General features: G+C 40.0%; 2 protein-coding genes across 3 annotated transcripts in view; both read right to left on the bottom strand.

Moving 5' to 3' along the window:
* Window positions 1-17,350, bottom strand: part of ptbp2b (polypyrimidine tract binding protein 2b) — a 32,754-nt gene extending 15,404 nt beyond the window's left edge. Inside the window, exons 1-9 of the mRNA XM_061936568.2 lie at window positions 17,254-17,350; window positions 10,675-10,696; window positions 8,914-8,965; window positions 5,667-5,830; window positions 5,517-5,588; window positions 5,378-5,449; window positions 3,036-3,194; window positions 995-1,105; window positions 618-783 (exon numbers count right to left, since the gene is read on the bottom strand). Coding sequence (XP_061792552.1) covers window positions 618-783; window positions 995-1,105; window positions 3,036-3,194; window positions 5,378-5,449; window positions 5,517-5,588; window positions 5,667-5,830; window positions 8,914-8,965; window positions 10,675-10,696; window positions 17,254-17,261 — 826 coding nt within the window. The 5' untranslated portion in view covers window positions 17,262-17,350. The remainder of the gene's footprint in view (window positions 1-617; window positions 784-994; window positions 1,106-3,035; window positions 3,195-5,377; window positions 5,450-5,516; window positions 5,589-5,666; window positions 5,831-8,913; window positions 8,966-10,674; window positions 10,697-17,253) is intronic.
* Window positions 17,351-24,712: 7,362 nt separating this feature from the next.
* Window positions 24,713-121,625, bottom strand: dpydb (dihydropyrimidine dehydrogenase b). 2 transcript variants are annotated; one of them, XM_061936569.2, is made up of 25 exons: window positions 121,506-121,625; window positions 108,903-109,013; window positions 108,405-108,487; window positions 98,732-98,819; window positions 98,449-98,610; window positions 97,290-97,486; window positions 96,103-96,184; window positions 95,647-95,731; window positions 95,466-95,573; window positions 95,236-95,405; window positions 92,093-92,303; window positions 91,849-92,033; window positions 83,880-84,095; window positions 83,646-83,810; window positions 81,789-81,857; window positions 81,620-81,703; window positions 81,431-81,551; window positions 47,238-47,357; window positions 43,354-43,496; window positions 42,074-42,128; window positions 41,881-42,002; window positions 35,211-35,360; window positions 35,069-35,131; window positions 32,688-32,765; window positions 24,713-30,024 (listed from the first exon to the last, which is right to left on the bottom strand). In XM_061936569.2, exons 1-25 carry the CDS (start codon window positions 121,533-121,535, stop codon window positions 29,860-29,862), a joined length of 3,063 nt encoding a protein of 1,020 aa, XP_061792553.1. In that variant the 5' UTR covers window positions 121,536-121,625; the 3' UTR covers window positions 24,713-29,859. The 2 variants fall into 2 exon arrangements, with proteins under 2 accessions (XP_061792553.1, XP_061792559.1); XM_061936575.2 differs by lacking the exon at window positions 121,506-121,625 and adding an exon at window positions 113,533-113,665.
* Between the last annotated feature and the right edge of the window lie 11,068 nt (window positions 121,626-132,693).

A 132,693-nucleotide genomic window follows, 5' to 3' on the forward strand; every position in this document is an offset into this window, starting at 1 on the left:
GATATTTCACATGCCTGATTAACAAACGTGGTGTGTTGAAATCGCCATGTGAAATTGCTAATGCTAATTAGCAGCGTGTCAATGGCAAACCAGTGTATGTTAGCCTTTATGAAAAAGTGGAGCCTCGCCTTACTTTTGTTGGGAGCGTTTTTTGAGTCCATTTCTTTGTTGGCATTGAAAATTGCAACATTACCTAGAGGTAGTTTCACTTAGTCCACTCTCAGTGCTGCTGGAGTGATGGCCAAGTGCTGATATGAACTCGACGCGACGTCACGCTCAACCCGGTTACAGTAAAATGACACTGTGGGATTTCACGTGAATTGTCGCCCGTTAGGACAAGTGGATTTGGTCAGTGCTAAAAAAAAAGAACCGGATGTGGTACACCAATGCCTAGTCATGGACACCACGTAAAGTAGACCGTCAAGCTGAAGGAAACCTTCAAATGTTTGGGTAGAGAAATAAGAGGCCTGTTCAGATGCATCTTTTTCATGAGCGCTCCTCCACATGGAGAGTAACCAAGTGAAGCCTAGGTATGACACCTCCCAGGACTGAATTAGTATCTATGTCAATGCATACTGTAGGCCACATGTGTTGGTACATTGTAATAACGTATTTACCCAATAATGAATGATCCTTGTTGGACTCTCCATCTCCAGTAGGCAGATCAGGCCGGGTGTAGTCTCGACTCTTGTCATTGTTGTACTTGACGTTAAGATTCACCAGCTTACTGAAATCGATCCTCAGAGTGCAGCATGAATTATATATGTTCTGTCCATCTAGAGACTGGAACGGAAGACACATAACAGGATTACACTTGCATAGACCTTTCATTCTCCTGAATGAATGGGGGAAACAAAAGATCTACTTTCTAGTGAAAATCTCATTCTCAGGATAATAATTGATACATTGTGGACGCTCAACAAATCTCCAGCAAAGCACGCCAACAATATGATGTGGGCATGAAATTAAGCTAATATTCCAAACATGTTCTTACCACTTTAGCCTGCTGGGCGTTGGTGGGGTCACTGAACTGCAGAAGTGCTTGGAACTGGTTGTTCTTGGTGAAGGTGATGATCTTCATTACAGTCCCAAACTTACTGAATATCTGAAGAAAACATCACAAACCACAATTCATTTAGTGTTAGCATAGCAGTTAAAACCAAGCTAGGATTAAACATCACAAATGGTCAAACAATAGGTTAATTTCAATAAATGGAACCCAGTCGTCCCTTGTAATTGGTTCTAAACATGACCACAATAAATGCAGTTCCAATTATTAATTAAAAATTAAATCTTTTCATAGCAAGAGATAAAAAAATGTTTACTACTACCCTCTAAATACTTGTTTTGACATTATGACAGCCCTCTAGAAATGTAATCTAATAGAGTTATGCTGCCTGAGGCTGAGCCAATCAGAGGCCACGATACTGAACCACACGCTCTGATTGGTTTGCTGTCCAATAGCATTGATATATTTGGAGTTTATTTAGCCCTTATTAGGCTTGAAAAGGATTTATGGCCAAAAAAATGGTGTGATATGCTTTACAAAATATTTTTATAAATGACAGTATTTGGAGAGCGATGTATTGTGAATAATGTATTCCATTACAGGAGTTCAAATAAGAATAAGAGTGCTAATTAAAGGCTCGGGAAGTGTGTGCAGTTCATTTTTTGGTAAGAATGCAAACCAAGTTACAACTTTGACAATATTTAGAATTTTGCAAGATATTAAATTTGGGGTTTTATTAACAGTAAATGATCGTCATTCTTGGAATGTTGAATAGTTTGTCAAGTCAATCTAAAGAAAAGGTCTGCTATGAAACAGAAAAGGGCTCAAATTAAATAAGCTTTGCTTACATGCAGTAAAAAAAAAAACACTGGAACTATGTGATGTACCACAGGGGTTCTTAACATTTTGGACTTTGGAGCCAAACTTTTAGACTACAGAGGAGCCCGGGGCCCGCTCCAATATTAAGACTGAATTAGTCATCTTAATCATATTCAATTATTTCTAACCTAATTACAGTTGAAACAGGTTAACATACTTGTCAAATGATTTGAAACCAATAAAGAGTCTTATTTAACACACAAACCTTAGGTTTAGGTCAGGCTGATTAGAAAAATAGAAATACACTGCATGAGAAAGGACTCAAATGCTGATGAAAAATACATGCACATGCAATTATGTAGTACTAAAATCATTTACCTAAACTTTCAGTAAAATTAAAGTGCAAATTAAAGCTACATCGCTTTAGTCATATTTTTTGCGCTTAAAGGGGTTGTTGGCAACATTTACAGAGATACCTAGAGGACGCCAACGTGTTTTACACAGTATATATCCCGCCTTCTTGTACACAACATGCACGCACATTAGCTTCAGGTGTTGTTAGCTAAAAGCAGCAATTTGGACAGCTAGCGTTAGCTGTCATCGAATGTATATTCTATCATAACATGACTGCAAATTGTTTGTTGCTTCTCTTGAAATGCTTTTGTCTCTGCGTTGGCGCTCCCTGCACGAGCGTGTTGACCAGACCGGGTGAATGACCACCATAAACACCATCATTTTATCCGCCCTGTAAAAATGTGTATTGCATAAACTTTGTAATTGTGAATAAATATAGACAATTGTGAAACAAATGTTTCACAATTTAGCTCCAGACTTCTTCTGTTTGTTTGATATTGTCATTACTGCCACAAGTGATGGAAAAATGTATTACAACCAAACGGACCAAAGGTGAGAAACATATATTTTTAGTGGCCCAACAATAGGTCCTATGATTGAGAAACACTGATGTACCATATCATTAATGTATGAACGTTTGAAAATTAACCCATACCATAACAAAATACAGTATATAACTGTAATATGTTCACTGTGGGAGGAGTACAGTCCGTCCTGTCCTATTCTAGGAAATGTTTGGTAGAGATTTTCTTTATTTAATTATAACTGGTGTTGAATGTTGAATGAAAATTTGGGAACCACTTCTCTATACTTCAGAGAGTGAAACAAGACGATGCCCGTTAAAAGAAAATACCTGTTGCAGAACATCGAGAGTCACGGGATAAAACATGTTGTCGATTATAATACGCAGCACGGGGCTGGGAGGTGGAGTGAGGTCCAGAATGCCAGGGTCCGATGATGGAGAACTTCCATCCTGCACTGCAGAGACAGCCTGCAGTACTGCCTGGGCTCTCTGGAGAAGATCACATCCAACATTAGATCACGCCTGGTTGGTGTTCACACATAGTAAGTATGTTGTTATGGAATGATTGACACATTAGTGCAGTGATCCACACATCTGATCGCTGCAGCCAGCACTCATCTCAACATCACAAACTTCCTTATTCTGCACCAATCACGGCTGAGGTGGGCCAGTTGTTCACAAACCTCCAAGCACTGCAGGAAAGCAATAAAACTGCGTGTGTTGTAAGATGTACTTTTCATCTGAACACAGCCTCGTCTCTCTTTAGAACACAGCAGTTGCGAAGAGCCCTGAAGTCCAACAATACACTTCCCGCCTTCACAATAAGAGCGCTGCACTAAAATCCTGTCTGACAAAATAGGGGCCTCAGTAAAATAACTTACATAAGCATATCTTCTGCACATTAGTTGAGTTCTGCTACTTTGGTTTTGCTTTAATAATTGTGGCAATATGCTGCGCGTTGTATTCCATTATTTCGGATGTATTAATGAACATTTTATATACATTATTAAAGAATTTAAATTATAGTTAAGTTAAACTTGCTTGTCATAAAATCATTTAAATTAAAAATGGTATATTTCGAAATAAAAACATTTTCGTACTGGTTCAGGGCCTGTTTAACCCTTGTGCACCCCTAGGGCTCAAAATGATCATTGCATGTCTACCTTATGGGATGTCATTGTTTAGTTTAAAGGGTTGTGGTCTGAAATTTAGCTGGGAGCTTCTCACAATTTTTTTATTTGCATTGAATTTTTGATTGCAAAATCAAACAAGAATATAGGATACACCCATAAAACATACACACTTTCTCTTAACTATATTTTGCATTTTGCCATTAATAACAAATCTGTTATATTTGACAAAAAAAAAACAAAGCATAAAAAAACTAAAAAATATCGATCAATAACTGAAGTTGTTTAAAGATTTCAAGTATGGAAAGTGTAAAAATAAATGAATTTATTGCTGTATTTCACCCTTTTATGAACCTATCCCATTTGGATCCTAAGAAAGGTTGCACACAGTTTAAACACCACCACTGCTTTAGAAGCACCGCATTTTTTTGGACTATAAGGCGCACTTCAAATCCCTTCATTTTCTCAAAAATCCACAGTGCACCTTATAACCCGGTGCACCTAATGTACGGAATAATTCTGGTTGTGCTTACCGACCTCGAAGCCATTTTATTTGGTACAAAGTGTAATGATAAGTGTGACCAGGAGATGGCAGTCACACATAAGAAACATGTGTAGACTGCAAGATGACGCCAGTAAATCAACACCAAAGCTTTGATGTTTCATTGAGAATATAGAACATTACACACAGTGCTCAAAAATCTGTCCAAATATTTGAGTACGACTTTGGTAAGCTATGAAGCCGCACCACTTGATAGATTGTCGGAGAATTACGGAATTATTATCTGGGACATTATCTGGTGTTTAGTGTGTCCTTCGTTTTCTCTATCTTCTTGTTATGTGACATTCATCCTCTACTGTTGCCATTTCTAATATAAAGTAGTGTAAAGTTCTCACGTATATCTGTCAGTAGACTCGCTATGGAAGCACTAAAAACTATCGGTGTAGTGAGTTTACATTATTCACCCAAGGAACTTTAGTTATTAGAGTTCCGGTCGGACGTTTTTTTACGGGACACATTTCGGGTGTTGTTGCACTAGTGAGCCACGGATGAGGAGATGCTGCTCCGTTATTGATTGAAGTAAAGTCTGAATGTCATTAAAACAGTTAGCTCCATCTTTTGACACTTCTTCCACTCCCGTCCTTGCACGCTACACCGCTACAACAAAGATGACGGGGAGATGCTGCTGTCCAAGTGGAGGCACATAAATAAAACGGCGCATCCTGAAGAGACTTTCAGAAAGTGACTTGAAGATGATGGGTAAAACATCATCTATGCAACATTTTGAGCAAAGACTCACCATTACATGTTATGTAGACCACAAGGAAGTCTTTAAATGTAGAAATCAAATATGACCTGTTTAAATCTGGTGTGCCTTTTGTATGAAAATAGCCTGAATAGACCCGCTCATCTGCAGTGCACCTTATAATCCGGTGCACCCTATGGTCTGAAAAATACAGTAGTGATTTGGTACTAGTATTGGTATAAATGCAAAGGATATCTACCCAAAGTGGGGATACAAGTTTCAAGTGACTGAATACCTGGTTTAGAGCAGAGTCGGTCTTCAGTTCCTTATGGTTGGAGTACTGGATGAAGATGGGACTATTTCTGACCTGCAGATGAAAAAGTATTTAATGTATGCAAAGCTCTATGAGGGTGAGACCAAGGAGCAGTACTAACCTGAGGTGTAACAGCTGAGTAGTAGTTGACCATGGTGATGGCAGCTTCCTCTGTACTGAGCTCCAGAAATGCCTTGGAGGAGAAGACGTGTTTTGGGGGAATCATAAATTGCTGCCATGACATAGACTTATCCCAAAATGTGGCACTTACCTGGTTTTTCCCCTTCAACATCAGTATGTTGGTAACCTTCCCAAAAGGCAGACCCAGTGCAATGACCTCGGTCTCTGATACTTCGTTGGGGAGTTTCCTGATGTGGAGAACTCTGGACGGGGGCGACTCGTCCAGACGCTGTTTCTTAGTGTCACTGCCGTTTGCTGCGCACACATGCAACACGCTTAAACCAAGTACACGCTAGTATCTAAATCATTACTTTCTTCTCAAACTTTTACTCAAAAGGGGCCAAATCGCACTCATTGCAGCAGCTTTTCAAACAACATTGGATCCCAGGGAGGCACCATTGTAAATGTATTTTAACACAATACCAACAAACAGTCTCCTCCACAGGAAACAGGAAACAATTCAATATTAAAAATACCAAAAAACTGTTATTTATTTCAAATATCACCATTTTGATGATCCATTGATGAACTTAAGCACTCTACACATTTTATTTTTTTACCTGCTATACAGTATAAACTGTCAGCTGATCAAATGATTGAAACGTTTTAAAAATATTTTATTTCGGGCTGTGCAATTCAGCTAAAAAACATTATGATATACAGTAAGTGTTTTATATCAGTCGATATCAATAATTATGGATAGAGATGTCCGATAATGGCTTTTTTGCCGATATTCGATATTGTCCAACTCTTAATTACCGATACCGATATCAAGCGATACCAATATATACAGTGGTGGAATGAACACATTATTATGCCTCATTTTGTTGTGATGCATTAAACAATGTAACAAGGTTTTACAAAATAAATCAACTCAAGTTATGGGAAAAAAATGCCAACATGGCACTGCCATATTTATTATTGAAGTCACAAAGTGCATTTTTTTTAACATGCCTCAAAACAGCAGCTTGGAATTTGGGACATGCTCTCCCTGAGAGAGCATGAGGAGGTTGAGGTGGGCGGGGTTTTGGGGTAGGGGGTAGCGGGGGGTGTATATTGTAGCGTCCCGAAAGAGTTAGTGCTGCAAGGGGTTCTGGGTATTTGTTCTGTTGTGTTACGGTGCGGATGTTCTCCCGAAATGTGGTTGTCATTCTTGTTTGGTGTGGGTTCACAGTGTGGCGAATATTTGTAACAGTGTTAAACTTGTTTATACGGCCACCCTCAGTGTGACCTGTATGGCTGTTGACCAAGTATGCTTGCTTTCACTTGTGTGTGTGAAAAGTCGTAGATATTATGTGACTGGGCCGGCACGCAAAGGCAGTGCCTTTAAGGTTTATTGTACTTCTTCCTACGTCCGTGTACACAGCCGCCTTTTAAAAAGTCATACATTTTACTTTTTGAAACCGATACCGATAATTTTGAAACCGATACCAATCATTTCCGATATAACATTTTAAAGCATTTATCGGCCGATATTATCGGACATCCCTAATTATGGATATTTTTTATGACCTAACAAAAATAAGGACCAGGAGAAAATATATTAAATGTAAACATTTGCATTTCGAATGTCAACACAAGCATGGAAAACAGTCAAAGTAAAGAAAGTAGTAAAATCACATTGAACACTTAACTATGAGCTCTTAAAATGAAGGTACTAAAATGAGGAATATGTAAGAAATGCTTCATAAAGTGGAGGAAAATAGTGTGAAAATAGTTCAACCTGAGAAGAAGTATTGTCTGCAGGTTTAGTGGCAGGAAGCTACAGCTGTGCTCTAAAGGGTGGGCGTGGTGTGGTATTAGTGGTGTTGGTGCATCATTTACACACCACACTGGTCTGACTATGGTTCTTTTTTTTTTTTTAAGTGCCATATTGTCCAGGTGACTTTTCCTCTCTTATCCACAATTTCTTCATGTTGACTTTCTCTTCTCACTGCATGCAAAGAATCAAGCGCCAGACAACAAGATGGCACAAACCAACTAGATAGTTGATACTGTTACCTGATTGGCTGTTAGCGTGTCACTCCCACTGATCACTTCCTGTGTTGCTAGGTAACCAGAGAGCCTTTGTTCTTGCAACCAACCTTGCTACGCTACTTCCACTTTCTTCCAACAAAGGAAATAATATATATATCAAACATTTTATCATATGCGTTTTTTATTGATATCAATTGATCGTTTTATTGCCCAGCTCTATTTGAATCTACATTTAAAACGGTCCAGATAATATGCATTGATATGCTTGGGTGGAAGTTTTGCTCCACAGTCACTTTTATAAGCTGGGTTGTGGGATTCCATTATGTTGATAATTAATCCAACACCACCCTCTCCAGAAGTGTCATCATTTATCATGTGAAAATGTGCATTATTTAAATATATATCTAGACATCACCGCTATTTTTTTCCCAGACACAGTCGAAAATAAACTTCATCAACATTATATAGATTCACTCGGTCACAACATCAGGTCCACCTGTGCATCTCCGATAGATTCAGATTCTGCATAAAAAAAAACTCTGCAAGTTCGGTATGGGTATTATTCACATTTAAAACGATACGGTACCAAAATCCGGTACTGAGAATCGATACCGGTACTCAACGATACCAATTTTCAACTATTGTGTGTGTTAATAAATGTTAATTGCTTGATAATAAAAATATTTTGTAATCTAACATTGAAAAATGAGCTGATAACTATGTTTACATTTGAGTCTCATATGCAATGCAGTTGCACTTCCAAGACACTAGATGGCAGTGCAGTAAAGGCGATATATGGTATGTTGTCTAACGTGGAAGTAGTTTTTCCCAGGACGCTGAATGTGTAATGTTGCGCCCTACATGGTGTTCGTAGCGCAAGTATTTTGCTTATTAGGCACCAGCTAGCTGTTTGATTGTAACATTCGTCTTAGTAGTAATTTGTATGTTGGTATATACAGTAGCATTAGCATCAAGCTATCGCATTTTGGCATACTTGCTTAAACGAGTCTGGCCATGTCCGCTCTGAATGTTGCTTCAGTGATTGTTTACGTGAGCCAGCGTGACGCTACATGCAAAAAATGTATCAAACTATGGCACGGTTCCATTTGACTTGAGACCACACCGGTAGTACTGACAGAATTTGGTCGGTGCCCATAGAACAGAATTCAGTACCCATCCCTAATGCAAGCGCACGCCAAAATGCATCAACCTAAAGGTTTGGCATGGTTTAAATTGAGTAGACAACATTTTGACAACATTAGGAAGTCAGAAAAGACAAAGTTCATCAAAGATCCCCTAAAAGTGAATAGAATAAAGAGCTCCTCCTTGTGGATGATTAGATAGAAGAGAGCTTCCCTCACCAGTCAGAGTGTTTGGGCTGCTGCCGTACATGCTGAGCTCATCTGAGCCTCTCTGGAAACAACAAAAACAGAATAAAATGGTTATTTGCCTTGTTTGCCATGCTGCAATATCCAAATGCTGCACAAAAGCAAAACATTTTTACACACAAACCCCCAAAACAAGTGCAGGAGAGAAATGCTTAGGCACAGTTTACACTGCACACCAAATTGCATTTGTTTGCCCGCAGGTGACACAGATCAGATTTTTTTCTAAATAGTAAATAAATGTGATCAGAAGTCCATTCACAATGGAGTCCATGTGAGTTGCTCTATTCTGCCTTTAAAGCCCCTAAAAACACCCAAACACCTCTGTCAAGGTTTTATATACATGCTACTGTAGTAACATTTATAATTACATTTAATATTGACATATTTTGTTCATTTTAAGCATACGCAGCGCATTCATTTCAAAAAGGCATCACGGCGTTCGCTTGTTGTTTCAACATTACTGATTAAAACTCACTGCAGACTTCATGAGAGCCAACCAACAATAAAACATCACTTACTGTACAAGATCTGCTGTCATTAGGATGCTGACTGATAGGATCTTGTGAGAGGCATGATTTATGAAAAGTAATAAAGTTTGACAAGCAAGGAAACGAGGAAGTTGCTGATCACTCGGTCATGTCAACATTGGCACATGCTAGTGATCTAGGCTAGCTTGTGTTAGCGCTTATAATAATATCATGAATGAATATTCACATCAGCAAATGTAAATGGAGTATTGTTGGCGCTTTCTGGATGTTTTTTAATTGGGTTTTATGGGCAGAATATTGGCTCCTTTATTACCAGTTAGAATACATTCTAAAAATTAATCCGTGGTGTCTTTCATAATGATTGTGAACCATAGGCAAAATTGCACTTCCCCATTAACTAATCCCTTTACTTCTTATTACATACACTCATAAAAATAAGGCAGCTATGATTTTTGGGAGTTTAATTTTCAAAGTGAAGGACACATTTCTCCTAATGGACAGCCATTGATTTTTGAATTTCCAAAATGAGTAGCTCCCTGAATATTTGGCCGATCAGAATTTTTCAAGTACACTTGGAAAGCTTTTTTCCTTAGTCTTTGCTATTTAATTTTTTTATTTTAGATATTTTGCATTGGAAATATTTTTGTCACGTACCTAATTTACTGTATGCGATTGCTAGTTTCTAGTGTGGAGGATGCATATATGTTTAAGAGTTCTTTCTTTTTACATAGCCATGTTTAGAGTATATAGTACTTTTCCTTTGTATATTCTACCAGTCTCTCTTTGTCTTCAGATTGTCTGTTTAGTGTCTTAAACCATCAGGAATGTGAAACCAAACCCCCAAATATTCCTTATCAGTGTTGCGAGTGGGTGGGGGGCTTTTTTTGTGTGCAAGAAGTTGGTTTTTCTGTTTGAATGTCAGATCAACTAGAGTAGCCGATATGAATCTATTGGTTAAACTGATCTCCTAAAGCTTTAGCAAAACTTGAAAATATTCCAATTCTGTCTTGATGGTCCTTACTCAGCATATATGTCATCGAAAGAACTTGGGATTGACCAGTAACTTAGATTCCCTAGGAGGAAGAACTGGTCCGACGCAACACTAGTCGCAGGTGTTTTATGCTGTTTTGTGTATTTTTGGATCATTTCTGTGCGTTAGTCACAGTATTTTATTAACAGGACATTTCCCTACTCACCTCATTACTTAGTACAACAATTGTGTGACGGCAACAGACCAAAAGCTTACCTTCACACCAACTGCAACATCACTGCCAGCGTAGAGGATGGATGCATCGATAGGGAAGGAAGATGAAAATGCAAATTCAGTACAAATAATTGTTAGCGACAACATTTGCAACATCATTCAAGATGTGAATGTGTATTTTGATTAATCAAACACAAAGCATTCTGATGCATTGTACTTAGGGCTGGGTGATATATGGAATATACTGGATATATCGTGGGTTTGTGTCTGTGCGATATAGAAAATGACTATATTGTGATATTGGAGTATACGTTCTCACACAGTTGCTTTTAGTTGCAGGCATTACACTACACTCACTCTTTCTTGTCTCTGCTTCTCACAGAGACATAAAACAAGCGCGCCTTCTTACATACGTCACATACTGTCGGGCGTGCAACGTCGTACACCCTCGCCCAGCAGAGAGGTAGCGGCATGGTAACGTTAGCTGTGGCAGGTGGTGCAAGCGGAGCGGTGCGAGTGGTAATACGAGAGAAAGAAGGTGCGAATCTGGTAACAAATGGAGGAAGAATAATTAATTCCCAAAAAAAACAGGCGGTGGTTTGGCTTCAAGTGGGAAGATGTTGAACAGACAACTGTAATATGTCAAGTATGCGGCAAAAGCGCTCCAAAAAGTAGCATTACTGCTAATATGTAGCATCATTTGAAAAGTCACCCGCTAGAAAATGAAGAGTGCTTGAAACTCCGCATGTCAACATCTCGGACAGTGCCACACCCACAAAATGCCCAAGCAACCAGCACTGACCCAATTCAGCCTGGCGTCTTCCATTTCCACATCAACAAAAATTGTCAACAACAGAAGGAGGTAACGTCCGCAGGAACCTACCACATAGTGAAGGACATACACTATTTGATTTCCTATTATGCAGCTCATTTTTATTTGACACTTATTGAAATATCTTGTGTGACATCATGCACAAAAGTGCACTTTATTTGTTTTAAACTATTGTAGTGGCGTTCTGTACAAAAAGTGCACTTTAATTTAGTGTTGTTTTGATATGTCATCTTAGTGACATGCACAAAAGTGCACTAATAGCTTGTTTTAAAATGTCTCTGACAATCTTGCACTTTCTGTTTGGAAATGACATGAATGTTTGTGCCACTGCTTAATAACTGTTTAATAAATACACTTTTACTTGTGATTTCCCTCTCTGCATGAAAGTTTAAAAGTAGCATATATTAATGAAGAAGAATGTTTTAATGTAGACACATAGAATCATCATACTGCTGTGATTATATGCATCAAGTGTTCATTCAAGGCTAAGGCAAACTTTGCTTGCATTGCATGCAGAACGACTCTGGGCTTATGAACATTTACACTTCACCCAAAAACAATGGGCATATATACAAACACACTCCTCACCACCACTGCTTAATTCCTCTTCAGGGTTATGGACGGCTAGTAGCGCTTTATAGCAGCAGGCTGGCCTCCATGGCCCCAAATCCCCCCCCCCCCCCGTTGCGAGTTGTTGTGATTATATGTAACATGTTTATGTGTGCTATGCTAAATGAGGGTTAATCCCTTGGACTCAGTCTGGACCCCTCCCGAGGGTCCAGCCTTAGACTGATATTTTTTACTCTTCCCCCCTGTCCCAATATCACCTTTTTTAAGGAGCGCCATAAGTGGCTGATCCGTTGGCGGTCCCGTCTTGTCTCCCTGTAACGTATGTCTGCTCTTAGTCCAGTGGTTCTTAACCTTGTTGGAGGTACTGAACCCCACCAGTTTCATATGCGCATTCACCCAACCCTTCTTTAGTGAAAAATAAAATGTTTTCTTTTCAAATTCAAGACAAACTTATATGTTTTTGGTAACACTTTAGTATGGGGAACATATTCTAAGTCAGAATCAGAATCAGAATCAGCTTTATTGTCATTACGCAAGGTAACGAGATTGAGGCCATTCCATACAGTGCGATGTGTGCATGCTAGAAAAACAATGTGCAAATATATAGAAATATAAAAAATGTAGAAGTGCAATGAATAGGGTGTGAAATTAATATATACATGAAAAAACAAAACAAAAACAGGGTGGTTGGTGGAATGGGTTATTGCACCGAAGAGAAGGCAGTTATGAGGGACAATGGGGCAGTCCGTTCAGGATGGTTATGGCCCTGGGGAAGAAGCTGTTCTTTAGCCTGTTTGTTTTGGTTTTAATGCACCTGTAGCGCTTCCCAGAGGGCAGCAGGTGGAACAGGTCAGAGCCAGGGTGGGTGCTGTCCTTGATGATGGCACTGGCTCTGTTGAGGCAGCGGGAGGTGTAGATGTCCGTCAGAGAGGGGAGAGGGCGGCCGATGATCTTCTGAGCCGACTTGACCACTCTTTGCAGCCTCTCCCTGTCTGCTGCAGTGCAGCTGCCGTACCATACCGTAATACAGTAGGTCAGCAGGCTCTCGATGGACGAGCGGTAGAAGGTCAGCAGCAGGTCAGGCTTCAGGTTGTACTTCCCGAGGACTCTAAGGAAGTGTAGCCGCTGCTGAGCCTTCTTGATGATTGATGTGGTGTTGACTGTCCAGGAGAAGTCATTAGAGATGTGGACTCCAAGGTACCTGAAGGTGTGGACCCTCTCTACACGCTCGCCGTTGATGTAGAGGGGGGCAGGGTCGGTGCTGCTCCTCCTGAAGTCGACGATGATCTCTCTGGTCTTGCTGGTGTTGTCAGTGATTTTCAACCTTTTTTGAGCCAAGGCACATTTTTTGTGTTGACAAAATGCGGAGGCACACCACCAGCAGAAATCATTAAACAACGAAACTCAGTTGACAGTAAAAAGTCGTTGTCGCAATTGTTGGATATGGCTTTAAAACATAACCAACCATGCATCAATATAGCTCTTGTCTCAAAGTAGGTGTACTCTCACCACCTGTCACATCACGCCGTGACTTATTTGGAGTTGTTTGCTGTTTTCCTGTGTGTAGTGTTTTAGTTCTTGTCTTGCGCTCCAATTTTGGTGGCTTTTTCTATTTTTTTGGTATTTTCCTGGAGCAGTTTCAGGTCTTCCTTTGAGTGATATTTCCCGCATCTACTATGTTTTTATCCTTCTTTGTGGGGACATTGTTGATTGTCATGTCATGTTCGGATGTTACATTGTGGACGCCATCTTTGCTCCACAGTAAGTCTTTGCTGTCGTCCAGCATTCTGTTTTTCTTTACTTTGTAGCCAGTTCAGTTTTAGTTTCGTTCTGCATAGCCTTCCCTAAGCTTCAATGCCTTTTCTTAGGGACACTCACCTTTTGTTTATTTTTGGTTTTAGCATTAGACACCCTTTTACCTCTACGCTGCCTCCCGCTGTTTCCGAAATCTACAAAGCAATTAGCTACCTGCTGCCACCTACTGATATGGAAGAGTATTACACGGTTACTCTGCCGAGCTCTCGATAGCACCAACACTCAACAACAACACATCATTTACAGACTATAATTACTGGTTTGCAAAAAACATTTTTTACCCCAAATCAATTAGGGGCGGCGTGGCGCAGTGGAAGAGTGGCCGTGCGCGACCCGAGGGTCCCTGGTTCAATCCCCACCTAGTACCAACCTCGTCATGTCCGTTGTGTCCTGAGCAAGACACTTCACCCTTGCTCCTGATGGGTGCTGGTTAGCGCCTTGCATGGCAGCTCCCTCCATCAGTGTGTGAATGTGTGTGTGAATGGGTAAATGTGGAAGTAGTGTCAAAGCGCTTTGAGTACCTTGAAGGTAGAAAAGCGCTATACAAGTACAACCCATTTATCATTTAAATCGGTGAAATTAGATAATCTCCCACGGCACACTAGACTGTATCTCACGGCACACTAGTGTGCCGCGGCACAGTGGTTGAAAAACACTGTTCTAAGTAACAAAGACTTAATTTAGAGTTATTTGGTTAGGGCCAGGGTTAGAGGGTTGGGGTTCGAATAAGGCCATCAATCAATCAATCAATCAATGTTTATTTATATAGCCCTAAATCACAAGTGTCTAAAAGGGCTGCATAAGTACTTAATAATGACTAGTTAAGAGCCAATATGTTACTATTTTTCAATAATTTCACCTAAAATAATTATTTTTTCTTTTTTTTGTAAAATATCACAATATTGCCAATTTTTTTGGTGTTCTTGTAAAATAGTGACATTTTGTGAGTAAAATTATGACTTTTGCCATAATTTTGCCAAGTGAAATTCCAATTATTATTATTATAATATTGCCCAAAATGTTCTAGTTTTCTTATAAAATTGTGACTTTTGTCGAGTAAAATTACGACTCTTCATAAAATTGCCAAAATGTTAAGCCTTTCTTGTAAAATTGCGACTGTTATTGAGTACAATTCCAACTTTTCTCATAATATCGCACAAATGTTCATTTTTTCTCGTAACATTTTGACTTGCGTTGAGTAAAATTACGACTTTTATTACAATACTGCCAAAATTTAAAGTTTTTCTTGTGAAATTCCAACAAATTTTTCACAACAAGCTTTTTAATACTTACATACTATGTATATATTATTAATGTTGTAAATACAAATCTTATCTATAAAGGCATTTTTCTCAGGTCTCAAGAAGGTAAAAAATACAAGATGTTCCCCATACTAAAGTGTTACCATGTCTTTTTACTGGTGCACAAAATGAAGCATGCATGAACATCACCTGGTTCAAAGAACAAAAGCAACACAGTGCATAAACTCACAACAAATCACACACCTGCAAACCAGTCAGCTGTTGTCGTATCCGTAATACGCCGATAGGGAGAAGTTTGTATTTACCGTATTTTCCGCACTATTAGCCGCACCTAAAAACCACAAATTTACTCAAAAGCTGACAGTGCGGCTTATAACCCGGTGCGCTTTATATATGGATTAATATTAAGATTCATTTTCATAAAGTTTCGGTCTCGCACCTACGGTAAACAGCCGCCATCTTTTTTCCCCGTAGAAGAGGAAGTGCTTCTTCTTCTACGCAAGCAACCGCCAAGGTAAGCGCCCGCCCCCATAGAACAGGAAGCGCTTCTTCTTCTACTGTAAGCAACCACCCGCCCGCGTAGAAGAAGAAGCGCGCGGATATTACGTTTCATTTCCTTTGTGTGTTTACATCTGTAAAGACCACAAAATGGCTCCTACTAAGCGACAGGTTTCCGGTTCATGAAAAGACGCAATCTCTCCATCCGCACACGGACTACTATTTCACAGCAACTGCCTAAAGACTTTCAAGAAAAGCTGGCTACTTTCCGTGCATATTGTAAAAACAAGATAGCTGAAAAAAAGATCCGGCCAGAGAACATTATCAACATGGACGAGGTTCCACTGACTTTTGATATTCCTGTGAACCGCACTGTGGATACAACGGGAGCACGTACGGTGAATATTCGCACCACAGGGAATGAGAAGTCATCCTTCACTGTGGTTCTAGCTTGCCATGCTAATGGCCAGAAACTTCCACCCATGGTGATATTCAAAAGGAAGACCTTGCCAAAAGAGACCTTTCCAGCCGGCGTCATCATAAAAGCTAACTCGAAGGGATGGATGGATGAAGAAAAGATGAGCGAGTGGTTAAGGTAAGTTTACGCGAAGAGGCCGGGTGGCTTTTTTCACGCAGCTCCGTCCATGTTGATATACGACTCCATGCGCGCCCACATCACGCTGGTTTTTAATATATTATTAAAGTTTGACTGACCTATCTGACTGTTTTTTTGACATTCCTTTAGCGCATTTAGATGCGGCTTACAACACGGGGCGGCTTATAGGTGGACAAAGTTTTGAAATATGCCGTTCATTGAAGGCGCGGCTTATAACCCAGGGCGCCTTATGGTGCGGAAAATACGGTACACGATGAGTCGGGTGTGTTTTGACCTCCCCTGAACCCCTGAGGCCGACTCACCGCACCCCTAGGGTTCCATCCAACCCAGGTTAAGAACCACTGACTTAGCGGGACTGTGCCCAGAATGAAATGTCAGTTCTTATGTGTCTTGTACATGTTAAAGAATGGACAATAATAAAGCATCTTCAATCTTGAATTGAATCTTGATATGGCTTGATCATCCATCCATCCATTTCTACCGCTTGTCCCTTTTGGGGTCGCGGGGATGGCCTAAAATATCCAGATATTAATAAAAGGCCATATTGCCCAGCCCTAATTGTGCTGTACTATAAAAAAAAGAGCTGATGTGTTATTAGTAAGACATATAATGAGGTTAGTAGAGAGTCAGTTAGCGTGTCAACAGGCTGCTAATCTTCACACAAATCAGTTAGCACTTAGCTGTTAGCACTTAGCTGTTAGCACCTTCGTGCTAGTACACTGTGGAGTGAGACCATTTCATTAAACAGTTTAAACGTTGTAATGACACACAGATGGTAAATAAAATCCCACTTTAGTGTCTGGTTTTGTTGCAAATGCGAGAAGATTGTAAGATACGAGTTAGTTAGCTAGTCCTTTGTGCTCAGCTAGCTGCTAGCATGCAAACTGCTAGCCATACGTCATCGGCGAAGGCGTCACGTCTAACGCTGGGAAAAGGAAGATAGAAACACGCGCGTCCACACTCGGTGTCTACAAGTTTATATGTTTACATATTTGCATGTTTACAAGTTGACATATTTGCATGTTTACCCGTCCATTGCAGCTCTTTGTCCTCTTCTGTGCGGAGCGACTTACTTGCAGCACAACGCCCGACACAGCGCGACGTTCCAGGACTGACAACTCACTGGCGCCACTTCACGTTTGGGAGGAACACTACACTTAAACATCATGTTTGGGAGGATCACTACACTTAAACATCACGTTTGGGAGGATCACTACACTTAAACATCATGTTTGGGAGGATCACTACACTTAAACATCATGTTTGGGAGGATCACTACACTTAAACATCATGTTTGGGAGGATCACTACACTTAAACATCATGCTTGGGAGGATCACTACACTTAAACATCATGTTTGGGAGGATCACTACACTTAAACATCATCATCATCATGCTTGCATTCTTTAAATATTTTCTTCCAGACTTTTACAAACATAACAACGGAAAAGGAGTAGGAAGAAGCATGAGCTCATCCAATCATCTCTCCCCTAAACTATTCTTTTTTCAATCAGATTAATCACACTTGTGAATTTGGATTCATCATGATTAATCATAGCTTTATTACTCACTTGTATCATTGAAACTAACGTAAAAAAGAGCCTGATATTTTATTTTATCATTTTTTTAAATGTGGGCGAGGAGTGATGGAGCTTGAGAGGTGCTGCAAAGAGGGAATGAGAAATAGGAATGGGTAAAGAGGAATGGGCAAAGAGGAATGGGCAAAGAGGGAATTGGTAAAGAGGAATGGGCAAAGAGGAATGGCAAAGAGGGAATGGGTAAAGAGGAATGGGCAAAGAGGGAATGGGTAAAGAGGAATGGGCAAAGAGGAATGGCAAAGAGGGAATGGGTAAAGAGGAATGGGCAAAGAGGAATGGGTAAAGAGGAATGGGTAAAGAGCAATGGGCAAAGAGGGAATGGGCAAAGAGGGAATGGGAAAGAGGAATGGGCAAAGAGAGAATGGGTAAAGAGGAATGGGCAAAGAGGAATGGGCAAAGAGGGAATGGGAAAGAGGGAATGGGTAAAGAGGAATGGGTAAAGAGGAATGGGAAAGAGGGAATGGGTAAAGAGGAATGGGCAAAGAGGGAATGGGTAAAGAGGAATGGGCAAAGAGGAATGGGCAAAGAGGAATGGGCAAAGAGGGAATGGGAAAGAGGGAATGGGTAAAGAGGAATGGGTAAAGAGGAATGGGAAAGAGGGAATGGGTAAAGAGGAATGGGCAAAGAGGGAATGGGTAAAGAGGAATGGGCAAAGAGGAATGGGCAAAGAGGGAATGGGAAAGAAGGAATGGGTAAAGAGGAATGGATAAAGAGGAATGGGAAAGAGGAATGGGTAAAGAAGAATGGGTAAAGAGGAATGGGCAAACCGGAATGGGCAAAGAGGGAATGGGAAAGAGGGAATGGGCAAAGAGGAATGGGTAAAGAGGAATGGGCAAACAGGAATGGGCAAAGAGGGAATGGGAAAGAGGGAATGGGCAAAGAGGAATGGGTAAAGAGGAATGGCAAAGAGGGAATGGGTAAAGAGGAATGGGCAAAGAGGGAATGGGTAAAGAGGAATGGGCAAAGAGGAATGGCAAAGAGGGAATGGGTAAAGAGGAATGGGCAAAGAGGGAATGGGTAAAGAGGAATGGGCAAAGAGGAATGGCAAAGAGGGAATGGGTAAAGAGGAATGGGCAAAGAGGAATGGGAAAGAGGAATGGGTAAAGAGGAATGGGCAAAGAGGGAATGGGCAAAGAGGGAATGGGAAAGAGGAATGGGTAAAGAGGAATGGGTAAAGAGGAATGGCAAAGAGGGAATGGGTAAAGAGGAATGGGCAAAAAGGGAATGGGTAAAGAGGAATGGGCAAAGAGGAATGGGCAAAGAGGGAATGGGAAAGAGGGAATGGGTAAAGAGGAATGGGTAAAGAGGAATGGGAAAGAGGAATGGGTAAAGAAGAATGGGTAAAGAGGAATGGGCAAACAGGAATGGGCAAAGAGGGAATGGGAAAGAGGGAATGGGCAAAGAGGAATGGGTAAAGAGGAATGGCAAAGAGGGAATGGGTAAAGAGAAATGGGCAAAGAGGGAATGGGTAAAGAGGGAATGGGCAAAGAGGAATGGGCAAAGAGGAATGGCAAAGAGGGAATGGGTAAAGAGGAATGGGCAAAGAGGGAATGGGTAAAGAGAAATGGGCAAAGAGGGAATGGTAAAGAGGGAATGGGTAAAGAGGAATGGGCAAAGAGGGAATGGGTAAAGAGGGAATGGACAAAGAGGAATTGGTAAAGAGGAATAACAAAGAGGGAATGGGTAAAGAGAAATTGGCAAAGAGGGAATGGGTAAAGAGGGAATGGGCAAAGAGGAATGGGTAAAGAGGAATGACAAAGAGGGAATGGGTAAAGAGGAATGGGCAAAGAGGAATGGGCAAAGAGGGAATGGGCAAAGAGGGAATGGGTAAAGAGGAATGGGCAAAGAGGGAATGGTTGAAAGTGGCCAAAGATAGGTGTGCCAAGCTTGTGGCATCAGAGTCAAAAAGACTTGAGGATGTAATAAAAGACTTGAGGATGTAATAAAAGACTTGAGGATGTAATAAAAGACTTGAGGATGTAATAAAAGATTGAGGATGTAATAAAAGACTTGAGGATGTAATAAAAGACTTGAAGATGTAATAAAAGACTTGAGGATGTAATAAAAGACTTGAGGATGTAATAAAAGACTTGAGGATGTAATAAAAGACTTAAGGATGTAATAAAAGACTTGAGGATGTAATAAAAGACTTGAGGTTGTAATAAAACACTTGAGGATGTAATAAAAGACTTGAGGTTGTAATAAAAGACTTGAGGATGTAATAAAAGACTTGAAGATGTAATAAAAGACTTGAAGATGTAATAAAAGACTTGAGGATGTAATAAAAGACTTGAGGATGTAATAAAAGACTTGAAGATGTAATAAAAGACTTGAGGATGTAATAAAAGACTTGAAGATGTAATAAAAGACTTGAGGATGTAATAAAAGACTTGAAGATGTAATAAAAGACTTGAAGATGTAATAAAAGACTTGAGGATGTAATAAAAGACTTGAAGATGTAATAAAAGACTTGAGGATGTAATAAAAGACTTGAAGATGTAATAAAAGACTTGAGGATGTAATAAAAGACTTGAGGTTGTAATAAAAGACTTGAGGATGTAATAAAAGACTTGAGGATGTAATACAAGACTTGAGGTTGTAATAAAAGACTTGAGGATGTAATAAAAGACTTGAGGTTGTAATAAAAGACTTGAGGATGTAATAAAAGACTTGAGGTTGTAATAAAAGACTTGAGGATGTAATAAAAGACTTGAGGATGTAATAAAAGACTTGAGGATGTAATAAAAGACTTGAAGATGTAATAAAAGACTTGAGGATGTAATAAAAGACTTGAAGATGTAATAAAAGACTTGAGGATGTAATAAAAGACTTGAAGATGTAATAAAAGACTTGAGGATGTAATAAAAGACTTGAGGATGTAATAAAAGACTTGAGGATGTAATAAAAGACTTGAGGATGTAATAAAAGACTTGACTTGCTGCCAACCGTGTATCAACTAAGTATTGAGCAAACGCTGTGAATACTTTATTTACATGAAAAGTTGTTTGATTTAAAAAAAATTGTTAATACATTTTCTAAATTAGAAAAGTATTTTTTTTACATTGTCACTATGGGGTATTGTGTGGAGAATTTTGAGGGAAAACAATCAACTTATTCCATTTTGGAATAAGGCTGTAACATTACAAACAAAATGTAATATATATATTTATATATGTATATAGATACATATATATATATACTGTATATATATATATATACTTTTATATATATATATATATATATATATATATATATATATATATACTGTGTATATATATATAGATATATATATATATATATATATATATATATATATATATACACACACATATGTATATGTACATTTACATCTACATATATATATATACAGTATATGTATGTGTATATACATACATATACTGTATATATATATATAAATATATATACATATACATAGTATATGTATATATACAGTATATATATATATATATATATATATATATATACATAGTATACATATACATAGTATATATATATATATATATATATATATATAAAAAATTGGGTGGTGTCAACATTAAGGAGTTGACTCATGTGATTAATCACAAAAAAAGATTAATCATGAACACACTTAGATTAATCATGTGAGCGTACAAGCTCTTTTACCTTAACCACTATATGGTTAGTGACCAGATCAGATCAGATCAATACTTACGTCCGTAGAAAAAAGAGTGAGGAGAGTCGACTGCTGTGTTGGCTGGCAAATGTTCCTCCAGAACACATCCTGAAGGAACTTTAGATAAAAGTGTTACCAACTTTTGTGCAAATAAAGGACATGCAGTCAAGTAAAACTGTACAAATACTGGAGTCTCAACCTTCTTTGTGTGTACTAAGTGTGTTTTCTCAATGAACAACAAAACAGTTCAAGGAGGCAAATGCACAACACCGTCCAAACGATCCAAAGTCCAAAACACCCTCAAGAAAATCCAAACAAAAATTGCTGTAACTTCACGCAACAAAACAGAAGCTGAAACCTGATCAGTCCTAAAGATCAGATGGCTTGGAGACTAAAACTTGATCAGTCCTAAAGATCAGATGGCTTGGAGACGGTTAACAGAAAGTATTTAAAGATCAGATGTTAAAGAAGTTAAAGATCAGATGGCTTGGAGACTAAAACCCGATCAGTCCTAAAGATCAGATGGCTTGGAGACTAAAACGTGATCAGTCCTAAAGATCAGATGGCTTGGAGACTAAAACTTGATCAGTACTAAAGATCAGATGGCTTAGAGACTAAAACTCGATCAGTCCTAAAGATCAGATGGCTTGGAGACTAAAACGTGATCAGTCCTAAAGATCAGATGGCTTGGAGACTAAAACTTGATCAGTACTAAAGATCAGATGGCTTGGAGACTAAAACCCGATCAGTCCTAAAGATCAGATGGCTTGGAGACTAAAATGTGATCAGTCCTAAAGATCAGATGGCTTGGAGACTAAAACGTGATCAGTCCTAAAGATCAGATGGCTTGGAGACGGTTAACAGAAAGTATTTAACAACACTTTTCTCACATTTCCAAACCCAACCAAGTGTAAATCTGTCAGACTGAGCCCTGATGCAGTGATCCTATCTTGGCTGCAGGGATGGGGGCCCCTTTGGCATAGAACTGTGAGACCAAGGACTTGTTTTGCCAGTTTGGTCCGCTGACCCTGAACACTGAACCACAACATCACAATCAACATTAGCAGAACTCTTAGATTGTACATCAGTACACAAGTCACCATTAATAACAACACAGGACTTGTTTGAGGGCCTTTCATTGAGCAGGACTACACCAGGGGCCTCAAACTCATTCTAGCTCAGAGGCCGCATGGAGGAAAGTCTATTCCCACGCGGGCCAAACTGGTAAAATCATGGCTTGATCATTTGAAAATAAAGACAACTTCAAAATTGTCTTCCTTCCACCAACAATACAACAAGCACATTTTGAGGAAAACATTGAAAAACACCACAAAACTTAGACTTGGTCTCAGTGTGTTTACAAAGCAGTTCAACTTAGACTTGGTCTCAGTGTGTTTACAAAGCAGTTCAACTTAGACTTGGTCCCAGTGTGTTTACAAAGCAGTTCAACTTAGACTTGGTCCCAGTGTGTTTACAAAGCAGTTCAACTTAGACTTGGTCTCAGTGTGTTTACAAAGCAGTTCAACTTAGACTTGGTCCCAGTGTGTTTACAAAGCAGTTCAACTTAGACTTGGTCTCAGTGTGTTTACAAAGCAGTTCAACTTAGACGTGGTCTCAGTGTGTTTACAAAGCAGTTCAACTTAGACTTGGTCTCAGTGTGTTTACAAAGCAGTTCAACTTAGACTTGGTCTCAGTGTGTTTACAAAGCAGTTCAACTTAGACGTGGTCTCAGTGTGTTTACAAAGCAGTTCAACTTAGACTTGGTCTCAGTGTGTTTACAAAGCAGTTCAACTTAGACTTGGTCTCAGTGTGTTTACAAAGCAGTTCAACTTAGACTTGGTCCCAGTGTGTATACAAAGCAGTTCAACTTAGACTTGGTCTCAGTGTGTTTACAAAGCAGTTCAACTTAGACTTGGTCTCAATGTGTTTACAAAGCAGTTCAACTTAGACTTGGTCTCAGTGTGGTTACAAAGCAGTTCAACTTAGACGTGGTCTCAGTGTGTTTACAAAGCAGTTCAACTTTAAGCACTTCCTGCATAGCAATCTCATGTTGGAAGGTTCACCATTAAAGATGTAAATCAAGTATGTCCTCAAACTGCCGCATTGGTGACATCCACAACTGCCACAACACATTCATTTATCATCATTCAAATATATTCTAGTGCCCGCTACAATCCTCATGGTGCTTTTGTTGACTAGAGAGGAGATTCGAGCGAGATTTCTCTATAGAATCTCCTCTCTGGTCAACAAAAGCACCATGAGGATTCTAGCGGGAACTCCCGTTCAACCCTTTTTCGATTACGCATGCACCTCCAGGTACCCTAGCACCTCCAAAACCCTCAAATCTAGACTCCAAACATCCCAGAACAAGCTAGTCAGATTACTTCTAGACCTCCACCCCAGATCACACCTCACTCCTACCCACTTCTCCAAAGTGGGCTGGCTCAGGGTGGAGGACAGAGTAAAACAACTTGCACTGAGCCTGGTCTATAAAATCCACTACACCTCCCTGATACCGAAGTACATGTCAAACTACTTAACGTAAATGACCGCCATAACCAGTGGTAATAATAGTGGTCAATTGTACGGAATATGTACTTCACTGTGCAACCTACTAATAAAAGTCTCAGTCAATCAATCAATTACAATTACAAGATAATGAAAATGACACCATGGTAGCCAAATGAGAGGTAACATGACTACAAACTTAACCAACGTGAACATGGTAGATTTAAGCATAAAATAAAATAGTAGAAACACAACAAATGTAGAAACAGACATTTTTACAATGGAGTTCAGGGTGGGCATCGTGCCGTCAACAAATAGCATGCAATTTGAACTACAAAGATGAAGGTCAAGTTGACTAAGTCTTTGCATCTTACCGTTGGACACACCTCACTTCGACGTGTGTGTGCTATCAACTTGTTTTTCCTGTCCCCAGACTGCGCCCCCCTCCATAGAGCCCAGTCTGGGATGGATTAAAAAAAAAAAAAAAGTTATTCAAACACCTTCACCTTTTTACGTAAGTGGCGAGCCATCAGCGTTACCTTCTGTCACTCTGTCTGCTCTTCAACAGGTTTGTGCTGAAAATGAAATGGCATTGAATTTGTGCAACGATGATAAACTTCCTTCTTTCCTTCCTAAGCAACAAGAGCGATCGTTAATTAATATTTAATTGATATTACCTGGTCACATCATCATTAGGTAGAAGAACACAGTCAAGCACTAGAAAGAGTCAGCTTAGGTACTTTATTGGTTCACAATCAAATTCTAACATAAAACTCAATTAGGCCCAATAATATCTCCAAAATAATCAATGTACTGTCAATCATTTGATTCATACAATTGTAACTTCAAACCATTTCTACAAACATTCCCACTATGAACAATTAAACCACTAATTGGCACATGTGGTGCTGCTCAAACATCTTCATGAGCACACATTATTTTCATAACTATGAAGGGATTAGTGGCATCTTCTACTGCATACAAGTCATAGTCTTTTACTGCATACAAGTCTTAGTCTTTTACTGCATACAAGTCTTAGTCTTTTACTGCATACAAGTCTTGGTCTTTTACTGCATACAAGTCTTAGTCTTCTACTGCATACAAGTCTTAGTATTCTACTGCATACAAGTCTTAGTCTTTTACTGCATACAAGTCTTAGTCTTTTACTGCATACAAGTCTTAGTCTTTTACTGCATACAAGTCTTAGTCTTTTACTGCATACAAGTCTTAGTCTTCTACTGCATACAAGTCTTAGTCTTTTACTGCATACAAGTCTTAGTCTTTTACTGCATACAAGTCTTAGTATTCTACTGCATACAAGTCTTAGTCTTCTACTGCATACAAGTCTTAGTCTTTTACTGCATACAAGTCTTAGTCTTTTACTGCACACAAGTCTTAGTCTTTTACTGCATACACGTCTTAGTCTTTTACTGCATACAAGTCTTAGTCTTTTACTGCATACAAGTCTTATTAGTCTTCTACTGCATACAAGTCTTAGTCTTTTACTGCACACAAGTCTTAGTCTTTTACGGCATACAAGTCTTGGTCTTCTACTGCATACAAGTCTTAGTCTTTTACTGCATACAAGTCTTAGTCTTTTACTGCATACAAGTCTTAGTCTTTTACTGCATACAAGTCTTAGTCTTTTACTGCATACAAGTCTTGGTCTTTTACTGCATACAAGTCTTAGTCTTCTACTGCATACAAGTCTTAGTATTCTACTGCATACAAGTCTTAGTCTTTTACTGCATACAAGTCTTAGTCTTTTACTGCATACAAGTCTTAGTCTTTTACTGCATACAAGTCTTAGTCTTTTACTGCATACAAGTCTTAGTCTTCTACTGCATACAAGTCTTAGTCTTTTACTGCATACAAGTCTTAGTCTTTTACTGCATACAAGTCTTAGTATTCTACTGCATACAAGTCTTAGTCTTCTACTGCATACAAGTCTTAGTCTTTTACTGCATACAAGTCTTAGTCTTTTACTGCACACAAGTCTTAGTCTTTTACTGCATACACGTCTTAGTCTTTTACTGCATACAAGTCTTAGTCTTTTACTGCATACAAGTCTTATTAGTCTTCTACTGCATACAAGTCTTAGTCTTTTACTGCACACAAGTCTTAGTCTTTTACGGCATACAAGTCTTGGTCTTCTACTGCATACAAGTCTTAGTCTTTTACTGCATACAAGTCTTAGTCTTTTACTGCATACAAGTCTTAGTCTTTTACTGCATACAAGTCTTAGTCTTTTACTGCATACAAGTCTTAGTCTTTTACTGCATACAAGTCTTAGTCTTTTACTGCATACAAGTCTTAGTCTTCTACTGCATACAAGTCTTAGTCTTCTACTGCATACAAGTCTTAGTCTTTTACTGCATACAAGTCTTAGTCTTCTACTGCATACAAGTCTTAGTCTTCTACTGCATACAAGTCTTAGTCTTTTACTGCATACAAGTCTTAGTCTTTTACTGCACACAAGTCTTAGTCTTTTACTGCATACACGTCTTAGTCTTTTACTGCATACAAGTCTTAGTCTTTTACTGCATACAAGTCTTAGTCTTCTACTGCATACAAGTCTTAGTCTTTTACTGCATACACGTCTTAGTGTTTTACTGCATACAAGTATTAGTCTTTTACTGCATACAAGATGAGATGCAGCCTTGTTGTGTAACAATGTTTCCCATTAAAAGTGTTTTATGGAGACTTGATGAGAAGAGCACATTCCAGGATGTTACTTGGAAATAAAAAGACAACATGTAAGTAATAGTTGCATCTGGCAGAAAATAAAGCTTAGTTTTAGTCCCTCAAAATATTACTGCAGTACAGTCGTCCCTTGCCACTTTGTTTCAAAGCATATTCTACATGTTTCTGTCCTAAATGTGGGGTTAGAGTAAGTCTTAGTTATGTATTATAGTGCAGCATTTGTCTCATTATGGGCCTGCTGGGGTTAGAGTAAGTCTTAGTTATGTATTATAGTGCAGCATTTGTCTCATTATGGGCCTGCTGGGGTTAGAGTAAGTCTTAGTTATGTATTATAGTGCAGCATTTGTCTCATTATGGGCCTGCTGGGGTTAGAGTAAGTCTTAGTTATGTATTATAGTGCAGCATTTGTCTCATTATGGGCCTGCTGGGGTTAGAGTAAGTCTTAGTTATGTATTATAGTGCAGCATTTGTCTCATTATGGGCCTGCTGGGGTTAGAGTAAGTCTTAGTTATGTATTATAGTGCAGCATTTGTCTCATTATGGGCCTGCTGGGGTTAGAGTAAGTCTTAGTTATGTATTATAGAGCAGCATTTGTCTCATTATGGGCCTGCTGGGGTTAGAGTAAGTCTTAGTTATGTATTATAGAGCAGCATTTGTCTCATTATGGGCCTGCTGGGGTTAGAGTAAGTCTTAGTTATGTATTATAGAGCAGCATTTGTCTCATTATGGGCCTGCTGGGGTTAGAGTAAGTCTTAGTTATGTATTATAGTGCAGCATTTGTCTCATTATGGGCCTGCTGGGGTTAGAGTAAGTCTTAGTTATGTATTATAGAGTAGCATTTGTCTCATTATGGTCCTGCTGGGGTTAGAGTAAGTCTTAGTTATGTATTATAGTGCAGCATTTGTCTCATTATGGGCCTGCTGGGGTTAGAGTAAGTCTTAGTTATGTATTATAGGGCAGCATTTGTCTTATTATGGGCCTGCTGGGGTTATAGTAAGTCTTAGTTATGTATTATAGAGCAGCATTTGTCTCATTATGGGCCTGCTGGGGTTAGAGTAAGTCTTAGTTATGTATTATAGTGCAGCATTTGTCTCATTATGGGCCTGCTGGGGTTAGAGTAAGTCTTAGTCATGTATTATAGAGCCGCATTTGTCTCATTATGGGCCTGCTGGGGTTAGAGTAAGTCTTAGTTATGTATTATAGTGCAGCATCTGTCTCATTATGGGCCTGCTGGGGTTAGCGTAAGTCTTAGTTATGTATTATAGAGCAGCATCTGTCTCATTATGGGCCTGCTGGGGTTAGAGTAAGTCTTAGTTATGTATTATAGAGCAGCATTTGTCTCATTATGGGCCTGCTGGGGTTAGAGTAAGTCTTAGTTATGTATTATAGAGCAGCATTTGTCTCATTATGGGCCTGCTGGGGTTAGAGTAAGTCTTAGTTATGTATTATAGAGCAGCATTTGTCTCATTATGGGCCTGCTGGGGTTAGAGTAAGTCTTAGTTATGTATTATAGAGCAGCATTTGTCTAATTATGGGCCCTGCTGGGGTTAGAGTAAGTCTTAGTTGTGTATTATAGAGCAGCATTTGTCTCATTATGGGCCTGCTTGGGTTAGAGTAAGTCTTAGTTATGTATTATAGAGCAGCATTTGTCTCATTATGGGCCTGCTGGGGTTAGAGTAAGTCTTAGTTATGTATTATAGAGCAGCATTTGTCTCATTATGGGCCTGCTGGGGTTAGAGTAAGTCTTAGTTATGTATTATAGAGCAGCATTTGTCCCATTATGGGCCTGTTGGGGTTAGAGTAAGTCTTAGTTATGTATTATAGTGCAGCATTTGTCTCATTATGGGCCTGCTGGGGTTAGAGTAAGTCTTAGTTGTGTATTATAGTGCAGCATTTGTCTCATTATGGGCCTGCTGGGGTTAGAGTAAGTCTTAGTTATGTATTATAGAGCAGCATTTGTCTCATTATGGGCCTGCTGCAATGCAAGCCTCCATTCACTGCTGCAAAGTGTTAGCATGCTAATGATTTATGCTAGCTTTTTAGGAAATAATACAAATAATTCTTCTTACCTGGTCACGTATGAGCATGCTAACGTTTTTGCTAGCTTTGTAGCTAATATTTTAACCTAAACATCATGATTTTTTTACTTGCCACCATCTTGCTAGTATGCTAACGTCTCTTATATTCACATGCAAACATTTTATGCTAGCTTTTTTTTGCTAATTTTGTATGTTTAAACCTAAAAATCATGGATTTGGATACTGTGCGCCGTCCTAGACGTACGTCGGCTTCCACCCCGGCCGGAGGTTCAGGGCACAGATAGCAGGCCCATCAAATTTTCCGCAGGATTTTTTGTAGTTTTCCATTAATATGCTGTGGCGAACACGGCTAACAACAACACAAGCGGCTACACCTGGCGCTACTGTATCTTCACCACCAAAATCAAGTTGACCAACTTTTAACGACTTTTTGACCGACTTCAACTCCTGTCTCATCAATAAAACTAAATAAAACATCTCCACATGGACAAGACTTTTGCACGAGCGATGTCGTAGCATCAGACTGCGCAACATTCAGGCTAACAAGACTGCTTTCCACAATCAACAACTAAGCGGGCAAAGTGGAGAGGATCTCTTTATTTGACATCAGTAACAGCCTTGACGGGATCAATGTGGAATGTCAACAAGACTGAATGCTAACAACAAAGCTATAGATGGTAGCTACGAGTGTCAAGTTGAACAACTTACGCTTGCGGTTTCAGCACATGGAAGCTCACTTCTAACTTAGATGAATTATCCAGGCTGTGACAAAGTACTTTGACATCGTGGCCGTGTTTTATCAGCCGGGCAACGGCCATATTCTGGGTTACCAGAGAGTACTGTAATCAAGGCTACTATATTGGGTGAAACTGCTGTAAAGGTGACTATATGGGTGTTATTTTCATGCTTAAAGGGCTCTAATTATGTTAAAAGGCTTATTTAGAAGGTCATAAACAGCTCAACTATGACAATATTAGGTAAATTAAAATGAATCCTACTTTGCAGAAGTTCGTTTACAACAATCAGGCCTGGAAGCAATTGGTTGGGATAAACGAGGGACGACTGTACTGTGACATCTTACGACAACAAACACACCCTATGTCTAAGTGATATTTTAGTCGGCTCTTGTCCTTCAACAGACAGGACTAATGGGCACACCCCTCTTGGGCTGGTAGGGGGTTGTCCTGGTAACCATCTTGATGCAGTCTATGATTGGACAGACACTCAGGCACAGAGTGCACCCGGTACAGCTGTCATTTACAGCCGGAAGGTGGGTCTCTGGATCGAAGGTAATAGCCTGTAAAGACAATAAACAATGGCCAATGAACAACTTATTTTACTCACAGGACTGTATATATTTTAAAATGTTGACCCTGAGATACAAGAAACAAAATATGAGAAACAACTGTTTGGTCCAGATAGGTGGTACACTGCAAACAACTCTCTGTCCTCTACTAGCCTCAGGTGTTTTGCCAGGTCTAATCCAGTCTTTCTGTCGGTCTTCCTCTTCTGCAGCTTCCTTGGAATGGTCCTTTGCAGGATAGTCTTTGCAAGACCTGATGCAGGTACTTACCACATACACCTGTGTTTCTTTACAGCTGTGAGTAGGTTACCAGGGCGTCCAATTGCTTCCTTGAGCTTTCTGCGGACCTCGTCCTTTGTAATCTGGTCTGTGTCGTGGATGCCCAAGATCTCTCTGTAGCATCACATTTCCATTGCCAACATCTTCTTTTCAAGTTCTATTGTCAGTGTCCAGGTTTCGCAGGCATATTAGAAAACAGACAGATGTATTTTGGTGCGCAGACTGATGTTCTTGAGTTCTGCAAGCACAGCTGTTGTTTTAGCCACCCCTGTCGCAAACTCTGCTTTGGAGTCTCCGTCTGAAATGATGGATGCCACATGTCTGATGGTCCTCACACTTTCAGAACTGATGCCTTGGGTGCTATTTGTCATGAGTTTTGTTTTCTCAGCACTAATTTCCATGTTGTAGAATGATGCCGCTTTGTCAAGATCTGTTTATTGATGTTCTCATTCATCAGGTCAGGGTCATCTCAGGGTGTTCAATCCATCACTGGACTGTTGGGTTTGTCTTAGAAGATGTTTCGCCTTTCATCCAAGTAGGCTTCATCAGTTCATGCTCATAGACTTAGATTGGTCACATCTAGTCTTGGACTTAGATTGGTCAGATCTAGTTTAGCGGCCTGGTGCCAAAACCCCTATACCAGGAAAGTGTGCCTGGGCAAGGATGGGTTCACCCTATCGTAGTGAGAAAAACAACTGTTGGGAAGCAAACAAGCAATCCTACTGTCGATCCCAAGGACAGTCATTGAAGTGTGAGTTCCCCTCGTTAGCATTGAGGTATAGTGTGGTAAAACCATCGCTGTGGATCACTAACTGCCCAAAATAGTCTGAATCATGACCAGAATGTTTCTAACTCCTGTTATTTGTTGGAGGCTAAATTGCAGAGGATTTGTCAAGATGATCAACCAAGCTGGCCAGCTCCTGGTCATCAATGTCATCTGTAAATCTGAGATTTGTGGAAGATCTTCCTCCAATGGAATTGCGGCGTCGTGATCTTCCAAGGCATCTTCCATGATCCTTTCTAAGAACACAATGAAAAGAATGAGAGAGGCGGCATCACTGACGTACTCCGAGAGTGGTGCAGACCCAGTCACCGAGTTGTTGTTCAGAAGGGTGGCATTTGTGGCTTTGTCGTACAGCTGCTTTACGAGTCGTACTAGGTTGGCATTGATGTTGTACTTCCTCATGCAAGACAGCATTATAAGGCCTTCTGGAAGTTGACAAAGAGTTGGTAGAGATCTGGAGATATCTTTCACAGGTTATTCTTAGATCAAACCCCCTGAAACCTGCTTGTTCTTCAGCAATAAGGAACTCCGCGGCGGGTTTCAGTCTGTTTAGAATGACCTTCAGCGTCACAGATCAAGCTGATGATGTTGAAGATTTATTTTCTATGGCAGTGGTGGTCATCGTCCAGCTGTTGCAGATAGCACTTAGGATGGTGGTCATCGCCTCATCTCTCGCTTGCACCAATTCAGCAAGTATGTTGTCTGTTCCTGCTGGCTTTCCATGTTTGACTTCCTTCCATAGTACGGAATGCCAGCCTTCATTTGGGCTTTCTTGCCAGCCGTTCAGTACTACTGGATCTCCATCGAGCTGATGGTTGTAGAGCTCAGCGCAGTATTCTGTACATCTGTCCAGCAGATACTTGATACACTGATCTGCTTTGTCCTGAATGCTGGTTGGACCTTCCTGCTTCTTCCCAGCAGGCACAAGACATTGATACAACGCTGATTATACGTACTTGTCCTTTAAAAACTGACTTCCAAACAAGGTTGCAAAATAGTTGTATTAGTAAATTGAGACAACGTTGATGGTTGGGAAATGACCACATATCAATGGTCAAATCAACATCAGAACCTGACATTGATTAAACCTCTTCAAAAAGACTATTGTTCCAACGTTAAGTTCAAGTAGCTCAAAGGCAGGACTTAATTCAACAAGTTCTCAACGTTGTTTCAATGTCTTGTGTCTGCTGGGTTTATACTGGACCACTGCCAACTACAACCATGATAGTACCGCAGTAATCTGACGGTGCAAAGGCAGACATTGCGATACAGCTACTGTATTGCTTCTCATAGCTCATGTGAGTGTTTGTAATCAGTAGTGGTTCTTGCTTCCAACTTCAATACCCTACATTGTCAACACCTCAACCGGTGGTAAGGGTGGTGTGCAGAGGCCACCTATCCATCACACATACCCTGACCTGATGCCAGCTGAGCACAGACAAATATCAATCTATTCCTTGCAGTGCCCCTGAGCAAATAGAACCTTAGGCCATTACCCGTGTGGCCTAGAGCTAAAACCACCACTGCTTGCAATATTCTCCTGAAATGTCAAAGTAATGGTCAGGTCACATTCCTGAGCGGCACACAGATCTACCTGATAGCCAGAGTCGTTGCAAGTCATGTAGCATTTCCCACAATTGATACACATCTCTTCATCTATCACAGCCTGGACCTGTTTAGGACAAAGGACATTATCATAAGTACATCATGTTTATGAAGGAGAATCTGTTCAAATGTTCTACCTTTCAAAATAAATGTATCTCATGAATAAACATGTTATACCGGTGTCAAAGTCTTAAATCAGGGGTGCCCAAACTTTTTTCCACAGAGGGCCACAGACTGACACATTTTGGTAGTTTTCACCTTCAAAACCTGTACAGTATACCGGTACTAATAAAGTACCGCGGTACCAATGAGTTGAAAACGGTACTATACTGACTTTGAAAATACTGGTGTTACGTTGCTGAGGCGAGGAGGATGTTGAGTGCGTCAGCACGCACACACTTACAGAGCGCACAAGCAGAAACAGTGTGGAGAGGAAACATGGCAAATAAAGGCAATTCTACTGGTTAATAAAGAGTGTGTGAAGTACAATATGAAAGTATTTAGACTTTAAAAATAACAATAAAACTACAATTCTACTGGTTAATAAAGAGTGTGTGAAGTACAACATGGAGGTATTTGGACTTCAAAACTAACAATAAAAACTACAATTCTACTGGTTAATAAAGAGTGAGTGAAGTATAATATGGAAGTATTTAGACTTCGAAACTAACAATAAAACTACAATTCTACTGGTTAATAAAGAGTGTGTGAAGTACAATGTGGCGGTATTTGGACTTCAAAACTAACAATAAAAACTACAATTCTACTGGTTAATAAAGAGTGAGTGAAGTATAATATGAAAGTATTTAGACTTTGAAACTAAAAATAAAACTACAATTCTACTGGTTAATAAAGAGTGTGTGAAGTACAATATGGAGGTATTTGGACTTCAAAACCACCGATCAGTGCCCAGCTGCAAGCGCTGCTTGAAAAGGTGGCATAATTAAAGTATTACAATCTTTATTACAAACCCAGGTAAACATTTTTATAACAATCATGGAGACGAGCACAGTGAGTTTAAAGGAAATGTAGTTAACGAGCTCCCCTGCTGTGCACATATCAGCTGCTGGGCTTCATGCCAAATATTAGCAGAGTTAAAACCGCCCACGTAGCGCAAACTAATGCAAGTAAAATGACTGAATTTTGTAACAAATTGCTACAATTTGTGTTTTATCTTTAACAATGTGTGATTTAGCTGTCTTTAATGTGTACTTTTAGCCATAACATTGTTTTTAGTATTTACTAATGATTGTATTTGTCTTAAAGCACAAACCAAGTGTGGCAACCAGAAATCATGAAACATTTAATATAATGTCAGTAAAGCTTGTTATTCTATTCTAACCTACTCCTAGATTATGGCAGACTTCATGTAATACATACTTTTGTTTATTTTCAAAAGTATCAAAATACATTTTGGTACCAAAATATAGTATAGTACAAATATAGTACAATATCTAGATTATTTTCAAAGAACTAGAAAATGCAATCTCATTAGAAATTGGCCAAAGCCCAACTGAGATGCTAACAGTTAGCATCAAGCAACAAAGCATATGAGCAAAATGGGCTACAAAACCTGGCATGCTAACAGCATCATATGTTTCATATTATATTTTAGATGACGTTAATCTAATATTTAGATGACGTTAATCTAAATTATTCTCCAGTGTGGACGCCTCAATGGTGGCGTTTTCCCCTCAATCCTCACTGCCACGCCATGTTTTCTTTTGTTACTGGCACCAGTGCATATACATACATTTATACATATATACATATATACAGATATACAGATATACAGATATAAATATATACAGATATACAGATATACATATATACAGATATACATATAGTGTGCCTTTGTGTTTTCTTCTACTCTTTCTTTTTTTAATGCAAAGCACTTTGCGTTTTCTACCTGCCTGTTTATGAAAAGTGCTAGATAAATACAACTTGAATAGATTTGAAATACTATGCTAACAATAGCATCCTTACAGTTAGCATTAGTGAATTACCAAAATATATGACAGTGAGGTAAATAGCTGCTAAACTAGCTTAAAAAAAAAACCTAGCGCATCTTAAATATTAACTGTAGCATATATTAATCTGCCACGTATACGTGAGAAATGTGTTAAAAATGCTAGCAAAGTAATGTTAGCATACATCAAGTATCAAAATATGACTCTAATGTACACGTATAAAAAAAGGCTAGCCTAGTAACGTTAGCATGCTAACAGGTAGCATTGGTCAAGTAACAAAATATTTGATGCTGAGCTGTATACCTTGTAAATTTGCAAAAAACCACCATGCTAACTTAAGAATGCTAACAATGGCCACACTTTGGACACCCCTGTCTTAAATGTGTGCGTCAAAGAGTACCTGCTCCATATTGTTAAGTTCTTGGTACGCTCCAATGTAGCGCAGCGCTCTTGCTATCACGTCCTGCAAACAAAAGCAGAAAACATGTACAACTCACAGGTTTATGCACAGGTTGCACACTTTTATTGACACGCCTCCAAACCTTGACAGCTGGAACTGGTTTCTTCGGCCCTCCGCTTTTTGTGACGTTGGCTTCCATGACATCTGCACCGCTGGCACCTATGAGATCTTTCTTGTGCTGAGCGATGGCCTCTGTCCTCTTCTGGAGGTAGGGTCCAAAACTGGGGAGGCTCTACACACACAACAACAACATACGGTACATCAAAGTGACACAAGAACAACATAAGGTACATCAAAAGAAAACAGGAACATAGATACATCAAAGGAACACAAGAAGGACACAATAGATACATCAAAGGGATACAATAAGGTACATCAAAGGGACACAATATATACATCAAAGGGAAACAATGAACAACATATGGTACATCAAAGGGACACAATTAACATGGTGCATCAAAGGGACACAAGAACAACAAAAGGTACATCAAAGGGACACATGAACTACAAGGTACATCCAAGGGACACAATAACAATATGGCATCAACAAAAACAGCAGATACATCAACGGGACACAATAAGGTACATAAAAGGGATACAAGAACAATAATATACATCAAAGGGGCACAATAGATAATACCTGTACGGCTTTTTATGCCTCAAAGCAGGCCTACACTACTGTGTTTCAGGGTCAATTGTAAAAAGCAATATAAGTCATCAATCGCTCTCTCTCTTCATCATGGTTTCATACAACCTTAAACTACCCGGCAAAGGCCTACTGATAGCTCACTTGAATATCTGTAGCTTAAGAAATAAAATCCCTGATTTATGTATGATAATGAAGTCTAATGATATACACATTATGGCAATATCTGAAACCCATCTTGACTCCTCTTTTGAGGATGATGAATTAGCTGTAGATGGATACACAATTTTTAGGAAGGATAGAACAAGATATGGTGGAGGTGTAGCTGTGTATGTGCAGAGTCACATTCCTGTGAAAGTAAGACATGATTTAATGTTGGCTGATATTGAGGCCCTGTGGATCCAGGTTCACCTGCCACAGACCAAACCCATACTGGTTGGGTGCTGCTATAGACCACCTAGTGCCGATATAAAATACCTGGATTTAATATGCAAGATGTTGGATGAATCTAGTGATGAAAACAGAGAGATATATTTTACTGGGGACACAAACATTGATTGGTCTGCTATGTGCCCGCTGAAAAAGAAACTTATTGCTGTAACTAATGCCTGTAACCTCACACAGACTATTACACTACCAACCAGATCAACTATAAATAGAAATGGGCTAAAGTCATCCAAATGCATTGACCACCTATTCACTAATGTTCCTGATAAATGCACTAAAACAGTATCAATAGCTCTTGGCTTTACGGATCACAACTTAATTGCAATAAGGAGGAAGACCAAGCTCTCCAAAGCTCCTAGTGTGACTATACATAAAAGATCTTATAAATATTTTAATGAAGTAAAATTTATAGATGATGTGAAACATGTTAACTGGGAAATTGTGTGTCTTGAGGAGGATCCCGAAGCGGCTTTGAGCACATTCATGAAGTTATTTTTGCAGATTGTAGATAAGCATGCTCCTGTCAGGAAAACAACTGTCAAGGCAAATGGCGCCCCTTGGTTAGGGAATGAGCTCAAAGCACTTATGAAGCAACGTAACCAGGCTAAAAAGTTGGCAGACTCTTCTGGTCTACTTTCTGATGCAATGATCTATCGTAAATTAAGAAATCGTGTAACTAAAATAAATAGAAGTAATAAAAAGGTATATTATCAGACAAAGATCTATGACTTTAGACATGATGGAAAACAATTGTGGAAAATTTTAAATCAAATAATGGGAAGATCAGCATCATGTAAAACAAATTCGTATATAGAAGTTGATGGAGCTTACCTGACTAAGCCAATGGAAATTGCCACATATTTTAATAATTACTTCACAAACAAGGTGGAAAATCTGAGAGTGAATATGACGCCTTCTGATGGCTCCTCCTCATGCACATTAATTGAAAATCATATAATGAAGGGTAAAAACTGCAGGTTCGATTTTGTACCAGTTAGTAGTTCTGATATTGAGAAATTGTTGTTATCACTGCCATCTGATAAACCTGCTGGGACGGACATGCTAGATGGCAAATTGTTAAGAATTGCGGCATGCCATGTATCAACTCCGATTTGTCATATATTTAATAAATCATTAAGATATGGAGTCTTTCCTGGGGTTTGGAAGGAGGCTAAGGTCATCCCTCTACCCAAGGACAAAAATAAAGATTTTACTGGTATAAATAGTAGACCAATAAGCATACTTCCTGTTCTTAGTAAATTGATGGAAAAAGTTGTTTTCAAACAAATTCAAGATTACTTTACCTACAACAAACTGATGTCGGGTTCCCAGCATGCTTATAGGCAAGGTCACTCAACATCTACTGCTCTAGCTCAGCTGACTGATGACTGGCTGTCACAAATGGACGTCAAGAAGATGGTTGGTACTGTCCTGATTGACTTTAGTGCGGCATTCGATGTCATAGATCACAACATAATGATCTCCAAACTGAGAAAATATGGTTTTAATAGTATGTCACTTTCTTGGATGTTGAGCTATCTATCAGCAAGATCACAGAGAGTGTGTTTTAATGGTAGCCTATCTGAACGCAAGTACAATTACTGCGGCGTGCCTCAAGGAAGCTGCTTAGGTCCTTTACTTTTTATTATTTTTACTAATGATCTTCCCTGTGTTACAACAAACACCAATATGGTTATGTATGCAGATGACACAACTCTATACAGTACTGCCTCTACCTTAAATGACCTAGAAAACAACTTAAATCAGGACCTGGAGACAGTGTCCCGCTGGGTAAATGATAGTAAACTTGTTGTGAATATTGACAAAACAAAAAGCATTCTTTTTGGATCCAGGCATATGCTTGTTGATGACCCACAGCTTCATATTTTAATGTCAGACATACGTATTGAGCAGGTCAAAAAAGCAAAATTGCTTGGTGTGCTATTAGACAGTCAACTGTCATGGTCTGATCATATTAATGGTATTTCAATGAGAATGGGAAGAGGTTTAGCCATGGTCAGGAAGTGCTCCACCTTCTTGACATCCTCAACAATGGCTCAAGTCATACAGTCCTTGGTTTTCTGTCATCTTCATTACTGTCCTATAATATGGTCCGCTACGACTAAGTCTGACCTGAACAAACTGCAACTTGTTCAGAACAGAGCGGCTAGACTGCTACTTAAATGTTCTTTGCACACTAATATTGCATTTATGCATTCACGCCTGTCCTGGTTGTCTGTTGAACAAAAGATGCATTGTAGTCTCATTATGTTCTTTAGAACTATCATTTTAGATCAATCACCAGATTACTTTTACAAACAGTTTTTAAAATCAACTAATACACATATTCATGACACTAGGAATGCCAGCAATGGCTATTTGGCACTTCCTGCTCCCAGGACCAATCTCCTCAAACATACAGTCATGTATAGATGTACATCATTTTGGAATGGGTTGCCATCTCACATTAATCTCTCACAAAGTAAATTGTCATTCAAGACAGCTTTGAAGATACACCTATTGCAGCTGCCCACATGACGAGAATTTTTAATACTGGTTTTAACTAGCTTTTTATCTTATGTTGTATTTTTCCATTGTATAATGTCTGTTATTGCATGTATTCTTTGCATTTTTCATTTTGTATGCTCCTATATGGACCCCAGGAAGACTAGCAGTCGCCTTGGCGTCAGCTAATGGGGATCCATTCAATAAACAATAAACAATAAACAATAGATCCATCAAAGGGGCACAATGTACATCAAAGGAACACAAGAACAACATAAGGTACATCAAAGGGACACATGAACAACATAAGGTACATCAAAGGGAGATGCATCAAAGGGACACAAGAACACCATGAGATACATCAAAGGGAAACAAATGAAGGTACAGGGACACAACATAGAAGGGACACGATAGATACATCAAAGCGAAACAATGAACAACATATGAACATCAAAGGGACACAAGAACAACAAGGGACACAAGAACATAAAGGGACACATGAACAACATAAGGTACATCAAAGGGACACATGAACAACATAAGGTACATCAAAGGGAGATGCATCAAAGGGACACAAGAACACCATGAGATATATCAGATGCACACAAGGGCAACAAAGGCACATCGAAATCAAAGGGAAACAAATGAAGGTACAGGGACAACATAGAAGGGACACAATAGATACATCAAAGGGAAACAATGAACAACATGATACATCAAAGGGACACATGAACAACATAAGGTACATCAAAGGGACACAAGAACAACATGGCATCAACAAGAACATAGATACATCAAAGGGACACGATAAGGTACATCAAAGGGACACAATAGAACCATCAAAGGGACACAATTAACATGGTACATCAAAGAGACACATGAACAACAAGGTACATCCAAGGGACACAAGAACATATGGCATCAACAAGAACAACAGATACATCAAAGGGACACAATAAGGTACATAAAAGGGATACAAGAACAATAATATACATCAAAGGGACACAATAGATCCATCAAAGGGACACAATGAACATATGGTACATCAAAGGGACACAAGAACAATAAAAGGTACATCAAAGGGACACATGAACAACATAAGGTACATCAAAGGGACACAAACCAACATAAGATACATCAGAGGGACGAAATAAGGTACATCAAAGGGATGAAAGAACAACATAACAACATAAGGTACTTCAAAGGATGAAAGAACAACATAAGGTACAGCAAAGGGACACAAGAACAAAATGAGCTACATCAAAGAGCAACATATAAGGTGCATGAAAGGGACACTTTGAAGTGTTGCAGGCCAGTAAGCCAGCCTTTATTCATCAACTCTGAATAAATGGCTGCTTTGTGGTGTTTTTCCACAGATTGCAATATTACAGATTTTTCACCACTTTTAGAGTACATTAAAATAAGTGATAATAGTAACTGAAAATTGGATTATTTACAGTATTGACAAAATACTGACCAGTTTTTTTTTACTTAACTGCCTAACAGTTTCACCAATTTAGTCATAATTTTTTGCACTTAAAAAACTTCTACATGACTTTAGCGCCAGACTTCTTCTTCTTCTGGCTTTGACCTGCTTGACCTGCTGCCCTCAGGAAGGCGCTACAGGGTCATCAGGTCTAAGACAAACATAGTCAAGAACAGTTTTTTCCCCTAAAGCCATAACCACGATGAACTCTCATAGGCACAGATTTGATAGTTTAGCACCTCTCTGTGTGTAATTTTTACTTTCTATATATATAATATTTAATATTTAAACAACACATTCATAACATTCCTTCTCAGGACTGGACTGTGCACCTTACATCCTTTTGCACTATTTTTCTTCTTTCCTTCCTATGTTTTGCATATTTATAGACTGTCGCACTGATACTGGACTTGCTTTTAATCTCATTCTACCTGTGTATGAGATTAAAATCTTTTAATCTCATGGCACCTGTGTATAGTGACATTAAAAGCTTTTAATCTCATGGTACCTGTGTATAGTGACATTAAAAGGCTTTTAATCTAATTGTACCTGTGTATAGTGACATTACAAGCTTTTAGTCTCATTGTACCTGTGTATAGTGACATTAAACGGCTTTTAGTCTCATTGTACCTGTGTATAGTGACATTAAAAGGCTTTTAATCTCATTGTACCTGTGTATAGTGACATTAAAAGTTTTTAATCTCATGGCACCTGTGTATAGTGACAATAAAAGCTTTTAATCTCATGGTACCTGTGTATAGTGACAATAACAGGCATTCTATTCTATTCAGTAATATATCGGTATATATCATATACTGTATATACAATATGTAAATATTACATATATGTTATATTGCTACTATGGTACATTTTTAGTCTACTTTATACCTGCATTATCCTTTCCATCCTTTGTAACTGAGCTACTGTGTGGAACAATTTCCCTTGTGGATCATTAAAGTTGGTCTAAGTCTAAGTCTAATCATTACTGCCACAAGTGGTGGAAAAGTGTACTACAACTAGGTATCACTGCGGCCTATACGGACCACAGCTGAGAAACATATATCTTTGGCGGTCCTCTAGGGGGCAACAATGGCTAAGAACCACTGCTCTATCCCAGGGGTGTTCCAACTTTTTCACTCGGGGGCCACACTGGGCTATATATATATATATATATATATATATATATATATATATATATATATATATATATATATATATATATATATATATATATATATGTGTGTGTGTGTGTGTGTGTGTGTGTGTGTGTGTGTGCACAGTGAGCAGGTTGTGTTATGTGTGACCATGTGCGTTGACCTTTATGTTAGTTACATTTTTTTTTTGCACCATGACTAGGGAAGGTTGTTTGGAACGTGTCATATAAGTAAATGCTGTGCTGTTATGTCAAAGTACTTTCAAAGGCCACAAAAATGGCAGCAAATATGTAGCATTCAAAAACCGTTTGGTATTTAAGAATAATTTGACATCTGGCGGGCCAATCTAGAGAGGCTGGCAGGATGTAGTTTGGACACCCCTGCTCCATCCTATGGTATCCTAAATTTATCAGGCAGGTACCTCCGTGTTGCAGTGGTCATTATTGTGGTCAAACCTTAGCAAGAGTGAACTGTGGCAAAGTAATGGCCTTATTTTTACCACTGATAGACGTACCTGTCCAACCATGTCTCCCAGTTTTGGAATAGGTTTCCCCCTCTGGTGTCTCTCTGTTGGAGGAGACTGACCATCCCAGTCTTTTAGGTCAAGGCTCTTCAAGTACAGCAAGGTCTTCAACCCTAAGCACACACAGCACCGTGGACATGATGGATTCATAATAGAGCAAACGTGCCAAAGTCTGCTTACACACCCACACAGTAGTCCTCAATCAAGGTAAAGTCCTGGTTCTGGATGGCACTGCATACCTGTTGATGCCAAACATGTTGTCAACGCTCCCACAACCTATGGTAGCACCTGGATTCAAAAGGAGCACTAACCACTGTACCACTGTGCTGCCCAAGATACAAAGCATGGATTGAATGAAATTATTTCAAATAGGCTACCATTCCACTTCAATAATGCACATCACATGTTTGCTTGCCAACCAACCACCATTAAAAGAAGGAGAAGAAGAAGGCAGGCAGTCTTGGCATCTTTCACACACATTTAAAACCCACTTAACATCCTCCTGCTTACTAAAGAAGGTAACTACCCAATTTTGTTCACTGTTGAGTCCCCTTGTGTTCCCGAGGTACCATCTACTGTTTTACGGCTGCTATAAGTTAAGTTAAAGTTAAAGTTTAAGTTAAGTTAAAGTTAAGTTAAGTGCTGTATTTGTTGCAAAAATGTGTAACATGTATTTGCCTCTTCTCCTGGGCAATATATAACATAATAAAATCACTAAAAAAAACAACCTGATAAAATAGAAAAAGACATAAAAGACACAGAGGACCACATGACTCAAGCTGATTTAAAAGCCAAATAATAGAAGTGGCTTTTAGGACAAGGCTTTTAACAGTGGCCCTTCTGACATGAGGGGGCAGAACATGCTGTAGTTTAGTAAAGTGTTTTTCAACCTTTTCTGAGCCAAGGCATATTTTTTTCATTGAAAAAATGCATAGGCACACCACCAGCAGACATCATTCAAAAACTGAACCCAGCTGACAGTAAAAAGTTGTTGTCACAATTGTTGGATATGACTTTAAAGCATAACAAAGCATGCATAATATAGCTCTTGTCTCAAAGTAGGTGTACTGTCACCACCTGTCACATCACACCCTGACTTATTTGGACTTTTTTGCTCTTTTCCTGTGTGTAGTGTTTTACTTCTTGTCTTGCGCTCCTATTTTGGTGGCTTTTTCTCTTTTGTTGGTATTTTCCTGTAGCAGTTTCATGTCTTCATTTGAGCGATATTTCCCGCATCTACTTTGTTTTAGCAATCAAGAATATTTCACTTGTTTTTATCCTTCTTTGTGGGAACATTGTTGATTGTCATGTCATGTTCGGATGTACTTTGTCTTTGCTCCACAGTAAGTCTTTGCTGTCGTTCAGCATTCTGTTTTTGTTTACTTTGCAGCCAGTTCAGTTTAAGTTTCATTTTGCTTCAATGCCTTTTCTTAGCGGCACTTAGCATGAAGATATTAGTAGTACCTGTAGCACTGAGGCACCAGCGTGAAGAAACTGTAAGCCAGATTCTGCAGAGTCAATCCCTCCAGTGGCCAGAACTGGGAAGCCCGGAAGCGCTCTTGCAATGGCGGAGACAGCTCTAAGAGCAATGGGTCTGATGGCATTACCTGCACACATGATATCAGTGCGTGTGTATCATTAAGAGCATTCACAGTATCAACATATCAATAAAATGTCTTTGTAATCAGCGTCACACAACAACTGATTTGGAAGTTTCTGAATCCACAGACATCATGCAAAAAGCTGACAATGGTTTTTAATTGAAAAAGAAACATCTGGATCCAGTATGTCTCCAATATGTCTTTTCCAAACTATAAGTAACACCTTTTTTACAGGTAGGCAAGTCCTGCGACTTATAGTCGGGTGCGTCTTATTTTTTTTAAATTATTATTATTATTATTTTTGTTTGTTTTTGTGTCCTGTCCAGCTTCTCAGGCAAATCATATAGTTGATGTAGATGCCCATGTCGGCTGTTCAGATTTACTTTACAAAAGAGAAGTGTAGGATACTTCTCTTGTTGCCTTATTTGTATTTGACTTTATTAAATGTATTTATATTATCATTTAGTGCAGCCGGGCCGGAGCAGGAGGGGATAGAAAGAGAAAAAAAAGAAGACAGAGGGGGAAATTGTGGGGATAAGAGGGGGATTAGACAGAGAGACAAAAACAACAACAGCAAACAACAACAACAACAACAATAGAGCAACATCAGCAAATATGACATGTACAAATATGATGGTAAAAGTAATAGCAAATAAGCAGTTAGCGAAAAATAAAAAATAATACAGAAATGACAATGAGCATTATTACACTACAAATGGATCAATACAAATACCAATAGAAATAGCGCTATTGATAATGAACAATACCAATAATTTACCTTTATTATCAACAATACAGTTGTTTAAATGCAACAATACATATACGTAATGATAACTTGAGATACGAAAGAATGCAGAAAAATGGAGGGGGAGAAAGAGAAGCAACCTACATTAACCTTGTAGATTGTTATAGTCACAATAGGTTAAGCTTTGTCAGTGTGCCATGTGTTACACCCAGTTTACCCTAGGGCAACAACGTTAATATATGTTTGATGAAACGTGATTATGTGCATGAGTGTAAGTATGCATATGTACTTGTATATGTACAGAATGTGTATATGTGTTTGTACAATGAATGTATATGTACAGAATGTGTATATGTGTTTGTACAGTGAATGTATATGTACAGAATGTGTATATGTGTATGTTTGTATATTGAATGTGCGTGTGGATGTACGAACATTAGGTAGGTAAATATGTACTGTATTTGTGTATGTATGTGGGAGCGTAGGTACCTATGTACGTATGTGAGCATATGTGAATTTGCATGTAAAATACATTCGACTCCCAGAGTGCGTGGGAGCCAGAGCACGGCCCCATCACCCCCGAGAGCCCAACCCACAAACAGGAGGCGTGGTGCCCAGGGAACCAGGGACCACCGCCCCCACGCAGCCAAGCCGGCCAGCGACAGGAACCCCAGAGCCCGACCCACCGTACCGCCCACAAGGGCCAGCAGCAGGCCGCAGACAGACGCACCCGGCAGAGGACAGGGCACGAGAAAAGCAGGGGACAGCCAGACCCCAAGCCAGCGAGAGACCACACCCCACACGGGCAGAAAGGCGAGACGCCCCGCCCGAGGGACCCAGAGACTCCCCGCAACCGGACGGGAAGACCGCCCCCGCCCCACCGGCAACCGGGCCCCCACGAGCCCACCCCCCACCCCCGGAGAGCGCGGCGAGGCCAGCCCCCGGCCACCCCACCCAAACCGGCCGCCGCAGGACCACCCAGGCACAGGGCCACGGGAACCACCCACCCCACCCGCAGGGACCCCAACGATGGAGATGGAACAACCAGCAACCGCCCCGCCGAGCCCCCCCCCTGAGGGAGGGGAAAAATAAAAAAATAATATTAATAAAATATATTAAAAAATAAATAAATAAATAAATAAATTAATTAATTAATTAATTTAAAAAAAAAAAGAATTAAAAGAAGATCACAGACATGCTGACAAACAAGGTCACTGGGTGCGTCTTATATATCAAATTATGCTTAATTTAACATGTTTCTTGTAGTGACGGACATATTCCAAAAAGTAAACATTACAGTCTACAAACCCCGTTTCCATATGAGTTGAGAAATTGTGTTAGATGTAAATATAAACAGAATACAATGATTTGAAAATCCTTTTCAATCCATATTCAATTGAATATTCTACAAAGACAACATATTTGATGTTCAAACTCATAAACATTTATTTTTTTTGGCAAAAAATCATTAACTTTAGAATTTGATGCCAGCAACATGTGACAAAGAAGTTGGGAAAGGTGGCAATAAATACTGATAAAGTTGAGGAATGCTCATCAAACACTTATTTGGAACATCCCACAGGTGTGCAGGCTAATTGGGAACAGGTGGGTGCCATGATTGGGTATAAAAACAGCTTCCCAAAAAATGCTCAGTCTTTCACAAGAAAGGATGGGGCGAGGTACACCCCTTTGTGCACAACTGCGTGAGCAAATAATCAAACAGTTTAAGAACAACGTTTCTCAAAGTGCAATTGCAAGAAATTTAGGGATTTCAACATCTACGGTCCATAATATCATCAAAAGGTTCAGAGAATCTGGAGAAATCACTCCACGTAAGCGGCATGGCCGGAAACCAACATTGAATGACCGTGACCTTCGATCCCTCAGACGGCACTATATCAAAAACCGACATCAATCTCTAAAGGATATCACCACATGGGCTCAGGAACACTTCAGAAAACCACTGTCACTAAATACAGTTGGTCGCTACATCTGTAAGTGCAAGTTAAAGCTCTACTATGCAAAGCCAAAGCCATTTATCAACAACATCCAGAAACTTCTCTGGGCCCGAGATCATCTAAGATGGACTCATGCAAAGTGGAAAAGTGTTCTGTGGTCTGACGAGTCCACATTTCAAATTGTTTTTGGAAATATTCGACATCGTGTCATCCGGACCAAAGAGGAAAAGAACCATCCGGATTGTTATAGGTGCAAAGTGTAAAAGCCAGCATGTGTGATGGTATGGGGGTGCATTAGTGCCTAGGACATGGGTAACTTACACATCTGTGAAGGCACCATTAATGCTGAAAGGCACATACAGGTTTTGGAACAACATATGCTGCCATCTAAGCGCCGTCTTTTTCATGGACGCCCTGCTTATTTCAGCAAGACAATGCCAAGCCACATTCAGCACGTGTTACAACAGCGTGGCTTTGTAAAAAAGAGTGCGGGTACTTTCCTGGCCCGCCTGTGGTCCAGACCTGTCTCCCATCGAAAATGTGTGGTGCATTATGAAGCGTAAAATACGACAGCGGAGAACCCGGACTGTTGAACGACTGAAGCTCTACATAAAACAAGAATGGGAAATAATTCCACTTTCAAAGCTTCAACAATTAGTTTCCTCAGTTCCCAATCGTTTACTGAGTGTTGTTAAAAGAAAAGGCCATGTAACACAGTGGTGAACATGCCCTTTCCCAACTACTTTGTCACGTGTTGCAGCCATGAAATTCTAAGTTAATTATTATTTGCAACAAAAAAAATAAAGTTTTTGAGTTTGAACATCAAATTTGTTGTCTTTGTAGCATATTCAACTGAATATGGGTTGAAAATGACTTGCAAATCATTGTATTCCGTTTATATTTACATCTAACACAATTTCCCAACTCATATGGAAACAGGGTTTGTAGTTTACATCAATAGTTTGATTGATGAGGACACGAAAGTATGAAGTCAAGTAGTTTCCATCAATACAGGTGTCCTCCAACAATGATGAGAGTGTTTACCTGACACTCCTCCGTACGTGCTGCATTTGCCAGCTCCAACACTTGGCCAGGGCGAGCCGTCTGCCTTCAGTCCCATCAAACCTGAGACTGTGTTTGTGGCTGTAACACCATCTGCTCCACCTGGAACACATTGACCACCTGAGCACCTGACCACCTGGAACACATTGACCACCTGAGCACCTGACCACCCGTAACACATTGACCACCTGACCACCTGTAACACGTTGACCACCTAAAGATTGGCTGCTTGACTTCAACAGAAGTGTTTTTTGCTCAGAACCAAAATTGTTTGCACATTTATTTGTGATTTTTGACAGACTATGTATTATTTTAATCTACAGCTATATTTGTTGACATCCTTTTCCTTCATTGGCAAATATTTGTGTCCTACCATCATTCATGTTGACATTGTGTCCTACCATTATTAATGTTGACATTGTGTCCTAGCCATTATTCATGTTGACATTGTGTCCTAGCCATTATTCATGTTGACATTGTGTCCTACCATTATTCATGTTGACATTGTGTCCTAGCCATCATTTATGTTGACATTGTGTCCTACCATTATTCATGTTGACATTGTGTCCTACCATTATTCATGTTGACATTGTGTCCTACCATTATTCATGTTGACATTGTGTCCTACCATTATTCATGTTCACATTGTGTCCTAGCCATTATTCATGTTGACAATGTGTCCTAGCCATTATTCATGTTGACATTGTGTCCTACCATCATTCATGTTGACATTGTGTCCTACCATTATTCATGTTGACATTGTGTCCTACCATCATTCATGTTGACATTGTGTCCTACCATTATTCATGTTGACATTGTGTCCTACCATCATTCATGTTGACATTGTGTCCTACCATTATTTATGTTGACATTGTGTCTTAGCCATTATTCATGTTGACATTGTGTCCTATCATTATTCATGTTGACATTGTGTCCTATCATTATTCATGTTGACATTGTGTCCTACCATTATTCATGTTGACATTGTGTCCTACCATTATTCATGTTGACATTGTGTCCTACCATTATTCATGTTGACATTGTGTCCTAGCCATTATTCATGTTGACATTGTGTCCTAGCCATTATTCATGTTGACATTGTGTCCTACCATTATTCATGTTGACATTGTGTCCTAGCCATTATTCATGTTGACATTGTGTCCTACCATTATTCATGTTGACATTGTGTCCTACCATTATTCATGTTGACATTGTGTCCTAGCCATTATTCATGTTGACATTGTGTCCTACCATTATTCATGTTGACATTGTGTCCAAGCCATTATTCATGGTGACATTGTGTCCTGCCATTATTCATGGTGACATTGTGTCCTACCATTATTCATGTTGACATTGTGTCCTACCATTATTCATGTTGACATTGTGTCCTACCATTATTCATGTTGACATTGTGTCCTAGCCATTATTCATGTTGACATTGTGTCCTAGCCATTATTCATGTTGACATTGTGTCCTACCATTATTCATGTTGACATTGTGTCCTACCATTATTCATGTTGACATTGTGTCCTAGCCAATATTCATGTTGACATTGTGTCCTAACATTATTCATGTTGACATTGTGTCCTAGCCATTATTCATGTTGACATTGTGTCCTAGCCATTATTCATGTTGACATTGTGTCCTACCATTATTCATGTTGACATTGTGTCCTAGCCATTATTCATGTTGACATTGTGTCCTAGCCATTATTCATGTTGACATTGTGTCCTACCATTATTCATGTTGACATTGTGTCCTACCATTATTCATGTTGACATTGTGTCCTAGCCATTATTCATGTTGACATTGTGTCCTAGCCATTATTCATGTTGACATTGTGTCCTAGCCATTATTCATGTTGACATTGTGTCCTACCATTATTCATGTTGACATTGTGTCCTACCATTATTCATGTTGACATTGTGTCCTTGCCATTATTCATGTTGACATTGTGTCCTACCATTATTCATGTTGACATTGTGTCCTTGCCATTATTCATGTTGACATTGTGTCCTACCATTATTCATGTTGACATTGTGTCCTACCATTATTCATGTTGACATTGTGTCCTGCCATTATTCATGTTGACATTGTGTCCTAGCCATTATTCATGTTGACATTGTGTCCTAGCCATTATTCATGTTGACATTGTGTCCTACCATTATTCATGTTGACATTGTGTCCTACCATTATTCATGTTGACATTGTGTCCAAGCCATTATTCATGGTGACATTGTGTCCTGCCATTATTCATGGTGACATTGTGTCCTACCATTATTCATGTTGACATTGTGTCCTACCATTATTCATGTTGACATTGTGTCCTACCATTATTCATGTTGACATTGTGTCCTACCATTATTCATGTTGACATTGTGTCCTACCATTATTCATGTTCACATTGTGTCCTACCATTATTCATGTTGACAATGTGTCCTAGCCATTATTCATGTTGACATTGTGTCCTACCATCATTCATGTTGACATTGTGTCCTACCATTATTCATGTTGACATTGTGTCCTACCATCATTCATGTTGACATTGTGTCCTACCATTATTCATGTTGACATTGTGTCCTACCATCATTCATGTTGACATTGTGTCCTACCATTATTTATGTTGACATTGTGTCCTAGCCATTATTCATGTTGACATTGTGTCCTAGCCATTATTCATGTTGACATTGTGTCCTATCATTATTCATGTTGACATTGTGTCCTACCATTATTCATGTTGACATTGTGTCCTACCATTATTCATGTTGAAATTGTGTCCTACCATTATTCATGTTGACATTGTGTCCTAGCCATTATTCATGTTGACATTGTGTCCTAGCCATTATTCATGTTGACATTGTGTCCTACCATTATTCATGTTGACATTGTGTCCTACCATTATTCATGTTGACATTATGTCCTACCATTATTCATGTTGACATTGTGTCCTACCATTATTCATGTTGACATTGTGTCCTAGCCATTATTCATGTTGACATTGTGTCCTACCATTATTCATGTTGACATTGTGTCCAAGCCATTATTCATGGTGACATTGTGTCCTACCATTATTCATGTTGACATTGTGTCCTACCATTATTCATGTTGACATTGTGTCCTACCATTATTCATGTAGACATTGTGTCATAGCCATTATTCATGTTGACATTGTGTCCAACCATTATTCATGTTGACATTGTGTCCTACCATTATTCATGTTGACATTGTGTCCTACCATTATTCATGTTGACTTTGTGTCCTAGCCATTATTCATGTTGACATTGTGTCCTACCATTATTCATGTTGACATTGTGTCCTAGCCATTATTCATGTTGACATTGTGTCCTACCATTATTCATGTTGACATTGTGTCCTACCATTATTCATGTTGACATTGTGTCCTAGCCATTATTCATGTTGACATTGTGTCCTACCATTATTCATGTTGACATTGTGTCCTAGCCATTATTCATGTTGACATTGTGTCCTAGCCATTATTCATGTTGACATTGTGTCCTACCATTATTCATGTTGACATTGTGTCCTAGCCATTATTCATGTTGACATTGTGTCCTAGCCATTATTCATGTTGACATTGTGTCCTACCATTATTCATGTTGACATTGTGTCCTAGCCATTATTCATTGTGTCCTAGCCATTATGACATTGTGTCCTACCATTATTCATGTTGACATTGTGTCCTAACATTATTCATGTTGACCATTATTCATGTTGACATTGTGTCCTACCATTATTCATGTTGACATTGTGTCCTACCATTATTCATGTTGACATTGTGTCCTTGCCATTATTCATGTTGACATTGTGTCCTACCATTATTCATGTTGACATTGTGTCCTACCATTATTCAAGTTGACATTGTGTCCTAGCCATTATTCATGTTGACATTGTGTCCTAGCCATTATTCATGTTGACATTGTGTCCTACCATTATTCATGTTGACATTGTGTCCTAGCCATTATTCATGTTGACATTGTGTCCTACCATTATTCATGTTGACATTGTGTCCTACCATTATTCATGTTGACATTGTGTCCTAGCCATTATTCATGTTGACATTGTGTCCTACCATTATTCATGTTGACATTGTGTCCAAGCCATTATTCATGGTGACATTGTGTCCTGCCATTATTCATGGTGACATTGTGTCCTACCATTATTCATGTTGACATTGTGTCCTACCATTATTCATGTTGACATTGTGTCCTAGCCATTATTCATGTTGACATTGTGTCCTACCATTATTCATGTTGACATTGTGTCCTACCATTATTCATGTTGACATTGTGTCCTAGCCATTATTCATGTTGACATTGTGTCCTAGCCATTATTCATGTTGACATTGTGTCCTACCATTATTCATGTTGACATTGTGTCCTAGCCATTATTCATGTTGACATTGTGTCCTACCATTGTTCATGTTGACATTGTGTCCTACCATTATTCATGTTGACATTGTGTCCTAGCCATTATTCATGTTGACATTGTGTCCTGCCATTATTCATGGTGACATTGTGTCCAAGCCATTATTCATGGTGACATTGTGTCCTGCCATTATTCATGGTGACATTGTGTCCTACCATTATTCATGTTGACATTGTGTCCTACCATTATTCATGTTGACATTGTGTCCTACCATTATTCATGTTGACATTGTGTCCTAGCCATTATTCATGTTGACATTGTGTCCTACCATTATTCATGTTGACATTGTGTCCTAGCCATTATTCATGTTGACATTGTGTCCTACCATTATTCATGTTGACATTGTGTCCTACCATTATTCATGTTGACATTGTGTCCTAGCCATTATTCATGTTGACATTGTGTCCTAACATTATTCATGTTTACATTGTGTCCTAGCCATTATTCATGTTGACATTGTGTCCTAGCCATTATTCATGTTGACATTGTGTCCTACCATTATTCATGTTGACATTGTGTCCTAGCCATTATTCATGTTGACATTGTGTCCTAGCCATTATTCATGTTGACATTGTGTCCTACCATTATTCATGTTGACATTGTGTCCTACCATTATTCATGTTGACATTGTGTCCTAGCCATTATTCATGTTGACATTGTGTCCTAGCCATTATTCATGTTGACATTGTGTCCTACCATTATTCATGTTGACATTGTGTCCTACCATTATTCATGTTGACATTGTGTCCTTGCCATTATTCATGTTGACATTGTGTCCTACCATTATTCATGTTGACATTGTGTCCTTGCCATTATTCATGTTGACATTGTGTCCTACCATTATTCATGTTGACATTGTGTCCTACCATTATTCATGTTGACATTGTGTCCTGCCATTATTCATGTTGACATTGTGTCCTAGCCATTATTCATGTTGACATTGTGTCCTAGCCATTATTCATGTTGACATTGTGTCCTACCATTATTCATGTTGACATTGTGTCCTACCATTATTCATGTTGACATTGTGTCCAAGCCATTATTCATGGTGACATTGTGTCCTGCCATTATTCATGGTGACATTGTGTCCTACCATTATTCATGTTGACATTGTGTCCTACCATTATTCATGTTGACATTGTGTCCTACCATTATTCATGTTGACATTGTGTCCTACCATTATTCATGTTCACATTGTGTCCTAGCCATTATTCATGTTGACAATGTGTCCTACCATTATTCATGTTGACATTGTGTCCTACCATCATTCATGTTGACATTGTGTCCTACCATTATTTATGTTGACATTGTGTCCTAGCCATTATTCATGTTGACATTGTGTCCTAGCCATTATTCATGTTGACATTGTGTCCTACCATTATTCATGTTGACATTGTGTCCTACCATTATTCATGTTGACATTGTGTCCTTGCCATTATTCATGTTGACATTGTGTCCTACCATTATTCATGTTGACATTGTGTCCTAGCCATTATTCATGTTGACATTGTGTCCTACCATTATTCATGTTGACATTGTGTCCTACCATTATTCATGTTGACATTGTGTCCTGCCATTATTCATGTTGACATTGTGTCCTAGCCATTATTCATGTTGACATTGTGTCCTTGCCATTATTCATGTTGACATTGTGTCCTACCATTATTCATGTTGACATTGTGTCCTACCATTATTCATGTTGACATTGTGTCCTGCCATTATTCATGTTGACATTGTGTCCTGCCATTATTCATGGTGACATTGTGTCCTACCATTATTCATGTTGACATTGTGTCCTACCATTATTCATGTTGACATTGTGTCCTACCATTATTCATGTTGACATTGTGTCCTACCATTATTCATGTTGACATTGTGTCCTACCATTATTCATGTTCACATTGTGTCCTACCATTATTCATGTTGACAATGTGTCCTAGCCATTATTCATGTTGACATTGTGTCCTACCATCATTCATGTTGACATTGTGTCCTACCATTATTCATGTTGACATTGTGTCCTACCATCATTCATGTTGACATTGTGTCCTACCATTATTCATGTTGACATTGTGTCCTACCATCATTCATGTTGACATTGTGTCCTACCATTATTTATGTTGACATTGTGTCCTAGCCATTATTCATGTTGACATTGTGTCCTAGCCATTATTCATGTTGACATTGTGTCCTATCATTATTCATGTTGACATTGTGTCCTACCATTATTCATGTTGACATTGTGTCCTACCATTATTCATGTTGAAATTGTGTCCTACCATTATTCATGTTGACATTGTGTCCTAGCCATTATTCATGTTGACATTGTGTCCTAGCCATTATTCATGTTGACATTGTGTCCTACCATTATTCATGTTGACATTGTGTCCTACCATTATTCATGTTGACATTATGTCCTACCATTATTCATGTTGACATTGTGTCCTACCATTATTCATGTTGACATTGTGTCCTAGCCATTATTCATGTTGACATTGTGTCCTACCATTATTCATGTTGACATTGTGTCCAAGCCATTATTCATGGTGACATTGTGTCCTACCATTATTCATGTTGACATTGTGTCCTACCATTATTCATGTTGACATTGTGTCCTACCATTATTCATGTAGACATTGTGTCATAGCCATTATTCATGTTGACATTGTGTCCAACCATTATTCATGTTGACATTGTGTCCTACCATTATTCATGTTGACATTGTGTCCTACCATTATTCATGTTGACTTTGTGTCCTAGCCATTATTCATGTTGACATTGTGTCCTACCATTATTCATGTTGACATTGTGTCCTAGCCATTATTCATGTTGACATTGTGTCCTACCATTATTCATGTTGACATTGTGTCCTACCATTATTCATGTTGACATTGTGTCCTAGCCATTATTCATGTTGACATTGTGTCCTACCATTATTCATGTTGACATTGTGTCCTACCATTATTCATGTTGACATTGTGTCCTAGCCATTATTCATGTTGACATTGTGTCCTAACATTATTCATGTTGACATTGTGTCCTAGCCATTATTCATGTTGACATTGTGTCCTAGCCATTATTCATGTTGACATTGTGTCCTACCATTATTCATGTTGACATTGTGTCCTAGCCATTATTCATGTTGACATTGTGTCCTACCATTATTCATGTTGACATTGTGTCCTACCATTATTCATGTTGACATTGTGTCCTACCATTATTCATGTTGACATTGTGTCCTACCATTATTCATGTTGACATTGTGTCCTAGCCATTATTCATGTTGACATTGTGTCCTAGCCATTATTCATGTTGACATTGTGTCCTACCATTATTCATGTTGACATTGTGTCCTAGCCATTATTCATGTTGACATTGTGTCCTAGCCATTATTCATGTTGACATTGTGTCCTACCATTATTCATGTTGACATTGTGTCCTACCATTATTCATGTTGACATTGTGTCCTACCATTATTCATGTTGACATTGTGTCCTTGCCATTATTCATGTTGACATTGTGTCCTACCATTATTCATGTTGACATTGTGTCCTACCATTATTCATGTTGACATTGTGTCCTAGCCATTATTCATGTTGACATTGTGTCCTAGCCATTATTCATGTTGACATTGTGTCCTACCATTATTCATGTTGACATTGTGTCCTAGCCATTATTCATGTTGACATTGTGTCCTACCATTATTCATGTTGACATTGTGTCCTACCATTATTCATGTTGACATTGTGTCCTAGCCATTATTCATGTTGACATTGTGTCCTACCATTATTCATGTTGACATTGTGTCCAAGCCATTATTCATGGTGACATTGTGTCCTGCCATTATTCATGGTGACATTGTGTCCTACCATTATTCATGTTGACATTGTGTCCTACCATTATTCATGTTGACATTGTGTCCTACCATTATTCATGTTGACATTGTGTCCTAGCCATTATTCATGTTGACATTGTGTCCTACCATTATTCATGTTGACATTGTGTCCTACCATTATTCATGTTGACATTGTGTCCTAGCCATTATTCATGTTGACATTGTGTCCTAGCCATTATTCATGTTGACATTGTGTCCTACCATTATTCATGTTGACATTGTGTCCTAGCCATTATTCATGTTGACATTGTGTCCTACCATTGTTCATGTTGACATTGTGTCCTACCATTATTCATGTTGACATTGTGTCCTAGCCATTATTCATGTTGACATTGTGTCCTGCCATTATTCATGGTGACATTGTGTCCAAGCCATTATTCATGGTGACATTGTGTCCTGCCATTATTCATGGTGACATTGTGTCCTACCATTATTCATGTTGACATTGTGTCCTACCATTATTCATGTTGACATTGTGTCCTACCATTATTCATGTTGACATTGTGTCCTAGCCATTATTCATGTTGACATTGTGTCCTACCATTATTCATGTTGACATTGTGTCCTACCATTATTCATGTTCACATTGTGTCCTAGCCATTATTCATGTTGACAATGTGTCCTAGCCATTATTCATGTTGACATTGTGTCCTACCATTATTCATGTTGACATTGTGTCCTACCATTATTCATGTTGACATTGTGTCCTAGCCATTATTCATGTTGACATTGTGTCCTAGCCATTATTCATGTTGACATTGTGTCCTACCATTATTCATGTTGACATTGTGTCCTACCATTATTCATGTTGACATTGTGTCCTTGCCATTATTCATGTTGACATTGTGTCCTACCATTATTCATGTTGACATTGTGTCCTTGCCATTATTCATGTTGACATTGTGTCCTACCATTATTCATGTTGACATTGTGTCCTACCATTATTCATGTTGACATTGTGTCCTGCCATTATTCATGTTGACATTGTGTCCTAGCCATTATTCATGTTGACATTGTGTCCTAGCCATTATTCATGTTGACATTGTGTCCTACCATTATTCATGTTGACATTGTGTCCTACCATTATTCATGTTGACATTGTGTCCAAGCCATTATTCATGGTGACATTGTGTCCTGCCATTATTCATGGTGACATTGTGTCCTACCATTATTCATGTTGACATTGTGTCCTACCATTATTCATGTTGACATTGTGTCCTACCATTATTCATGTTGACATTGTGTCCTACCATTATTCATGTTCACATTGTGTCCTAGCCATTATTCATGTTGACAATGTGTCCTAGCCATTATTCATGTTGACATTGTGTCCTACCATCATTCATGTTGACATTGTGTCCTACCATTATTCATGTTGACATTGTGTCCTACCATCATTCATGTTGACATTGTGTCCTACCATTATTCATGTTGACATTGTGTCCTACCATCATTCATGTTGACATTGTGTCCTACCATTATTTATGTTGACATTGTGTCCTAGCCATTATTCATGTTGACATTGTGTCCTAGACATTATTCATGTTGACATTGTGTCCTATCATTATTCATGTTGACATTGTGTCCTACCATTATTCATGTTGACATTGTGTCCTACCATTATTCATGTTGACATTGTGTCCTAGCCATTATTCATGTTGACATTGTGTCCTAGCCATTATTCATGTTGACATTGTGTCCTACCATTATTCATGTTGACATTGTGTCCTAGCCATTATTCATGTTGACATTGTGTCCTACCATTATTCATGTTGACATTGTGTCCTACCATTATTCATGTTGACATTGTGTCCTAGCCATTATTCATGGTGACATTGTGTCCTACCATTATTCATGTTGACATTGTGTCCAAGCCATTATTCATGGTGACATTGTGTCCTACCATTATTCATGTTGACATTGTGTCCTACCATTATTCATGTTGACATTGTGTCCTACCATTATTCATGTTGACATTGTGTCCTACCATTATTCATGTTGACATTGTGTCCTAGCCATTATTCATGTTGACATTGTGTCCTACCATTATTCATGTTGACATTGTGTCCTACCATTATTCATGTTGACATTGTGTCCTAGCCATTATTCATGTTGACATTGTGTCCTACCATTATTCATGTTGACATTGTGTCCTAGCCATTATTCATGTTGACATTGTGTCCTACCATTATTCATGTTGACATTGTGTCCTACCATTATTCATGTTGACATTGTGTCCTAGCCATTATTCATGGTGACATTGTGTCCTGCCATTATTCATGGTGACATTGTGTCCAAGCCATTATTCATGGTGACATTGTGTCCTGCCATTATTCATGGTGACATTGTGTCCTACCATTATTCATGTTGACATTGTGTCCTACCATTATTCATGTTGACATTGTATCCTACCATTATTCATGTTGACATTGTGTCCTAGCCATTATTCATGTTGACATTGTGTCCTACCATTATTCATGTTGACATTGCGTCCTAGCCATTATTCATGTTGACATTGTGTCCTACCATTATTCATGTTGACATTGCGTCCTACCATTATTCATGTTGACATTGTGTCCTAGCCATTATTCATGTTGACATTGTGTCCTAACATTATTCATGTTGACATTGTGTCCTAGCCATTATTCATGTTGACATTGTGTCCTAGCCATTATTCATGTTGACATTGTGTCCTACCATTATTCATGTTGACATTGTGTCCTAGCCATTATTCATGTCGACATTGTGTCCTAGCCATTATTCATGTTGACATTGTGTCCTAGCCATTATTCATGTCGACATTGTGTCCTACCATTATTCATGTTGACATTGTGTCCTACCATTATTCATGTTGACATTGTGTCCTTGCCATTATTCATGTTGACATTGTGTCCTACCATTATTCATGTTGACATTGTGTCCTTGCCATTATTCATGTTGACATTGTGTCCTACCATTATTCATGTTGACATTGTGTCCTACCATTATTCATGTTGACATTGTGTCCTGCCATTATTCATGTTGACATTGTGTCCTACCATTATTCATGTTGACATTGTGTCCTAGCCATTATTCATGTTGACATTGTGTCCTGTCATTATTCATGTTGACATTGTGTCCTACCATTATTCATGTTGACATTGTGTCCTACCATTATTCATGTTGACATTGTGTCCTACCATTATTCATGTTGACATTGTGTCCTAGCCATTATTCATGTTGACATTGTGTCCTACCATTATTCATGTTGACATTGTGTCCTACCATTATTCATGTTGACATTGTGTCCTAGCCATTATTCATGTTGACATTGTGTCCTACCATTATTCATGTTGACATTGTGTCCTACCATTATTCATGTTGACATTGTGTCCAAGCCATTATTCATGTTGACATTGTGTCCTACCATTATTCATGTTGACATTGTGTCCAAGCCATTATTCATGTTGACATTGTGTCCTACCATTATTCATGTTGACATTGTGTCCTACCATTATTCATGTTGACATTGTGTCCTAGCCATTATTCATGTTGACATTGTGTCCTACCATTATTCATGTTGACATTGTGTCCTAGCATTATTCATGTTGACATTGTGTCCTACCATTATTCATGTTGACATTGTGTCCTAGCCTTTATTCATGTTGACATTGTGTCCTAGCCATTATTCATGTTGACATTGTGTCCTAGCCATTATTCATGTTGACATTGTGTCCTACCATTATTCATGTTGACATTGTGTCCTACCATTATTCATGTTGACATTGTGTCCTTGCCATTATTCATGTTGACATTGTGTCCTACCATTATTCATGTTGACATTGTGTCCTTGCCATTATTCATGTTGACATTGTGTCCTACCATTATTCATGTTGACATTGTGTCCTACCATTATTCATGTTGACATTGTGTCCTGCCATTATTCATGTTGACATTGTGTCCTAGCCATTATTCATGTTGACATTGTGTCCTAGCCATTATTCATGTTGACATTGTGTCCTACCATTATTCATGTTGACATTGTGTCCTACCATTATTCATGTTGACATTGTGTCCAAGCCATTATTCATGGTGACATTGTGTCCTGCCATTATTCATGGTGACATTGTGTCCTACCATTATTCATGTTGACATTGTGTCCTACCATGATTCATGTTGACATTGTGTCCTACCATGATTCATGTTGACATTGTGTCCTACCATTATTCATGTTGACATTGTGTCCTACCATTATTCATGTTCTCATTGTGTCCTACCATTATTCATGTTGACAATGTGTCCTAGCCATTATTCATGTTGACATTGTGTCCTACCATCATTCATGTTGACATTGTGTCCTACCATTATTCATGTTGACATTGTGTCCTACCATCATTCATGTTGACATTGTGTCCTACCATTATTCATGTTGACATTGTGTCCTACCATCATTCATGTTGACATTGTGTCCTACCATTATTTATGTTGACATTGTGTCCTAGCCATTATTCATGTTGACATTGTGTCCTAGCCATTATTCATGTTGACATTGTGTCCTATCATTATTCATGTTGACATTGTGTCCTACCATTATTCATGTTGACATTGTGTCCTACCATTATTCATGTTGAAATTGTGTCCTACCATTATTCATGTTGACATTGTGTCCTAGCCATTATTCATGTTGACATTGTGTCCTAGCCATTATTCATGTTGACATTGTGTCCTACCATTATTCATGTTGACATTGTGTCCTACCATTATTCATGTTGACATTATGTCCTACCATTATTCATGTTGACATTGTGTCCTACCATTATTCATGTTGACATTGTGTCCTAGCCATTATTCATGTTGACATTGTGTCCTACCATTATTCATGTTGACATTGTGTCCAAGCCATTATTCATGGTGACATTGTGTCCTACCATTATTCATGTTGACATTGTGTCCTACCATTATTCATGTTGACATTGTGTCCTACCATTATTCATGTAGACATTGTGTCATAGCCATTATTCATGTTGACATTGTGTCCTACCATTATTCATGTTGACATTGTGTCCTACCATTATTCATGTTGACATTGTGTCCTACCATTATTCATGTTGACTTTGTGTCCTAGCCATTATTCATGTTGACATTGTGTCCTACCATTATTCATGTTGACATTGTGTCCTAGCCATTATTCATGTTGACATTGTGTCCTACCATTATTCATGTTGACATTGTGTCCTACCATTATTCATGTTGACATTGTGTCCTAGCCATTATTCATGTTGACATTGTGTCCTAACATTATTCATGTTGACATTGTGTCCTAGCCATTATTCATGTTGACATTGTGTCCTAGCCATTATTCATGTTGACATTGTGTCCTACCATTATTCATGTTGACATTGTGTCCTAGCCATTATTCATGTTGACATTGTGTCCTAGCCATTATTCATGTTGACATTGTGTCCTACCATTATTCATGTTGACATTGTGTCCTACCATTATTCATGTTGACATTGTGTCCTACCATTATTCATGTTGACATTGTGTCCTAACATTATTCATGTTGACATTGTGTCCTAGCCATTATTCATGTTGACATTGTGTCCTAGCCATTATTCATGTTGACATTGTGTCCTACCATTATTCATGTTGACATTGTGTCCTACCATTATTCATGTTGACATTGTGTCCTTGCCATTATTCATGTTGACATTGTGTCCTACCATTATTCATGTTGACATTGTGTCCTAGCCATTATTCATGTTGACATTGTGTCCTACCATTATTCATGTTGACATTGTGTCCTACCATTATTCATGTTGACATTGTGTCCTGCCATTATTCATGTTGACATTGTGTCCTAGCCATTATTCATGTTGACATTGTGTCCTTGCCATTATTCATGTTGACATTGTGTCCTACCATTATTCATGTTGACATTGTGTCCTACCATTATTCATGTTGACATTGTGTCCTGCCATTATTCATGTTGACATTGTGTCCTGCCATTATTCATGGTGACATTGTGTCCTACCATTATTCATGTTGACATTGTGTCCTACCATTATTCATGTTGACATTGTGTCCTACCATTATTCATGTTGACATTGTGTCCTACCATTATTCATGTTGACATTGTGTCCTACCATTATTCATGTTGACATTGTGTCCTACCATTATTCATGTTCACATTGTGTCCTACCATTATTCATGTTGACAATGTGTCCTAGCCATTATTCATGTTGACATTGTGTCCTACCATTATTCATGTTGACATTGTGTCCTACCATCATTCATGTTGACATTGTGTCCTACCATTATTCATGTTGACATTGTGTCCTACCATCATTCATGTTGACATTGTGTCCTACCATTATTTATGTTGACATTGTGTCCTAGCCATTATTCATGTTGACATTGTGTCCTAGCCATTATTCATGTTGACATTGTGTCCTATCATTATTCATGTTGACATTGTGTCCTACCATTATTCATGTTGACATTGTGTCCTACCATTATTCATGTTGAAATTGTGTCCTACCATTATTCATGTTGACATTGTGTCCTAGCCATTATTCATGTTGACATTGTGTCCTAGCCATTATTCATGTTGACATTGTGTCCTACCATTATTCATGTTGACATTGTGTCCTACCATTATTCATGTTGACATTATGTCCTACCATTATTCATGTTGACATTGTGTCCTACCATTATTCATGTTGACATTGTGTCCTAGCCATTATTCATGTTGACATTGTGTCCTACCATTATTCATGTTGACATTGTGTCCAAGCCATTATTCATGGTGACATTGTGTCCTACCATTATTCATGTTGACATTGTGTCCTACCATTATTCATGTTGACATTGTGTCCTACCATTATTCATGTAGACATTGTGTCATAGCCATTATTCATGTTGACATTGTGTCCAACCATTATTCATGTTGACATTGTGTCCTACCATTATTCATGTTGACATTGTGTCCTACCATTATTCATGTTGACTTTGTGTCCTAGCCATTATTCATGTTGACATTGTGTCCTACCATTATTCATGTTGACATTGTGTCCTAGCCATTATTCATGTTGACATTGTGTCCTACCATTATTCATGTTGACATTGTGTCCTGCCATTATTCATGTTGACATTGTGTCCTAGCCATTATTCATGTTGACATTGTGTCCTACCATTATTCATGTTGACATTGTGTCCTACCATTATTCATGTTGACATTGTGTCCTAGCCATTATTCATGTTGACATTGTGTCCTAACATTATTCATGTTGACATTGTGTCCTAGCCATTATTCATGTTGACATTGTGTCCTAGCCATTATTCATGTTGACATTGTGTCCTACCATTATTCATGTTGACATTGTGTCCTAGCCATTATTCATGTTGACATTGTGTCCTACCATTATTCATGTTGACATTGTGTCCTACCATTATTCATGTTGACATTGTGTCCTACCATTATTCATGTTGACATTGTGTCCTAGCCATTATTCATGTTGACATTGTGTCCTAGCCATTATTCATGTTGACATTGTGTCCTACCATTATTCATGTTGACATTGTGTCCTAGCCATTATTCATGTTGACATTGTGTCCTAGCCATTATTCATGTTGACATTGTGTCCTACCATTATTCATGTTGACATTGTGTCCTACCATTATTCATGTTGACATTGTGTCCTACCATTATTCATGTTGACATTGTGTCCTTGCCATTATTCATGTTGACATTGTGTCCTACCATTATTCATGTTGACATTGTGTCCTACCATTATTCATGTTGACATTGTGTCCTAGCCATTATTCATGTTGACATTGTGTCCTAGCCATTATTCATGTTGACATTGTGTCCTACCATTATTCATGTTGACATTGTGTCCTAGCCATTATTCATGTTGACATTGTGTCCTACCATTATTCATGTTGACATTGTGTCCTACCATTATTCATGTTGACATTGTGTCCTAGCCATTATTCATGTTGACATTGTGTCCTACCATTATTCATGTTGACATTGTGTCCAAGCCATTATTCATGGTGACATTGTGTCCTGCCATTATTCATGGTGACATTGTGTCCTACCATTATTCATGTTGACATTGTGTCCTACCATTATTCATGTTGACATTGTGTCCTACCATTATTCATGTTGACATTGTGTCCTAGCCATTATTCATGTTGACATTGTGTCCTACCATTATTCATGTTGACATTGTGTCCTACCATTATTCATGTTGACATTGTGTCCTAGCCATTATTCATGTTGACATTGTGTCCTAGCCATTATTCATGTTGACATTGTGTCCTACCATTATTCATGTTGACATTGTGTCCTAGCCATTATTCATGTTGACATTGTGTCCTACCATTGTTCATGTTGACATTGTGTCCTACCATTATTCATGTTGACATTGTGTCCTAGCCATTATTCATGTTGACATTGTGTCCTGCCATTATTCATGGTGACATTGTGTCCAAGCCATTATTCATGGTGACATTGTGTCCTGCCATTATTCATGGTGACATTGTGTCCTACCATTATTCATGTTGACATTGTGTCCTACCATTATTCATGTTGACATTGTGTCCTACCATTATTCATGTTGACATTGTGTCCTAGCCATTATTCATGTTGACATTGTGTCCTACCATTATTCATGTTGACATTGTGTCCTAGCCATTATTCATGTTGACATTGTGTCCTACCATTATTCATGTTGACATTGTGTCCTACCATTATTCATGTTGACATTGTGTCCTAGCCATTATTCATGTTGACATTGTATCCTAACATTATTCATGTTTACATTGTGTCCTAGCCATTATTCATGTTGACATTGTGTCCTAGCCATTATTCATGTTGACATTGTGTCCTACCATTATTCATGTTGACATTGTGTCCTAGCCATTATTCATGTTGACATTGTGTCCTAGCCATTATTCATGTTGACATTGTGTCCTACCATTATTCATGTTGACATTGTGTCCTAGCCATTATTCATGTTGACATTGTGTCCTAGCCATTATTCATGTTGACATTGTGTCCTACCATTATTCATGTTGACATTGTCTCCTACCATTATTCATGTTGACATTGTGTCCTTGCCATTATTCATGTTGACATTGTGTCCTACCATTATTCATGTTGACATTGTGTCCTTGCCATTATTCATGTTGACATTGTGTCCTACCATTATTCATGTTGACATTGTGTCCTACCATTATTCATGTTGACATTGTGTCCTGCCATTATTCATGTTGACATTGTGTCCTAGCCATTATTCATGTTGACATTGTGTCCTAGCCATTATTCATGTTGACATTGTGTCCTACAATTATTCATGTTGACATTGTGTCCTACCATTATTCATGTTGACATTGTGTCCAAGCCATTATTCATGGTGACATTGTGTCCTGCCATTATTCATGGTGACATTGTGTCCTACCATTATTCATGTTGACATTGTGTCCTACCATTATTCATGTTGACATTGTGTCCTACCATTATTCATGTTGACATTGTGTCCTACCATTATTCATGTTCACATTGTGTCCTAGCCATTATTCATGTTGACAATGTGTCCTAGCCATTATTCATGTTGACATTGTGTCCTACCATCATTCATGTTGACATTGTGTCCTACCATTATTCATGTTGACATTGTGTCCTACCATCATTCATGTTGACATTGTGTCCTACCATTATTCATGTTGACATTGTGTCCTACCATCATTCATGTTGACATTGTGTCCTACCATTATTTATGTTGACATTGTGTCCTAGCCATTATTCATGTTGACATTGTGTCCTAGACATTATTCATGTTGACATTGTGTCCTATCATTATTCATGTTGACATTGTGTCCTACCATTATTCATGTTGACATTGTGTCCTACCATTATTCATGTTGACATTGTGTCCTAGCCATTATTCATGTTGACATTGTGTCCTAGCCATTATTCATGTTGACATTGTGTCCTACCATTATTCATGTTGACATTGTGTCCTAGCCATTATTCATGTTGACATTGTGTCCTACCATTATTCATGTTGACATTGTGTCCTACCATTATTCATGTTGACATTGTGTCCTAGCCATTATTCATGGTGACATTGTGTCCTACCATTATTCATGTTGACATTGTGTCCAAGCCATTATTCATGGTGACATTGTGTCCTACCATTATTCATGTTGACATTGTGTCCTACCATTATTCATGTTGACATTGTGTCCTACCATTATTCATGTTGACATTGTGTCCTACCATTATTCATGTTGACATTGTGTCCTAGCCATTATTCATGTTGACATTGTGTCCTACCATTATTCATGTTGACATTGTGTCCTACCATTATTCATGTTGACATTGTGTCCTAGCCATTATTCATGTTGACATTGTGTCCTACCATTATTCATGTTGACATTGTGTCCTAGCCATTATTCATGTTGACATTGTGTCCTACCATTATTCATGTTGACATTGTGTCCTACCATTATTCATGTTGACATTGTGTCCTAGCCATTATTCATGGTGACATTGTGTCCTGCCATTATTCATGGTGACATTGTGTCCAAGCCATTATTCATGGTGACATTGTGTCCTGCCATTATTCATGGTGACATTGTGTCCTACCATTATTCATGTTGACATTGTGTCCTACCATTATTCATGTTGACATTGTATCCTACCATTATTCATGTTGACATTGTGTCCTAGCCATTATTCATGTTGACATTGTGTCCTACCATTATTCATGTTGACATTGCGTCCTAGCCATTATTCATGTTGACATTGTGTCCTACCATTATTCATGTTGACATTGCGTCCTACCATTATTCATGTTGACATTGTGTCCTAGCCATTATTCATGTTGACATTGTGTCCTAACATTATTCATGTTGACATTGTGTCCTAGCCATTATTCATGTTGACATTGTGTCCTAGCCATTATTCATGTTGACATTGTGTCCTACCATTATTCATGTTGACATTGTGTCCTAGCCATTATTCATGTTGACATTGTGTCCTTGCCATTATTCATGTTGACATTGTGTCCTACCATTATTCATGTTGACATTGTGTCCTTGCCATTATTCATGTTGACATTGTGTCCTACCATTATTCATGTTGACATTGTGTCCTACCATTATTCATGTTGACATTGTGTCCTGCCATTATTCATGTTGACATTGTGTCCTACCATTATTCATGTTGACATTGTGTCCTAGCCATTATTCATGTTGACATTGTGTCCTGTCATTATTCATGTTGACATTGTGTCCTACCATTATTCATGTTGACATTGTGTCCTACCATTATTCATGTTGACATTGTGTCCTACCATTATTCATGTTGACATTGTGTCCTAGCCATTATTCATGTTGACATTGTGTCCTAGCCATTATTCATGTTGACATTGTGTCCTACCATTATTCATGTTGACATTGTGTCCTAGCCATTATTCATGTTGACATTGTGTCCTACCATTATTCATGTTGACATTGTGTCCTACCATTATTCATGTTGACATTGTGTCCAAGCCATTATTCATGTTGACATTGTGTCCTACCATTATTCATGTTGACATTGTGTCCAAGCCATTATTCATGTTGACATTGTGTCCTACCATTATTCATGTTGACATTGTGTCCTACCATTATTCATGTTGACATTGTGTCCTAGCCATTATTCATGTTGACATTGTGTCCTACCATTATTCATGTTGACATTGTGTCCTAGCATTATTCATGTTGACATTGTGTCCTACCATTATTCATGTTGACATTGTGTCCTAGCCATTATTCATGTTGACATTGTGTCCTAGCCATTATTCATGTTGACATTGTGTCCTAGCCATTATTCATGTTGACATTGTGTCCTACCATTATTCATGTTGACATTGTGTCCTACCATTATTCATGTTGACATTGTGTCCTTGCCATTATTCATGTTGACATTGTGTCCTACCATTATTCATGTTGACATTGTGTCCTTGCCATTATTCATGTTGACATTGTGTCCTACCATTATTCATGTTGACATTGTGTCCTACCATTATTCATGTTGACATTGTGTCCTACCATTATTCATGTTGACATTGTGTCCTGCCATTATTCATGTTGACATTGTGTCCTAGCCATTATTCATGTTGACATTGTGTCCTAGCCATTATTCATGTTGACATTGTGTCCTACCATTATTCATGTTGACATTGTGTCCTACCATTATTCATGTTGACATTGTGTCCAAGCCATTATTCATGGTGACATTGTGTCCTACCATTATTCATGGTGACATTGTGTCCTACCATTATTCATGTTGACATTGTGTCCTACCATTATTCATGTTGACATTGTGTCCTACCATTATTCATGTTGACATTGTGTCCTACCATTATTCATGTTGACATTGTGTCCTACCATTATTCATGTTCAAATTGTGTCCTAGCCATTATTCATGTTGACAATGTGTCCTAGCCATTATTCATGTTGACATTGTGTCCTACCATCATTCATGTTGACATTGTGTCCTACCATTATTCATGTTGACATTGTGTCCTACCATCATTCATGTTGACATTGTGTCCTACCATTATTCATGTTGACATTGTGTCCTACCATCATTCATGTTGACATTGTGTCTTACCATTATTTATGTTGACATTGTGTCCTAGCCATTATTCATGTTGACATTGTGTCCTAGCCATTATTCATGTTGACATTGTGTCCTATCATTATTCATGTTGACATTGTGTCCTACCATTATTCATGTTGACATTGTGTCCTACCATTATTCATGTTGACATTGTGTCCTACCATTATTCATGTTGACATTGTGTCCTAGCCATTATTCATGTTGACATTGTGTCCTAGCCATTATTCATGTTGACATTGTGTCCTACCATTATTCATGTTGACATTGTGTCCTAGCCATTATTCATGTTGACATTGTGTCCTACCATTATTCATGTTGACATTGTGTCCTACCATTATTCATGTTGACATTGTGTCCTAGCCATTATTCATGTTGACATTGTGTCCTACCATTATTCATGTTGACATTGTGTCCAAGCCATTATTCATGGTGACATTGTGTCCTACCATTATTCATGTTGACATTGTGTCCTACCATTATTCATGTTGACATTGTGTCCTACCATTATTCATGTTGACATTGTGTCCTACCATTATTCATGTTGACATTGTGTCCTAGCCATTATTCATGTTGACATTGTGTCCTACCATTATTCATGTTGACATTGTGTCCTACCATTATTCATGTTGACATTGTGTCCTAGCCATTATTCATGTTGACATTGTGTCCTACCATTATTCATGTTGACATTGTGTCCTAGCCATTATTCATGTTGACATTGTGTCCTACCATTATTCATGTTGACATTGTGTCCTAGCCATTATTCATGTTGACATTGTGTCCTGCCATTATTCATGGTGACATTGTGTCCAAGCCATTATTCATGGTGACATTGTGTCCTGCCATTATTCATGGTGACATTGTGTCCTACCATTATTCATGTTGACATTGTGTCCTACCATTATTCATGTTGACATTGTGTCCAAGCCATTATTCATGTTGACATTGTGTCCTAGCCATTATTCATGTTGACATTGTGTCCTACCAGTATTCATGTTGACATTGTGTCCTAGCCATTATTCATGTTGACATTGTGTCCTACCATTATTCATGTTGACATTGCGTCCTAGCCATTATTCATGTTGACATTGTGTCCTACCATTATTCATGTTGACATTGTGTCCTACCATTATTCATGTTGACATTGTGTCCTAGCCATTATTCATGTTGACATTGTGTCCTAACATTATTCATGTTGACATTGTGTCCTAGCCATTATTCATGTTGACATTGTGTCCTAGCCATTATTCATGTTGACATTGTGTCCTACCATTATTCATGTTGACATTGTGTCCTAGCCATTATTCATGTTGACATTGTGTCCTAGCCATTATTCATGTTGACATTGTGTCCTACCATTATTCATGTTGACATTGTGTCCTACCATTATTCATGTTGACATTGTGTCCTAGCCATTATTCATGTTGACATTGTGTCCTAGCCATTATTCATGTTGACATTGTGTCCTACCATTATTCATGTTGACATTGTGTCCTACCATTATTCATGTTGACATTGTGTCCTTGCCATTATTCATGTTGACATTGTGTCCTACCATTATTCATGTTGACATTGTGTCCTTGCCATTATTCATGTTGACATTGTGTCCTACCATTATTCATGTTGACATTGTGTCCTACCATTATTCATGTTGACATTGTGTCCTGCCATTATTCATGTTGACATTGTGTCCTACCATTATTCATGTTGACATTGTGTCCTAGCCATTATTCATGTTGACATTGTGTCCTATCATTATTCATGTTGACATTGTGTCCTACCATTATTCATGTTGACATTGTGTCCTACCATTATTCATGTTGACATTGTGTCCTACCATTATTCATGTTGACATTGTGTCCTAGCCATTATTCATGTTGACATTGTGTCCTAGCCATTATTCATGTTGACATTGTGTCCTACCATTATTCATGTTGACATTGTGTCCTAGCCATTATTCATGTTGACATTGTGTCCTACCATTATTCATGTTGACATTGTGTCCAAGCCATTATTCATGTTGACATTGTGTCCTACCATTATTCATGTTGACATTGTGTCCTACCATTATTCATGTTGACATTGTGTCCTACCATTATTCATGTTGACATTGTGTCCTAGCCATTATTCATGTTGACATTGTGTCCTACCATTATTCATGTTGACATTGTGTCCTACCATTATTCATGTTGACATTGTGTCCTACCATTATTCATGTTGACATTGTGTCCTAGCCATTATTCATGTTGACATTGTGTCCTACCATTATTCATGTTGACATTGTGTCCTAGCCATTATTCATGTTGACATTGTGTCCTACCATTATTCATGTTGACATTGTGTCCTAGCCATTATTCATGTTGACATTGTGTCCTACCATTATTCATGTTGACATTGTGTCCTAGCCATTATTCATGTTGACATTGTGTCCTGCCATTATTCATGGTGACATTGTGTCCAAGCCATTATTCATGGTGACATTGTGTCCTGCCATTATTCATGGTGACATTGTGTCCTACCATTATTCATGTTGACATTGTGTCCTACCATTATTCATGTTGACATTGTGTCCTACCATTATTCATGTTGACATTGTGTCCTAGCCATTATTCATGTTGACATTGTGTCCTACCATTATTCATGTTGACATTGTGTCCTAGCCATTATTCATGTTGACATTGTGTCCTGCCATTATTCATGGTGACATTGTGTCCAAGCCATTATTCATGGTGACATTGTGTCCTGCCATTATTCATGGTGACATTGTGTCCTACCATTATTCATGTTGACATTGTGTCCTACCATTATTCATGTTGACATTGTGTCCTAGCCATTATTCATGTTGACATTGTGTCCTACCAGTATTCATGTTGACATTGTGTCCTAGCCATTATTCATGTTGACATTGTGTCCTACCATTATTCATGTTGACATTGCGTCCGACCATTATTCATGTTGACATTGTGTCCTAGCCATTATTCATGTTGACATTGTGTCCTAACATTATTCATGTTGACATTGTGTCCTAGCCATTATTCATGTTGACATTGTGTCCTAGCCATTATTCATGTTGACATTGTGTCCTACCATTATTCATGTTGACATTGTGTCCTAGCCATTATTCATGTTGACATTGTGTCCTAGCCATTATTCATGTTGACATTGTGTCCTACCATTATTCATGTTGACATTGTGTCCTACCATTATTCATGTTGACATTGTGTCCTAGCCATTATTCATGTTGACATTGTGTCCTAGCCATTATTCATGTTGACATTGTGTCCTAGCCATTATTCATGTTGACATTGTGTCCTACCATTATTCATGTTGACATTGTGTCCTACCATTATTCATGTTGACATTGTGTCCTTGCCATTATTCATGTTGACATTGTGTCCTACCATTATTCATGTTGACATTGTGTCCTTGCCATTATTCATGTTGACATTGTGTCCTACCATTATTCATGTTGACATTGTGTCCTGCCATTATTCATGTTGACATTGTGTCCTACCATTATTCATGTTGACATTGTGTCCTAGCCATTATTCATGTTGACATTGTGTCCTATCATTATTCATGTTGACATTGTGTCCTACCATTATTCATGTTGACATTGTGTCCTACCATTATTCATGTTGACATTGTGTCCTACCATTATTCATGTTGACATTGTGTCCTAGCCATTATTCATGTTGACATTGTGTCCTAGCCATTATTCATGTTGACATTGTGTCCTACCATTATTCATGTTGACATTGTGTCCTAGCCATTATTCATGTTGACATTGTGTCCTACCATTATTCATGTTGACATTGTGTCCAAGCCATTATTCATGTTGACATTGTGTCCTACCATTATTCATGTTGACATTGTGTCCTACCATTATTCATGTTGACATTGTGTCCTACCATTATTCATGTTGACATTGTGTCCTAGCCATTATTCATGTTGACATTGTGTCCTACCATTATTCATGTTGACATTGTGTCCTACCATTATTCATGTTGACATTGTGTCCTACCATTATTCATGTTGACATTGTGTCCTAGCCATTATTCATGTTGACATTGTGTCCTACCATTATTCATGTTGACATTGTGTCCTAGCCATTATTCATGTTGACATTGTGTCCTACCATTATTCATGTTGACATTGTGTCCTAGCCATTATTCATGTTGACATTGTGTCCTACCATTATTCATGTTGACATTGTGTCCTAGCCATTATTCATGTTGACATTGTGTCCTGCCATTATTCATGGTGACATTGTGTCCAAGCCATTATTCATGGTGACATTGTGTCCTGCCATTATTCATGGTGACATTGTGTCCTACCATTATTCATGTTGACATTGTGTCCTACCATTATTCATGTTGACATTGTGTCCTACCATTATTCATGTTGACATTGTGTCCTAGCCATTATTCATGTTGACATTGTGTCCTACCATTATTCATGTTGACATTGTGTCCTAGCCATTATTCATGTTGACATTGTGTCCTACCATTATTCATGTTGAAATTGTGTCCTACCATTATTCATGTTGACATTGTGTCCTAGCCATTATTCATGTTGACATTGTGTCCTAACATTATTCATGTTGACATTGTGTCCTAGCCATTATTCATGTTGACATTGTGTCCTACCATTATTCATGTTGACATTGTGTCCTAGCCATTATTCATGTTGACATTGTGTCCTAGCCATTATTCATGTTGACATTGTGTCCTACCATTATTCATGTTGACATTGTGTCCTAGCCATTATTCATGTTGACATTGTGTCCTAGCCATTATTCATGTTGACATTGTGTCTTGGGCCATTATTCATGTTGACATTGTGTCCTACCATTATTCATGTTGACATTGTGTCCTAGCCATTATTCATGTTGACATTGTGTCCTAGCCATTATTCATGTTGACATTGTGTCCTAGCCATTATTCATGTTGACATTGTGTCCTACCATTATTCATGTTGACATTGTGTCCTACCATTATTCATGTTGACATTGTGTCCTTGCCATTATTCATGTTGACATTGTGTCCTACCATTATTCATGTTGACATTGTGTCCTTGCCATTATTCATGTTGACATTGTGTCCTACCATTATTCATGTTGACATTGTGTCCTGCCATTATTCATGTTGACATTGTGTCCTACCATTATTCATGTTGACATTGTGTCCTAGCCATTATTCATGTTGACATTGTGTCCTATCATTATTCATGTTGACATTGTGTCCTACCATTATTCATGTTGACATTGTGTCCTACCATTATTCATGTTGACATTGTGTCCTACCATTATTCATGTTGACATTGTGTCCTAGCCATTATTCATGTTGACATTGTGTCCTACCATTATTCATGTTGACATTGTGTCCTAGCCATTATTCATGTTGACATTGTGTCCTACCATTATTCATGTTGACATTGTGTCCAAGCCATTATTCATGTTGACATTGTGTCCTACCATTATTCATGTTGACATTGTGTCCTACCATTATTCATGTTGACATTGTGTCCTACCATTATTCATGTTGACATTGTGTCCTAGCCATTATTCATGTTCACATTGTGTCCAAGCCATTATTCATGTTGACATTGTGTCCTACCATTATTCATGTTGACATTGTGTCCTACCATTATTCATGTTGACATTGTGTCCTAGCCATTATTCATGTTGACATTGTGTCCTACCATTATTCATGTTGACATTGTGTCCTAGCCATTATTCATGTTGACATTGTGTCCTACCATTATTCATGTTGACATTGTGTCCTAGCCATTATTCATGTTGACATTGTGTCCTACCATTATTCATGTTGACATTGTGTCCTAGCCATTATTCATGTTGACATTGTGTCCTGCCATTATTCATGGTGACATTGTGTCCAAGCCATTATTCATGGTGACATTGTGTCCTGCCATTATTCATGTGACATTGGTGTCCTACCATTATTCATGTTGACATTGTGTCCTACCATTATTCATGTTGACATTGTGTCCTACCATTATTCATGTTGACATTGTGTCCTAGCCATTATTCATGTTGACATTGTGTCCTACCATTATTCATGTTGACATTGTGTCCTACCATTATTCATGTTGAAATTGTGTCCTACCATTATTCATGTTGACATTGTGTCCTACCATTATTCATGTTGACATTGTGTCCTAGCCATTATTCATGTTGACATTGTGTCCTAACATTATTCATGTTGACATTGTGTCCTAGCCATTATTCATGTTGACATTGTGTCCTACCATTATTCATGTTGACATTGTGTCCTAGCCATTATTCATGTTGACATTGTGTCCTAGCCATTATTCATGTTGACATTGTGTCCTACCATTATTCATGTTGACATTGTGTCCTAGCCATTATTCATGTTGACATTGTGTCCTAGCCATTATTCATGTTGACATTGTGTCTTGGGCCATTATTCATGTTGACATTGTGTCCTACCATTATTCATGTTGACATTGTGTCTTGGGCCATTATTCATGTTGACATTGTGTCCTACCATTATTCATGTTGACATTGTGTCCTAGCCATTATTCATGTTGACATTGTGTCCTACCATTATTCATGTTGACATTGTGTCCTAGCCATTATTCATGTTGACATTGTGTCCTGCCATTATTCATGGTGACATTGTGTCCAAGCCATTATTCATGGTGACATTGTGTCCTGCCATTATTCATGGTGACATTGTGTCCTACCATTATTCATGTTGACATTGTGTCCTACCATTATTCATGTTGACATTGTGTCCTACCATTATTCATGTTGACATTGTGTCCTAGCCATTATTCATGTTGACATTGTGTCCTACCATTATTCATGTTGACATTGTGTCCTACCATTATTCATGTTGAAATTGTGTCCTACCATTATTCATGTTGACATTGTGTCCTACCATTATTCATGTTGACATTGTGTCCTAGCCATTATTCATGTTGACATTGTGTCCTAACATTATTCATGTTGACATTGTGTCCTAGCCATTATTCATGTTGACATTGTGTCCTACCATTATTCATGTTGACATTGTGTCCTAGCCATTATTCATGTTGACATTGTGTCCTAGCCATTATTCATGTTGACATTGTGTCCTACCATTATTCATGTTGACATTGTGTCCTAGCCATTATTCATGTTGACATTGTGTCCTAGCCATTATTCATGTTGACATTGTGTCTTGGGCCATTATTCATGTTGACATTGTGTCCTACCATTATTCATGTTGACATTGTGTCTTGGGCCATTATTCATGTTGACATTGTGTCCTACCATTATTCATGTTGACATTGTGTCCTACCATTATTCATGTTGACATTGTGTCCTTGCCATTATTCATGTTGACATTGTGTCCTACCATTATTCATGTTGACATTGTGTCCTTGCCATTATTCATGTTGACATTGTGTCCTACCATTATTCATGTTGACATTGTGTCCTACCATTATTCATGTTGACATTGTGTCCTGCCATTATTCATGTTGACATTGTGTCCTAGCCATTATTCATGTTGACATTGTGTCCTAGCCATTATTCATGTTGACATTGTGTCCTACCATTATTCATGTTGACATTGTGTCCTACCATTATTCATGTTGACATTGTGTCCTACCATTATTCATGTTGACATTGTGTCCTGCCATTATTCATGTTGACATTGTGTCCTACCATTATTCATGTTGACATTGTGTCCTAGCCATTATTCATGTTGACATTGTGTCCTATCATTATTCATGTTGACATTGTGTCCTACCATTATTCATGTTGACATTGTGTCCTAGCCATTATTCATGTTGACATTGTGTCCTACCATTATTCATGTTGACATTGTGTCCTAGCCATTATTCATGTTGACATTGTGTCCTAGCCATTATTCATGTTGACATTGTGTCCTACCATTATTCATGTTGACATTGTGTCCTAGCCATTATTCATGTTGACATTGTGTCCTACCATTATTCATGTTCACATTGTGTCCAAGCCATTATTCATGTTGACATTGTGTCCTACCATTATTCATGTTGACATTGTGTCCTACCATTATTCATGTTGACATTGTGTCCTACCATTATTCATGTTGACATTGTGTCCTAGCCATTATTCATGTTGACATTGTGTCCTACCATTATTCATGTTGACATTGTGTCCTACCATTATTCATGTTGACATTGTGTCCTACCATTATTCATGTTGACATTGTGTCCTAGCCATTATTCATGTTGACATTGTGTCCTACCATTATTCATGTTGACATTGTGTCCTAGCCATTATTCATGTTGACATTGTGTCCTACCATTATTCATGTTGACATTGTGTCCTAGCCATTATTCATGTTGACATTGTGTCCTACCATTATTCATGTTGACATTGTGTCCTAGCCATTATTCATGTTGACATTGTGTCCTACCATTATTCATGTTGACATTGTGTCCTAGCCATTATTCATGTTGACATTGTGTCCTGCCATTATTCATGGTGACATTGTGTCCAAGCCATTATTCATGGTGACATTGTGTCCTGCCATTATTCATGGTGACATTGTGTCCTACCATTATTCATGTTGACATTGTGTCCTACCATTATTCATGTTGACATTGTGTCCTACCATTATTCATGTTGACATTGTGTCCTAGCCATTATTCATGTTGACATTGTGTCCTACCATTATTCATGTTGACATTGTGTCCTAGCCATTATTCATGTTGACATTGTGTCCTACCATTATTCATGTTGAAATTGTGTCCTACCATTATTCATGTTGACATTGTGTCCTAGCCATTATTCATGTTGACATTGTGTCCTAACATTATTCATGTTGACATTGTGTCCTAGCCATTATTCATGTTGACATTGTGTCCTACCATTATTCATGTTGACATTGTGTCCTAGCCATTATTCATGTTGACATTGTGTCCTAGCCATTATTCATGTTGACATTGTGTCCTACCATTATTCATGTTGACATTGTGTCCTAGCCATTATTCATGTTGACATTGTGTCCTAGCCATTATTCATGTTGACATTGTGTCTTGGGCCATTATTCATGTTGACATTGTGTCCTACCATTATTCATGTTGACATTGTGTCTTGGGCCATTATTCATGTTGACATTGTGTCCTACCATTATTCATGTTGACATTGTGTCCTACCATTATTCATGTTGACATTGTGTCCTTGCCATTATTCATGTTGACATTGTGTCCTACCATTATTCATGTTGACATTGTGTCCTTGCCATTATTCATGTTGACATTGTGTCCTACCATTATTCATGTTGACATTGTGTCCTACCATTATTCATGTTGACATTGTGTCCTGCCATTATTCATGTTGACATTGTGTCCTAGCCATTATTCATGTTGACATTGTGTCCTAGCCATTATTCATGTTGACATTGTGTCCTACCATTATTCATGTTGACATTGTGTCCTACCATTATTCATGTTGACATTGTGTCCTACCATTATTCATGTTGACATTGTGTCCTGCCATTATTCATGTTGACATTGTGTCCTACCATTATTCATGTTGACATTGTGTCCTAGCCATTATTCATGTTGACATTGTGTCCTATCATTATTCATGTTGACATTGTGTCCTACCATTATTCATGTTGACATTGTGTCCTACCATTATTCATGTTGACATTGTGTCCTAGCCATTATTCATGTTGACATTGTGTCCTAGCCATTATTCATGTTGACATTGTGTCCTACCATTATTCATGTTGACATTGTGTCCTAGCCATTATTCATGTTGACATTGTGTCCTACCATTATTCATGTTGACATTGTGTCCAAGCCATTATTCATGTTGACATTGTGTCCTACCATTATTCATGTTGACATTGTGTCCTACCATTATTCATGTTGACATTGTGTCCTAGCCATTATTCATGTTGACATTGTGTCCTACCATTATTCATGTTGACATTGTGTCCTACCATTATTCATGTTGACATTGTGTCCTACCATTATTCATGTTGACATTGTGTCCTAGCCATTATTCATGTTGACATTGTGTCCTACCATTATTCATGTTGACATTGTGTCCTAGCCATTATTCATGTTGACATTGTGTCCTACCATTATTCATGTTGACATTGTGTCCTAGCCATTATTCATGTTGACATTGTGTCCTACCATTATTCATGTTGACATTGTGTCCTAGCCATTATTCATGTTGACATTGTGTCCTGCCATTATTCATGGTGACATTGTGTCCAAGCCATTATTCATGGTGACATTGTGTCCTGCCATTATTCATGGTGACATTGTGTCCTACCATTATTCATGTTGACATTGTGTCCTACCATTATTCATGTTGACATTGTGTCCTACCATTATTCATGTTGACATTGTGTCCTAGCCATTATTCATGTTGACATTGTGTCCTACCATTATTCATGTTGACATTGTGTCCTAGCCATTATTCATGTTGACATTGTGTCCTACCATTATTCATGTTGAAATTGTGTCCTACCATTATTCATGTTGACATTGTGTCCTAGCCATTATTCATGTTGACATTGTGTCCTAACATTATTCATGTTGACATTGTGTCCTAGCCATTATTCATGTTGACATTGTGTCCTACCATTATTCATGTTGACATTGTGTCCTAGCCATTATTCATGTTGACATTGTGTCCTACCAGTATTCATGTTGACATTGTGTCCTAGCCATTATTCATGTTGACATTGTGTCCTACCATTATTCATGTTGACATTGCGTCCTACCATTATTCATGTTGACATTGTGTCCTAGCCATTATTCATGTTGACATTGTGTCCTAACATTATTCATGTTGACATTGTGTCCTAGCCATTATTCATGTTGACATTGTGTCCTAGCCATTATTCATGTTGACATTGTGTCCTACCATTATTCATGTTGACATTGTGTCCTAGCCATTATTCATGTTGACATTGTGTCCTAGCCATTATTCATGTTGACATTGTGTCCTACCATTATTCATGTTGACATTGTGTCCTACCATTATTCATGTTGACATTGTGTCCTACCATTATTCATGTTGACATTGTGTCCTAGCCATTATTCATGTTGACATTGTGTCCTATCATTATTCATGTTGACATTGTGTCCTAGCCATTATTCATGTTGACATTGTGTCCTACCATTATTCATGTTGACATTGTGTCCTACCATTATTCATGTTGACATTGTGTCCTAGCCATTATTCATGTTGACATTGTGTCCTACCATTATTCATGTTGACATTATGTCCAAGCCATTATTCATGGTGACATTGTGTCCTACCATTATTCATGTTGACATTGTGTCCTACCATTATTCATGTTGACATTGTGTCCTAGCCATTATTCATGTTGACATTGTGTCCTACCATTATTCATGTTGACATTGTGTCCTACCATTATTCATGTTGACATTGTGTCCTACCATTATTCATGTTGACATTGTGTCCTAGCCATTATTCATGTTGACATTGTGTCCTACCATTATTCATGTTGACATTGTGTCCTAGCCATTATTCATGTTGACATTGTGTCCTACCATTATTCATGTTGACATTGTGTCCTAGCCATTATTCATGTTGACATTGTGTCCTACCATTATTCATGTTGACATTGTGTCCTACCATTATTCATGTTGACATTGTGTCCTAGCCATTATTCATGTTGACATTTTGTCCTGCCATTATTCATGGTGGCATTGTGTCCAAGCCATTATTCATGGTGACATTGTGTCCTGCCATTATTCATGGTGACATTGTGTCCTACCATTATTCATGTTGACATTGTGTCCTACCATTATTCATGTTGACATTGTGTCCTACCATTATTCATGTTGACATTGTGTCCTAGCCATTATTCATCTTGACATTGTGTCCTAACATTATTCATGTTGACATTGTGTCCTAGACATTATTCATCTTGACATTGTGTCCTAACATTATTCATGTTGACATTGTGTCCTACCATTATTCATGTTGACATTGTGTCCTACCATTATTCATGTTGACATTGTGTCCTAACATTATTCATGTTGACATTGTGTCCTAGCCATTATTCATGTTGACATTGTGTCCTACCATTATTCATGTTGACATTGTGTCCTACCATTATTCATGTTGACATTGTGTCCAAGCCATTATTCATGGTGACATTGTGTCCTGCCATTATTCATGGTGACATTGTGTCCTACCATTATTCATGTTGACATTGTGTCCTACCATTATTCATGTTGACATTGTGTCCTACCATTATTCATGTTGACATTGTGTCCTAGCCATTATTCATGTTGACATTGTGTCCTAGCCATTATTCATGTTGACATTGTGTCCTACCATTATTCATGTTGACATTGTGTCCTAGCCATTATTCATGTTGACAATGTGTCCTAACATTATTCATGTTGACATTGTGTCCTAGCCATTATTCATGTTGACATTGTGTCCTACCATTATTCATGTTGACATTGTGTCCTAACATTATTCATGTTGACATTGTGTCCTAGCCATTATTCATGTTGACATTGTGTCCTACCATTATTCATGTTGACATTGTGTCCTACCATTATTCATGTTGACATTGTGTCCTAGCCATTATTCATGTTGACATTGTGTCCTACCATTATTCATGTTGACATTGTGTCCTAGCCATTATTCATGTTGACATTGTGTCCTACCATTATTCATGTTGACATTGTGTCCTACCATTATTCATGTTGACATTGTGTCCTTGCCATTATTCATGTTGACATTGTGTCCTACCATTATTCATGTTGACATTGTGTCCTTGCCATTATTCATGTTGACATTGTGTCCTACCATTATTCATGTTGACATTGTGTCCTACCATTATTCATGTTGACATTGTGTCCTGCCATTATTCATGTTGACATTGTGTCCTAGCCATTATTCATGTTGACATTGTGCCCTACCATTATTCATGTTGACATTGTGTCCCACCATTATTCATGTTGACATTGTGTCCTATCATTATTCATGTTGACATTGTGTCCTACCATTATTCATATTGACATTGTGTCCTATCATTATTCATGTTGACATTGTGTCTTATGAAGAAATGTGCTTCACCATACAAACTATGAACCCAGTTTGAGAAGTTTGTAAATGGAGGTTGAATATGATGTGTGTGTGTGTACCTTCCTGGGCGGCCCTGGCAATGTCCACAATGTTGGTAACGTTAGGTGTCAGTTTGGCAAAGAAGGGTATGGAGGTGGCGACTCGCACGTAGCGACAGATGTTACGCACCAACACGGGGTCCTGATGCCAAATATAGATCATGGATCACCAACTCTTGCCTTACTTCCTGTGTGTGTGTCGGCATGTACCTGCCCACACGCCAATCCCATGCCTCTCTCTCCCATGCCATGAGGACAGGACAAGTTCAACTCCAAGGCATCAGCTCCAGATTCCTGAACAAGGGTGGTCACCAAGGTTGATAAGAAGAAGACATAGGGCGACTACACATAGGGCGACTACACAGGGCGACGAGCACACCTCAGCCATCTTGGCCAGTTGTGTCCAGTCCTCCTTGTTGTAGCTGCACATGATGCTGGCGATCACCACCTGGGAGACAGAGAACGTTTCTTTTCAGATCCATCACTGTCAGGATTTTGTTTTTTAATCCATCAATTCGGTCCGTAAGATGAGTTTGCAAAGTATGAAAACGAGCTGTAATTTGTACTGAAAGAAGCTGCAGTTCTAAACGTGCCCACTGGATGTCGCAATAGCAATTCTGTGAGGCAAGCAAACGCTTCATACCAAGCAAGGGGCACACAGTAAAGCGTGGCTGTGGCTCCTCCCTCTCAACCCAAATGAAACCTGCCATTTTACGTCTTCTGCTTGGAACACATGGTCAGTTGGCGCCCTCGTTTGCCCAAAATGTCTGAGTGGACCTCAACCCTCTTGAATAGTTTCTAATGACAGAAAAGGTATTTGATACCTGCACTATAAAACATGTCGACCCAAATTTGGGTACTTTTCTACCCAGCTGCTGGGTTGAAAACTACCCAATTTGGGTACTTTTCTACCCAACTGCTGGGTTGAAAACTACCCAATTTGGGTAGATTTCTACCCAGCTGGTGGTAACTATTGAACCAAACCAATGCTAGGTTAATTTAACTACCCAATTTGGGTAGTTTTCTACCCAGATGCTGGGTAACTATTGGACCAAACCAACGCTGGGTTAATTTAACTACCCAATTTGGGTAGTTTCCTACCCAGCTGCTGAGTAACTATTGGACCAAACCAACACTGGGTTCATTTAACTACCCAATTTAGGTAGTTTTCTACCCAGCTGCTGGGTAACTATTGGACCAAACCAACGCTGGGTTAATTTAACTACCCAATTTGGGTAGATTTCTACCCAGCTGCTGGGTAACTATTGGACCAAACCAACATTGGGTTCATTTAACTACCCAATTTAGGTATTTTTCTACCCAGCTGCTGGGTAACTATTGGACCAAACCAACACTGGGTTAATTTAACTACCCTATTTGGGTAGTTTTCTACCCAGCTGCTGGGTAACTATTGGACCAAACCAACGCTGGGTTAATTTAACTACCCAATTTGGGTAGATTTCTACCCAGCTGCTGGGTAACTATTGGACCAAACCAACGCTGGGTTAATTTTACAACCCAATTTGGGTAGTTTTCTACCCAGCTGCTGGGTAACTATTGGACCAAACCAACACTGGGTTAATTTAACCCAGTAGGATGGGTTTCTTATTTAACCCAGAATGATGGGTTGGGTTATGCATTCAACCCAAATGCTGGGTCATTTTAACTACAATGCTGGGTTAATTCTATCACATACATTGGTTCTATATTCAACCTAAATTATGGGTCATTTTAACTACATTCATCCATCCATTTTCTACCACTTGTCCCTTTCGGGGTCAGGGGGGTCGCTGGAGCCTATCTCAGCTGCATTGGGGCGGTAGGCGGGTTACACCCTGGACAAGTCGCCACCTCATGGCAGCATTTTAACTACAATGCTGGGTTAATTCTATCACATACATTGGTTATACTGTATATTCAACCCAAATTATGGGTCATTTTTCATGGAATGCTGGATGAATTCTCCCAAATAAATGGGTTATTTTCAGGTTTGTTTGCAGTCCAAATGTGGTGATGATTTAAGACTCCTACAGGCTAAGGTCAGTATTGCAACTTGTAGTTTTTTAAACTTTTCACTTTTTTGTAGTCCAAATGTCAAAATGAATGAAGAAGTAGAACCTTCCAAAACTACAAGTGGATTTGTATTACTTCTTCCTGTCGGCGAAACGGTATCCGGATTGTTCCGCATGTCCTGCAAATTTCCAATAGACAATCTTTGAGGTCTTGAAAGACTTACATTTTGGGGGAAATCTCTCTTGAGCTCAGCCACTGACCGGCACCAGTAGGCTGCGGTCTTTTCACTGATCAGCTCAATGTTCAGGAAGGATCCTTGACCAGGTCCGTACATGTGACCAGAGGTGGTGCCGCGCACAATACGAGGAGACACGTTTGTCACCAGGTCCTTCAAGGTAGAGGACAACAGGCTGTAAATGAAATGGAACCATTACGCTTGTCTTGGTCCTGTGTTTACTTTATCCAGTCCAAAGGTCTTGGTCAGTGCGAAGCCCCATCCTTGTTCAAAAGCTCTTCGGATCATGGCTGCCGTGGTCGTGGGAGGAGCAGAAGCCAGGCCAAACGGGTTGGGAAACTTGATTCCGCACACCTCCACACTGATGTCCACTTGGTCGATGGCGCAGTAGAACAATGGCAGCTTTGGAACGGCCTCCACCGTCTGGTCATGCAGGGACTGCAGGAGAAGGAGCATGAGCCTTCATGATCTATTTCATGTGATTCACAGCAGGGGTTCTGAACCTTTTTCACCTCGGGGTCTAACTGTTCCACTACAGAGGGGGCCGGGGCCCACTCAAATATTAACACTGAATTAGTCACCTAACTCTGGAGTTTAATCATATTCAATAATGATATCTAACCTACTTACAGTCTACAACCTTGTCAAATGATGCATCACAAAGATTATTATCAATTACAAAAGTAAATACTAATCAAATATATCATGCAAAAGAAGGGATTCATAAAAACTGATTTAAAAAAAATGGACATGCAATTTAAATACAAAAAAATATAACTAAATGAATAATAACATATATGTTTCTTTTTTTTTTTTTTTTTTTTTTTTTTTTTTGTCCTGTCCAGCTTCTCAGGCAAATCATATAGTTGATGTAGATGCCCATGTCGGCTGTTCAGATTTACTTTACAAAAGAGAAGTGTAGGATACTTCTCTTGTTGCCTTATTTGTATTTGACTTTATTAAATGTATTTATATTATCATTTAGTGCAGCCGGGCCGGAGCAGGAGGGGATAGAAAGAGAAAAAAAAAGAAGACAGAGGGGGAAATTGTGGGGACAAGAGGGGGATTAGACAGAGAGACAAAAACAACAACAGCAAACAACAACAACAACAACAACAACAATAGAGCAACATCAGCAAATATGACATGTACAAATATGATGGTAAAAGTAATAGCAAATAAGCAGTTAGCGAAAAATAAAAAATAATACAGAAATGACAATGAGCATTATTACACTACAAATGGATCAATACAAATACCAATAGAAATAGCGCTATTGATAATGAACAATACCAATAATTTACCTTTATTATCAACAATACAGTTGTTTAAATGCAACAATACATATACGTAATGATAACTTGAGATACGAAAGAATGCAGAAAAATGGAGGGGGAGAAAGAGAAGCAACTTACATTAACCTTGTAGATTGTTATAGTCACAATAGGTTAAGCTTTGTCAGTGTGCCATGTGTTACACCCAGTTTACCCTAGGGCAACAACGTTAATATATGTTTGATGAAACGTGATTATGTGCATGAGTGTAAGTATGCATATGTACTTGTATATGTACAGAATGTGTATATGTGTTTGTACAATGAATGTATATGTACAGAATGTGTATATGTGTTTGTACAGTGAATGTATATGTACAGTATGTGTATATGTGTATGTTTGTATATTGAATGTGCGTGTGGATGTACGAACATTAGGTAGGTAAATATGTACTGTATTTGTGTATGTATGTGGGAGCGTAGGTACCTATGTACGTATGTGAGCATATGTGAATTTGCATGTACAATACATTCGACTCCCAGAGTGCGTGGGAGCCAGAGCACGGCCCCATCACCCCCGAGAGCCCAACCCACAAACAGGAGGCGTGGTGCCCAGGGAACCAGGGACCACCGCCCCCACGCAGCCAAGCCGGCCAGCGACAGGAACCCCAGAGCCCGACCCACCGTACCGCCCACAAGGGCCAGCAGCAGGCCGCAGACAGACGCACCCGGCAGAGGACAGGGCACGAGAAAAGCAGGGGACAGCCAGACCCCAAGCCAGCGAGAGACCACACCCCACACGGGCAGAAAGGCGAGACACCCCGCCCGAGGGACCCAGAGACTCCCCGCAACCGGACGGGAAGACCGCCCCCGCTCCGGTGGGGCGGGGGCGGTCTTCCCATATATATACATATATGTTTCTTAAATAAACATCATATAGACCAGGGGTGCTCACACTTTTTCTGCAGGCGAGCTACTTTTCAATTGATCAAGTAGTGGGGATCTACCTCATTCATATATATAATTTATATCTACTTATTTATGAAACATATGTTTTTGTTAACAAGTTAAAGGTGTTTAATGATAATACAAGCATGTTTAACACATATAGTTAATATTGTTAATACATTAAAGGTGTTTAATGAAAATACAAGTATGTTTAATACATATAGTTAATATTGTTAACAAGTTAAAGGTGTTTAATGATAATACAAGCATGTTTACCACATATAGTTAATATTGTTAATACGTTAAAGGTGTTTAAAGATAACGCAAGCATGTTTAACACATATAGTTAATATTGTTAACAAGTTAAAGATGTTTAATGATAATGCAAGCATGTTTAACACATATAGTTAATATTGTTAATACATTAAAGGTGTTTAATGATAGGTAAGAGGTTCGGTTCTTGGCCCTGCACTCTTTAGTATTTACATGCTGCCGCTAGGCGACATCATACGCAAATACGGTGTTAGCTTTCATTGTTATGCTGATGACACCCAACTCTACATGCCCCTAAAGCTGACCAACACGCCGGATTGTAGTCAGCTGGAGGCGTGTCTTAATGAAATTAAACAATGGATGTCCGCTAACTTCTTGCAACTCAACACTAAGAAAACGGAAATGCTGATTATCGGTCCTGCTAAACACCGACATTTATTTGATAATACCACCTTAACATTTGACAACCAAACAATTACACAAAGCGGCTCAGTAAAGAATCTGGGTATTATCTTCGACCCAACTCTGTCCTTTGAGTCACACATTAAGAGTGTTACTAAAACGGCCTTCTTTCATCTCCGTAATATCGCTAAAATTCGTTCCATTTTGTCCACTAGCGACGCTGAGATCATTATTCATGCGTTCGTTACGTCTCGTCTCGATTACTGTAACGTATTATTTTCGGGTCTCCCTATGTCTAGCATTAAAAGATTACAGTTGGTACAAAATGCGGCTGCTAGACTTTTGACAAGAACAAGAAAGTTTGATCATATTACGCCTATACTGGCTCACCTGCACTGGCTTCCTGTGCACTTAAGATGCGACTTTAAGGTTTTACTACTTACGTATAAAATACTACACGGTCTAGCTCCAGCCTATCTTGACGATTGTATTGTACCATATGTCCCGGCAAGAAATCTGCGTTCAAAGAACTCCGGCTTATTAGTGATTCCCAGAGCCCAAAAAAAGTCTGCGGGCTGTAGAGCGTTTTCTATTCGGGCTCCAGCACTATGGAATGCCCTCCCGGTAACAGTTAGAGATGCTACCTCAGTAGAAACATTTAAGTCCCATCTCAAAACTCATTTGTATACTCTAGCCTTTGAATAGCCCCCCTTTTTTAGACCAGTTGATCTGCCGTTTCTTTTCTTTTCTCCTCTGCTCCCCCCTATCCCTTGTGGAAGGGGAGACACACAGATCCGGTGGCCATGGATGGGGTGCTGGCTGTCCGGGGTCGGGACCCGGGGTGGACCGCTCGCCTGTATATCGGTTGGGAACATCTCTGCGCTGCTGACCCGTCTCCGCTCGGGATGGTTTCCTGCTGACCCCACTGTGGACTGGACTCTTACTGTTATGCTGGATCCACTATGGACTGGACTCTCACAATATTATGTTAGACCCACTCGACATCCATTGCATTCGGTCTCCCTAGAGGGGGGGGGTTACCCACATATGCGGTCCTCTCCAAGGTTTCTCATAGTCATTCACATCGACGTCCCACTGGGGTGAGTTTTTCCTTGCCCTTATGTGGGCTATACCGAGGATGTCGTTGTGGCTTGTGCAGCCCTTTGAGACACTTGTGATTTAGGGCTATATAAATAAACATTGATTGATTGATAATGATAATACAAGAATGTTTAACACATAGTTAGTATTGTTAACAAGTTAAAGGTATTTAAAGATAATACAAGCATGTTTAACGCGTATAGTTAATATTGGTAATAAGTTAAAGGTGTTTAAAGATAATACAAGCATGTTTAACACATATAGTTAATATTGTTAACAAGTTAAAGGTGTTTAATGATAATACAAGCATGTTTAACACATATAGTTAATATTGTTAATAAGTTAAAAGTGTTTAAAGATAAAACAAGCATGTTTAACACATATAGATTCCTTTCTTTCATGAAGACAAGAATATAAGTTGGTGTATTACCTGATTCTGATGACTTGCATTGATTGGAATCAGACAGTGGTGCTGATAACGTCCGCATTTTCGAATGGAGGAGAAAAAAAGTCCTCCTTTCTGTCCAATACCACATGAAAGTGGTTGCTTTTTGGCATCTTATTTGTCCAGCTTCCGTACTCCTTTTTATACACTTTACAAGAAATACATTGTTGGCAAACTCCGTAGCTTGCTAGCTTGTGCACGCCAGCTTTCTGAGACACTTATTTTGGTATCGCAAGCAGGATGAAGCAGAGCTTTTATTGTGCAACTGTGCAGTCGGTCTTTGGAGTTTTGACAACAGGTACGGCGCCAGAGTCTGTTGAAATAAAGTGTTTCTCGCCTTCCAGTCGGTAATTTTTATGATCTGGCAGCAGCCAGCGTCATCTCAGAAGACCCTCGGGTGCCGTGAATGTCAATCAAGTGACGAAAGTGACGTCATAGTGAAGATTTATGATCGCTCATTTTTAGGACTATTTTTTTAATGCCTGGCTGGTGATCGACTGGCACACCCTCCGAGATCGACCGGTAGCTCGCGATCGACGTAATGAGCACCCCTGATATAGACTCATGAAAACAGCTGACAAATAAATTAACATCATTTTTCAAATGTATTACAATTATTTATTAAAATTTCGAAACTATGTTGAATGGATGAATGAATTAAAATTAATAATAATAATCATGATATATTTTTCTTAAATAAATTGTCAAGAAAATTAAAGTGCAAATGAAAATAGAGCTACACCAATTTAGTCATAATTTTTGGGCTTAAGAAACTTCTCTATATAACTTATGTTCTGTTTGCTTGATTCGGTCAATACTGCCACAGGTGGTGGAAAAGTGTATTAAAAGTAGTTATTGCTGCGGCCTATACAAACAAACCACAGCTGAGAAACACATCTTTTTTGGCGGCCCAACTATGGTGAAGAAACACTGATGTAGATTTTCTTTTGTTTACATTTTGTATGGTTACTTTTTTTTTTTTTAAATAAGTGTTGATGATACATATATGTATATATTTTTGCCCTGTTTCTATTCCCACCTTTCGGCCTTCTTTGGTCAACTGCATGCAAAATACCAATATATATATATATATATATATATATATATATATATATATATATATATATATATATATATATATATATAAAAATATATACATATATGTACATATATGTACATATTATATTGATATGATGGATAAGAGGTGTAATTTTGAATTGTTTTATGGTGCTTGGACGTTTTTATAATATCTACAAAATTCAGTGTGAAGGTTATATTGTGTGACCATATTTGTTGGCTTGATTTTTTTTTGTTGCACCATGACTAGGGAAGGTTGTTTAGAATAGAAGAATAGAATAGAATATATCTTTATTGTCATTGTACATTGTACAACGAAATTGCAAGCAAACTAATTTAGTGCAAATTCATAATAACACATAAAAACATAAGAACATGGTACTCAGATAAATAGATAAAAATACATAAAAATACCAAGCACACAGCTCACGTGCACAGGCATTCTTTTTTATGCCTTGTGTTCAGTTTGCATTGGGTCGTATAAGTAAATGCTGTGCTTTGTTCACTTCAAATCTCAATTTATGCTTATTGGCCTATTTTACAAACATTGTCCACAAGATGGCAGCGATCTTGCAGCAATTAGAATGCTAGTTATTTCAAATGAATCTGGAAACACCCAGCGGGCCAGATGCCTTTTTAAATCCGTGATGTCTCCCGGTCCAAACCGAAGCTGTAGTTTGGTGCGCTGGCTAGTCAGTTCAATTTTAGGTGTTGAGTCTTTTGTTGCTCCCTAAAAAGTGCTAATACTGTAAGTATTGTACTTAAAATTATGTGCCAGATGTTTAATTGTACCAGGCATCTTAGCTGTAATTTTAATTAACAAATTTAGAGGGGTTGAAATCGCCATGTAAAAATACTAATGCTAATCAGTAGCATGTCAATAGCATGAAGATAACAATTTTTTGGAAAAGTGGAGCCTTTCTTTGTTGGAACCTAGAGGTAGTTTTGGGAAAACTGGGAAAATCACCAAGTGCAAAAACCTTAGGCACAAACCACTTACTGTAAAATGGCACCGTTGGATTTTAAGTGAATCCGGACCGGTGGGACCGGATTCAGTACCCTCCCCTAAGAATGTGCAGTATCCTCCTACCATGTGGTGTACAAACCCCGTTTCCATATGAGTTGTTAAATTGTGTTAGATGTAAATATAAACGGAATACAATGATTTGCAAATCCTTTCCAAGCCATATTCAGTTGAATATGCTACAAAGACAACATATTTGATGTTCAAACTCATAAACATTTTTTTTTCTGCAAATAATCATTAACTTTAGAATTTGATGCCAGCAACACGCGACAAAGAAGTTGGGAAAGGTGGCAATAAATACTGATAAAGTTGAGGAATGCTCATCAAACACTTATTTGGAACATCCCACAGGTGAACAGGCTAATTGGGAACAGGTGGGTGCCATGATTGGGTATAAAAGTAGATTCCATGAAATGCTCAGTCATTCACAAACAAGGATGGGGCGAGGGTCACCACTTTGTCAACAAATGCCTGAGCAAATTGTTGAACAGTTTAAGAAAAACCTTTCTCAACCAGCTATTGCAAGGAATTTAGGGATTTCACCATCTACGCTCCGTAATATCATCAAAGGGTTCAGAGAATCTGGAGAAATCACTGCACGTAAGCAGCTAAGCCTGTGACCTTCCATCCCTCAGGCTGTACTGCATCAACAAGCGACATCAGTGTGTAAAGGATATCACCACATGGGATCAGGAACACTTCAGAAAACCACTTTTAGTAACTACAGTTGGTCGCTACATCTGTAAGTACAAGTTAAAACTCTCCTATGCAAGGCGAAAACCGTTTATCAACAACACCCAGAAACACCGTCGGCTTAGCTGGGCCTGAGCTCATCTAAGATGGACTGATACAAAGTGGAAAAGTATTCTGTGGTCTGACGAGTCCACATTTCAAATTGTTTTTGGAAACTGTGGACGTCGTGTCCTCCGGACCAAAGAGGAAAAGAACCATCCGGATTGTTATAGGCGCAAAGTGTAAAAGGCAGCATGTGTGATGGTATGGGGGTGTATTAGTGCCCAAGACATGGCTAACTTACACATCTGTGAAGGCACCATTAATGCTGAAAGGTACATACAGGTTTTGGAGCAACATATGTTGCCATCCAAGCAACGTTACCATGGACGCCCCTGCTTATTTCAGCAAGACAATGCCAAGCCACGTGTTACATCACCGTGGCTTCATAGTAAAAGAGTGCGGGTACTAGACTGGCCTGCCTGTAGTCCAGACCTGTCTCCCATTGAAAATGTGAAGCCTAAAATAGCACAACGGAGACCCCCGGACTGTTGAACAACTTAAGCTGTACATCAAGCAAGAATGGGAAAGAATTCCACCTGAGAAGCTTCAAAAATGTGTCTCCTCAGTTCCCAAACGCTTACTGAGTGTTGTTAAAAGAAAAGGTGATGTAACACAGTGGTGAACATGCCCTTTCCCAACTACTTTGGCACGTGTTCTAAGTTAATGATTATTTACAACAACAAAAAAAAGTTTATGAGTTTGAACATCAAATATGTTGTCTTTGTAGCATATTCAACTGAATATGGCTTGAAAAGGATTTGCAAATCATTGTAATCTGTTTATATTTACATCTAACACAATTTCCCAACTCATATGGAAACGGGGTTTGTAGTTGTGAGACTAGCAGTACCTGAAGGTATCTGTGAATATGCCAGGAGGCCTGCTTGCCGTCGTTCACCGACTCCACCGTGGTGTTTGCCAGTCCGGCAATGTCTCCCCCGGCAAACACCCAGGGCTCACTGGTCTGCATGGTCTCGCCGTTCACCTCGGGCGTGCCCCAACGAGTCAGCTTGAGCGGCGCCATGGCGTGGCTCACTGCACACAGACCACTGGTGAACACCTGGCCTGTATTAAAACTGTCAAACAAGTCCAACCTGTGGGCTCGCTGAGCATGGACCCAAAGGCGCTGATGATGTAGTCGGCCTTCAGCCTCACTACTTGGTCCTCGTCCTCCAACCAGTCGCCGTCCTCAGTCTGCTCGCTGCGACAAAACTGCAAGCCGGCGACCCGCCCGTTCTTCATGATGACCTCCCGCGGAGACAGGAAAGGGAGGAACTCACACCGCTCCTCCTTAGCCAACTCCATCTGAGCATTGTCGTGGAAAAATTCATATTTTACTCATCTTTTTTTAGTCTACCAGTCCTCACGTGATTTATGCTGTATTGCTTCTCTTCACTGCACGGCAAGACACTTTCACCCTTGCTCCTGATGGGCCGTGGTTAGCGCCTTGCATGGCAGCTTCCGCCATCAGTGTGTGAATGTGTGGATGAACGTGAGCGCTTTGGGTATCATTCCAGGTATAGTAAAGTGCCGTGTAAATAGAGACCATTTACCATTTACTCTGTTGGGTTCTTTTTACACCCATCTCCCACACATCCCAAGAACATGAGACAAGGACGGTTGTGATGCCGGAGATCACTCATTTATATTACAGGTTACGCTCCAACTTGGTTTTCTTTTGTGATTGATGCTGTATTACTGCCTTTTCAAATCAAATCAAATCAACTTTATTTATAAAGCACATTTAAAATTTACCACAGGGGTAGCCAAAGTGCTGTACAATGAACAGGTTAAAAGATAAAACGAGTACCGAGCAAACACAACACAACACAAACAGAACACGATAAAAAATAAATAATTAAAATAGAATAAATAAAAACATAAAAACAGGTTCACAGCAGGTGTATTATGGGGCGTCATTGCAGGATGGATATCACTCAGTGTTAAAAGCCATGGAATAAAAGTATGTTTTTAAGAGAGATTTAAAAACAGGAAGAGAGGAGGCTTGTCTAACACTCAGGGGTAGGTCGTTCCAGAGCTTGGGAGCAGCAACGGCGAAAGCTCTGTCACCTCTAAGCTTCAGCCTTGTGTCAGGGACCGTCAACAGCAGCTGATCGGCTGATCTTAAGGATCGGGTGGGGCAGTAAGGCTGAAGGAGGTCGGAGAGATAGGTTGGCGCGAGGTTGTTTAGACATTTAAAAACAAATAAAAGGAGTTTAAAATTGACAACGTTTAACCAAAACATTCCTGTTCACAGATAGTCTGCATTGCAACCCAACCCCTCCTCTTTCTTCTCTCAGTCCCAGGGCAAATATAAATATATTGAAGTTGTTTCCTTGTCTCTCTCTCTCACTTTGTCTTCCCTCTTAGCAACCTATATTTGCTTCTCTGTTTATGTTTACGTCTATTTGTTATTTGAGGGTCTCAAATATATACTGAAAAGACCTTAGCCCTCTCTGGACATTTCTTTGTTGTGCAGGAAAACTTTTAAAACATTGGTTATCCACAATACCAGTTCTTGATGCACATACAGTACATACCCAGGGAAGTTTACAACTGGCCAGAGTACAGGGGGCGTGGCTTGAAGGATTATGTGCATGTTTTGGATTATTAGGAGAAACAAAAACAATAAAGAAAAGGATGGTGGGCTATCCGCTACTTCAAACCTGTATGTTTCTCCTCTACACATCATGATCATGTCCTAACAAAAACATTTAAGTGATATTTGTGAGGTTTTTCCAAAAATGGGTGTTCCCATTACCAGTTTCTTTTTGCAATATTTAGGTTTTGTGCACTTCCAGGTTCAATGGAAACGCAACTATTGTCACCTTGGCAAGAAGGCAGCGCCACAAGACCAATCAATGATCTTGTGGGAGGCCTTCAATCTGTGCGGTGGTTTTTCCGCCTGGCACAAGTGTTTGACTTGACTCCATTCAACAGCGTTACATTCTTTATGGACTGCAGGGGACAAATAGGGTGTGATTTCGCAATGCATTGTGGGGGCTGGCTAGCCATTGTTTCTGGAGAAAGATTTTGTACTCGTCCGACGGTATTGTGAGAGGAATCAACCAATTGGAATAAAAATGGATCGTACGAAAGAAAAAAGGTAAGGGACGGTAACGGAAAAAAAATGGATCCTGTTCCAAAGGCTTAAGAAAATAAGTAAAACTGGTAGACTTGGTCCACATGAGCACGTCCAATAGACAAGATTTGAGCAAGCTACTGAACGTGTCCTCTATCTCGGTCGTCAACAAAGTCAGTTTTAATACAGGCCCAACATTTTGCAATTCCAAGTCCTTAAAAACTCACCAACAAACCAACTTTGGGTGTGTGCAAAACCTCTTTCGTCCCTATTTGAATACACTCTGCATTAATGTGGGATATATTGACAGTCTTCTCAGTTATTGATCTATGAATATTGTTTTTCCCCTAAATACTGCACCTTGTTCGTAGCCCTCGTTTAGCTAACAACATCCTCCTACTAAATGCTACTAAAAAAAACAGGCATTGATTCAAACTCACCGGTGCAAAAATGCCGTGAACACACCAACATGTGCCAGGTGATGGCGTTAAAAGTCATGTTTGATGGTCTCACAGCTGCTATTTGTCGTCTCTTTATTAGCTCACTAACCCAACTTCCTTGGGTCGGAGGCAGATATTTACATATATCCGAATTTAAGTGTTACTTCTTTTATTTCATTATCATATTACAAAACAGCTAGTGTTTTTCTTCCAATTGTGGTCTTTTGGTTGTCTGCAAATACTGTGTGCTTAACCTTGAGTGAGGAATGTAAGAAAGTAAGATACTCCTTTCTCTTATCTAGCCTTATGTCCAGGTGCGGAGGACAATGGGCATGTGTTTTGGGCTGGAGGGACATGACTGCGAGGGTGGGAGGGAGAGAGACTTGGTAGGGGAGAGGGTTTTTCATGGGAGGGGGGCAGACCATCTTGGCGGCGCGATTGAATGTTCTATGCTGGATTGGTCTCAATGTATTTACAAAGCTTTGCAAATATATTACAAAATACCTATTCTGTCTCTGGTGGTTTTTCTACTCAGCTTTAAGTGTCGTAAAGAGCTTGGGAGCGACTTGTGACTTGAATTCCCTGGGAGGAACAACTGGTCCAAACGCAACAGTTTTTACCTGAAGCCTTCACATATTTGGAACTTTTAGACCGAGGCTTGCATTCCAACCACGATGCACTGCCTTTCCCCGCCAGTCCCACTTCACGTCCATACCTCCTCAGGAACAGCTCTGATGTTGGTGAATCCCTTCCTGAAGCAGACAAACACTCTCTTGGCGCCGCAGCGGATGGCGGAGGTGGCGCAATCAAAGGCCGTGTCGCCAGCCCCCAGGACGATCACCACTCCCCGTAAGGCGGGCAGAGAAGAGCGGCACTGACACATACCTGAAAGGCGACAGATGGTGAGTTTGTGCGGAGGTTCTTGCCTGGTGTGGACTGAAGTACCGCTCTTGCTGGCTGTGGCCACCATGGGCAGGAAGTCTTTGGAAGTGAAGAAGCCTTGGTCCATGGTCAAACCCTGGAAGATTTGTGCTCTGTTGGCCTGGGGGAGACCTGAACATTTGGAAAGTTACCACTATTCTTCTTGTCATCCAAATGAAATATTGACTTGGAGGAGGTCACTTACCAATTCCAATGAAGACAGCCTGGTAGTGTTCTTTCAGAGAAGTCAGAGTCATTCCGTCTACGCCAAGACCCTTCTCACACACCACCTACCATGAATGCGGGGAAATATATACATCACACATGTTAAGTAAGGCAGTGAAACCTCCATTTACAAACCCCTCTATTTGTGAACCTTTCCATTTACAAACTTTGCAAAGGAGGATAAACGTTTCTCCAGAGTTCCTAGAGAAGTAATCAAGAATGGCGGAAGAGTGCAAGATTTTATGAAAGACGACAAGAAAAGTAGCACACAGTCCAGTCCAAGGGAGCAGAGCTGAAGAATGCACGAGTTTGCACTTTGTTGATATACTTTTAACGTTAAGTGATTTCAATTTAAGTATGATATTATTTGTATTTCTTCAAACACATGTTTGCTACAGTGTTGCGTAAAACGAAGCCTTAATGGTAAGTTCCATACCTTGACTCCCAGGTCCTTCATCAAGTCGATCTCAAACTGCACAACCTCATAAGGAAGGCGGAACTGTGGGATTTCTGATGTGCTGCATGAGAACAAACACGTTTATTCTTCACTTAGTCCACACTCTGATGACTATTGTACTACAACATGTATTCAGGTTTTTTGGAAAATGCAAACCTTGTTCTGACATCTGATAAGACATTGTTGAAAGTAGGGAAAGTAGCCTGACAGGATGACTACACAATGTAAGACCAGCAGGGTCATGAGTTTAAGAAGAAATCTTAGCATTCATTTTAATAGTCTGATATTTTTGATGCTGATATTTTGTCACCTCTTAGTGGACAACATGAGTATTTAGGGTCAATTGTCTTTAATTATCCTCTGAATGGATGAATGCGCAACATTTACTTGTATGACCCAATCCAAACAACCTTCCCTAATCATAGTGCAAAAAAAAAATTCAAACAAGCCAAAAAGTCAACACACATGGTCACACCTAGCACAACCTGCTCACTGAACTTTGTGGACATTATGAAAAAACGTCCATGCACCATAAAAAAAACTAAATTACACCTTTTCAATCACTCTCCACACGTATCCATGTTTAACACATTTTAGCTGCTTGATATTTTTGATAGATTACAAAACTTTAAGGAGGTCGTCACGGAAGCAAACAATGTCGGAGTCAAACTTTCACATACTCTTGATATCCAATTATATATACACATATACATATATACACACATACATATATATATATATATATATATATATATATATATATATATATATATATATATATATATACACACACACACACACATATATATATATATACATATATACATATACATATATATACATGTATATCCATACATATATATATACATATATACGTACATACATATAAATATATACATACATATATATACCGGTATACATATATATACATACATATGTAGAAAAACATATATATATATATATATATATATATATATATATATATATATATACTGTACATATATATATATATATATATATATATATATATATATATACATATTCATATATATACATATATACATATATGTACATAATATGTAGCAAATGCACAAGACAACATAACACAGTCCACAAGCAGGGCTATACAACATTATTTATTTATTTAATATATTGGATGAAGTTACCTTAACCCTCCAGTGTATTTCTGCTTCTCAAAGATGGTGATGTCATCGTATCCAAGGCGGGCGAGAAAGGAGGCACAGCTGATAGAAGCAGGGCCACAGCCAATCAGGGCGATGGGTGCATGGTAGGACTGTGGCATCTCATGGGGTGGCGTTAACTCAGGGTTTCTGATCTGAGGGACGCCCATCTTATTAAACACCTGTGAAGATAAACATATTCACATCTGCATCATGAAGATACATCAAATAAATCTCATCCATCAATTCAATTTTATTATTGTCTCAGGGGAAAATAATGCAATTGTGCTCTCTTGTTGCTGAGTCATTAAACCAAGGTGCTGCTTTTGGACTCATCTAATGACTGTTTGCAGTATTTTGCAGTAATAACATGTGCAAAACAACACCCACATGCATAATAACATGTGCAAAACAACACCCACATGCATAATAACATGTGCAAAACAACTCCCACATGCATAATAACATGTGCAAAACAACACCCACATGCATAATAACATGTGCAAAACAAAGCCCACATGCATACTAACATGTGCAAAACAACACCCATATGCATAATAACATGTGCAAAACACCCACGTGCATAATAACATGTGCAAAACAACACCCACATGCATAATAACATGTGCAAAACAACACCCACATGCATAATAACATGTGCAAAACAACACCCACATGCATAAGAACATGTGCAAAACAACACCCACATGCATAATAACATGTGCAAAACAACACCCACATGCATAATAACATGTGCAAAACAACACCCACATGCATAATAACATGTGCAAAACAACACCCACATGCATAATAACATGTGCAAAACAACACCCACATGTATAATAACATGTGCAAAACAACACCCACATGCATAATAACATGTGCAAAACAACACCCACATGCATAATAACATGTGCAAAACAACACCCACATCCATAATAACACCCACAAGATTAGATATAACTATTGACTATGATTATTATGAAGAGTAAGATTATACATTGAGTGTTAATATGTGAGTGGGCCCCGGGTCCCTCTGTAGTGGAAAAGTGTTGTAAATGTAGATTCCATTCATCTTCAACACTAGAAGTCAGTATTCTAACACATGTTGGTGCTGAAAGGTGAGATGGTTTGTGTCTTTTACCTCGGTGGCAAACTGCTGCAAGCCCCCGATGTTAATGGGCCCCTCCTCAGAGGCGTACAGGTTGCAGCCTCCCACACACAGCTCTGACGTGGGACACACCATTCCACAGGTCAGACCCAGTGGGTTGTCAGACAGGATGGACCTCGCCGCTCCGTAGTAGTTCTGACACACACACACACACACACACACACTTTTCACCTACTGTGGATTGTATTGTGTGTGTGTGTGTGTGTGTGTGTGTGTGTGTGTGTGTGTGTGTGTGTGTGTGTGGATGAGGGCATACCTTGTTTGCAATGCTTGTAATAAATGACTTGATGTCCAAGTTGGTGGGACAGCTCTTCTGACAGGGAGCATCTGCACATTTCAGACACCTGAGTGGATGTTAGTGGACACATTAGTCAGGTGACCTGAGTGGATGTTAGTGGACACATTAGTCAGGTGACCTGAGTGGATGTTAGTGGACACATTAGTCAGGTGACACGAGTGGATGTTAGTGGACACATTAGTCAGGTGACACGAGTGGATGTTAGTGGACACATTAGTCAGGTGACACGAGTGGATGTTAGTGGACACATTAGTCAGGTGACACGAGTGGATGTTAGTGGACACATTAGTCAGGTGACATGAGTGGATGTTAGTGGACACATTAGTCAGGTGACATAAGTGGATGTTAGTGGACACATTAGTCTGGTGACACGAGTGGATGTTAGTGGACACATTAGTCAGGTGACACGAGTGGATGTTAGTGGACACATTAGTCAGGTGACATGAGTGGATGTTAGTGGACACATTAGTCAGGTGACATGAGTGGATGTTAGTGGACACATTAGTCAGGTGACATGAGTGGATGTTAGTGGACACATTAGTCAAGTGACACGAGTGGATGTTAGTGGACACATTAGTCAGGTGACACGAGTGGATGTTAGTGGACACATTAGTCAGGTGACACGAGTGGATGTTAGTGGACACATTAGTCAGGTGACACGAGTGGATGTTAGTGGACACATTAGTCAGGTGACATGAGTGGATGTTAGTGGACACATTAGTCAGGTGACATGAGTGGATGTTAGTGGACACATTAGTCAGGTGACATGAGTGGATGTTAGTGGACACATTAGTCAGGTGACACGAGTGGATGTTACTGGACACATTAGTCAGGTGACATGAGTGGATGTTAGTGGACACATTAGTCAGGTGACATGAGTGGATGTTAGTGGACACATTAGTCAGGTGACATGAGTGGATGTTACTGGACACATTAGTCAGGTGACACGAGTGGATGTTACTGGACACATTAGTCAGGTGACATGAGTGGATGTTAGTGGACACATTAGTCAGGTGACATGAGTGGATGTTAGTGGACACATTAGTCAGGTGACATGAGTGGATGTTAGTGGACACATTAGTCAGGTGACATGAGTGGATGTTAGTGGACACATTAGTCAGGTGACACGAGTGGATGTTACTGGACACATTAGTCAGGTGACATGAGTGGATGTTAGTGGACACATTAGTCAGGTGACATGAGTGGATGTTAGTGGACACATTAGTCAGGTGACATGAGTGGATGTTAGTGGACACATTAGTCAGGTGACACGAGTGGATGTTACTGGACACATTAGTCAGGTGACATGAGTGGATGTTAGTGGACACATTAGTCAGGTGACATGAGTGGATGTTAGTGGACACATTAGTCAGGTGACATGAGTGGATGTGAGTGGACACATTAGTCAGGTGACATGAGTGGATGTTAGTGGACACATTAGTCAGAAGACACATAAGTGGATGTTAGTGGACACATTAGTCAGAGGACACATAAGTGGATGTTAGTGGACACATTAGTCAGGTGACACAAGTGGATGTTAGTGGACACATTAGTCAGGTGACACGAGTGGATGTTAGTGGACACATTAGTCAGGTGACACGAGTGGATGTTAGTGGACACATTAGTCAGGTGACATGAGTGGATGTTAGTGGACACATTAGTCAGGTGACATGAGTGGATGTTAGTGGACACATTAGTCAGGAGACATGAGTGGATGTTAGTGGACACAGTCAGGTGACATGAGTGGATGTTAGTGGACACATTAGTCAGGTGACCTGAGTGGATGTTAGTGGACACATTAGTCAGGTGACACGAGGGACGGCGTGGCGCAGTGGAAGAGTGGCCGTGCGCGACCCGAGGGTCCCTGGTTCAATCCCCACCTAGTACCAACCTCGTCATGTCCGTTGTGTCCTGAGCAAGACACTTCACCCTTGCTCCTGATGGGTGCTGGTTACCGCCTTGCATGGCAGCTCCCTCCATCAGTGTGTGAATGTGTGTGTGAATGGGTAAATGTGGAAGTAGTGTCAAAGCGCTTTGAGTACCTTGAAGGTAGAAAAAGCGCTATACAAGTACAACCCATTATCATTTACATGAGTGGATGTTAGTGGACACATTAGTCAGGTGACCTGAGTGGATGTTAGTGGACACAGTCAGGTGACACGAGTGGATGTTAGTGGACACATTAGTCAGGAGACATGAGTGGATGTTAGTGGACACATTAGTCAGGAGACATGAGTGGATGTTAGTGGACACAGTCAGGTGACATGAGTGGATGTTAGTGGACACATTAGTCAGGTGACCTGAGTGGATGTTAGTGGACACATTATTCAGGTGACACGAGTGGATGTTAGTGGACACATTAGTCAGGTGACATGAGTGGATGTTAGTGGACACATTAGTCAGGTGACACGAGTGGATGTTAGTGGACACATTAGTCAGGTGACACGAGTGGATGTTAGTGGACACATTAGTCAGGTGACACGAGTGGATGTTAGTGGACACATTAGTCAGGTGACATGAGTGGATGTTAGTGGACACATTAGTCAAGTGACATGAGTGGATGTTAGTGGACACATTAGTCAGGTGACATGAGTGGATGTTAGTGGACACATTAGTCAGGTGACACAAGTGGATGTTAGTGGACACATTAGTCAGGTGACACAAGTGGATGTTAGTGGACACATTAGTCAGGTGACATGAGTGGATGTTAGTGGACACATTAGTCAGGTGACATGAGTGGATGTTAGTGGACACATTAGTCAGGTGACACGAGTGGATGTTAGTGGACACATTAGTCAGGTGACATGAGTGGATGTTAGTGGACACATTAGTCAGGTGACACGAGTGGATGTTAGTGGACACATTAGTCAAGTGACACGAGTGGATGTTAGTGGACACATTAGTCAGGTGACACGAGTGGATGTTAGTGGACACATTAGTCAGGTGACACGAGTGGATGTTAGTGGACACATTAGTCAGGTGTCATGAGTGGATATTAGTGGACACATTAGTCAGGTGACACGAGTGGATGTTAGTGGACACATTAGTCAGGTGACACGAGTGGATGTTAGTGGACACATTAGTCAGGTGACACGAGTGGATGTTAGTGGACACATTAGTCAGGTGACACTAGTGGATGTTAGTGGACACATTAGTCAGGTGACACGAGTGGATGTTAGTGGACACATTAGTCAGGTGACACGAGTGGATGTTAGTGGACACATTAGTCAGGTGTCATGAGTGGATATTAGTGGACACATTAGTCAGGTGACACGAGTGGATGTTAGTGGACACATTTTATCAGGTGACACGAGTGGATGTTAGTGGACACATTAGTCAGGTGACACGAGTGGATGTTAGTGGACACATTAGTCAGGTGACACGAGTGGATGTTAGTGGACACATTAGTCAGGTGACACGAGTGGATGTTAGTGGACACATTAGTCAGGTGACACGAGTGGATGTTAGTGGACACATTAGTCAGGTGACACGAGTGGATGTTAGTGGACACATTAGTCAGGTGACACGAGTGGATGTTAGTGGACACAGTCAGGTGACATGAGTGGATGTTAGTGGACACATTAGTCAGGTGACCTGAGTGGATTTTAGTGGACACATTAGTCAGGTGACATGAGTGGATGTTAGTGGACACATTAGTCAGGTGACACGAGTGGATGTTAGTGGACACATTAGTCAGGTGACATGAGTGGATGTTAGTGGACACAGTCAGGTGACATGAGTGGATGTTAGTGGACACATTTTATCAGGTGACACGAGTGGATGTTAGTGGACACATTAGTCAGGTGACACGAGTGGATGTTAGTGGACACATTAGTCAGGTGACACGAGTGGATGTTAGTGGACACATTAGTCAGGTGACACGAGTGGATGTTAGTGGACACATTAGTCAGGTGACACGAGTGGATGTTAGTGGACACATTAGTCAGGTGACACGAGTGGATGTTAGTGGACACAGTCAGGTGACATGAGTGGATGTTAGTGGACACATTAGTCAGGTGACCTGAGTGGATTTTAGTGGACACATTAGTCAGGTGACACGAGTGGATGTTAGTGGACACATTAGTCAGGTGACATGAGTGGATGTTAGTGGACACATTAGTCAGGTGACACGAGTGGATGTTAGTGGACACATTAGTCAGGTGACACGAGTGGATGTTAGTGGACACATTAGCAGAGGTGGGACCAAGTCATTGCTTTGCAAGTCACAAGTAAGTCTCAAGTCTTTGCCCTCAAGTCCGAGTCAAGTCCCGAGTCAAGACAGGGCAAGTCCGAGTCAAGTCCAAAGTCAATACTGGAAAGTCTCAAGTCAAGTCCCAAGTCCTGCATTTTGAGTTTCGAGTCATTTCAAGTCGTTTTAACCACAGACTAATATATTTACACAGATTGTGTATGCTTTTAAAACGCTGTATTTATTTATTAAAACAAGTGCATTTGAAATTGCAGGGAAAAAGATAGTGCTGACATTGCACTTCAAAATAGCACTATTAACCAGTCATTTTAAACATGTAACTCATTCCTTTACAGAATAAACACATTTGAAAAAAACAAGTGCAACTGTACTTATTTGCACAAAAGTGTTAACATTGTATTTCCATGGCATATTGCATTGTAACTAGTTCCACAGCAGTTTATATCCTGTTCTTACCTTATCTCATTGATCTCATCTCATACTGTATGTGTGTTTATGTGTGCGTACTAGAGATGCGCGGATAGGCAATTTATTTCATCCGCAACCGCGTCAGAAAGTCGTCAACCATCCGCCATCCACCCGATGTAACGTTTGATCAGAACTGCACCCGCCCGCCATCCGCCCGCACCCGCCCGAAGTTTTATTTACGGAGGCAATAATTGAGCATGGACTTCCAATCGCACTGGCTGATCACATGGGACAGTTAAATGTTTGTAATGCAACCTTTAAAAATCATTACGCGGTGATCGCGGTCCCAAAAATAAACTTTTCTTGCATGATAATGTCCAGAAAAATTTGCTTTATATTACTATAGAGTCCTTTTAACGAATGGGTTTGATGGTTTATCACAAACCTTAAATGAAAGAAGTCCTTTGTTCTCCTGCACCATGCGCGCGTGCGCTTTGGACATGCTTCGTGTTTGGTGCGCAATCCTGTCGGCTGTATTTCACAGCACGACATACTGTTAAAAGTGTTTATACTATTTATGCTTTCAAGTCCAAGTTGAAGAAATCTGGTTGAATGTTGACAGCATAACTACCAAAATACAGAAGTATGTCCTTAATATTTTTGCAGTGCTATTTCTGTTGAAAAGTTAAAATGATTACATTAGAGATGTGATGTGCCACTTTTCAAGTGTCTGATGGCTTAAATTAATTTTCATTAATTTTTCATATTTTGAATTCTTTTGAAAGGCTTACAAAAAAACTACATTTGAATTGTAATTCCATGCTATTGACAGGACTATTAATTTTAATGAAGTTAGCTTACCATGTTTACAGTATGATAATTGTGATAGAAATGTGAATTTTAGGCACAGAATATTTTTTACAATTGAACAAGGCAGTAGATTATACAAGCTTGGACAGAAAGTTAATAATGACACCAATTTCTGTTTTTATGGAATTGTTTTGTACTGTTTTACCATTTGTTTACTGTAAAAAGTGTTTATACTGTTTATACTTTCAATTAACAAATTGAAGTCTTGTGAAAGGTTGACAGGATAACTGGCATTAACTGTCAAAATAATTTCAAACTATTGAAGTTAGCTTACAGAATAAACATGTCAATCAACCCATATGATTTTTGCTGTAATATTTTTGTTTTGAAAAGTCACTGTGACTGATAGAAAAGTGATGGTTTTAGCAACATTTTAACCTGTCTGAATGCTAATAATCATTTTGCGTCGGGGGGCGAAGCCCTGAACCCTCCACCAGGACTTTGTCCTGGACCTACCGGGGCCTGCGGCCCTTGGACCCTGGCTACTAGGTTTTTCTGATTTCAAAAGTTGGCAGGTATGGTGAGGTTATAAAGCTTTTGCCTGTTAAAGAAAGGAGACTGATCCAATGCAGCACAGACTTTCGCGTGCCACGCTGTCACGACCCAGACGCACACCAGTGCGCAATCATATGGGAGCCGCGCTGAGCGCACCTCCAAGCGCGTCTCGCTGCCGGCGACGGCCAGGTATGGGCCCACGCTCCAGCGCCATCCATTTTCAGGGCTAGTTGATTCGGCAGGTGGGTTGTTACACACTCCTTAGCGGGTTCCGACTTCCATGGCCACCGTCCTGCTCTCTATATAAACCAGGGTGAGCCCCACCCCTTTCGTGAGCGCACTGCGCGCGGAGTGACCCCTGTTACGCGCCCCCGGCAATAGGGGTGGCGGGCAGGTAAGCTGCTTACCTGCTGCGCGTGACGCCGGCCGCGGCGAAGGCGGACGAGGCGGGGTGTCGGTGCGGTGGGCGCGGTAGTGACCCTGGACGTGCGTCGGGCCCTTCTCGCGGATCGCCTCAGCTACGGCTCCCGGTGGGGCCCTCTCGGGGGAAGGGGCCTCGGTCCCGGACCCCGGCGAGGCGTCCCTTCTCCGCTCCGTAAAAGTGTCCATCTCTTTTCTTTTTTTTTCTTCTGTTGTGGCATATGCAGCAGGTGCCTGCTCGTTTTTCGTATGTGGGTAACAACATTTAACTATGTATATATATTTCCGAATTGGTTTAACTGCCACCCGCAAAAAAAAAAAAAATCTAATTAATCCGCCCGACCCGACCCGCGCGCGGATAAAATCTTATTTTTTTTAATTTCATCCGCCCGATCCGCGGATAATCCGCGGACTCCGCGGTTGTGCCCGCAAACCGCGCATCTCTAGTGCGTACACATGAAAAACATAACAAATATATGAACATAACAATGAACAGAGTTGTACTTTTTAGATGTCAGTACCCTATGCAATATGTACACATATTCTTAATATAGTATACATTTTAACTGACCTTTATTTGACTATGTTTGTCTTTTTGTAGGTGGCTAAAATACGCGGTGCTGCTGACCACCGTCTAACGTTACGTTACTGTGTGTGATACATTGACTAACGTAATGTTTCTGTGTGTGATACATTGACTAACGTAATGTTACTGTGTGTGATACATTGACTAACGTAATGTTACTGTGTGTGATACATTGACTAACGTTACGTAACTGTGTGTGATACATTGACTAACGTAACGTTATGTGTAGGTACCTCATGCAACCCTGCTTAAAAAAAATATCACTTGACAAAAAGTATGAATAAGGTAGCAAACTGCAGTGGACGCAACAGATTGCCGTGTTTGCAATTACGTTGTAACCATAGACATCTTATAAGTAGACGCAGCATTGGCTGCTGCGACACGAGCAATTTGCCCGCCATCTTGAAGTGGTGATGAGGAGCCGGCGAGCAGCCTAAACTGACAGTTGACAGGTAGAAAATAAAGATGCTGGTGTTCAGCGTTTTCCTGCTCAAATGAGCGGACTGTTGAAAATAGGAATCGGGGGATTTCTTTTCACAAGTAAGATTTAACATTAACGTACTATTGGTTGTATTTTGTGAAAATAATATTACCACCGAGTTGAGAAGGATCAAAGATCTTCAATATTTGTATGTGAAAATCACAAAGAAATCTTCTGGGGGAGGATGACGCCCCTACAGGGGTTTGGTTTACAAACTTTCAGCCCCACCTAAAACAAAATTCACCAGCCACTACTGATTATGATGCATTCTCATTTTAGGCAAAGTATAAGACAATACTTTCTTAACAGTATAATTGTAACCAGGAATCAGTCTTCAAGTAACAATATTCAAATACTAACATTGTTGGGTAAAACAGAATTTGGTTTTATTCTGAATCCAGTGAAACAGATTGGTGGTTTTAGCTGATATGAAGACTTTCTGGTGTTTATATATGTTTAAGTATTTGGCAGACGCTTTTATCCAAAGCGACATACATAAAAAATACATATAAAACAATCAATGTAAACACATTCTTCCCTTAAATGATTATAATACAAAATATCAATACAAAGTGTCAAGACAGAATAAACTCTATGCGATACAGTCTATAGGTCCCTAAGATATATAGATATCTAATGTATTCATACATTGTTTATGCTGGATATACACACGTATATATAACCTAATCATATTGTTTCTTCAAATTAAAAATAGCTGACCGTTTTTTTCCCCCTTCTTTGGGATGATATTCCCAGTTTTGATCTCGGATGTCTGGTCATTTATAGCATATACGATTATTCTGTTACTGTTAAGCAAACTATGAATAATAAAACACGCCGAAACATGTGTCCTTTATCATAGCTACACGTATGACAAAAAAGGGGGTGAAAATCATTGGTATTCAGTGAGGTAAGAGGAATTAAATGCGCTGACAGTTCATTGCTCCTGCCAAATGAATTGCACTGAGTGGAGAGGATCACCACTCCAAGATGGCGGCCCCGCGTCTCGTCTGCGCCAGTAGGAAGTAGCGCTCGATGCTGCGTACCCTTAGAACATGTCTATGGTTATAACGTTAGTAGTGAGGTTACAGCCTCACTCATTTAACTACACAGCAAATAAAAGTCACGTTACTTAGCCAATAAACGTTAGCTTACATTGAAAACTTACCCTTCTTTGTGCATCTTCAAATGTCGAACGAAGTTGGAAGTTGTTGCGTCTCCGTCTGCAATATTCGAACTGCATGTTTAGCATACTGCAATTCGTTTTTGTTGACCAAGTCGTAGTTTTTATACCCGAACGAAACCAACTTTGGTATAAATCTTTCTCACTGGCACGTTGTTTGACAACTCTTGTTCGGTGGTTGTCCTGCAATTTGATTGGATGAATGTTGTGGGACAAAAACAACGTAGATCTAATTTGATTGGCTGTTGTACTGAGAGCACACACGCTGACAAGCAGCTGACAAGCAACACACACGCTCATAGATAGACAGACACGTAAAAAATGAAAGCTACGGAGCGCTGAATAACTTTTCAATCTTTGGGTTTTGGGGAAAGTAGCAAGTCATGTCAAGTCAAAAGGTTCAAGTCCAAGTGAAGTCACAAGTCATTGATGTTAAAGTCTAAGTCGAGTTGCAAGTCTCTTTACATTTTGTCAAGTCGAGTCCAAAGTCATCAAATTCATGACTCGAGTCTGACTCGAGTCCAAGTCATGTGACTTGAGTCCACACCTCTGCACATTAGTCAGGTGACACGAGTGGATGTTAGTGGACACATTAGTCAGGTGACACGAGTGGATGTTAGTGGACACATTAGTCAGGTGACACGAGTGGATGTTAGTGGACACATTAGTCAGGTGACATGAGTGGATGTTAGTGGACACATTAGTCAGGTGACACGAGTGGATGTTAGTGGACACATTAGTCAGGTGACATGAGTGGATGTTAGTGGACACATTAGTCAGGTGACATGAGTGGATGTTAGTGGACACATTAGTCAGGTGACACGAGTGGATGTTAGTGGACACATTAGTCAGGTGACATGAGTGGATGTTAGTGGACACATTAGTCAGGTGACATGATTTTTGATGTATTTAGATGAGTCAATGCAGGATATTTAGTCACGTCCTCATCCTTAAGTGATAGATGTGTTTTATTCTCACCTCAGAGCTTCTCGGAGAGCTCCTCGCTCACTCAGGGTGGTGTGTTTGATATCATCAAAGTTGTTCTCCAACTTCACACAGGACTGAAACAGGAGAGATATCAAGTATACGTGAGATATAATCATGATGGGCCTATTTGTGAGTAAGTTCAAATAATCTCTTGCAGTGTGTGTGTGTTTGTTTTTCTATCCTGCTGGGAACCACAACTGCACTTACACTCTGGGGTCCCAAACAATGGAGTCTATAGAACATTGAAATGAGTTTAGATGCTTTCAGTGTGTGAAGTGTGTGAAGTGTGTATGACAAGTGGAGGTGAGTTCAGTGTGTGAAGTGTGTATGACAAGTGAAGGTGAGTTCAGTGTGTGAAGTGTGTATGACAAGTGAAGTGTGTGAAGTGTGTATAACAAGTGAAGTGTGTGAAGTGTGTATGACAAGTGAAGTGTGTATGACAAGTGTGTATGACAAGTGTGTATGACAGAGTGTGTCAGAGTGACTTACACCACAACTCCTCTCAGGGTTTCGCTTCCAGTGTTTCTTTTCTGTCTTCTTGTTGGCCGTGGACATGATCTGACCGTGAGTCTTCACCCTTGGATTGAGAGCCAGGATGCTCTACAAAGAAAAAGGACATGAAGTCAGTCATTGAAATGAAAAACTGAATAATCCACTCAGCTGTGCTAAAGTGACTCTTTAGTTTTCCTCTTCTCTTCTGGCGGATGTTGCGTCTCACAAAAGCAACTGCATTTTTTTGCTGTCTTCCACGTTTTACGAGCATGTTATCTGACAAAAACATGGAAGATTCTGAGAAATGTGCTTGTTTGGATGTCAGAGATAAGACAGGTCACTGCCCCGAGGCTGCAAAGTGGAAAGTACAGTCAGGGGAAGGTCCAACCACCATCACGCTGAACTAATATTTCTAAAATAAAAAAATAAAAAGAATCTCCGGGTCTTACTCGGATGTCAGCGTTGACCAACTTCTGGGTTTATGTCCAAGACATTCTACTATCCAGGTGAGAGGCAGGATTCATCATCTAGAATGAACTTTCACCAACTCAGAGGCCATGCAGCAGCTCCACATGTCAAATAAGGCTGTGAATGTTTGGGCACCACACGACTAGATTCAATTCCTGGGGGCAACGATTCAATTCAGAACCCATTCTCCATTCAAAATCAATACTTTATTGATAACATTGATTATGATGAACTACATTCCTCCATAAAAAAGCCAAACAGCTCTGATAAAATGTTTATATTACTTCAAAGAAAACTGGTTTTGTCTAATCAAATTCTACCCAAACATGTACTAAAGTCCAATTCAGTCAGCATAGCAGACTAGTGTGGCCCTGGTCTTGGTCTGACAGGCTGGTCCACTTTCACGTCTCACCTGCCAGCTAACTAGTGTGGCCCTGGTCTTGGTCTGACAGGCTGGTCCACTTTCATGTCTCACCTGCTAGCAGACTAGTGTGGCCCTGGTCTTGGTCTGACAGGCTGGTCCACTTTCACGTCTCACCTGCTAGCAGACTAGTGTGGCCCTGGTCTTGGTCTGACAGGCTGGTCCACTTTCACGTCTCACCTGCTAGCAGACGAGTGTGGCCCTGGTCTTGGTCTGACAGGCATGTCCACTTTCACGTCTCACCTGCTAGCAGATTAGTGTGGCCCTGGTCTTGGTCTGACAGGCTGGTCCACTTTCACATCTCACCTGCCAGCTAACTAGTGTGGCCCTGGTCTTGGTCTGACAGGCTGGTCCACTTTCACGTCTCACCTGTTAGCAGGCTAGTGTGGCCCTGGTCTTGGTCTGACAGGCTGGTCCACTTTCACGTCTCACCTGCCAGCAGACTAGTGTGGCCCTGGTCTTGGTCTGACAGGCTGGTCTACTTTCACGTCTCACCTGCCAGCTAACTAGTGTGGCCCTGGTCTTGGTCTGACAGGCATGTCCACTTTCACGTCTCACCTGCAAGCAGACTAGTGCGGCCCTGGTCTTGGTCTGACAGGCTGGTCCACTTTCCACCTCACCTGCTAGCAGACTAGTGTGGCCCTGGTCCTGGTCTGACAGGCTGGTCCACTTCACGTCCCCAAGGTGGCGAAAAAAACACAAAAAGACGCTTCTTGCAGGAACTTTTTTGTAAAGCCTTTTGTGAGGATTGTGACTGATTCTTCATCTAAACAGAATGATGTGAGCGTGCCGTCGGTCGGCATCCCAGCGAGAGTGGAAATGTTACAGTGAGTGTTTGTTTTATTAAGGCTAGTTTGTATGTTTAGCACCTAGCAATGCTACATGAGCCTATAAAGCTGCTTCCATTTAGCACTCGGCTTCTAAAACTTATTACTCATCCTCTTTGGGTTCGGGCTCAAAAATATAAGGTCCTGGATCACCATTTGTCTCAAAGTAATCCCAAAGTCTGCTTGATTAGCATTGTTGTTGATGGGGAAAAGATCTGTGGTTTCTCCTCTACGTTACGCGATCACATGACTGGCTTCCTCATGATCTCTCAAAATGGCGCGGGAATCTCCGTAAGATTGATACTAGTTTGATCATAGCTATTTATTTGCTAACTTTGGAAGTCTTTTAGTGTCACAAATCTGATATATATATATGATAACAAATCTGATATATATATGATAATAACTTCAAAATGAAGGCAACTTGTTTTTCCACTCTACTGCTACTTTAGGTTAGCTGGAGTCTGTTGACATCGATCACATAATACCGATATTGCAACATACACGTTAGCCAGTCAGACCTTGGTACAGTAAGTACTATGTATTGAATAAGGTTGTGTTATAGCACACATATATACTGTACATGTTAGCCAGTCAGACCTTGGTACAGTAAGTACTATGTATTGAATAAGGCTGTGTTATAGCACAACTAGAAGACTTAGGAAGTCTACTTAAGATCCTTGTCCAGCTATCCTCCGATAGGGTCACTTTCTCAAAGTGACTTGATTGAATTCAGAGACTCAATTAGATTGCGAATACGTGTAATTGATCCTTTCAAAGTCAGAAGTGGTGTCAAGAAAAAGCATCTGAAACTGTCAGTCGGTAAGTTTAAAACCTGGGGAAAGTATTACAAACAAAACTGTAGATATCTAAAAGAGTGTTGATTAGGGAGTGAAAATGTTGGTGTAAAAAGGCAAAAGTGTTGTCAAAGTATAAATGATTGATCCCCAGACGTGATCATCTTAAAGAGGCACTCTGAACAAGAGAGGAGGTTAGCAGGCATGCAGGTGATGATTGACTTTTTGGATTACTTACAGCAACTCTTTGAGAAAAAAAGAATAGGAACATTTCTATCAGCACAAAGTGTTACAGCGCAAGCCCTGAAAGGAAACTTTGATAATCAAGACTACATTTCCTGCAGTTGGGTGCATTTCTAAACTATTTTTAGATTTATTCTCATCTACTAACCTCTTTTAGTTGGCTTTTTGACAATTACATGTCCAATTTAATGCACCACAGAAACTGCATGTTTTTTTTAGTAATTGACTAACATTATTATCATTGAAAATGTGATGTCAAATTCTACAACATGCATGCAAAGAACTCTATATTACAAACAAAGAAACAAAAAACAAAAGTCTATATTACAGCCACGCCCCCTTACTTTCAGCGTCACGTCAGAAATATATTTTCTCACAGGCTACTAATCATTGGCGTTGTTGTTAAGGTCCCCTAAATAATTTGGTGGTTTTTTTTTTGTTTTTTTTACAAATAAATGCCGACATATTCATTATAAAGTGGCCCAAATATGAGTTTAAATAAATAATCATATAACCTGTTATTATTCACTCAGTTTCCCCTCACTTCGTAGCGTAAGGTAGAGAGCCCCTTTCGTGCGTCGGTATCCAATCCATTCCACTTGTTCATATAGAAAATTCCCACATCACTCAAATTCCAGCCTGCATTTTCTCTGCGACCTTGCTTGCGGTCCTGCAGGTGTACGAAGCACATTATCTTCCTTTACAGTGAGAGAAGCTGCACAAAACCTTGTGTGTGCAATTGTAAATCATTTATTTTTTAAGTTTTGTGTTTCTTGTAGAATCTATATAAAGTAATATACATTAGCCTATTGTTAAAATAATGAAAAAAGCATCATTAAATATATTTGTTTTATTGTATTGTTACATTAATAGCTGTTTTATTATTATAGGATGGCTTGTTAAACATTTAATAGGATTTTCAGACTGAGGAAAAACCAAGACATTTAATATAAAATGTAAAATGAATAAATACATAAAAAGAAAAAGAAAATATATGGTTAAAAGCCATCGTCCCGGGAGCATTTCATTTCGTCCCGTGCATTTAAAAATAATAATAATAATAATAATAATAACAATGAATAATTTCTAAGTCTTTGTTAGCCGTTTGTGAAGTTTTGTGCTCGTGCGTAACATTCGCTCGCATCCTGTGCATCTCCTGGGGGCAAAGCCCCCCGTCCTTAAAAGCTAGTGACGCCCCTGCTTACTAATAAATGACAATATTCATGACAAATTTGTGCTTTGTTTGAAAGATGTGATATTTGCTTTTACACTGTATGAAAAAACATTTCAAAAGGAATTTGACCTTTGTAACCTCAGTATACTATTAGTTTTATATTCCTAAATGTAAGTTTCTCAATACCCGACCTGTTTTTTGTGCCTTTAAAAAAGATTTAGAACTCTACATTAAAACACTCTCTACCTCTAACAAGCAAAAGCTGTGAAAACTATGATGTTGTGTTCCAAATTTAAGTTATTTACTGAGATTGAGCCTATGGATTTGCACTTAGTTTGTTATATATATATATATATATATATTATATATATATATATATATATATATATATATATATATATATATATTATATATATATATATATATATATATATATATATATATATATATATATATATATATATATATATATATTGCATTCTATTTTACTTACTTTGAATTTACAACCCCCTGGTGCTATTTTGTACTTACTTTGACTATTATTTCTCAACTGTTTGTAAATGTTGAAATTTATAACTAAAGGTTAATAAAATAAAAAAAGACAAGGAGTAAGCTAGCTAGAAGTTAGCTAACTATGCTAACTAGCGAGCTGTCGTGAAGGTCAGTGCAGAGTTTAGACAAGATGAAGCTAGAGTACCTGCGGCTGTGAAGAAACTTCATCAAATGTTGTTTACAATCTTATTTGAACACTTTGTCGTGTGTTTACATCATTCACCCAAGGAAATGTTGTCATGTTAGAGTTCCGACCGGACAGGTTTTCACAGGACACGTGTCCGGTGTTGTGTGTCGCACTGAGAAGCCCCGGATGTTAACTCCATCTTTTGACACGCCCCCTTCGAGTCCCAGCCTTTTTCCATTATTTTGTATATTTTAATTTATTTTATTTTATAAACCTTTGTTTAAAAACTGCAACATTTACAAACAATCGATAAATAATAATAATCAAATTAAGTACAAAAACAGTACAAAACAGCGACAAGGGGTTGTAAACGCATTAAAGTAAGTAAAATAGAATGCAATATATATATATATATATATATATATATATATATATATATATATATATATATATATATATATATATATATATATATATATATATATATGGGCAGCACGGTGGTAGAGGGGTTAGTGCATCTGCCTCACAATACGAAGGTCCTGAGTAGTCTTGGGTTCAATCCCGGGCTCGGGATCTTTCTGTGTGGAGTTTGCATGTTCTCCCCGTGACTGCGTGGGTTCCCTCCGGGTACTCCGGCTTCCTCCCACCTCCAAAGACATGCACCTGGGGATAGGTTGATTGGCAACACTAAATTGGCCCTAGTGTGTGAATGTGAGTGTGAATGTTGTCTGTCTATCTGTGTTGGCCCTGCGATGAGGTGGCGACTTGTCCAAGGTGTACCCCGCCTTCCGCCCGATTGTAGCTGAGATAGGCTCCAGCGCCCCCCGCGACCCCCCCCCAAAAAAGGGAATAAGCGGTAGAAAATGGATGGATGGATGGATATATATACGGTATATATATAGCAAAGTGCAAAGCCATAGGCTCACACAAGTTCAGTAAATAATTAAAATTTGGAACACAGCATCATCGTTTTCACAGCTTTTTGCTTGTTAGAGGTAATGAGTGTTTTAACGTAGGGTTGAGTCTCAGCCTTACACGCTGCAATATTTGACTAAAAAACCGCACAAGTGATATTTTGAAGTGTAAATAAATGTTTATTTCCACGTTTCCATCTCACATGCCTGAATTCAAGCCCTGAGCTTCTCCCTTGGTTGGACTTTTCCCTGATTAAATGGACACTTCCATCTTGTGCTCCTTCATGACTCTTTCATGTACAACTTCTTTATTTATTTGTCTTTTTGACAAATAACTTTGTTTTACAACACCTGTTGGTGAAAGGAAGGAACCCACAATTTTATTTGGGGTTTTGGTCTAATAAACATTTTTGGGGGAAACAACTAATAGTCGACTGTATAAAGCAGGGAAGTCCAAACTGTGGCCCTCCGACATCTTCAATTTGGACGCTCAAGTTCAATAAGCAATGTGGTCTTGTCATATATGGACCATTATTTTCAGCCATTTTGTTACCATGAATTGATTAACGTGGACTTAAACAAGTTGAACAACTTATTGGGGTGTTAGCATTTAGTGGTCAATTGTACGGAATATGTACTGTACTGTGCAATCTACTAATACAAGTTTCAATCAATCAATCAATCAAACCATTTGATCCGCGGTTTGATATATGAAACAAACAAAAAAAGTTGTTGGCACGTTCAGTCCACACACAGCGTGGTCATGGCGAGCGCAATAACGGAGGAGCTTGAACGCCCAGCGCCATTGAATCGGTGTGTTTATAAGTGCAGACTCGGTTGTGCAAAACGAGGGTTTTAAACTCATGCTGATAACGTGCTTGAACCACGTTACGACATCCCGTCGCGCACCCACTTCAGCAATAAGATTGTGCCAGATCTTTATGAGCAGGAGAAGAAAAAAGTTGTGGATGAACTATCCCGAGCATCATCTGTTGCGCTCATGACAGACGGCTGGACGTCCAGCGGAACTATAAGCGCTCACTTCATCACAGCAGACTGGGAGATGAGAAGACACGTCCCCTCTACGAGAGTCACCTTGCGCAGGTACTGACACAAGCAGTGGAGGAATGGAAGATAAAGATATCCCAGTCACACGTGATAATGCCAAAAATCAAATAATTACAGAGAATGAGGCAGGACTGGGACCACAGATAGGTGCTTTGCACATGTAGTGAATTTGGCATCACAGAAGGGAATCTCAGTCAATAGGATGGAGCGCCTCTTTGGGAGGATCAGGAAGGTTTCTTACTTCCACCCAAGCACAACAGCTGCTCATGTGCTTAAGACAAAGCAAGAAATGCTAAAGCTGCCTGCTCATACATGATGTCCCAACGAGGTGGAACTCCACTTATGATATGTTGGAGCAGCAGGCAGCTATATACTCTGCATTGACCCACAACACCCTGAAGACAAATGTCACCCTGTCTGATGAAGTGGCAGATGAGGTCCTCTAGGTGCTTAAACCCCTCAAAAGTGTTACATCTCTACTGAGCACTGAAACTTCACCATCTGTGTCAACGATCCTGCCACTGAAAACAAGAATTCTACAATCCATGGCTCCAAGTGTGGAAGACAGCAGCATCACTCCAGATGTCAGGCTTTAGTTCACTACCTATGTTTCAAGGAAGATGATGTTTCTTCTTATGTTGCACTTAAACTTGTTTTTTATTAATGGTCATTGGTCCAAGTTTAAAGAAAGGAGGAATGCCTTTTTATGTTGCACTGTTTTTCATTAATTATGTTAAAAGGAAAATAAAAATGCATGTCAAGTTGATCAACAGATTGTATTATTCTCCAGTGCAATAACAGTACTGAAATGAAGGCAAAAAGGGCATTAATGGGAGCTTTAAAAAAAAAAGAAGAAAAAAATAAGTAACTAAATAGTTACTTTTCACAGTAACGCATTACTTTTTGGTGTAAGTAACTGAGTTAGTACCGGTAACTGAGTTACTTTTGAAATAAAGTAACTAGTAACTGTAACTAGTTACTGGTTTTCAGTAACTAACCCAACACTGGATATTTCTCATTGATTACACAACTTTAAGAAGGTCACAGAAGTAAACAAGGTAGGAATCGAATTTTCACAAACTCTTAATATCCAATTATATTAATTATTAATTATATTAATTATGAATTATATATATATATATATTTATATATATATATATATATATATATATATATATATATATATATACACACACACACATATATACAAAAAATTATATATACTGTATATATATATATATGTATATATATATATATACGTGTGTGTATACATATTAGAGATGCGCGGATAGGCAATTATTTCATCCGCCACCGCATCAGAAAGTCGTCAACCATCCGCCATCCACCCGATGTAACATTTGATCAGAACCGCACCCGCCCGCACCCGCCCGCACCCGCCCGCACCCGCCCGCACCCGCCCGTTGTTATATATCTAATATAGACGATGCAAGGCATTAGTGAGGCATACCTGCCAACTACTCCGGTTTTCCCGTAATTCGTACGGTTTTCATCAACCTATTCCGGGTTACGGTTGCAGTGATAAAAAATACGGTTTTTCATTAATTTAAAAAAAAAAAGGGTGAAAACTACGCGAATTGCACCTTGTGCAGACAAGATTTTTCGATCGGACACGGAGGAATTAGCGATGTAAAAGACCATGTTGGGACAAAAAAACACAAGTCTAATGCCGTTGCTAGCGATACAAGTGGAAAACTTTCAACGTTTTTCGTCGCCCAAACAGATTCTTTGGATGTGATAAATGCCGAAGTTTTATTTACGTAGGCAATAATTGAGCATGGACTTCCAATCGCACTGGCTGATCACATGGGACAGTTAAATGTTTGTAATGCAACCTTTAAAAATCATTACGCGGTGATCGCGGTCCCAAAAATAAACTTTTCTTGCATGATAATGTCCAGAAAAACTCGCTTTATATTACTATAGAGTCCTTTTAACGAATGAGTTTGATGGTTTATCACAAACCTTAAATGAAAGAAGTCCTTTGTTCTCCTGCACCATGCATGCACTTTGGCCTTGCTTCGTGTTTGGTGCGCAATCCTGTCGGCTGTATTTCACAGCACGTCTTTGACAACTTGAAGTGGCATAAAACATTTAAAACAAAGGGGTTATAGGAACAATCACTTTCAGTGTTTTATGCCACTTCAAGTTGTCAAAGATGGTATGCTGGTGCCCGACTGCCACAAGTGGAACAAACATTTGAAACAAAGGGGTTATAGGAACAATCACTTTCAGTGTTTTATGCCACTTCAAGTAAACTTATCATAAAGTTACCATATCATTTTTGCAGTATGATCAATCTGATAGAATAAATTTGGATTTTAGCCACAAAAAGGTAATGACACCAATGTTATCTATTGGAATTGTTTAGTACTGTTATACTGTTAAAAGTGTTTATACTATTTATGCTTTCAAGTCCAAGTTGAAGAAATCTTGTTAAATGTTGACAGCATAACTACCAAAATACAGAAGTATGTCCTTAATATTTTTGCAGTGCTATTTCTGTTGAAAAGTTAAAATGATTACATTAGAGATGTGATGTGCCACTTTTCAAGTGTCTGATGGCTTAAATTAATTTTCATTAATTTTTCATATTTTTAATTCTTTTGAAAGGCTTACAAAAAAACTACATTTGAATTGTAATTCCATGCTATTGACAGGACTATTAATTTTAATGAAGTTAGCTTACCATGTTTACAGTATGATAATTGTGATAGAAATGTGAATTTTCGGCACAGAATATTTTTTACAATTGAACAAGGCAGTAGATTATACAAGCTTGGACAGAAAGTTAATAATGACACCAATTTTTTTTTTTATGGAATTGTTTAGTACTGTTTTACCATTTGTTTACTGTAAAAAGTGTTTATACTGTTTATACTTTCAATTAACAAATTGAAGTCTTGTGAAAGGTTGACAGGATAACTGGCATTAACTGTCAAAAATAATTTCAAACTATTGAAGTTAGCTTACAGAATAAACATGTCAATCAACCCATATGATTTTTGCTTTAATATTTTTGTTTTGAAAAGTCACTGTGACTGATAGAAAAGTGATGGTTTTAGCAACATTTTAACCTGTCTGAATGCTAATAATCATTTTGCGTCGGGGGGCGAAGCCCTGAACCCTCCACCAGGACTTTGTCCTGGACCTACCGGGGCCTGCGGCCCTTGGACCCTGGCTACTAGGTTTTTCTGATTTCAAAAGTTGGCAGGTATGGTGAGGTTATAAAGCTTTTGCCTGTTAAAGAAAGGAGATTGATCCAATGCAGCACAGACATTCGCGTGCCACGCTGTCACGACCCAGACGCACACCAGTGCGCAATCATATAGGAGCCGCGCTGAGCGCACCTCCAAGCGCGTCTCGCTGCCGGCGACGGCCGGGTATGGGCCCGACGCTCCAGCGCCATCCATTTTCAGGGCTAGTTGATTCGGCAGGTGGGTTGTTACACACTCCTTAGCGGGTTCCGACTTCCATGGCCACCGTCTATATCAACCAGGGTGAGCCCCACCCCTTTCGTGAGCGCACTGTGCGCGGAGTGACCCCTGTTACGCGCCCCCGACAACAGGGGTGGCGGGCAGGTAAGCTGCGCGGGCGGAGCGCGCGGAGTGACCCCTGTTACGAGCCCCCGGCCACGGGGGTGGCGGGCAGGTAAGCTGCTTACCTGCTGCGCGTGACGCCGGCCGCGGCGAAGGCGGACGAGGCGGGGTGTCAGTGCGGTGGGCGCGGTGGTGACCCTGGACGTGCGTCGGGCCCTTCTCGCGGATCGCCTCAGCTACGGCTCCCGGTGGGGCCCTCTCGGGGGAAGGGGCCTCGGTCCCGGACCCCGGCGAGGCGTCCCTTCTCCGCTCCGTAAAAGTGTCCATCTCTTTTCTTTTTTTTTCTTCTGTTGTGGCATATGCAGCAGGTGCCTGCTCGTTTTTCGTATGTGGGTAACAACATTTAACTATGTATATATATTTCCGAATTGGTTTAACTGCCACCCGCCTGAATCTATTTAAAATCTTTTTTTTTTTTATTTCATCCGCCCGACCCGACCCGACCCGACCCGACCCGCGGATAAAATCTAATTTTTTTTAATTTCATCCGCCCGATCCGCGGATAATCCGCGGACTCCGCGGTTGTGCCCGCAAACCGCGCATCTCTAATACATATATATATATATATATATATATATATATATATATATATATATATATATATATATATATATATATATATATATATATATATATATATATATATATATATATACACACACATATATATATCTCATTTCTTTGCATGCAGACGGCTTTTGGCCGCCCAGTCAAAAGGTTTGGACACCCCTGGTATGAAGGATGTATGCAGCCTGGAGTGGACCATGCAGGCAGGGCCGGCCCCTGGCATAGACCCTTTATGCGGACGTTTAGTACAACAACCAGAAGGGGGCCCCCACACCATTATTTTGTGAAGATGTTTTTCTTTCATTTAAACGTGTCAGTAAGACGTCCTCCATCATAAAAGTGAAGATGAAAGACATTTTGCTGGGTGACAAAAAGGCAAAGGGGTTCCTTCCTCCTGGTGGCAGCCAGGAACCCAACACAGACGTCACAAAGTCATCAAAGCTCACATGTAAGAGTTCACACTGGAGCCATTATCAGAGGTTTACCAGCCTTCAGAGGAAGTGGTTACAATCCCACTAATGTCGGCCGTAGCGGACGCCAAAACAAACAAGACGCAAAACCGTCATCGGCAGAGAAAGTGACACGTGGCAATGATGCATTTGAGGACACGGGAAACAACAACATTGAAAAAAGTACATGTGGAACATTGCATAACATAGAACCCAGTCTGATACAATATAAACAAACATCATGCTTTGTCCTCTATTCAAACTGTGTGTAGCGATACAGTGGACAACAAATTCAATATACTTCTATAAATATTAGCTCTGCCTTGTTTTTAATGAATACTTGGGCCTACTATGCTACTGTATGTTGCTGTCAGCACAGCCTGGCTGCATATGGATGTTAATGTATGTATACTCAATATATTCAATATACAATTGCACATGGATATTAATGTATGTATATTCAATATATTCAATATACAATTGCATAAGGATGTTACTGTATGTATATTCAATATACAATTGCACATGGATATTAATGTATGTATATTCAATATACAATTGCCTGTGCATTTGTATAATACATATTATTACACACATGGCGTGCTTTGAACTCACAAGTCCAGCGGATATTTGTGTATGGTTTAACACAAAAAAGTTTAAAACATATGATAATAGAAAATGTGTCATTAGATCATTAAAAATTGCATGCGATATTTGCTTCTTTTTTTTTTGCTGTCAAAATGGAAAGAGCGAACAGATTTAGCAAAGAAAGAGGGATAAAGCACTTTATCCATGCACACGTGCAGGCCGTGCAAAAATGAGGTGAATGAGCTTGACACCTTTGCATGACGGCAGCGTTTTCCTAACTATTTTTGGGTCACGAGCGCCCCCGATGCAATTAAACAGTTTCGCCATCTTCACTGTATTAAAGCAGTATAAAATAGTACCTCATCAAATGATTCAGACAAATGTAATAATTACAAATAAAGTGTACCTTATAATTATTCCAAGCATGCAATATATACATTTTCCTATTATTTAAATGAAGTAAATAGGCTGAATAAACATAAAGCACCTTCCATAAAATGTAAAGTAACTTAAACATCATTTAGGCTCCTACAATTTGAGTTTTGCCCTGAAGTCAAAAAGGTTAAGAATACACTTTTATTGTGAAATTACGTTTTTACCCTTAAAAACAGGAAGCAAGATATTGACTTTTCTGCAGAATAGTTTTGACACTGCAGCCCAAAGTAGCTGATGTTTGCACACAGTGTTAGTTAGCAGGAATAAATGTTCATTCCCTACAAGTCTTGCGTGTCTTTTTGAAAGAACTCTCAGTACTTCCCTCACAATCCTGCAACATAGGAAGTTGTTACCTCAATGTCTGGAAGATCTTTGCTCAGCATGATGCACGCTCCAAGTTCAAGTTGTAGACTGGACCCACTACTCCCAAGCACCACTCTGCTCCTGAATGCACACACACACACACACACACACACACACACACACACACACACACACACACACACACACACACACACTCACACGCCTTCCTGTTGCACAACTGGAATAACCTTTCTTCCCCAATGTTGCAAGCTTGACAGGCCTGGGCCGGTTCAAGTTGACTGAACTCTGCCAGGTTCAAAGTTTAGTTTCGATTCACGGCTGCATTGTAAATTTGCACTTGAGCTTTAGGATAAATAAGCAAAAGCTCCAGTAGTCCAAACTCCACCATGTTTGCCTGAAAATCTTCACTCCTGTGCACTGTACACAACTTTACAATCTACACACTAGTGTGTGTGACAATCATTGGTACTTTAACTTTAACTTAACATTCCCAAACTAAAAGGACATTATGTTAAATGAAGAGTTTCTGTCTCTGATAGTTGATATAATAATGTAAGCCTACATGAACTCCATGGTGTTCAGAGATTAATAGTCTCTCCTATTGCTATTGTACTGTTTTTTCAGCTATAGTTACATTAATCATTAGTAATGCAGCAGTCTAGTTTTGAATGGCAGGGTCCCTGCTATCATAAAAATATAACATTTACATAATAAATCAACTACAGGCTTCCCAAATGCTGTAATAAATGAAGCATGATGAGTTGACTTGAAACGGTTTAATGTTGCACTTTTTATATGTAGAAGAAAAGTTTTGTCATTTTATTTAATCTGAGCAACAACTTGAGGCAGTTTAATGTTGATTAACGTGGGCAGAATCATTATAGTGTTCCCAATGTTAAAAGGATTAAGCCATTGTTTACAAATTTGGTAAATAAATGAACAAAAAATGTATATTTTGTTGTTTCCTTACTGTACCAAAAATGAACCGAACCGGGACCTCTAAACCGAGGTACGTACCGAACCGACATTTTTGTGTACCGTTACACCTCTAATATACATATATGTATATATATATCTATATATATATATATATATATATAGATATACATATATACATACATATGTGTATACATATACATATATATATAGCCTGTGCATTTGTATGTGTACATATTTATCCATATATTAATATAATGGACATATAATTATGTATATATATGTGTACATATTATATTAATATATCCATCCATCCATCCATTTTCTACCGCTTATTCCCTTTGGGGTCGCGGGGGGCGCTGGAGCCTATCTCAGCTACAATCAGGCGGAAGGCGGGGTACACCCTGGACAAGTCGCCACCTCATCGCAGGGCCAACACAGATAGACAGACAACATTCACACTCACATTCACACACTAGGGCCAATTTAGTGTTGCCAATCAACTTATCCCCAGGTGCATGTCTTTGGAAGTGGGAGGAAGCCGGAGTACCCGGATGGATACATAATTAATATAATTGCATTTTAAGAGTATGTGAAAGTTCGACTTCTACATTGTTTACTTCCGTGACGACCTCCTTAAAGTAAACAATCATAAATATCAAGCATCTAAAATGCACCCAACATGGATAAGTGCGGAGAGTAGAGATGCGCGGTTGTGTCCGCGGATAATCCGCGGGTCGGGCGGGTGACATGACGAAAAAAATAGATTTTAAATAGATTCGGGTGGGTTGCGGTTGAACCAATTCGGAAATATATATACATAGTTAAATGTTGTTACCCACATACAAAAAACGTATAGATTTTATCGGTCCTTTAGGTGGAGCTGATGGTGCATCACCGAAAAAGAAAAGGAGGATACACCTGTGCTTGTTGATGAAGTAGAGGATTATTCCTCTACAAACTTCCATCTCGACGGATCAGCAGAGGAAAATCTACTTTCCTTTTGGGGGAAACAAGGACAATCATTCCCACGACTACAACACCTTGCCAAGAGAATCCTATGCGTCCCAGCAACAAGTGGCGCAAGTGAGCGCTCCTTCAGCGCAGCAGGGCGCATTTTAGAGGCCAGGCGCTCTCGCATGAATCCTGGCACTGTAGATGCCATTTTATTCCTGCATAGTGCTAACAAAAAAAACAGGAAGTAGACATACGGTTGGATATGTTAAAGGAATTAGTCTACGTTACCTATAGGCTATACCAAATAAGCCCATGTCTAACCTATATTGAGTTCGGTCAGCTGAATAATTTTGATGGTTACGTGTTGTTTGGGCGCACTACAATGCAAAGGAATTTGTTACGGCTCAGGCTCCTGCCAACGCCACTCATCCGTCTGTGCGCACCTCGGGACACGCCCACGGGTGCGCACATCCAGGGACGCGCCGCGCGCGTCTCCGCCCTGCTGCAGCCACCAGCTGCAATCACTCGCTGGCAATCTGCACACCTGCGACTGATCAGAGCGAGATCAATAAAGGACCAGTGGACCCAAGGATCGTCGCGGGAACTTAGCTTTCTCATGGTGTACCGTAAGCCTTATGCGCTCTTACTATATTCGTGTTTCCTCTCCGTGCCTTGATTTGTCCCTTGTCTTCTCCCGTGTCCCCGCAGTACCCTCCGTCGCCTGCGTCTCAATTTCCCTCTGGACTCCGACTGCTTCCTACGTTCCTCGACCTCTTGCTCGCCCCTGGATTCTGACGCCTCGCTCTCGCCCCTGATCAGCTGCCTGCCCCCTGGACTTCCGCGTATCTCGTTCAACACGTTGGTAACACTCACTTCAGTTAAATTCTACACATAGTCTTACACCATTCCCTTTTGTATTCTAGTTCACACTCCATTTCCTTAGTTTAGTAATATTGTTTATTATTATTTATATATATATATATGTATAGGGGGGGGATACTGTTACGGCTCAGGCTCCTGCCAACGCCACTCATCCGTCTGTGCGCACCTCGGGACACGCCCACGGGTGCGCACATCCAGGGACGCGCCGCGCGCGTCTCCGCCCTGCTGCAGCCACCAGCTGCAATCACTCGCTGGCAATCTGCACACCTGCGACTGATCAGAGCGAGATCAATAAAGGACCAGTGGACCCAAGGATCGTCGCGGGAACTTAGCTTTCTCATGGTGTACCGTAAGCCTTATGCGCTCTTACTATATTCGTGTTTCCTCTCCGTGCCTTGATTTGTCCCTTGTCTTCTCCCGTGTCCCCGCAGTACCCTCCGTCGCCTGCGTCTCAATTTCCCTCTGGACTCCGACTGCTTCCTACGTTCCTCGACCTCTTGCTCGCCCCTGGATTCTGACGCCTCGCTCTCGCCCCTGATCAGCTGCCTGCCCCCTGGACTTCCGCGTATCTCGTTCAACACGTTGGTAACACTCACTTCAGTTAAATTCTACACATAGTCTTACACCATTCCCTTTTGTATTCTAGTTCACACTCCATTTCCTTAGTTTAGTAATATTGTTTATTATTATTTATATATATATATATGTATAGGGGGGGGATACTGTTACGGCTCAGGCTCCTGCCAACGCCACTCATCCGTCTGTGCGCACCTCGGGACACGCCCACGGGTGCGCACATCCAGGGACGCGCCGCGCGCGTCTCCGCCCTGCTGCAGCCACCAGCTGCAATCACTCGCTGGCAATCTGCACACCTGCGACTGATCAGAGCGAGATCAATAAAGGACCAGTGGACCCAAGGATCGTCGCGGGAACTTAGCTTTCTCATGGTGTACCGTAAGCCTTATGCGCTCTTACTATATTCGTGTTTCCTCTCCGTGCCTTGATTTGTCCCTTGTCTTCTCCCGTGTCCCCGCAGTACCCTCCGTCGCCTGCGTCTCAATTTCCCTCTGGACTCCGACTGCTTCCTACGTTCCTCGACCTCTTGCTCGCCCCTGGATTCTGACGCCTCGCTCTCGCCCCTGATCAGCTGCCTGCCCCCTGGACTTCCGCGTATCTCGTTCAACACGTTGGTAACACTCACTTCAGTTAAATTCTACACATAGTCTTACACCATTCCCTTTTGTATTCTAGTTCACACTCCATTTCCTTAGTTTAGTAATATTGTTTATTATTATTTATATATATATATATGTTGACTATATATATATAATAAATAATTGTATATACCGCCCCCTGGTGTCTGTTTGCCGTCACCCCCTCTCAGTAAACACAACAGTAAGTTCCCGCCAAAATTATTAAAGGACCTGACGGCACAGTTCCTTAGCCCCGCCCCCAGTGACTTTAGTTCCGCCCCCTGTGATTTTTTTTTTTTCTTTTTTTCTGCCTCTTGTCCCATTCACCATGTCTTTTTCTTTTTTTCGCTCCACACCGGAGGAGTTTTCTTGTCCTGCCAAACTGTCATGGAAAGGCATGTTTAGCAGTGATGTGAGCAAGGAGGAATTTACCCGTCGCCTGGACACCCTCCTCCCACCCATAGTGACTGTTCCTCAGCCAGAGAGAAGCGTCTGGCATCCGCTTTCGGAGAGGGGGGGTAGTACTGGTGGCTGTGCTGATGGGGTGGCGCAGCTGCACCAAGACAGGCTACCCTCTGCCAGACTAATTCCACCTGTCTTCCGCTTTTCCCAGCCGCAACCACCAGTCCCCTGGCTAGCCTCCGAGCTAGCACCAGCCCCCTGGCTAGCGTCTGAGCTAGCACCTGTCCCCTGGCTAGCGTCTGAGCTAGCACCTGTCCCCTGGCTAGCGTCTGAGCTAGCACCTGTCCCCGAGCTAGCGTCTGAGCTAGCACCTGTCCCCGAGCTAGCACTTGTCCCCGAGCTAGCGTCCGAGCTAGCACTTGTCCCCGAGCTAGCGTCAGAGCTAACACCAGTTCCTCGGCTAGCGTCAGAGCTAGCACCTGTCCCTCGGCTAGCGTCAGAGCTAGCACCTGTCCCCGAGCTAGCGTCCGAGCTAGCACCTGTCCCTCGGCTAGCGTCCGAGCTAGCACCTGTCCCTCGGCTAGCGTCCGAGCTAGCACCTGTCCCTCGGCTAGCGTCCGAGCTAGCACCTGTCCCTCGGCTAGCGTCCGAGCTAGCACCTGTCCCTCGGCTAGCGTCCGAGCTAGCACCTGTCCCTCGGCTAGCGTCCGAGCTAGCACCTGTCCCTCGGCTAGCGTCCGAGCTAGCACCTGTCCCTCGGCTAGCGTCCGAACTAGCACCTGTCCCTCGGCTAGCGTCCGAGCTAGCACCTGTCCCTCGGCTAGCGTCCGAGCTAGCACCTGTCCCTCGGCTAGCGTCCGAGCTAGCACCTGTCCCTCGGCTAGCGTCCGAGCTAGCACCTGTCCCTCGGCTAGCGTCCGAGCTAGCACCTGTCCCTCGGCTAGCGTCCGAGCTAGCACCAGCCCCTCGGCTAGCGTCCGAGCTAGCACCAGCCCCTCGGCTAGCGTCCGAGCTAGCACCAGCCCCTCGGCTAGCCTCCGAACTAACACCAGCCCCTCGGCTAGCCTCCGAGCTAGCACCAGCCCCTCGGCTAGCGTCCGAGCTAGCACCAGCCCCTCGGCTAGCCTCCGAGCTAGCACCAACCCCTCGGCTAGTCTCCGAGCTAGCACCAGTCCCCAGGCTGGCCCCCACGTCTCCACCAGCTCCCAGGCTGGCCCCCACGTCTCCACCAGCTCCCAGGCTGGCCCCCACGTCTCCACCAGCTCCCAGGCTGGCCCCCACGTCTCCACCAGCTCCCAGGCTGGCCTCGACTCCAGCACCTCGGCCTGCTCCGCCGACTCCAGCACCTCGGCCTGCTCCGCCGACTCCAGCACCTCGGCCTGCTCCGCCGACTCCAGCACCTCGGCCTGCTCCGCCGACTCCAGCACCTCGGCCTGCTCCGCCGACTCCAGCACCTCGGCCTGCTCCGCCGACTTCAGCACCTCGGCCAGCTCCTCAGCTGCCCTCCTCGTCTCCGGCTTTGACGTCTGCCGCTTCCACGGCGCCGATGACGTCTGCCGCTTCCACGCCGCCGATGACGTCTGCCGCTTCCACGCCGCCGATGACGTCTGCCGCTTCCACGCCGCCGATGACGTCTGCCGCTTCCACGCCGCCGATGACGTCTGCCGCTTCCACGCCTGCCTCGCCGATGACGTCTTCCTCCACGCCTGCCTCGCCGATGACGTCTTCCTCCACACCGCCGCCGATGTCATATCCTCGTTTCCGGCGAGACGCACCATGGCGCCAATCACGTCCGCCTTCCCGACGGCCAAGATGGTGGCCGTCCCTTGGTCGCCCGCCTCGCCGGCTTCAGCGGCGTTCTTCTCGCCGCCGCCATCAGACTCGTCCTCGGTGGATTCGGGGACACTGGGGCCGGCGACCCACCACCAGTTCTCCCCTCCACCCTCCCTTGTTTTGTGAGTATGTTGGACATCTGGAATCTGTCCATAGGGGGGGATACTGTTACGGCTCAGGCTCCTGCCAACGCCACTCATCCGTCTGTGCGCACCTCGGGACACGCCCACGGGTGCGCACATCCAGGGACGCGCCGCGCGCGTCTCCGCCCTGCTGCAGCCACCAGCTGCAATCACTCGCTGGCAATCTGCACACCTGCGACTGATCAGAGCGAGATCAATAAAGGACCAGTGGACCCAAGGATCGTCGCGGGAACTTAGCTTTCTCATGGTGTACCGTAAGCCTTATGCGCTCTTACTATATTCGTGTTTCCTCTCCGTGCCTTGATTTGTCCCTTGTCTTCTCCCGTGTCCCCGCAGTACCCTCCGTCGCCTGCGTCTCAATTTCCCTCTGGACTCCGACTGCTTCCTACGTTCCTCGACCTCTTGCTCGCCCCTGGATTCTGACGCCTCGCTCTCGCCCCTGATCAGCTGCCTGCCCCCTGGACTTCCGCGTATCTCGTTCAACACGTTGGTAACACTCACTTCAGTTAAATTCTACACATAGTCTTACACCATTCCCTTTTGTATTCTAGTTCACACTCCATTTCCTTAGTTTAGTAATATTGTTTATTATTATTTATATATATATATATGTTGACTATATATATATAATAAATAATTGTATATACCGCCCCCTGGTGTCTGTTTGCCGTCACCCCCTCTCAGTAAACACAACAGAATTAAGGCAATTGCGTTGTTTATTGTGTTTTTTTTCTATTGGAGATATACTACTATGTGTGAATAATTATTTGGCCTCGCTTTCAAGTGAAGTACATCTCCGATTGGCGACAATGTAAGGATATTTAGCCTGCTTTGTTTGTCGCGACCGTCTATTTTCATTATAATTCAAGTTTGATGATAAAGTGCAGTCTGATGGGTTTGATTTCCCCCCTTCAGCTATTTGCCTTGGCCAATAAGTTGCAGGTCATTTATTATTATTATTTATTTAATTTATTTTTGTTTAAATAGAGATGACATACATATGTTATTGCATAATTTAAGTTTGTGCGCGTGATTGACAGCCTAAGGCAGTGGTTCTCAAACTTTTTTTGTCATCCCCCACTTTGGACAAGGGGGAGTTTTCAAGCCCCACCTGCCCCCATCGGCCTAACAGAACGCTAATGCCAAGCTTAACATTTTCAAATTTATTGAACATCAAGTAACATCAAGTTGTATACATTCAAACTCAATAACATAAAATAACATCAAGTTCAATAATGAATAAAATAACTGTGCAGTTGTGGTATAACTTGCCCAGCCATCCATTTTCTACCGCTTATTCCCTTTGGGGTCGCAGGGGGCGCTGGAGCCTATCTCAGCTACAATCGGGCGGAAGGTGGGGTACACCCTGGACAAGTCGCCACCTCATCGCAGGGCCAACACAGATAGACAGACAACATTCACACTCACATTCACACACTAGGGCCAATTTAGTGTTGCCAATCAACCTTTCCCCAGGTGCATGTCTTTGGAGGTGGGAGGAAGCCGGAGTACCTGTCATGTCTCTATGGTGGGGAATAGAGACATGACAGGTGGGGCGCGAGGAACGGGAGGGAATTTCACTTAAATTTTTTTTTTTTTTTTTTTTTTTTTTTTAGATTTTTTTTTTTTACTATGCTTTCATTTTCTATACACACTGTAAATCACTTTGTGATTCTGTCTGTGAAATCCGCTATATAAATAAATGTAAATTACTTATTTTTCCTGTAGGCTTTACATTTCTAGGTAGGAGCAAAAGTTTGACAGACATAGCAACAGTAACTAATGGGGGCGGGGCTAAGCGGAACAAACTTGACGAGACAAGCGCAGCAAAATGAAAAGCTGTCCCACTGTCAAACGACACAGTTGCGAGACGTATATGCGACATTGCAAGTGATCTTGAGGAACAACTCGGAGACAAATGAAAAGAAAGTCGTTTTGCTTTACAAGTGGACGAAGCTACTGACAGCAATAAAGACTGCCTGTTCATCGCATACGTCCGCTTTGTGAATGGTGAGTCACTGTGCGAGGATTTGCTGTTTTGCAAATACATCAAAAATAGAGCCTCTGCTGATGAGCTGTTCAAGATAATGGACAGTTTCCTCAAAGAACACGACCTTAAATGGGAAAACTGTGTGGACTTTTGCTCTGATGGCGCACAGACCATGGCAGGGTCAAGAAACAAGCTGCAGGCTCTAATAAAGAGGGTGGCGCCAAATGCGCATTGGACACACTGTGTCATTCACCGGGAAGAACTCGCGTCATGGCAGCTCAGCCCCGAACTCAATGAGGTTTTAACAGATGTGAGCGCGGTAAATTTGATCAAAACACGACCACTGAAAGCGCGACTGTTCTCTGCACTGTGTGAGGAAATGGGAGCTGATCATACAGCCGTGCTGTTTCACCATTCTTGCCAACCTTGAGACCTCCGATTTCGGGAGGTGGGGGTGGGGGCGTGGTTAAGAGGGGAGGAGTATATTTACAGCTAGAATTCACCAAGTCAAGTATTTCACACACATATATATATATATATATATATATATATATATATATATATATATATATATATATATATAAGAATACTTGACTTTCAGTGAATTCTAGCTATATATATATATATATATATATATATATATATATATATATATATATATATATATATATATATACATAAATAAGAGAAATACTTGAATTTCAGTGTTCATTTATTTACACATATACACACACATAACACTCATCTACTCATTGTTGAGTTAAGGGTTGAATTGTCCATCCTTGTTCTATTCTCTGTCACTATTTTTCTAACCATGCTGAACACCCTCTCTGATGATGCATTCTGCTTCGTCTCCTTGTTGTGTGCGCAGTTGTGCACTGCACTCTCTAAAAGCCCTAGATGTTAATGTCACATATGCATGTACATTAGATGACAGTATTGCCCTGTTTAAGAGTGTCACAACATTGCTGTTTACGGCAGACGAACTGCTTTACGGTAGACGAAAACGTGACTGCTGTTGTTGTGTGTTGTTGCCGTGCTGGGAGGACATTAATGAAACTGCCTAACAATAAACCCACGTATGAAACCAAGAACTCGCCCTCGATCATTCTACAGTTATAACGTGATTGGGCAGGCACGCTGTTTATATTGTGGGAAAGCGGACGTGAAAACATGCTGTCGACACGTCACTCAGGTACGCCTGAATTTCGGGAGATTTTCGGGAGAAAATTTGTCCCGGGAGGTTTTCGGGAGAAGCGCTGAATTTCGGGAGTCTCCCGGAAAATCCGGGAGGGTTGGCAAGTATGTGTTTCACAGTGAAGCAAGGTGGCTCTCCCGGGGAAAAGTGCTGTCACTTGCCCTGTCTTGCCAAATGCATAGCTCCTCCTTTTTTTTTGCAAAGATTGCAAAGTGGCACTTTTATTTTATTTATTTTGAACTTGATGCAAGTTATTTGATTTATTATTGAACTTGATGCAAGTTATAACACTTTTATTTTATTTATAATTGAACTTGATGCAAGTTATAACACTTTTATTTGATTTATTATTGAACTTGATGCAAGTTATAACACATTTTTTGATTTATTATTGAACTTGATGCAAGTTATAACACTTTTGTTTTATTTATTATTGAACTTGATGCAAGTTATTTTATTTATTATTGAACTTGATGCAAGTTATGCCAGGCAGCACGGTGGAAGAGGGGTTAGTGCATCTGCCTCACAATACGAAGGTCCTGAGTAGTCTTGGGTTCAATCCCGGGCTCGGGATCTTTCTGTGTGGAGTTTGCATGTTCTCCTCGTGACTGCGTGGGTTCCCTCCGGGTACTCCGGCTTCCTCCCACCTCCAAAGACATGCACCTGGGGAAAGGCTGATTGGCAACACTAAATTGGCCCTAGTGTGTGAATGTGAGTGTGAATGTTGTCTGTCTATCTGTGTTGGCCCTGCGATGAGGTGGCGACTTGTCCAGGGTGTACCCCACCTTCCGCCCGATTGTAGCTGAGATAGGCTCCAGCGCCCCCCGCGACCCCAAAGGGAATAAGCGGTAGAAAATGGATGGCTGGGCAAGTTATACCACAACTGCACAGTTATTTTATTCATTATTGAACTTGATGTTATTTTATGTTATTGAGTTTGAATGTATACAACTTGATGTTACTTGATGTTCAATAAATTTGAAAATGTTAAGCTTGGCATTAGCGTTTTGTTAGGCCGATGGGGGCAGGTGGGGCTTGAAAACTCCCCCTTGTCCAAAGTGGGGGATGACAAAAAAAGTTTGAGAACCACTGGCTAAGCTAGTCTGATACTGAGGCAGAACGAGTGTTACGGGTGTTAAAATATTATCCAAACGGCAGACATTTATCCATGAAAGTATGGAAAAGCTGCTGATGGTGTGTTTGACGGAGAAGCAGCTGAAAGGAGAAGGTCAACACTTTACATTATTACATACTAAACAACTACTATAGTTGTTTGTCCTACATTCTTTTGTATATTTTTTTTTACAATATTTTTTATTTAAAAGTTAATTTCTCTTTTTACATGTTAAAAATACAATGGTAGACGCTGATTTGAGATACGAGTGATTTGAGTTAAGAGCTCCTCACAGAACTGGTAAATTGAGGTACTACTGTCATCGTAACTGACCCACACTTACTTCTTTACCTATTTTCTTTCAGATATCTTTATATTGGACACTGAATGTAGTAATTGTTTCATTTATATATATGCATGTTACATCATTAAGTTGTAATATGAATGCGCCAAATGTGTGGTATTATTCTGAAGGTTAAGAAGCTTTTATTTTGAAGTGACTTTTACCGGAAATGGTGGCTGCCATCACACTTGGTCGTGATTGACGCGCAAAAGGAAAGAGAACTTTC

Source organism: Nerophis lumbriciformis, linkage group LG03 (assembly GCF_033978685.3).
Source record: "Nerophis lumbriciformis linkage group LG03, RoL_Nlum_v2.1, whole genome shotgun sequence".
NCBI lineage: Eukaryota > Metazoa > Chordata > Actinopteri > Syngnathiformes > Syngnathidae > Nerophis > Nerophis lumbriciformis.

Coding starts and splice junctions, on each gene's coding strand:
- dpydb (XM_061936569.2), bottom strand. CDS start 121,535: ATGCTGAGCAAAGATCTTCCAGACATTGAG. Junction 108,488..108,902: donor ACCCTGAGAGGAGTTGTGGT/GTAAGTCACTCT, acceptor CTCCTGTTTCAG/TCCTGTGTGAAGTTGGAGAA. Junction 96,185..97,289: donor AAATACACTGGAGGGTTAAG/GTAACTTCATCC, acceptor GTTCTCATGCAG/CACATCAGAAATCCCACAGT.